Source organism: Rhipicephalus microplus, chromosome 9 (genome assembly GCF_043290135.1).
Source record: "Rhipicephalus microplus isolate Deutch F79 chromosome 9, USDA_Rmic, whole genome shotgun sequence".
NCBI classification, from domain to species: Eukaryota; Metazoa; Arthropoda; class Arachnida; order Ixodida; family Ixodidae; genus Rhipicephalus; species Rhipicephalus microplus.
The window spans coordinates 97,943,875-98,088,053 of record NC_134708.1 but is presented as its reverse complement, the minus strand read 5'-3'; the positions used below and the strand labels follow the sequence as shown (position 1 = coordinate 98,088,053).

Here is a 144,179-nt window from a genome sequence, read left to right as displayed (position 1 = left end):
CTTGTTTTTCTTTGTTAGGCACAATAATAACTACATCTAACAGGCAATTATGCCAAGGAAAGTATAGGAGATGTTATATGTAGTAGTATTCATGCAAATTTGAAGAAAGAAAAGTGAATGAAATGATAACTTGCCTTGCGCAGGGAACAAACCTGCGACGTTCGAATAACGCGTCCGATGGGGACTGACAGTCATCATCGATCAGGGCCATCGCCACACAAAGGCAATTCGAGCCTTAAAACGTTAGATGAGCATTCGTTGAAGGCATTGTGACTGGGCAGGAAATGAATGCCAAAAATGCTATCATGTGGACAAGCGGAAAGAAGGGCAAAGAGTGCTGAAGTTCGGCAGCCGACACCAGTTACACGGGCAGTGCACATACCAAAGACTGCTGTTCTGTTTTCGTTAGCCACACGCACTGTACCAAACACAGTAGTTAAAAGGGCTTTCTTGAGACGGGATCACATCTTGGAACTGATCACAGATAAATAGACACAAGTGTCGATCAGTGCTGTAACAGCCAGGCCATCGATTAAAACATCAAGTAAATTTCGTTTGGAATTAGCAGCTGGTAGAGGGTTTTGGTTCCGAGTCGTCAGTGCAGCGCAACCTCTAGAAGCTGCCCTCGTTAAGTTTTCCGGGAAGGGCCTAGATTAAGACGGCGACTGAGAGTGATGGCGCGGAGGAGACCGTGATAGGCGAATCTGAGAGGACGGCGAACAGCTGAATAAGTTCCTGTGGGCGACGACGTCCACGTAGGAGGGGTCAGATCGAGTAAATGAGCGGCGTGGTCGAAGGTCTTGAAGGCGGTGATTGGGTGAGTGTAGTCGAGAACACTGTCCGCGATCCTGATGGCGGTAACTGGAAAACCTTTGTTGGGACGGTTGTTTGTTGCAGCAATGGCGGGGAATGTGGCTAACGCGAGAACAAGCAAAACAAACCGTTGGATCGACTCTTGTGCGTCACTCGAATGAATTGCGATATCGTAGGGTAAATCGTAGGACCGAACAGCCTGCAGCAACAAGTGGGGCGGCGCTGTGGTCCGTATGAGCTGGTTCGCCAGGCGAGCGGATGGGGGTGGTAGCATACCCATGTTGGCAAATTTCTGCCGGGCGATGACTTGAATGAGTGCGATAGTTTCCAAGTGGTCTTTCGCTGGGAACGTACAGGTGTACAGTGGGGGCAATGGCTTCTAGCTTTTGGAAAACAAACCTGACGAACAAGTCCATACACACGGGTCCTGTATACACGTTTCACAATACAAAATGAAATATTGCATTAATAATGCGTGGTACAAGCGGCAATGGCTATCAGATGTCAGAACATGTGGTTATTGTAATGATTTCGTGGCTCAAAGTCAGTTTCCCCCTACAAAAGGCACACAAACAACTGCACCTAATTCTTAAAGGCCGTGTAGTAGTTGCATAGCAAGTTCGAAAAATTGGCAGGTCCCACTTAAAGTGGGAATCGATGATATGTGAAGCACGAATGATAAATGTTGATACCTCCCTTTCAAATCAGCACAACGTTACGAGGTGGAGGAAAATGATGCCGTACATGTTTTCTGTGTCATGATTATCATGTTTGGATGTGCAATTTACCTTCATCTATTGACGTCACGTGATGCCAAAATTAGTATAAGTGGAGCCCAAAAACGGCCGCGAGCACGTTATGAGCGTGGTATGTTGTCATGTTCTTACATCACACGCGTGTCAGCAATATCATTCTTGCACCAGTCATATATTTCGTCATCAATTGACGTCACGTAACACCAAATTTGGTATATTTGGAGCTAGCAAAAAGGCCTCGAGCAAATCATGAAGGACTAAATATACTCCAGTATAGCGTTAGCCCGCGCGCATGCTGGGCACAGCGATGCAACGATAGCAAAACGCGAGCACTCTATAGTGTGACGCCAGGTGCGACCAGTGTCCGTCGACGCTGCCCGACGGCAACCGGCGCGAAATGCGACGTGCTGCATTTAGCGCCGATTCGTTACCCAGACAGCATTGCGTCTCCCTCTTTTCGTGACGGAATGACGCACTGGACGCGCTGAAACGCGCATGCGTCAAAGCAACGCAGCGCGGCGCGCGCCTGCGAGTACATGGCAAGACCGGCGCCTGGCGTGGTAACACCGACTTGACGCGACGAAATGAACGCCGGTGAGCACGCGCACCACGTCACGTCGAAATGTATTGGCGCCTCGACTGTGGTATGTAGTCATGTTCTCAGATGACGCACATATCATGAATATAATGTTCGCGCCAGTGGCATACCTCATCTATTCACGTAACGTAATACCAAATATGGCATATGTGAAGCTAGCGAAACAGCCGCGAACCGTCTTGAATGTGGCATGTAATCATGTTGTTACAAGACATGCATGTCGTGATTTTCATGTTTGAATGTGTCATTTACCTATGTCTTCCGTTCGCGTCGCGTAATACCCAGTTTGGTACATGTGAAGCTAGTGAAACGGCTGGGAGCGCATCATGAGGGTAGCATGTAGTCATGTTGTTACAACCCGCATCTCATGTTCATGTTTGTTCATCATCTCATGTTCATCATGGCCTTCGTCATGTATTCACGTACCGTAATACCAAGTTTGGTATATGCGACACTAACGAAACGGCCGTGAGCGCATCATGAGCTTGGTTGCAGTTATGTTGTTACATGACACGCATGTCATGATTCGCATGTTAGGGTAAGTCGCTTGTGTTCGCCATGCAATCGTGCCATACTATACCTGTTTTGCAACATGCCATGTGAACGTAACCACCGCAAGAGCTGCAGGACCATGAAATGTAAATCATGACATTCATGACATACATGTCATGATTTTCATGTTATGACTAGTCAAATATGTTTTTCATGCAGTCTTGTTATGCCATACCAAGCTTGGTATCAATACCAATATTGAAACGGCCAGGAGAGCTAAAAGTCGTAGGCGGCTGGTTAGATAGTTAGACAGACAGACAGACAGACAGACAGACATACAGACAGACAGACAGACAGACAGACATACAGACAGACAGACAGACAGACAGACAGACAGACAGATAGACAGATAGACAGATAGATAGATAGATAGATAGATAGATAGACAGACAGACAGAGAGACAGACAGACAGACAGACAGACAGACAGACAGACAGACAGACAGACAGACAGACAGATAGACAGACAGACAGACAGATAGATAGACAGATAGATAGATAGATAGATAGATAGATAGATAGGTAGACAGACAGACAGACAGCCAGACAGACAGACAGACAGATAGAAAGATAGATAGATAGACAGATAGATAGATAGATAGATAGATACGCTCAAAGTCTACGAAGTTCGCTAAGAAATGCTTCGCATTTAGAAGGCTTCATGCACCAAGTGTTTGAAGTACGCACTAGGGACGGGATATTGCTATCGCGTTGAATTTTAAGGTGAGCCTTAAGGGTGCACCTGTTTTTCATATCAGGGCTAGCTTTTTAATGTTATGGTGGGTGGTGCTTCTCTTCCAGAACCTCACTGGCTACAGCAGCTCGCGAGGCCTGGTCAAGGGTTACAAGGTGGCTTCCCATTTCAAGTTCCGCGAGCCGCAACCTCCACAACCAATTCATGGGAGTGCTCAACACAGGTGAGATGGCAGCCTCTGGACGCGGTGTGGTCAGTTATTCATAACGTGCTCTAATGTCGGTGTTGCTCCGCACCACGAACATGTGTCGCTGTGTCTGTGAGGCTACATGCAGTGTAGCCTCTGTAATTGTGTAGAATGTTTTGTTTGCAAGCGGCACCAGTCGTTTCATGACGTCCAGTTATGTGGCGTCATGGTGACGTAACGAAACTTGGTGCCAGGTGGCGTCACGACGATGGGATATGGAGACGTCATCACGTGGAGAATCTTTTTTTTTTCGCGTTTCTTGGCTTCACGTCTATGGTGGTCACTCCTCACGTTTGACGAGCCTTGAAACGCTTTCACCTCAAAGGCTCATTTTTTCTGTCATTTATCGACGATGTTACGCAAAACATAAAGGCACCGCCATTTTAAGCTGTTAAGCGAATGCTAAGCGAAGGCTGTTAAGCGAAATATGAAAAGAACCAATCCGATCATTTTCGTGAGTATTTTTACACCATAGCACTATACTTTCGGCTGTCAAACACACAACATGTAAAGGTTGGCCACCTAATATGACGACACCGATACTAATGCGCAATACAGTCTATGGACTGCGCATGCGCTGTTTGTTGCTTCACGCCACGGTGACTGCGCATGTGGCGGCTCGCAAAAAGGTATCCAACGAAGTAAATAACTACATGTCGCAACTGTGCATCACGGAAAAGGCTCTAGTTTAACGTGCTTGAGAAACTCATCTACTAAAACAAGAAAAGGGTAATCATTTTCTGATTCTTCTGTTGGCGCTAAAAATGATTGAATAGAAAATGTCCACTGCCAACAATGTTTGCTACAATTGTTCCCTATTCTTCCAAATATCGCTGGGGGCTTCCAAAGTTTCAAGCCATAACTTATGGCGACATCCAGGGAAGCATTGGAGGACCTGAATTGTAGCTAACGTGCAGCACGAGTGACATTACGTTGACGTTTCGTGACTATGACTATTAGTTCTCTGTGCCAGTAGGCAGCGCAAGAGGCCTACGGGACGGCTCTATGCTCTCCCATAGTAGAGTACCTGGTACTCTAAACCGTTAACCACCTTTTCTAAACACACAGTTGTTAGCATTCGGGCTGAATTGAATGAGAGGCCCACGAGACGACTTTCAGTTCTTTCATAGTAGAGTACCCGAGTACTCTAAATCATTAACCATTTTCTTCTAAGCGTACTCATCAAGTGCGATGCCCACGGGACAGGTTTATTCTTTCCCATATTAGAGTACGAAGTACTCAAAATCGTTTTCTACTTTTTTGAAACGGCTCTCGTGCTTCTTGTTACCATAAGGAGCCATTTATTGTTTTTTGCTTTGAAAAACGCTCCGTACTTTTCAAGGTTTTGTCGAGAACTCCCAAGAAGGTTTAAAAAAAATTGTAAACCTTCTTGCAGGACCTCATGAGTGTGAGGCCCACTGGATGGCTTTATGCTCCCCCATAGTGGAGTACCAAATACTCTAAATCGTTAACAAGTTTTTATAAACACATTGTCCATGCTAACGTTATTCGACACAAACACTGCCTTTCTACGGCAGACCAGTGCTGGATAGGTGGCGCGCAGAAAAAGAGCACCTGGCGGAGAGTCGCGACATAACTCAGCGGCTTATGTCCAGACGACCGGCAGCATTGTACCCCGGTGAGAGCACGCGCGTGCGCCGCTGCTGTGCTTCATTTCGGAAAGATCAGCTCAGAAAGCCATTATTGCGTCAGTAATACTGCCCTGTGGTTTAGACAAATAACTTTGTCTGGAGGCTACTCTCACATGAAGCGTTAAAAAACGGAGAGGAGCCCTTCAAAGCGGACTGCGTCTATGCACATGCCATCGAAGGGACTGTGCTGTGCCGTGATGGAGACTCTCTCGTCCTCATTTTCTGGTGGCGCGCTGGGCTTTGAGCTAAGCTAGTGCAGGCTGACATCCCCTTATTGATATGTTCGCATTGTGACGATTATCACGCTGCCCACATCTGCAGTAACACAACACAGACAGAGGAAGTGGTAGCTGCGTCATTTTTTTTCTGGCATCGTACGAACGCCTTGTCGGCGGTATACGTATGCACGGGGACGTTGACCAAGCAAAAAACCATGGCACGTGTGGCACAGTGGTTTGCTTGATCGCGTGATGTGCCCCACTGCTATGCTTGAGGGCGCGAGATAAAGTCCCAACCACGCAAGCCACACTTTGATGTGGGGGAGGAAGAGAATACTAAGAACATCCGTGAACAAAGATAAATGTGCGCATTGGAGAACCCCAAGCAGACACAATTCATCCTGATGCCCCCATAATACAGCGTGCCCCAAAATGATATCTTGTTTGACAAACAAAAACTTAGCAATTATTGATGTTGAATAATATTTTAGGCCGACACCGGCAAGCGCAAAAATTTAAACTGTGCATTAGGCGATCGAAACGACGAGTAACAATTGATGATATTTTATGATTTTCTAGCAAAGCATACATTCCTATGTTACTATACCCACGGTAGCCACTGAAAAAGAAGCTTACCGCATCGGTTGACAATTGAAGGCTAAACTTCGAGTAGTCCACTGCTTCGTTCGTAGCAAGAACCCTGTATTTAGCACAAATTAAGTTAGATAGAGGCATCTCAGCATCGAGTCAACGCGAGAGTATCTTTTACAACAGTTCAGAGGGGTAAGTGAACGTGCTTCGCACAAATCTTGTGAACAAGGCAGCTTTTCCTTTATGCGTGACTGTTTATAAATAAATTGACTACCTACCTACCTACCGTATCATTAACTTCACGCGGTGGCATCAGATAGAGTTCGGTGGTGGTGCTCAGATGGATGGATGCAAGAGAAACTTTGTTAGTCCTGAGGTGCAAGACTTTACACTCAGCGGGCCAGATAAAAAAATTCATATGTAGTATGCTGCATAATACGCTCGTTTTATGTCGAGCAAAACGTCGTTTATATTCGACTGTGTGGCTCTAGTTTCCACTGGTGGTCGTCTTCACTATTGTATAAATATAGCAGACACGCGCCATTTCATCTACAAACCACCCGGACACCACTAGACATGTGAGCAGAACATATTTTGACCGCTTGCATGCAACGCCGCTTCCTCTCTTGTGGATATGATTAAGGAGGAAAAACGCAGACAGTCACGTCCTCTACCATTACTACATATTGTTTCACTTGAATACGCGGCCGTACCGCCAGCGCCCTTTGGTTTTGTAACGGCGATGCGGGCCCGCACCACCTCTACCAGCCGCCACTATCGTCGGCGGGAGCAGTTGAGAAGTGTGCGCTTTGACCGCCAGGGCGGCCGTGGAAACTCCAGCATTGGTTCGCTATAATAGAGCACGACGGCACTTTTAATAGTTGATTGATATGTGGGGTTTAACGTCCCAAAACCACTATATGATTATGAGAGACGCCTTTTAATAGTTAACGACGGCATTTTAATAGTTAGAAACGGCAAAGATGGTTTTCTTGCTCAGCATTGCACTGAGTGCAATTGTGTGCCCCTTTTCAAGGACACAGCGACGCTGTACAAGCACAAAGATGAGCGCACCCGAGTCATTGTCGAGGCCGCGCAGATGGCACGCGAACAGGTGCCTTGCATTAGCAAGCCCTCCATGTCTCTGTCCGTGAAAGAACTAAGGTTCCTCGAAGGTTTCGGTGCGCGCAAGTAGTTATATTATCTTTACTTTTCTGTTTCGTTTCCTTATAGATTTTTTTGCCTTTTTTCTGTGCTTTAGTTTTTCTCTTACTCATGTTCTGCTCTTTGTGCCATATGATTTTTTGTCACATGGTTACTGTCTCCTCTATATATTTTCGCGCTCTGCGCAATACACTCTGTTGGAAGTTAGCGCTCGTGTCCTTCTTATCTCTGTGTCGTCGTTTTCCTCTCGCGCTATAACTATCGTCATGCCATACCTACTAGCCCAAGCTGCCACACTTCTAAATTAACGTTCGGGTTCTAACAACAGTGAAACTGTTAACTGGGGCAGCGTATTGTGCTCCCTCAGCAGAATCAATATTGGGCATGAGGAAGACCCCTGGAAGGCACTTCCTATCTGGAGGTGGGTTGTGAAAGCGTCTGGTCCCTACGATTCATCGCGAAAGATATGGCGTACATAAGCATGTGCACTGAATGACGTCTGTGTCAGACAGCTAAATATGTGCGCTATTTTCCGGTAAAGGTTGTCGAAGGTTCAGTTCTCATTGCCGGCTGTTGTGTTCTGTCCATAGAAGGTTCTCCGCGCCGCAGTGCAACAGAAATTGTACCAACAAGCGCGTCTCGCCACTTTCATTAGCGGCACCTTTTGCGACACAGCATCTTTATTTAAAGGCACCAATTAATACTTTCATTCATGTGCTCTTTTGTGAAGGGGAAAAAAGAACCACAAAGGAGCGTGGTGAAGTTCAGTTTTTCTTTTTCGTTTTCCTTTTTTTTCTTGTATGAACGGGCATGTCGTTTACCAGGCACAGTTGTGGGAAAAACTCTAGACACCTAAAAGACAAGAAGAACGAACAAGTGCCGAGAAAGACCACGAAGAAATTATGATGTACCAACTAGCCCAGCCGCAAGTACTTCCGAGTGCACTTGCTCCGTTTGGGTGAGACCCGCATTGGGAAGGGGATCTGGGCATTTATTCTTACTTTTTTGTGCTTTTGCTCATTTTGTTGCGACGTCAAAAGATACCCTCCTGTTGGCAGATAAAAGATATTGTTTAGAAAGCCCAAATTTAAATCCACATGCTTCGGCTACTAACAGAAACGAGACCGGAACCACAGCTTTGTAAGTTGTAAGCATTGTCCTCATTCCGTGTCGCCGCTACCACAAAATGTTACAAGCAGTTACAATGTCTACCCCATAACTCACGTCTATCTTCTAGAAACGGTGATTATGAGCAACTCTCTACAAGATGCAGAAAAATCGTGGCACTCGTAAGAGAACGCGATGGGCCGTGTTTATCGGCATCGAAACTCTCAGAAGTGCCACCTTCAACACCATGCTAACTTTCAAAAGGCAAGAATGGCCAATGTAAGCTATGTCATTGCCGTTTCGCTTATCACCGAGGCACAAAATGTGGTATTGTAGATTGGAATCAACTGTCATCGAGATTTGGCTTTTAGAGCCACAGAAAATATGAAAAATCTGGAAAACAAGAAAACAAGAAAATAGGAGAACAAGAGATACGTGTGACGATTATACGCCACGATGCTATTAGTTTAAATTGTTTAGCACATCTTCGTTTTGAATAAAACATGAAATACACTTGTTTTTCCTCTTTACATCACAGTATGCCATAATCAATTTTTTTGTTCTATTTGACCCATTATCAAAACAACTTAAAAAAGCTGCAAGCTGCTTTTTAACCACAATAAACCAAACATCAACATCAAGCTACAGATTAAGAATGGTGTATATATGCGGAGCGGTTTTATTTAAATATAATGGCCAGAACTACTTATCTTGCTAAATATAATTTAAGAAAATGGTAAGATCTAAAATGCAGTTGTAATAATAGTTCAGTTGCAAGAAGAGACGCCGAGAAATAGCACGAAATAACTGCAAAATCTTTACATATAGTAGTTTTTGAGAGAATGGGTCCTAAAGAAGCCTTATATTAGATGGAAGGTATATGGCGTATGCTTTTAGGTCAAATCCCCCTCGTGGTACCAACCCCAAAACGAGTTTTTATTTCTCACTTGCTTCCTCTATCCATGTTCTTACATGCTTTGTGCGGTCTTGTTTTCTAATCATTGTAGTGAACTGCCCACATTTTATATCATCATCAAGATGTTCGGAGAACACGAGAACAAATACTTTTGCTTAGCGCGAGCACATTGCCGGAATCGCTGGCTCGCCCGTGCTCAACCTGCTGGGGGGTTCTTGGTTGAGGATTGAGTGGTTTTAACTTTCTGTCTTAGAGTCCGATTCTATAGTTTATCTGTTTCTGAGTCTAACCATATCCATAGTGCTCATGTCAGCTACTTCTCCTGGCCAGGCGCGATCCGCCTGGTCAGCGTCCCTGCCTTCTAATGAATTACCGTTAGACTCCTTTTTCCGCAGTGGTATCGACAGCATTCCCGTGGCACTGGTACCTACAAATGGAGGCTTCATCAGACTTACAAACCCTCAGGCGGTTCAAAAGGAACTTGAGACAACTTCAAACCATTTCCAGACCATCACAGATGTGTGCCCATTTGGGCGAGGAGGTATCGTGTGTAGGTCGCCAGATCAGACCTGCGTGCAGGATATTCTCTAATGCACCTCATTTGCTGCTACCCCGGTGAGTGCTTTTATTCCGCCTCACCTTGCATGTACCAAAGGCCTTGTACGGGGAGTCGACTCTAAGCTGAGTCCAGCTGAGACCCTAGACAGGCTCTCTGGAACAGGCGTAATTTCAATTTACCGGTGTAATCGCCTAGTCGACAATGAGAAGGTACCAACTGAATCTGTCATCGCGACATTTGTGGGCACAAAATGCCCGTCAGAAATAAAATTATGGCCCCTGATCTTCCGAGTAGAACCCCTCGCTTCTCGTCCGATTCAATGCAAGAACTGCTGAAAATTTGGCCACAGTGCGGAAGCATGTAAATCTAACGTTCGTTGTAGCACCTGCGGAGAGAGCCATCCTTCAAGCAAGTGTACTGCAACAGCGGAAGTGTTGTCTCTGTGGGGGTGGTCACTGCGCCGACAACTCTGACTGTTCCGCTCGTTCCCGGGACGTTCAAATCCTAGAAGTTATTGACCGCCGCCGCTGTTCTCGAAGGGAAGCCATTGACATAGTTAGAGACAGGGCTTTTGGATACTCTGGTATTACAGCGTGCTGCACTTCCAGTATGGACTCAAACCTATCGCAGGCTATTGAAACTGCTGTGGAAACGGCAGTGAGTAAAGCAATGGATAAACTCATATCTAACCTTTCCGACTGTTCGGTGCAAATTCTTTCAAGTCAGATTGAACAAACAGTACAGACTAGTACAGAACCTGCAGTATTAGACATTACCAGCGATGCCACACAGCTACGCAGTGTAGTGTTGGACGAACTTTCTACATCTGCAGGAAAGGCTAAGCAGTCACGAACACAGGTGCACTTGGACCGACATTCGCCTCAGCCGAGCACAAGTACTGCTACAGTTATGGAACCCGATATACGAACTAATAAACGTACCAGATCCCCTATCTTCACCGATCTCCAGTCCAAATCTAAACGGAATGAATCAGCTATTTCGCGTGAAGATGCTAACAAGGGCGCGACATGCGCCTCTGTGGTGCGCTCAACACCGTAGGTCAGTTGAGGGTACTACAGTGGAACTGCCGTCATATATTCTCAGCCTCAACCGACTTACATTACTTTTGCAATAATTTTAATCTTGATATTATAATTCTCCAAGAAACTTGGCTCACACCAGATAAAAATTTCCATCTTGGTTTTCGTTCTTTTCGATTAGATCGCCCATCACGTGGTGGTGGTTTAATGATCCTTGTATCAGGTAAATTATGCCATAGGGCGAAAATTTCTTTCAGAATGTTAAACTTAGATTGTGAAATATTAGCATTAGACTTGCGTCTCCCCGGATACCACCCTTTTTCAATTGTAAATTGTTACTTACCCTCCGGTGTGCAGAGTACGCGTTATCTTGACAGTGTTTTGGTAGCATGTAGAAAGGAAATTGAAAGGAAGGAGACTTCAATTCACATCATTTGTCTTGGGGTATAAGGACCGATTCTTGTGGTAGGCGACTATGGGAATGGACTATTGATCACAACCTCTCCTGTCTGAATAAAGGCGATGTAACATTTGTCCGAGGTCAAACTAGCTCAGTATTGAATTTAACGTTTTGCTCCAATGCGATCAAGGTTTTGTCATGGGCTGTTCTGGATTCGGCAACTAACAGTGACCATCTTCCTGTAGTTTTTGATATTACTTGTCCAACAATAGCTTTAGATCAGCCAAAACGCACATACATCAACCATAGCAAATTTCAAGTCTGCCTTTGTTCTGCCATTTCCAAGCTTCGAAATGCCAGTACTAAGGAGATTGCATCTACGATTCGTTCAATGCTGGAGGGATCTAGAAAAAATTCCGAATGTTCTATTCCATCCAATAAACGATCCTCCTCTCGTTGGTGGAACGATGAGTGTACGCGCGATTATAGAAGACAAAAAGCCGCTTGGAAAAAACTTCTTCTTAATCAGAGCCCAACAAACTGGAAGGACTATCAATTCCTTGCTGGCGTATTTAAGCGTACGGTGAACCGCGCGAAAGAAGGATACGACAGTAGATATTTTGATTAACTTTCTAAATCGAAAAATAAGCGTGTTTTGTTCGCTTATCTTCGGACAAGAAAAGTACTGCCAGCACCTTTAACGTTGCAGTCTTGTGTCTTGACGCCGGTAGAAATGAACACCTCTCTAGAAGACATAGCGCAAGGTTTAGAACGCCGCTTCACTAATTTTGTGGCTATTCAGTCTGTTCTGGTAAACTTGCATGAATTTCCAGAAGTTTCTTTAGCTGAATTGAATCAGACAGTATTATGCTTACCGAGGACAGCTCCCGGACTAGATGGGATTACGAACTTTATGTTGAAAAGTTTACTCCAGGAATCGCCTAATCTTTTGCTAGAACTAGTGAATTATTCTTTAGGGAACGCATGGATACCTCCAGAATGAAAACTTGCCAAAATTGTATTGTTGCTAAAAAATGAAAATGATGCATACACGTTGGATAACATAAGGCCGATCGCACTGACATCAAACTTAGTGAAATTGGTTGAGAGAATTATCAATATACGAAATAATGAACTTATTACCATGAGGTGAATTCTAAGTCCCTGTCGAATTGGGTTCAGGGCTGGTTGTTTAATTTGGTATGCCCACGTTGACTTAGAAAGTAGGCTTCAATTAGCTCGGCTGCATAAAAAAATATGCTGCTTTAGTTATCTTAGACATCGCTAAAGCATATGATACCGTGGAGCACTGTATTTTGATAGATCGATTAGAACACCTTGATTTTCCATCATGCATAGTAGCGTGGGTTCACAATTTTCTCGCAGACAGGAAATTTTATTGTTTTAAAGATGGGTTTTCATCATCTACTCATACCCAAACGAGGGGAGTACCGCAAGGCTCGGTGCTTTCCCCGGTGCTATTTAATTTACTAATGAGCACCATTCCACGTAAACAGGATATAACAACTTATGTTTATGCAGACAATATAGCATTTTTTGCAATGGGAGATAACATTCAGACCTTATATGAACGGCTGCAGACTTACCCTAATATATTGGAGAGCTGGCTCGATGGCAACAGCTTTTTACTTAATCCGAGTAAATGTGCCCTCCTTGTTTTCCCGCTGCAATACCCTGTGAACACCTCTCTGTCTTACCATCATGAGGATATATCACAGGTGGAATATGTTAAATACCTTGGAGTAATTTATCACACATCGCTTAACTGGCGACCTCATATCGAATATATCGCCGGAAAAGGTGTGTGGGCTATTGAAATATTACGTAGGCTAAGCAACTGCCGCATAGGTATGAGAAGAGACACATTATTAATGATATATCGCATGTATGTTCGTCCCATTTTGGAATTTGGTTGTGCACTTTTCTCTGGAGTTCCAGCTTACAAGTTGCGGCCTCTAAATCTTCTGGGAAGAGAAGCTTTGCGCTTATGCCTTGGCCTTCCCAAAACAGTTGCCAACAATGTGTTGTATCTCGAATCGAGGGTCCCTCCGCTTTCTTGTAGACTTCGCCTTCTGACTGTTCAGACATTCTTAAGAATTTATGAATCACAATTACGACATTCAGAAACAGCCTTTATTTCCACCCCGGAATCATTTTTCGCTGCTAGATAGCCACGATTTCACAAGCCACAAATAATATTTGTGCAAAATTTACTGGAGCCTCTAACCGTACGTATATGCGACATCATGCCGAGTCGTGATAATTCAGCCTCGGTGGAAATTCAATTCGACGACATTTTTCCTAATAATGCCAAATTACTTCCCCATAATATTTTGGATGGTTTACTACAAGATGACCTGCGCCGTAATACAACGAACGTTATTATTGCTACAGACGCATCGCAATACGACGAAAAGTCAGGGGTTGGTATTTTCAGCCCGATTTTAAATTGGATTTATTCCATTCGGCTACCCGATTTCATACCAGTTTTTGTGGCTGAGGTTCTGGCAGTAGTGCTCACCTTACGCAAGTTAGATACAGCAATTACATCAGCTGTCATAATAACAGATTCCCTATCTCTCTGTGCACCACTTTATGTTGGTGCTGATAATCACGCAACAAGGGCGTTCTGTGCACTAGTACCTGTGCATTTGAGAAAAGTACGATTAGTTTGGGTGCCTGGACATAAAGGTTTGTTTCTAAATGAAATCGTCGATTCCTTAGCTAAGTCGTCAATCAGTGAACCAATTCTACCGCTCTGTCTATCATCCGCTTATGTGACTGCTGCTCGATTCCGCAGACGTACACTTATGCAAGTCTTTAAAGGTTCAGCACTAACAAACTCTACAGGATATCGCCATTTATTATATCCCTGACAAAGAGACTTTTGCCGCACTCGAAAACAAGAAGTAGCTATCACAAGGCTGCGTTGCCGGGTACCAAATCTAAATTTCTATAAACACAGGTCTGCTCAGGCACCTTCGCCACTGTGCGCATTCTGTGATGAACTGGAAACAATAGACCACTTCTTTTTGACCTGCAGGCAGTTTAACACATTACGAAAAACCCTATTAGAAATACCTTTGCGTGGTATTGGTATGGACTTATCTCTGCCTGTCATTTTGTCTTTTGGAGCTTCCATTTTTGGTTTCTCTAATGGGACAGTATGCGTGGCCGTTCTTGACTATATTGATGAAACTAATAGGTTAACTAATTAACTAGTTTTATTATCCTAACAAGTCCACATTATATACGTGTAAAATCAGAGAATTGCTCTATTCTAAGAATAAATTCGTTTATGGAAATATTTGTATGCATTACATTAAGCACCACACTTTCCTAGGCTATCGGTAATCTTTCTGTTATACCTCCATCATTCCAAATCGGAACAGTAAATTTTTAAACCACTCGATTCTTGGCCAATCCCCCACAATGGGTATGCGCCACTAACAATAGGAGAACAACAACAACAACAACTTCGTCTGGCATGGCTTAGTGTGGAAGACCTCGTGTGAAAGACCTCGTGTGAAAGACTTCGTGTGGAAGACTTCGTGTGGAAGACTTCGTGTGGAAGACTTCGTGTGGAAGACTTCGTCTGGTACTCCGAGGTGTCCTGCTGCACAATTACGCATCCAAGGTGCTGCGGATAGTTGCAATATTCTTTTCTGACATGAAGATCAGTGTTCGCTTGCTATTACCAGCACGTCGTTAAAAGGTAACCTGTATTACCTTGGCCTTTGCCTTCAACTCGTTGTCCGATTACATGCCACACGCAACTGTCATGTTACATTGATGTTGGGTCAAGGGTGAGGAGCTTTGTGCAAATGCTCGTTGTCTTGCTTGCGTAATCATGCAAACTGCAATTAAAATAGGATATAGCTTATCTCAGAGCACAGAGAATTTAGAAGAATGCCAAGTGAAACTGTGTAGAAACACTACTGCCTACAACGTTTCTATGCAAAGAAGTCCGTTTGCTGCAGTCACTAAAAAGCTAATTGAAACACCTAATGTGTACCTGGCAGATAATTATTGTCTGATTTGCCCTCTTGGATGCATATCTTATCGGCGCAAGTAGCTTCCATTTACCTCCCAATGCTGAATTTGATGATGCCGAAGCTTAACTGAACACAGTTTTAAAGGCCGCTCCGCTCCTTTTACAGCTGTTTCAAGCATTTCAGCACTCAGAAAATTTCTACGCTATAGCCAAACTTAACATTAAATGGCACATAAGCAGTGACTTATACAGTGACATAAGCAATGACTTATACCCATTGTTGTTCACTGTCCGGCCCCTGGCACAGTGCCCGCTATAGCGTATTTTCCTTACGCGGAAGGATAAACAAGCTTTACGAGAGTTGGAAGGCTGATGGCGTTAGCACGATGCGCAAAGCGCGACTATACAAACCAAGAACCCTCCTTCCTCCTTGATACGAACACATTCGAAACTGAGTAAGAAAGGGATTTGGATTAGTCCGATTCACAGAGAAAGTTGAAAAGAGAAAAAATTGCAGCACATGTTCTGCTTGCCCTTCATTGCACTGGGAGTGCACAAACAAATTCATGACAGCCGGTCAAATGGCTGCAGGCTTTCACTGAATTCACTTTGAAATTTATAAAGTGTTCTTAAATATCTTGAACCGCATCCTTTTAAATGGCGATTTTGGATGTGAACATTCAAGTAGTTAAAGGAGCTTTTTAAATCCCGCGATCCAATAACAATTCTTTATCGTTGCGTGTGTAATCAATCACAAAATTTTACGGACAAATAAAGTGTGTGCTACAGCCTCTGGTAATTGATGTACGCCTCTGGTAATTGATGGTCAGTCGAAATGAACACAGACCACACATATTTCCCATTTCCCTCTTTTGAACGTGACGCGTCACTTCGCAGCCATGGCTGCATGTTTATGCCTCGAGGGCGTCAAGTATGTCAGCCTAAAGTGTGACAGGATGAAACCGTTCCCACCAACTGAAATATGCAAAACGGCCCACTGGCCGAAGCATGATGGGACTCCTGTGAGTATGTTCTTAGGTAAAATTGAGCGGTGACTTTTCTGCTTTTTCTGCAGATGGGGACTTTTCATAGGAACAATGAAGTAACAACAGACTGCGTGGCAGAAGCAAACTGATATGCGAAGAAATAACACGACCCATTTCCAGCCAAGCGGTGCAGTCGGCATTAGGCGGCACACCCCTAGGTGGCATGGACAAGCTGCTTAGCATTCACAGTAAAGTATATGAGCGTTACACGTAGACAGGGAAAGAAAGACAAACAAGCGCTTAACACCAAGCATTTTTAGTCCCTATCTACGTGTCGCGCTCATATTTGCATCAATCATGAACCAACTTGCTCTATTGACAATTTTGACCAGCTTAGCATCCGTTTGTGGGGTTCACAAAACCTTACCTATTAACTAACACCTCAAGAATATAACCTAAACAATTTTAGAGCCAAGCGATGCCCATACTACCACTCCTACTCTCTCTGCTCTGTCTCCTAACGGCGTTTCGCATTTCAACACTAATACTTACATCGAAGCAAACACTATAGAATGAGCCACAGAGTTTCACAACAGTATGCTAGAGGAAAATCGAGTGCTAGCTTCTATGGGAACAACGACACATGACACTTCAACGAGCATGGAATTGATGTGGCATACATAAATTTAGTTAAGCATTGTTGTTTCGTCTCTGTGTAGCCCGTGGACGTTGTACGGTGAGAGGCAGTACTGCAGCCCCACTTCACCGCCTTGGGCATTTTAGGTGAACAACTTAAATAGGCTCAAGTAGTGCGCAGTGGGTCATTATGTTGTTCGGAACAGAAAAAAGAAAAACAATAGTCAGAGGTGTGTTGGAAGCCGAGTGAATAAAAAATGGTGAAGTTCTCGTACTATAGCCATTCCAGCCGTAGTCTAAGTACGAGCAGCTGCGCATATCATTCTGTACACTACAGACATCGATGTCAGGTTTCAAGCCGCGAGCACTGCAATTGGGGAATCACTATCATCCTATCTTGTCCGTGAAGTTTTATCGCGAATATGTTTCGTTCCGTCAGGATGGTGCGGCTTCGATAGGCCTGTAAAACATAAAACACCTGAGCTGTTCCTGAATGCTGCACTGGACAAATGTAATCTAAATGATGTAGTTCTTGAACGCTCCTTGTTGTTGGCTTTTGCGTAACCCATGATATACCATTCAGTTACCTAATCAAACTTAAGCAAATGGACTGTGGGAGTTACACTTACGTGTGCACGCATAATCATGTGAGACTACGTGGTGTCCACAGTTCTAGCTGTTTTGTGCATTCGTGCGTCGCATGAAGACGCAAACTTGTCCCCACATGAGGCACGAGTACACTACCAGGCTAATGTTTGGCCTAGTGTTCTTGCCATCGCAGGAACTTGGCCTCAAGCATTTTGCTAGGTGCGACAGAAACAAGTTTGCTATTTTATTCTACCTGCGGCACACAGAAGGCGTATTTTTTCCATTCAGGACTATTTTAGATAAAAATATATTAGCTTTAAATATAGCTACCTATACTTTGGGTTATTTAGATTTGGTTTAGCACAAAAATGATTTCAAACAGCGTTCAAGCGCTGTTAACCTAAAGTGCAATAGTTTCGCTTGGAGCCTGATGATGCATACACACATAATTTTCGTAAAGTAGGGACTACGACGTTCACCAAAAAATGGCTGGCGTACGACGCGTGCTTACTAAAGACAGACCAAGGTGATGGCGTACTCGAAGTGCGGGGTGCCTTTTTATAAAGCTGCCCGATGCGTATTACCGCAAAATCAAAAGGAAGGAAATTCGAGTGACCGGATGACCATTAAGGCTTACCGCTGCTCCTCAGGTTCGGCATGGTGATAGGACGTGGCTTCTGCAGACGTATTGCTGAATCCCTGTCAGCACAAAGAGAGAGCAGAAAGTTGATTTCGCCAATCCTACGGGTAGACCGCGGCGGGGCACTGCAGATTGAGTGCTGTAGTGATCGATTTTGGCTTAACCACCTATCACACTCTATGTGACTCCATCACGGTTATGATCAGTACTCTCAAGATCAGCCACAGCAGGGCGTTCTTGCATAGTAACCCCTCGACATGCGCAGATCACGCTCGCCCACTGAGATAAATTTTCATGGTAATGCAACGTTGAACTGAACGCAATAATACCGCAACGAATAGAGTCATTATAAAGAGATACGAAAGGGTGCGTCATGATGGCGTCAATGCGGCGTGCGCAGTTTCATGCACTCACACCAGCCAAAACCAGAAGAACGAGTTCGATAGCAAAGAAACTGCTAAGCAGTGGCAGTATAGGAGCACACTTTGGTGCTCGAAATTTTTTATGACACAAACTGGCTTTCGCTATCTTGAAAAATCTAAAGCTGCTATTCGCTTTGATGTCAAAGTCATAAGGGCTGACCACTATAGCGGGATGTTCCAATTGCCGGAAATGTGCTGGCCATCACAGGCGTGCGCTTAGGGGATGGGAGCACGGAGCAGGGCGCCCCTTCTTATAGTCACCGAAGAGGGGGAGGCCGCACAGCCGCATGAATTGATATAACAGGGAAAGGGGCACTGTTACTCGAGAGGGGGGACGAAATCAGTCCCGTGCGTTGACGCAATAGGCGGAAGGGGGCAATGTGACGAACCTTCGAAGCACCCCCCCCCCCTTTTTTTTTTCTGGATAGGAACCCTGCGCACGCATACGCTTGCTATAACTTATGAAAAACCCATTCATGAACGCAAAACTCGTGCGAATTTTGCAGAACTACCATTGTTAAGTTCTTAAAGCCTGTGACTACAGGGGCTCCTGATAATGATTTTTGCAAATTACTCAGCGCATTCGATTAAAACATGTACAGTCTGTTTTACACTTAAGGGGAAATATAGGAACACTTGAGCCGAGCGGCTGTCAACGCTGCAGTTAAGCGCCGGCAGCAGCTCGCACATGCACTGTCGCTTGAAGGGCTGTATAGTGTTGATTCATGTCATCTGCTATAGAAGCACCGAGTACAGCACTGGCGGCACCACTTGTTATGCGATACGAGATTCCCCCCCCCCCCTCCCCAGTGTGAAACTAACTGTGCAAGCCCATATCCGCAATCTTTCAAGCAATGTAGTGCAAAGTCATTAAATGCTCAGCACGCTGAGTTAGTCATAAGTCGTTTAAGCAGTGGAGATACCTCTGTTATTACGGCTTTTCGAAGGACTAACGTCGCAATGTTCTCATCAACCTGTCCTGATATGCGGACTGCACAGCCCATCGCATACCTCATTGAGGCAGCGCTTTGACCTATGAAGCCATGCTGCAGCACAAGCGAGAAGGTAACAATTAGCGATAGGGGGCAACCAGTGTTGCGGAATGGGTGCCTCCATTCCATTTTAATTTGATTCTGCGGAATCAGAACTCGTCGCAATTTCATTTCTTTCCGATCCCCAAAATGAAAAAGCTTAGCCCACTCTCATTCCGAGTATAGCCGGGCAGTTTGATACCATTCCTGTGATTCACCATCGTAGAGGAAAGGCATCTTGATAGTTTTATCGAGTTAATGATGAACGCCCCATAAAACAGATGTCATCAGCTTTACGCTGCCACCGTAATTACGCATGACAGATAGCAATGGCATAGAACCATGGTTACGCGAATAATAGAGGCGAATTTCACAGCAAGACAGTCTGCACGAGGGCTAAGTCTAGTAGGCGCGTTGATTGTAAATGCACCGTGCTTGTGCTCAGCCATTTTCAACATGCTGCGTTATTGTGAAATCAAAAACTCTGACTTACTAATGTTTAAAGTTTGCAAACAGCATGTCGAGTAAAACAAGCTGCATTTCCGAAAAAAAAGACGTCATTCCATTCCGTACAAAAGGCGCTTAATTCTATTCTCATTCCAATCCTCTAAGCATTGTCCCCATTCCATTCCATTCCGGGTCGCGAAAACGTAGCATGATTCCGCAGTGGCAACTCCGCAACACTAGTGGCATCCGTATGACGCTAATGCACCGCATCAGGTGAAGGGAGTTTTACGAAGCATAACTCTGATGGAGAGTTTGGTGTTTTCTGCAGCAACTGCGTTCGCTGCACATGGTGGAAAATGTTCCGTGGTCATGCTTTCAGAAGAAGTTACATCAGGGAACGTCAGCAGAGTATTGCTCATGTATAATTGAAATTCATGTATTCCAACTCAGTAAATTACGTGACTGCAGGAGGTTTCCTAGGTACCTCCGAGATAAAACAGTGTTTCATAGCCGTGGCAAAATTATCATTAGTATGCATCACAAATTGCTTAAAACATTGGCTGTGGCACAATCTTTACTGTACAAACTACAAAACGGTTGAGTGAAATTTGCATTCTGAAGCTACATTGTGAAAAAATAAATAAATTCAAGACATTTGTGGCCTTTCGCAATGAAGTTTGCTTGACTTTTATGTAAGTGCACCCCCCCCCCCTACCCCCAGAATCAATAAAATGTAATTTAATAACAGTTACCGTGCTTCGCACAGAATCATGTTGTATTCAGGCTTGTACTTTATTACGACAACACGTCAATTACAACGGCTAATTGCGACTGTATTCTAGCAGCAATATTACGGCAACAGCACGGGAGGCAGCATTAAAACTCCGATAGAACAGACTGTCTTCGCATACACTGAATTTCATTAACAATATCTTAACGCCCCTAAACCACCATATGGTTATGAAAAACACGGTAGTGGAGAGCTCCGGAAATCCTGAACACCACACTTAAATCTAATTACACCAGCCTCATACATCGTAACCTCCATCGAAAATGAGGCCGCCTCGGCCGACATTTGATCCCGTGACGCGGAGCACCATAACTACTACACTACCTTGGCGCGTCGTACGACTATTCATCATTGACACACAAACGAAGGCGAAAAACTTTGCAGTAGTCCAATAGAAAGAAACCCGTTGAAAGTGCCTGTAACGGCTTCCTATATTGAAAAGCATCACATCTATTATTTTCAACTTGTGAAGGCAAGATAGAGTTATCGTAGGCACTACATGACTTGCTTCATTCCAGGTGGGTGTTATCTGGCCGTGGTGTACGAAGTGAGCATCGCGTCGTGTATCACAAATGACTAGATAGTTGACTGTGTTGAGTAGTTGAAGAAACCGCGGAAGCCCAAAATAAATATGCAAGAGTTTCTTCGAATTGTTCATCTTAACGGATTCGAAGAAGCACATGGAGACGAAGAAGATGTACAGAAGAACGAGCGGTATTTAAGGACTATTTTATTTTTTGAGACATTCACTCAGAAAGCCGCCGACCAGCGCAGTCTTGAAAAAAGGAAAAGACAAAAAAAAAAACCCATCACGAAACTTGTAGATGGTACAGTTTGTGAACATAGGCCTTAATGTACAGATGACAAGAGCGAAAGTTTTTTCCGAAGCAAAGCAACAGAAGGATGGCTAGCACATTTTAGTTGTTTCTAGTCGATGTGAAATACCTCAATGGCACTGTCTCCTTGAAAGTTTGAGCGCGATACCTTTATTAAATAGTGGTATACTACTAAAGCAAGGCATGCATGCGCACTCCTTGCAATGCAGCGCTGAATGTGTGCTAGGCTGACCAAACACGCTTCCTTATCTTCGTATTTATACACATGCCAGTCTGATTCATGTTCACATGACAACACGTCATGGAAATTTTGTACACAGCATTGTTCCTAGATTTAGCGAACTCGAATGCATGGGTTTATAACTACAATATTCCTGTAGTATTAACACGACGATAACAGAACATGTTCCGCGTTTGAAAGGTCATCCTAGCACACGTTCAGCGCTGCCTTGCAATGAGTGCGCATGTAAGTCTTGTTTTCGCAGCAAAACCATTGAATACAGGTACCGCAATCGAAATTCGATGAAGATAGGGGATGCAATTCACATGGACAAGCAAAAACAAAAAGTCTGGTAGCTGGTCCTCTGTTGCCTTGCTTCAGAAACATATTTTGCTCTTGTCTTCTGTACATTGAAGGGCTTTTCACCGTGCTCTCAAAATATAAAAAAAATGAATGCAATATGCTCTCCTTATGTGTACATGTATATTTGGTTTGCGAATATGAATTTTCGCCTGACAACTTGAGTACACAGGAACTTATTTTACTCATATAAATTTTCATGTGGCGCTGCATCGTACTGCGCATGTACATATAATGTTTCAGTGCATGGCACTTTGTGCCCTATTGTTAACTTTCTTCATACTTTCTCTGTCAAGTGAGAAGGAATAGACGATGCCATTGTAAAGGCTTCACCTTGAACTTGCTTAGCAATGCAACACGAAAAACGCAATCACGACGAACCAGGCACCGAACAACACGGAACCGTGTTGCTCACTTCCTCTTTTCTTAAACACCACAAATCAATCAATCTTTTCTTGTGTTCATGTTTCTAGTTTGGCGCTGTTAACCAAGTTCAAGATGAATCGAAACCAACTGACTCAACTCTCTGTCTTACCTCATTATAATGACATCAACCACTCATTTTCATCGAAATGCCATAGGCTGGAAGCGAAAAAATAAAGAGACAAAAAGTAAGAGTGTTCATGGTCACCCCGCACGTTCCTTTCTCTCCTGTTGCTGAGCTTCGAGTGCACTATCTGGTACGAGAAAATAGTTCACAAATCCCGGTATATCGAGTCACTTGTACTCGGCAGTTTTTAAAAGTGTTTGCAGAGGTTGATGCACGAGGCAACAATCGTGTAATGGAATCGTTCGATAAGTACTTGGAACAACGTTTAAGGGTCCGAAGATTCGGACAACGTGGGCGCTGTGTGAATCGCAATATTGCAGTCATGACCTCCTTCCTACCTTCTCTCTCTGTGGCTCGGGAAATAAGCTGGTCGCAGTTTTTACCGGCTGTTCTCGCGGCACACCGTCAGCTGGGTGCTCGCGACAAGTTGCGCTACTGAAGTCGAGGGATTTCTGCTCGGCGACATAATTTTAGCTCACGATGAACAGCAACAACCACATGAACTAAATAAGGCAGTCACCGATATGATATTCATGTCGTTCCACGTCCAAAACAAAGATCAGATATTACCTTTTGTGACGTTCGCTGACAACACCACTGTTCAGAAAACAATGCGATTCACACCATTTCGTTTATTCTACGGCCCCAAAGTTCAAAGGATGTTGGACGCTATTCTTCCATGTCATGACGCTGACCAGCTAACAGCTGACGCCGAAGAATTCACCGAACGTGCCCAGGAAGCTCGCCAGCTGGTGCGGCTGCACATCGGTCTGCAACAGCAGGCAGATGCACGACGGTACAATACCCCCCATCAAGACGTGCCCTGCAGTCCAGGAGGCCAAGTTTGGGTGTGGAACACTTTTCGTCGTCCTGGCCTCTAGGAAAAGTTCCTAAGCCAGTACTTTCGACCCGATAGGATTCTGCACCACGTGAGTGACGTGAACTACGAGGTAGTTCCAGGCTGTGGGTCGTCAACTAAAAGAAAACGAATACAACCGAGTTCAGACATAGCTCATGTCGTGCGCATGAAACCTGAATTTGCGCGTTCATAATTTCTCGTGTCATTCACTTCCATTTTTCTTTACGACAAAATCTTCATTGACTGCTTGAACTTCACTGCTCATCATCCTTATCTTTTCGCGCCGCGTTATCTATTTGATTTTTTTTCTTACACCCACCTTACAGCATAGAAGCGATGCTGTTTTTCGCAGAGGAGGAAATGTAGCCACGTGTAGTTATGGGTGGCATGCTTCTGCAGAGGTGCAGGCCACGAAAGAAGTGCAAGCGCTATCCGTTCCTTAAGTGCACGCCCAATCGACGCGTCTGGCAAGAGTACTGCTGCCCTATCTTTACGTCCAATAAACCTCACGTGGACCTGAATGAATAAGAATGAAGACGCCAAGGACTTGAAAAAAAATGCAGTCCGACGAGCTCGCTGTCCGTTGTTTACGAAAATAATAGCTGATAGAATTAAGGTGACATTAGAGTTCAATCAATCAAAGTATTAAGCAGAATTTTGTACAGGCAACTCCGCAATAGATCATATTCATACTATCAATTAGGTAATAGAGAAATGCGGGAATAAAACGCATATGCAGCTTTCAGAGACATTTAAGGCCCCTACTTCATGAAGTAGCGACGTTCGTGGTTAAAGGCGCGCCCTTCCTCTCTTATCCCTTCCCCGACCCCCGCAACTGGCGCCGCAGCGGCATTGGCTGGATGCCATCACATGAGACCACTCACAACGTTTGTTTGTTTACAGTCACGCTCAACTACCATCTTTGCTCTCGAAGCGCGGGCGCGCTGGTGAACAGCGCACCTGTTTTTCGAATACGCGCTTGTCCTTCCGTGTGTGTTCTGCTGGGAAATATTAGAGAGTTTTAGTGCTGGGTACCCAAGATCTTGGGGCGCTACGGGCTTGGGGGCGCGCGGCGTTGCGTACCCAACCCATACCCAACTGGAATGCCTTATAGAGGCGTGCACGCAAACACAAGCCGCACGAAGGTCACACGCGCTCGCAGCGCCATAGCGACTTGTCGCGTAAGTATTATTTAATTATTTTTTCGATTTAGAATTATAAACATACATAGTGACATGAAGTACACTAATTTCAATTAATCATTTTTATATACTATGACAGTTATCAACACGAAACAAAAAAAAGCTTTTCTGTATGCGCCAACGTTTTTAGACTAGGTAAGTTGCAAAACTGAGCGATGTTGCGCAGCGCCGCCACTGCCAGTGACGAATTTGGCGCTGCTGTCGCATCCGGATTCACTCACTGCATGCTCGCTCGTGTCATTCCCGTAACTTCCATCGCCTGTGCTTGTTGCAGTGCGTCGATATCTGTGGAGGCTTCTTTCTGCGTGAACAGTTTTGTGCTTCAGCGCGCCCTGTTCTGCTTTGTATGTGTTGCGTGTTTTCATCATGCCTTGATGTTGCGTTCTCGGCTGTAGAGTAGCTACAGGAAATGAGACACACCACGACATTTCTTTTATGCCCACGTGTACCTGAGCAGCGAGAGGTATGGCACCACGCTATTCCTCGTGCGGATAAGAAACTGCCCAGCACCTCACGTGTGTGTGATATGCACTTTCATGAGAAGGACATCCTGAAGACTTTCACTCACGTCATATGGTAAGAAGGTACATATCGCAAGTGGAAAGTGGGACATCGTCGAAGGATGCGTTCCTCGAATATTCCCGAATTTGCCCGCTTACATTTGTCGCGGGGCCCACGACAAAGAAGCGAAAGCTGCCTGATAGGAGTGGGGTATTTTCCAGAGTATAATCAGCGAAAAAAATAGACTATCTCCGAGCACTGAGCTCGAAGACAGTGAAATATGTCCCGACATGCCGTTCCCCCTTACCCCTTCCCCCGACATGCCGTCAACTAGTGGCGTCATTTCGCTTCAAGACATAGAAAACGCTTGTTTGCATGCTGGCGGAAAGTTGTTGAGAATTGCGAGAAACACCACAAGACGTCTTGTTTTGTTGTGTTTCTAGGGCTCAAAGAAAAAAAAGAAGAGTGTTATTTGTGGATAAATGCGTTATCGTCACAGAAGACATGACAGTCACCATTAGCAGCCGTCACCATCTCTTAGCCAAGTCGCCTGGCAACGCAGATACCATCACCCTATGGGCCGAACTTCTGGAGGACATAGAAAAGCTGCAACTGTGTTCATGTTGTCCCAATGCGTCAGCAAGCAGACTCGTGAGTAATGACTACGAAGTGTTCACCGATACCCCAATGTGCGGTCTCTGTTCGAAGCTTTGGCTGCAGCTGTGTTAACAAGTTTTATTAGAGGAACTCCAGAAGAAGCAGAGGGAAGACATGCTCAAGAAAATGGCCGCACGCGTAGCTTTTCGACGGTCTAAGTTGCTAAATAATCTGACGAACATGAAAAAAAAAGCTGAATACATAACCAGGCAAAAGCCACGAGATTGTGCCACATAGTTGTAATTTATTTTCAAGCCCGAAAAATACAGCCACAAAAGAGGATGCCAGAAATTGTAATTGCGTTTTTCGCGTCTAAAAATCTATTGCGAACGTACACCAAGTAGCAACTAACCGACAGACTCTTATGTTATGCTATATATATCAAGCATTGTTTATTGTGGGTAGTTCAGAAAACCATGATTACTCGGTATTTGCCCTACACCGCTAAATATTACGCAGTATTAAGTTTCTGCGGCAGCACAACAAATCTCGATAATATACTGTTGGCAAAGCTCTTTCAGAACGGCCGCCACGGCGTCTTGCCATGACGACTACGCGTTTTCGTCTGCTAGCAGAAGCTTGTTGCGCCACCAGCGCCACCAAACCGGAAGCTGTTCCGGCGCTGTAGGGCGAGTAGTCTGACACGGGTAGTTTTGCAACTTACATAGTCTAGAAGCCTTGGTATGCGCTACACTTGCGACTGAAGCCGGCAGTCACAGTCGATGCTAAGCAATCCAGACGGCTGGTCATAGTCCGACAAGCGCCACAACTATAGTGTACTAGAACACCCATATTCTAGTACACTATACCACAACAGAGCAACGGTGTAACATGTGACTATGTGTAACTTTTAGCTTGTACGTATAGTTCTTTACGTTAACGTGTTACCGGATACCAGTTTGCGTTTACCGTCTTACCGGAACGCGCCTCATCCAACGTTTTGAGCTCCTCATACGTAAACATGTATGCCTTTACGTTTTCGCCAACCATAAATGGTGATGCTACCTGCATTTTAACTACATTTAACTCACGTAGGAATGAATCACTGTTGCGGCAAAATTACGAGACCTTTTTTATCGTGTACAGTATCCTGGTATACGCAGAAAAGTGAAAAATGCAAGGTTACTGTAATGATAGCGTCAACATCTTTTGGCTCTTCGTGCAACCACAATCGTGAGCATGTCGGCTTACGGGTAATATTTTTTAAAATGAAAATGGATAAAAATGTTACTCATTTGTAATATTGTCGCTGCGCGGTTTTTGCACCAGACGTACAATGCACAATGTTTCTGCAATGACAATGTTGTGATTGCCTGGTTCACTATGGCCGCGCTAGGTAGCGCCACCTATTCAGCTGGTCGGGGGCAGGCTTATTTGGCTTATTTTAACTCGATGGCTAGAGTATCCGCAGTGCAGATACCGTGAGTTCTTGCGACGGTGGACCTTACGAGGCGGCCGAGCCATTCTATCCGAGATTTCGCTCTTTTGTGTCATGCTATTTGTATAGCGGCTAGCCACTCTAATATCTGAGCTTAAAACCTAAAAGTCAAAGTGGTGGCTCTGGCCAGCCTCGGCTTAGCTCGCCATGAAGGTAACATGATGCGCCAGCATGGGCGCCAGGGTAGCTTATCTTCGCTAGGAGGCCAGTGGTAGCAGCGTTGTTTATGGCCGCGCAGACGCATGGCCCCTTCGCCCCAGCGATCTTACGACGCATCTGCTTGGGGTTTCGCGCATGCATTTGCTTGGGGTTTCGCGCCCCAACGTCCTGGGTACGCAAGCCGCTTGGGTACCCAGTGCTAAAACTCCCTATTGCTTGTCCTTGTAGCACCATCCCGCCGTGGTTTGTCTAGTGGCTAAGGTACTTGGCTGCTCACCCGCAGGTCGCGGGAACAAATCCCGACTGTGGTGGCTGCATTTTCAATAGGGGCGAAAATGCTGCAGGCCCGTTTGCTCAGATTTGCGTGAATGTTAAAGAACCCCAAGCAATCGAAATTTCTGGAGCCGTTCACTACGGCGTCTCTCATAATCATATGGTGGCTTTGGGACGTTGAACCCCACGAATCAAATCAATCACTCAATCAAAATATTTCTAGTGCCCTTCTGTGACGGAGACAGTATAGTTCCCATGACGTCTAGAGTACATGTTCTCGACTGGTCTACATGCGCGTAGTATCAAATGTTATTTCTCTCCAGTACTGCTTTGTCACGCAGCCACCCAACCTTCATCCTTGTATCGCAAGTGTATCGTGCACGACCAACCAATCGCACCTAATTTTGTGCGTTTGCATCTGCGCAAGTGGCGATAACAGCGTGTAGCCGAGAAGCGCGAAATTCATATAGGCTGTAGTGCTTAGTGCCGAAATTGTTTACGTATTTTTTAAGAAATAAGAGGTGAGAAGCATGCATTGCGATATCGAATACTTGCGAAGGAGAGGAGAAAAATACCCTCTCGTCTCTTAACGAGGGATGGTGAGTGACCCTTTAAAGCAGGTTGTCACTGGACGTTCCATGCGCGCTTTTCACGACAGGTAGACAATAGAGGTTTGGAAACGAACGAACCTTATTAGGGTCCTGAGGAGCCAGTTAGTATAGTGCTAATGAGGACCTCTGGCTTGCTGTTGCCTAATACTAATTTTTGGAGCTGCGAGGCGATGCGTCTGCGTTTTCTCACGGGCCCTCCGGACTGCCTTGAACTGCTGCTCCAGTTTTGAGCTAATGGTTGCCCTCTCGCAGTCTTCGCTGCTGTTGAAGTGTCGTAACATATCATGTAGACTAAAGTAGACACGCTTTCCCCGCAATATGGGCAATTGAGGATCTTTCTCTGTATGCAGCCTGCTCACGACGCCTCTCGATGGGTACGGACACGTCTGAAGCATTCTGAGCGTATACAAGATTGTGCTTTACTACGTTTGAATGAGGAGATGGCAAACTTCAACGCTCCTTTTTGTCATGAGCCCGCGTTTTTAAGTGCGAAGCATTTCTAAGTGAACTTTAGTGACCTTGAGCGTATCTATCTATCTATCTATCTATCTATCTATCTATCTATCTATCTATCTATCTATCTATCTATCTATCTATCTATCTATCTATCTATCTATCTATCTATCTATCTATCTATCTATCTATCTATCTATCTATCTATCTATCTATCTATCTATCTATCTATCTATCTATCTATCTATCTATCTATCTATCTATCTATCTATCTATCTATCTATCTATCTATCTATCTATCTATCTATCTATCTATCTATCTATCTATCTATCTATCTATCTATCTATCTAGCCACTTACGAGTTTTAGCTCTCCTGGTCGTTTCGACAATGGTCGCAATATGTCAAACTTCTTATGACATAACATGACTGTATAGAGAATATGTTTGACTAGTCATGACATGAAAATCATGTAATAAATGTTATGAATGTCATGGTTTACATTTCATGGTCCTAGAGCTTTTGCAGTGGTTTCGTTCACATTGCACGTTGCATAACTGGTATGGTAGGACATGATTTTATGGCGAACACAAGCGACAGACCCTAACATGACAATCATGACATACGTGTCATGTAACAACATGAGTACATGACAAACTCGTGATGGGCTTGCGGGTGTTTCACTAGAGTCACATATACCAAATTTGGTATTACGGTACGTGAATGGATGACGAAGGTATGTGACTGGTGCAAACATAATAATCATGCGATGCGTGTCATGTAACAACATGACTACATGCCACGCCCACGATGTGCTGGTGGCCGTTTCGCAAGCTTCGCTTATACCAACTTTTGTATTACGGGACGTGAATTTGGTATTACGGGGTTAGAGCGCCAATGCATTTCGACGTGACGCGGTGTGCGTGCTCGTCGGCGTTCATTTCGACGCGTCACGCAGGCGTTTACTCGCAGGCGCGTGCCGCGCTGCGTTGTTCTGACACATGCGCGTTTCAGCGCGTCCGGCATCTCTCCGTTACGAAAAGAGAGAGACGCAGTGTTGTCTGGTTCACGCATCGGCGCAAACTGCAGCATGTCCCATTTCACCCCTGTTGCCGTCAGGCTGCGCCGACGGACGCTGGTGGCGCCTGTCGTCAGTCTGTAGAGTGCTCGCGTTTTGCTAACGTAGCGCCGCTGTGCGAAGTTTGCGCGCGTGTCCACGCTACATTGGAGCATATTGGGCCCTTCATAATGCGTTCGCGGCCGTTTTGCTAGCTCAACATATAGCAAATTTGGTGCTAAGTTACGTCAATGAATGACGAAAGTATATGAGTGGTGCAAACATGCTAATCCTGACACGCGTGTCATGTAAGAACATGACAACATACAATGCTCATAGCGTGCTTGTGGTCGTTTCGCCAGCTCCAAATATACTAAATTTGGTATCACATTTCGTGAATAGAAGACGAATGCAAACAATACATGTAAACATAATAATCATGACACGGAAGTCATGTACGGCATCATATACCTCAACCTCGAAACGTTGTGCTGATTTTAAAATGACATATCAACCTTTCTCATTCATGCTTCGCATGTCATCGATTCCCACTGTACGTGGAATCTGCCATTTTTTCCCGTGAGCCATAACAGGATAGAATACTCGGTCACACGACGTCATGAATACTTTGATGACGATGTCGTTTATCTCACTTGGTGCGTGTGATCACCTTGTTTTATGTTGCTCTGACTGAAGGTCTCCTGATGTAATGGCCGCGGGGGTGATGCGTTAATATATATAAATAAGCATTGGATCCACCTTCGTAATGTCCCCTTTCTGGTCAGGATTGAGGAATGGACCTAGGTTTGCTATAATAATGATGATATATTCACCTAACATAACTATTAGGCCCCGCCACTGTGGTCTAGTGGCTAGGGTACTCGGATGCTGACCCGCAGGTCGCGGGATCAAATCCCGGTTGTGGCGGCTGCATTTCCGATGGAGGCGGAAATGTTGTAGGCCCGTGTAGACAGATTTGGGTGCACGTTAAGGAACCCAGGTGGTCGAAATTTCCGGAGCCCTCGACTACAGCGTCTCTCATAATCATATGGTTGTGTTGGGACGTTAAACACCACAAATCAATCAATCAATACAGATAAATATTAAAATAAATAAATAAATGAATCATTTATTCAACGTGCCCTGGAACAACCATGAGGTCTCAGTGCAGGCGCACCAAAAATGAAACAATAGAAATAAATGATACAGTATAGACAATCTTCAGAAAAATCAAATAAAAAGGGTGAGAAGACACAGACAAAAAGAAATCAGCGCAAAACGGGAAAATTAAAAAAAGTCAGGACGAGAACCAATATTAATAATTCAGTCTCGACCCTTTAATATACAAAGTACAGTAGACACAAGTAAGGGGCAGGGTTGGCAAAAAGGCAAATTAATGCCTGACAAGGTGCCGTAACCCGTCCCAGACTATAATGCGCAAAAAAGCAGTAATGTACACATAATTTAAAGGTTTTAACCAAGAAGCTGATGCAGCATTAAAGAGAATTAGGCTCTTTCGTAGACTGCATTTAGTCGTTGCCGAAAAAAAAACACTGTCGGGAATGTCATTAAAAACAGTAGGGACATAGACCTTTCTAGTATAATAATAATAATAATAATAATAATAATAATATTAATAATAATAATAATAATAATAATAATAATAATAATAATAATAATAATAATAATAATAATAATAATAATAATAATAATAATAATAATAATAATAATAATAATAATAATAATAATAATAATATTAATAATAATAATAATAATAATAATAATAATAATAATAATAATAATAACAATAATGTTAGTTTCGCACTAGTGAAGGCGAGTCCGAAGGAAGAGCGGATGGGAGCAGCCTTTCGTGGTTCTTATTCGTTATCTTCCCTTTTATATTTTCCCGCCTTTTGTGTCTTTGCTCTTTACCTTTATTGATACTCTTCGCGTATTTCCAATTTTACCATTCTGTTTTGCAAATGAGAGCCATTAATATACTAGCCCTCCTGAAAGAGACGCCGACCCGAGGACAGGGTCACCCCTGAGGGAGGGATGGACATTGCTGACCGCTAGCGAGGAAACGCGTTAGGTATGCTGATCCCAGCGAGTGGCTCTAACGCAGAAACTCCACGTAGATTAGAGCAACGTACTGCGGCCACGTTTTACCTCATTATTAAAGTATCAAACAGGAAGGCAGGAATGAAGAATGGTAATCTTCTCCACCCCTTTCATGCCTTTTCCTGTGTGATGTCCGTTAAGTTTGTCGTTGAAAAAGTGGCTCGGTGCAGGAAAGAAGCTCAATTTACTGGTCCGTAATACCATTAAAATTGCACTCTGCTTTGCAATTTGAACGAACACGCGGGCTTTTTAGCAATAAACATTTACAGTACACCGGATGAAATTATGTAGGCTCAACTCATTTCGCCTCTTGGTCACCCTAGCGGGTCCGATAATTTTGGTGCGCGCCAGAATTTCTACCACATTGCAGAAAGAGTGGATGATTTCGCTTTACTTCGCCTTTGGACAAGTACTCGTGATTACCCCCATTCTTAGGCACCTTCAATGAAACATTTCAAGGGCAAAAAAAAGCTTTTGTAGCATGCAGGTACACTCAAAGTTGGGAGCATCCATCTTCAGGGCGCCGCGGCGTGCGAGTAGCAATCGTTGTGTGGTCTCTGAGCGCGGTACATTGTTGTACGCATGCTCTGTCGAGGCTGGAGCAATAACTGAACACGTATCCATCGCACTAGGGCTCCTATACTCCCCTCGTTCTCAATATCTATGCAGACTCACATTCGGCGGTTAGAGCTTCTGCCTCTGGTAGGGCCTCCCCGCTTGTAGCTAGGATCCTCAGAGGTCCTCAGAAGACCCCTGATATGTCCTCAAAGGACCATTGCTCCACACAAGATCAGACCCATATGGGCTCCAAAATCAGCGGCATCACCAAATCCAATGAGTTGGCCCACATTTGGTTGCGAGGACTAGTCTTAAGCGTGGGGCTTCGCGGCGCTGGCTTGTCGGACCTCTCCGCTCCGCCCGGGGCCGATCCTCTGGATGGGGGCGCGGTTGATTGAAGGTCGCGGGGCGTCCTCGCTACATACATTGAAGTCACTTCGCACCACCATTTGGTCTTGGGTTTTTCCTCCACCCCATTTGAATCTTACCACAGGACGACAAATCACGCTCAGACTTCTTCAGACAGACATTCACCATTCAAAGCTAACGTGTAAATGTACGAGTCATCAGCATCATCATCATCATCATCAGCCTGACTACGTCCACACAGGACAAAGGCCTCTCCCATGTTCCGCCAGTTAACCCGGTCCTGTGCTTGCTGCTGGCAATTTATACACGCAAAGTTCTTAATCTCATCTGCCCACCTAACCTTCTGTCTCCCCCTAACCCGCTTCCCTTCTCTGGGAATCCAGTTAGTTACCCTTAATGACCAGCGGTTATCCTGCCTACGCGCTACATGCCCGGCCCACGTCCATTTCTTCTTCTTTATTTCAACTATGATATCCTTAACCCCCTTTTGTCCCCTAATCCACTCTGCTCTCTTCTTGTCTCTTAAGGTTACACCTACCATTTTTCTTTCCATTGCTCGCTGCGTCGTCCTCAATTTAAGCTGAACCCTCTTTGTAAGTCTCCAGGTTTCTGCTCCGTAGCTAAGTACTGGCAAGATACAGCTGTTATATACTTTCCTGTTGAGGGATAGTGGCAATCTACCTGTCATAATTTGAGAGTGCTTGCCGAATGTGCTCCACCCCATTCTTATTCTTCTAGTTACTTCAATCTCGTGGTTCGGCACTGCGGTTATTACCTGCCCTAAGTAGACATAGTCTTTTACAACTTCAAGTGCACTATTACCTATCTCGAAGCGCTGCTCCTTTCCGAGGTTGTTGTACATTACTTTCGTTTTCTGCAGATTAATTTTAAGGCCCACATTTCTGCTCTCCCTGTTCAACTCCGTAATCATGAGTTGCAATTCGTCCCCTGAGTTACTTAGCAATGCAATGTTATCGGCGAAGCGCAGGTTACTAAGGTATTCTCCACTAACTCTTATCCCTAACTGCTCCCATTCTAGGCTTCTGAAAACCTCCTGTAAGCACGCGGTAAATAGCACTGGGGAGATAGTGTCCCCCTGCCTTACACCCTTCTTGATTGGTATTCTCGTGCTTTCATTATGAAGCACGATGGTAGCAGTTGATCCCCTGTAGAGTTCTTCCAGAATGTTTATATATACTTCATCTACGCCCCGATTCCGCAGTGTCTGCATGACGGCTGATATTTCTACTGAATCAAACGCCTTCTCGTAATCTATGAAGGCTATGTATAGTGGTTGGTTATACTCTGAGGATTTCTCTATTACCTGGTTGATAGTATGAATGTGGTCAATTGTTGAGTAGCCTGTTCGAAACCCTGCTTGTTCCTTTGGTTGATTGAATTATAATGTTTTCTTTACTCTCTTAGCAATTACCTTTGTAAATAGCTTGTATACTACAGAGAGCAAGCTGATCGGCCTGTAGTTCTTCAAGTCCTTGTCATCTCCTTTCTTATGTATTAAGGTGATGTTAGCGTTCTTCCAAGACTCTGGTACTCTTCCCGTCAGGAGACACCTCGTAAACAGGGTGGCTAGTTTTTCTAACACAATCTGTCCTCCATCTTTCAGGAGATCTGATGTTACCTGGTCTTCACCAGCAGCTTTGCCTCTTTGCATGCTCTCCAAAGCTTTTCTGACTTCTTCTATCATTACTGGTGGGGTGTCATCTGGGTTACTGCTAGTTCTTATAGTATTAAGGTCGTGGTTGTCTCCGCTACTGTACAGATCTCTGTAAAACTCTTCCGCTATTTTAACTATCCTATCCATATTGGTAGTTATTTTGCTTTCTTTGTCCCTTAGTGCATACATCTGACTTTTGCCTATCCCAAGTTTCCTCTTCACTGCTTTGACGCTTCCTCCGTTTTTCAGAGCGTGTTCAATTCTCTCCATGTTATACCTTCTTACATCGCATACCTTACGTCTATAATCAACTTCGAAAGCTCTGCCAGTTCTATTTTGTCTGTTGTACTTGACACTTTCATGATTTGACGCTTCTTAATTAGGTTCTTCGTTTCCTGGGAAAGCTTGCCAGTGTCCTGTCTAACTACCCTGCCTCCAACTTCCACTGCACACTCCGTAATATTACTCGTCAGATTATCATTCATTGTATCTACGCTAAGGTTGGTTTCCTCACTAAGAGCCGAGTACCTGTTCTGCAGCGACACTCTGAATTCCTGTACTTTCCCTCTCAGTGCTAGCTCATTGATTGGCTTCTTGCGTATCAGTTTCTGTCGTTCTTTCTTCAAGTCTAGGCGAATTCGAGACCGTGACATTCTATGGTCACTGCATCGTACTTTGCCAAACACTTCTACATCCTGCACGATTCCTGGGTGTACACTCATTATAAAGTCTATTTCGTTCTTATTTTCGCCATTAGGGCTCCTCCATGTCCACTTGCGGTTTTCTCGTTTTCGGTAGAAGGTATTCAAAATCCGTAAATTATTACGTTCTGCAAATTCTACTAGTAGCTTTCCTCTGGCATTTCTAGTACCGATGCCATAATCTCCTACTGCCTGGTCTCCAACCTGCTTCTTCTCTACTTTTGCATTAAAGTCGCCCATCACTATAGTATACTGTGTTTTTACCTTATTCATTGCCGATTCCACGTCTTTATAGAAGCTTTCAACTGAAGCGTCATCATGGCTGGATGTAGGCGCGTAAAGCTGTAGTACCTTCATCTTGTATCTTTTATTCAGTTTAATTACGATACCTACCACCCTTTCATTAATGCTATAGTATTTCTCTATGTTGCCAGCTATGTTTCTGTGAATTAGGAACCCCACTCCCAGTTCTCTTCTGTCTGCCAAGCCCCGATAGCAAAGGACGTGCCCATTATGTAGCACCGTATAGGCCTCATCTGTCCTCCTAACCTCACTGAGCCCTATTATATCCCATTTAACAGCCTCTAGCTCCTCGAATAGTACAGCTAGACTTCCCTCACTAGATAAGGTTCTAGCGTTAAACGATGCCCAATTCAGGTTCCAAAGGCGGCCTGTCTGGATACAGAGATTCTTAGCACCCTCTGCTGCGTTGCAGATCTGACCGCCGCCGTGGTCAGTTGCTTCGCAGCTGCTGGGGACTGAGGGCCGTGAGTTATTTAACGTAAGCATGTGGGAGGTAGTGGCCAGATACTGCACCAGGGTGGACAATCCTTCTCTGGGGAGGGAGTGCGTTCCCGGCGGTGGTTACCGGTGAGGCCGCACCCCAGGCCTCTTAATGCAGTTCCATCAACACGCAGATTTTTTTTAACCGGTTGGGAACTGCGCGGCACCGGGATTTGAACCACGGACCTCTTGCATGTGCGGCGATGGCGTAGTGGTTAGAGCATCCGCCTCGCATGCAAGAGGTCCGTGGTTCAAATCCCGGTGCCATGAAGTTCCCAACTGGCAAAAAAATCCACGTGTTGATGGAACTGCATTAAGAGGCCTGGGGTGCAGCCTCACTGGTAACCACAGCCGGGAACGCACTCCCTCACCAGATAAGGATTGGCCACCCTGGTGGAGTATCTGGCCACTACCTCCCACGTGCATACGTCAAATATACGAGTATACGGATCTATCTCCTAATTGCCTAGAATGTAGATGGGTGTGTCTGCGCACTTGACCACATCATGTGGCAACGTTTATAGATAATTTTTCAGTTTCGCAACTCTCCGCTTCCCCTACGGGGAGCAGGTGGTCTGCTGCAGTGTCCCCCACCATGGCGCTGCCGTGGAATTTTGCACTAAGCAAACAGGGGTCATCTGCTACAGCTAGGCGTGGTGTAGCCGGAGAGCAGCGCGTACACAACAATTTGATATTAAGAGTGCCACACCGCAACTTCTTGATTCGGCACAAGAAGTATAACGTCAGACCTAGATGCGTATGCGGCGGCTTTCCAGGTCCTTGGTAAAAACAATTGCTTGCGTAAGCGGACTATTATTTTGACGAAGTGCCCAGAAAGGCGAGAATTTGTCGACTAGGCGAGCATGTGCGAAGTAAAGAGCCGTTTTGTCACAATTTATTTTTCTTGTTCTTTCAAGTAGTAGGAACAAAATTTGGAGCTCAGTTGTATAAGCCGCGTCTCAGAGAAGCATCGGTAAGCGCTGTGACTGATCTGGTTTCAGCTTAGTTGTTTAGAAGCTATTTTCGCGAGTCTTAGCATAGGGATTTTTTGACGCTGTGCACATTAACTTTGCCGAGCGATCAGCACCTCGGTAGGCCATGCTCTCAAAGAAGTAGCAATCGATCCATTACTGTATAAGCTATATATCAACCACGATTAAGATCCCACTGAAATGATGCCATTTCTCTGTTCGGCTGGTATAAATCAGTGCACTTTCTTTTTCTGAGGTATTCAGATTGATATGGATGTTTAAAAATGCATATTTCATGAAAATAGAAAAAAATATCAGCGCGTTGACCATAGAACACTTGCCATGATCACACACTAGTCCCGAGCATTCAAATTTCAATCAAGCGCTTAGCTGAGTTCCTGTAACAATTAGGGCTTGTGAGCAGCAAACAAAGCATGAGCCAATTTGTTGTGCACATACATACCCAATTCTTCATTCTGCTCTGTGTTGCATGATGGATGTACAATGAATGGACACTTTGTGCACTTCAGGTGAATCTTCAACTAGATCATTCAGAGTCGCTGGAGTGGCAGTCTTCAGTTTTTTTAGGGGCGAAGCTCTTTATAGCGGCACCCGTTTGTCCCTCGTAGCCATTGTAGTAGTGTGTAACAAGTATAACATTTTGACCTCCAAGGTGGTGCCGGTGAGAGATTTTTTCTGTGCGTTGTTGAACAATAAAAGATAGTGCTCAATGTACATGCCAATGGCTGCTAAGGGGGAATGAGAGACAGGAGAATTCGGCTTCTAGTTAACGCGCACGCTGCGAACTTTTATTGTTCAACAACGGACAGAAGACAAGAAAGAGTTGCTACGTTATACTCGCTGGGCGTAACCTCCTAGGTTTTAGAAAAGTTTAGTGAGCGTTGGGCCGCAGTGCCATGAATACAGTGAACTAGTATATACCATGAACTCGAGGTGGTTAAAGGTGGGAAGTAGACAGGATGCGCAAGCCATAAGAAAGTGTACGTGTGCCTCCTCTCGTTCAGTCCTTAGAAATTCCGCTGGATGGTGGTGCTTCTATATGGGGAATATAGGATGAAAAGATGCGAGATGGTGGTACTTGGAGTGTTGAATAGGTGGACGAACGGACACGCAGTCAGATGCATGGACGGACGCACGTATGGCTGCACGGACGGACGCAGGAGCAGATGCACGGACGAAAGCAGGGACGAACGCACAGATGAACGTGCGGATGCACGAACAGACGCACGCACGTATGGGCGGATGGACGCACGGGCGGCCACACAAACGCACGCATGCATGGACGGAAGCAAGAACGAATGGATGGATGGATGCTTCACCCCACTATCCTTCATTCACTCCGTGGATATGCTGCCATTTTTTTCAGTGTTGTCGCTAAAATGACACAAGATTCATACATCTATGTTAGCAGCAGTCATGCTCGCAGAGTCCTTGTAATGAATATTTTTTAGCGAAGCACCCTCTCCTTTCGCTGTGCCAGTAGATGCATTCTTCAAATTTTTCATTATAGAAGATTGATACCGGAGAATTCACCACACACTCAGAGACCACTGAACCCCAGTTGCAAGGAAGTAAGCACTTTTTTCCCCTATCACACAGAAAAACAGGAGTTCTCCGAAGGAGCCTCGCACCTGTTGTCGAGATTCTTTTAGCAAATTGCACGACAGTTGTAGTTAGTATATGTACAGGTAACCTTTATTTTGCGGCTTCATGACAAAGTACACCGGGAGGTTCTGGAACAAAGAAGGAACTGCATCATTCCTGAATGCCCATGCACCACGGTCAGTTTCGACTTTTCCATTTAGAATATGCTTGTATGTCTTCCGTATGTCACTTTCTTGAAAGTGAACATCGTCCCAGCTTGCGCGTCTTTCCCAAACTTTCCCATGTATTATCCCCACTTATTCAGAATAGTGCACGGGTCAAATGGTGGAGAGAAGTGGCCTTTGATGTACCAGCTGGTGCTCCCGGACACAAAACACATCGTTATGATGTCTGGCAGGTCAGGGCCACCCGCAAGGAATAGCAGCAACAGTAGAATTAACGTCGGGAGACGTACACACGTGCTTGGTGCGTACACACGTGGCCAATGTGCCCAACATATCAATAATAAGAGTTTCCTACGTCGTAGATGTCTGAGTGTCTTTGTGACTGTAGGCACCGAATTGTCTTCAGAAGACCGTGAAAGTATGCCACGTGTACAAAAAGCGAGAAGACATACACGAAAAAAAAGCGCCACCGAACACCAGCCCCGACGCACAGAACTGCAAAGACAGTGGATCCAGTGGAGAGCAGCCGGTTATTTGGCGCAAAGTTTGACTGCAGCGCGCCCCCACTCCCTTGGAGCGAATCGTGCTCGCCTCAAAAGAAGGAGCTCGGAAACTGAAAAAAAAAGTATCTATAAACGTTGTGATGCGGGACTGCCAAAAAATTCAAGGTGATAATCCTCCCAAGACTGGACTTTTATTTCGCCATCATTCCACACGCATTTTCACCATCAGCTTCGAACAATGCAATGGTCCATGATGCAGCGGGCTGGTACTCGCTGCCTTTCCCAACGTGGGAGAGGCCTGTAGGAGATTCGGGTTAAAACCCGGCTCTCCTACTGAGGGGCCCAATAAAGTCTTATATTTATTCATGGTTTTATTTAAAGGCGTTTGCACTTTATATCATGAAGGCGCGCGCAGAACAAGAGGAATAATAAATCACTTTATGGCGAGTGCGTGCTCGTAATGCATTCATGGGCTATGTGTGGCTTTATTGTCTGCGTTTAAATCAACAACAAGGTACTCGAAGAACAAGACTTCTCTTTAGAGCAAGTGCGCTCTGACGGCTTCCCTGAATCTCGTTCTACCTGCGGTATACGCCAAACGATGCCAACAACATACGACAGTCTGTCCTCCTCAAGTGCACCGCACTTTTTAAAGCGGCCAAGCTTGAACTAAGCCGCGCAAGGTTTGAGACAGCGAGACGGGACAATTCTGAAGGCTCATCTGCTTTCATATGTGTTATTTAGAGCTTGTTGCTAGGCTTTAGCGAGGTGATGTTAGGTTGCTTCTAGGTGGATTTTCAGCTTGGAGAGATTCGAGTTAAGCCGCAAGCAGCCACAGACATGGCACTGCAGTGCAAACGTCAGAGACAGAACGTCGAAATAAAATCAAGCCTTCACACCTCTCGTAGATCTACGGACTCGTCCACGTTTGCGTAAGCCTCCCAACACTTGGTCTCGCAACAAGATAGTGAGTTGGGCTATATGGTTTAGTTGGTAGACGTTCTTCTTAAAAACTAGTTTGCAGCTCACGGAAGGCGCAAATACCCGAAGTGGGAGGCAATATAACTGGTAAGTATAGCGTGACCCGCTTCCCTTGTCCGCGTCTTTGATGGGCTTCAAACTAACTTTAAAAGATGGACATAAAAATCTCATCCTAGTGGAAGTTGAAGAAATATAGTGTTCGGTTTAAAGTGCCGAAACCCCCATATAGCTGAGAGACATGCCGTAGTGGAGGGCTCCGGAAACTGACATTCCGGAGAACTCAATGTGCACCGAAGCCGTACATTGCACAGACCTTAAGCATTTAACCTGCATCCAGGTTCGACCACTGTGTTCGGGATCGAACTCGCAACCTCCGGTTCAGCATCCCAGCATCGTAACCGATATACCACTGCGGTAGACAGCAAATTGAAGTGAAGCGAGCCATACTTACGCAATGATTCTTATAAAATAAATTTACTGCTATATTCATTCACAGAAGCATCACCGACTAGAAAATGCAAGTTCTTATTCAGAAATTCAGAAAGGATTCAGAAAGTATATGCAAAAAATGAAACATTTCAACTTCACTAGCCACTGCGGCAGATTTTCACACAATACAGTGTTTGAACAGTAGCCCGAGACAAACACATCAAAAACCATTTCTGCAAACTATGTCAACCGCACTAAAACGCACTACAGATTTATAAGTTTGTTCTGCGACACGCACAAATCGGTCACGGTGTTACCGGCGCCTAAACGCAGGTGTGTGCATCATAGCATAAATGAAACAGTTTAGAAACACTATTGACGTATCAAGGTATTAAAAACATTTCTATTACTCTGACTAAATCCGTGAACTCATTTTAAGAGGCAACTTATGCCTCCAAGAAGAACCATTCTTAAATGTACGTGTGATTCTATTTCGCTAAGCGTTGCTGTACTCAGGTTGTGGTAGCGTAGGTTTCTCTTCTTACGCGTAAAGATTGAGACACAAATTGTTGCTAACACAATTATAAGAACAAAGTTCAACTTAGTTTCACGTAGAATGCACGCAATGTGAAGTTTGACGTGCCAGTGCGGAGTGCGGTAATGATTAATTGTGGAATGCTCAATCAGGTAAAAAATGTGATTGCCGTTAGCAAACAATACCTTTCTGAGTGTCAAAGTTGAGATACATCCTTCAATTTAACTGCTGAAATTGAAAAAGTATATATATTACAAAATGCTACCATTTCTGATATGGCAGTTTGATTGTGTGTTTTTCACGAGCATCTGCAGTGCACGTAGGCACATGTGGAAGGCCGCCGTTTTCAGCGCGCGAAGAACTGCGGCCCGAAAAACGAAAAAAAAGAAAACGGTTGATCTTTAGAAGTCTACGACATCGGTCAAGCTGAGGTAGGAGCAGATGCACACGTGCATGTCTCGGCCGATCATGTCGAGCGTGGTCTTTCTCTTCTTTCCCTTCATAATTCGGTGGCACACCATTTCGGCTTTGACGACACCCGCGAGGACGAAGTAGTTGAAGGCGAGCCTGTGGTGCGCCTCGGCGACCTTCTCACGTGCAGATTCGCGGCTGATATCGAGATCCATGAGCACCCTCAGTGGAACCGATTCACAGTGCTGCAGAGTGTCGAAGGCAAGAGCGTCCACTTTTTCCGTGGAACCGTTGACGAAGCGGACCGCTCAGTTGAGGAGCACCTACGTTTTAAAGGAAGGCGCATGTTTACTGATACGAAAGCCTTATATAGGTGTCACACGAGCATTTGAAAGACATTGAACCGATGGTCTATTGAATAAACTGTCAAGCACGAGCTGCCACACGGGCGTTTTGGAAGGCAATTGAGTCAATAGTGTATCGTGTCAACGGAGCACACCACAACTCCACTGAAACATCAAACGTCATTGAGCGATGGAAGTGGAAACGGCGAGATTATGTTCTCTCATTCGTGGTGTACTTGGCGTACTCGTGCACACGATTACAAACATGATTACAGAAAAGAAATCTAACTCATACGCTTTAAAAGCAGTATGTGTGAAGGTTGCAAATTACTTAAAGGAGTATTGTGTTTAGAGAAATTTATTCTTACAGACTGTGAACATCAATTACAATCCAACAGAACATTCCGACAGAACACAACATCCACAGACACACGAAAAGTTGTTACAAAAAGGTATGTGTACATATGTAAACGGAACACAACATACACAACTTACCCAACTACACAGGAATTGTTACAAAAACAATGTCTACATATGCACAATATATGGTAAACGAAGAACACACAAATGAAATGTAGAGATCTATATGTCAGATATTTACATAGTATTTACAAGGTATTTGTATAAGTACTAAACAAAGAATAACCTACCAATACCAGGCAGGCCTGAAAACAAGCCTTACACGTCTCTCACAGACGAACACAAAACGGCAGGACCAGTGTCGAAGGAATTCCTCCTCACCCAGAAAGAAGAGTTCCTCCGACAACGCAGATAGTATTTCTTTGTACAGTCGCTCCTAAATCGGGAAGAGAGCCCGGCGGCGACGACCTGCTGCAACAGCTTCACAACGGTTACGCCAAAGACAGTAGGCACCAGCAACAATAAGAAGGCAAGCAAAGCGGCCTTGAGAACAACGTCCAGAAGAAACAAAGCGGTTTACTCCGAGGCCACGAAATCCTGCATGCACAGCCCTCCAGAATACACGAGCAACGACACTTTGCCTTAACACATGCTGATTTGTTTCCCGTATAGGGAGCAGTTCGGACATGTTGATGACTGGACCATTCTCCCCCTTTCTAGGCGGTCAAGGGTAGGAAGAACGCCCCACCCAAGCCGCCACATGAAGTCCCGGAGGTGGCGAGGTAGAAATGATGCCGTCAGCGTGCTCCAAGACACACGACTCGAGCGGGTGCGGCGTGCTGGAGAAACTAACGGGAGCAACAACGCGGCTGTTGTGTCAACGATAGAATTGTCTAACACATCTAAATCAGGGCAAGTTGACTGGATATGACGAAAAAACGCGACAGCTGTTGCATAAAACGAAGGAAGTACTAATCATTGTGGGCCCTGATCAAGGCGCACATTAGGTAATAAATACCGAAGGTGAGTGCCTAGAAAATAATATGCCAGAGTTCGCGCGGGAGATTTCTCTCCTTGTACGAGGCGCAACAGCAAGCGCTGGGCCAATAGCCGGCAGCGTATTGATACCGAAGGGAAAGCAAAACCTCCCTGGGAACGCCGCTGTCCTAACGCCGCACGAGTAACCAACTCAGTGCCGCTAGACCAAACGAAGGAACACAAGGCAGACTGCAATGACCTCGCGGTGCGTAAAGGCGGCTGTTCCACGTGAGAAAGGTACCAAATGCGACCGAAGAACACAGTCTGCGCAAGGTACCTCTGCTCAAGAAGCAGGAAGTCGAATTCCCGGGCGTTCTCAATTTCTTGTTTTACTTCATCGAGGGCGTTTGACCAAACGGAGTTACTAATGCCGTAGTGGTTGTATAGAATTCCTAAAATGTGAAGAGACGCAGCCGGCTGAAGAAGAGATGTGGACCTAAGTGTGGAGTTGGGATAACCGATTAACCAATACCGGGATTTAGAGAGGTTTAGCACGGCACCTGAAATGTCCCCATACTGGAAAAATAAACGCAGGCTATGAGAAAGACTATCTTCATCGGTAAGGTACAGGGCTATGTCGTCAGCAGAAGCTGTTACTTTGACAGCACTGCTACCTGGAAGCACAAAACCCCGGACAAGCGAATCCGCTTCTAGAGCGCAAAAGAAATGGCTCAAGGCTGAGGACAAATAGAACAGGAGACAAGGGGCATCCTTGACGGACCCCACGTGTAATAGAAAAGGCAGCACTCTCCTAACCATTTAGAACTAGTGTGCTTTTTATACCAGAGTAGGTATGTCTAATTAATTCAACAAAATTACCAGGAAAACCAAGGGCTGTGAGCACTTTAAAGATATACATGTGCTCTAGTCGGTCAAATGCTTTCTCTTGTGCCCTTAAAAGTGCGAACTGCACATACTCTCGACTACAGCAACGCATTCACCTTCAGCATGCTGTCTCGGTACAGCATCTTTCGTCTCAGTTTCGCTTCTCAGTAACTTCAAGCTGAATAAGCATTGACAACAGCAAATGAACTATTTATTAAAATATTTAAAAATATCAAGTGATCTATTCGAATGTTTAAGTGAGGTTACGGAAGCTGAATTCAGGTAAAATGAATACGAAAATGAGAATCCAACACGCCACACAGTTTTTGTGACAAACGCCTGAATCAATCGACGGCCGTTCAAAACAGCTGTGTAGCAGCGCGACAACTTCGTCGAGTCACTAGAGGTGTGGCGTCAGAAATACGTGTGCCAAGTCAATACGGTGCACGGTGAATCGGTTACATGAATTTTAGACTTTGGCCAAGCTATGTTTGGGGTAGGGAACAGTGAAGTTTTGGGGAGGGCAGATCAAAGTTAGAATGAGAAATCTGATTAATATGCATCATTTTCACTGGTATAGCGCACCATGACAAGGACACACACAAAGGAGAGATGCACACACCCACAGCGCTATTTTGCAACTAATATTTTATTTGCGATCATACACGCTGTTTATACAAAAGTAGACCGATAAAACCTGGATAATGTCACGTCAAGAATACAGCACAGCCCATGCACGTGTCATCACTGATAGCGACAATCTACACTAGCCCGTCAAAGTGAAGATTCTAGATAGTTCTTTTCTTTAGATGATAATGCTATGGAAGCCACACTCACACATTTTTCTTTCATTTTGTCTATTTCAAAGCTTCAATAATTTCACGTGTGGTTCTGTCACGGGCCTTAAAGAGTATACGGGTGTTTTGGAACATAGGGACGCAACCGACCTCTGACAGTGAAGGACCAAATGACGACATACAGCTCTTTCTACGTTGTACTTGTGTTCCCTTAGTCTTTCATTCACACACCTTCCAGATTGGCCTATGTATTTGCAACCGCAAGTCGAAGGAGTGCTATAGACAACACCACAATAACACTTCACAAATTTCTCCCGGTGCTTAATCTTACAATCCTGTTTCCCGCTACTTTCTGCATTGACCTTTTTGCACATTCCTTGCAACTTTTCGGGAGCAGAAAACACTGCATCCGCACCCGCCTTCCTTGCTATCCTTCGCAAGGTATGCGAAATGGCATGCATGTAAGGCACTACAGCAACCTTGCCTGCCTTAGTGGCGGTTGCCTGGTCTTTGACGTTTGCCCTTCTTTTCCTGCTTATACATTCGGCGACAGCGGTCAACAAGTGCAAGGGGTAGCCATAGTTCAATAAACGATTAATATGGTTAGTAGCCTGAGGGCTTCGAAGCAGGATGTCCCAAGATTATCGGGTAGACGAGTGTGCCCCGAGCTCGCTTCACGGCGGCCATTCCATGAATACAGCAAGGTCAATCTGAACAGGTCGCGACAGTCAGAACAAAAAGTTGTCTGAAACCTATTGCGACGGACATCAACAACCGCGTTAAAATTGAAGCGCGAGTAGGTGAGGGAGGGGGGGGCAAACAGCGAAAACAAAAAAAATAAACGTTCATTTTGAATCGTTTCTATTTTATATGTTAGAAAAAAATTAGTAAATTACTTTAATAAAGCTTTGGTATTTGGTATGTCATTAAGCGCCTATTTTTTTTCGTTCGGTACAGAAACAGCGGGTACATGCATGCAATCTGGTGAGATAAGCTAACAAATTTGGGGCCGTATCCAGGCAATATTCTAACAGAGCATGTGTTCAGTTTGGCCTGTTCTTTGGTTCGGCGCATTACCAGGTTGACGAGACATCTCACATTTCCGTGGTGGTTTTGCGCGTACGTTCAGAAGTTTACTTAATGTTTATGTGCATCTCAAAGCTTCACTAGCTCACAGAATGCGTAGATTGCCACTCCTATGACTTCCGACTGCATTAGCTGGTCTGCATGCCCTCGCCTTTGGTCACGGCGAACGCAACATGCTAAGCAACGAGACGCTGTACTATACAGCTGCCAAAGCTATATTTCCAAACCTGCAGTCTCGCTTGAGTGGTTTTTAGGGGCGAAGCTCCTTATTGCGGCACCCGGTCGTCCCGCGTAGTGTATAACCAGTCTTACGCTTTGACCTGCAAACATTTTGACCTCGAAGGTGGTGCCGGTGAGAGATTCCTTCTGTGCGTTGTTGGACAACAAAAAATAGTGCTCAATGTACATGCCAATAGCTGATAATGGGGTATGAGAGACAGGAGAATTCGGCTTTTAGTTAACGTGCACGCTGCGATCCCCATTAGCAGCCATTGCATGTACACTGAGCACTATCTGAAGGGAAAGGGTGGCTACGTTATACCCGCTGGGTGTAACCACCTTAGTTTTAGAAAGGTTTAGCGAGCGTTGAGCCGCAGCGCCATGAATACAATGAACTAGTATATACCATGAATGAACTCGAGGTAGTTAAAGGTGGGAAGTAGGTACGAAGTGCAAGCCGTAAGAAAGTAAATCCGAATTCTCCTGTCTCATTTCCCATGCAGCCATTGGCATGTTCATTGAGCTCTATCTGACAGGAAAAGGTTGGTACGTTATACTCGCTGGGCGTAACCTCCTTGGTTTTAGAAAGGTTTAGCGAGTGTTGGGCCGCAGTGCCATGAATGCAGTGAACTAGTATATACCATGAACTCGAGGTGGTTAAAGGTGGGAAGTAGACCCGAATCGCAAGCTGTTAGAAAGTGTGCGTGTGCCACCTTTCGTTTAGTCCTTGGAATGTCCGCTGGATGGCGGTGTTTCTATATGGGGAATATATGATGAAAAGATGCGAGATGGTGGTACTTGAGTGTTGAATAGATGGACGAACGGACACACAGACAGATGCATGAATGGACGCATGAACGGACGCAGGGGCGGATGCATGGACGAATGCAGGAACGGACGCACGCACGGATGGGCGGATGGACGCATGGACGGTCGCACAGATGGAAGGAAGCAAGAACGAATGGACGGATGAATGCTTCGCCCCACTCTCCATCATTCACTTCGTGGATATGCTGCCAATTTTTAACGATTGGCCAACATGACTTTTTGGACTTTATGCTATTGTGCTCGTAAAAATTGTCGCAAAATTGCCTCTGCGAAGTTTCTTGTGAATATCGCAGGTACATAATTTGCCTAATAAGACAACTTTGCTTCCTCTATCTTTGTTATTTCGTTTCTTCTCTCTCTCTCGCATGCAATTAGCGAGACACATTTAAGGCACAATAAAATCACGTAATAATAAAGGCACGTAGCAGGTCAGTAATTACGCCCCGTCACGGTGGTCTAGTGGCTAACGTACTCGGTTGCTGACCAGCAGGTCGCGCGATCCAATCCCGGCTGCGGTGGTTGCATTTCCGATGGAGGCGGGAAGGTTGTAGGCCCGCGTGCTCAGATTTAGGTGCGCGTTAAGGAACCCCAGGTGGTCGAAATTTGGCGTCTCTCATAATCAGATGGTGCTTTTCGGACGTTAAACTGCACATATCTATCGATCAGGTCAGCAATTTAAAAAAAATCAATTTCGCGCCACGTAGGGCAACGTCGTTACCGCTTCAGGCTGTGATATATATATCACAGCCTGAAGCCATATATATATATATATATATATATATATATATATTTGATGTTGTCCCCTCCTCACGTAGATGACGACAGTGGCAACGAGCCGCCGACTACTGGATTCATGGGCTTCTATGAAAGTTGCGCTACCAGTTTACATATACCTTGAAGACAGTGTGAAGCGCGTGATTGCAGCGCTGACAAACGTAGCTACAAGAACGAGCGTTGCGTCAGGAACGCATGTGGGGCATTTGTGGCGGTAAATAAAGAAACTGCACGTGCAAACACGCTGGCACTGTCACTCAGTCAGCATTTCAACAGTGCAGTGACGTCAGCGTGATTGTCGTGCTATGTTCTTGTTTACTCAACAGGCGCCTCCCACAGGCGAGTTCGACGAGGTTCTTTCATTCGGCCTGCAGTATTGAAATTTCTCGTCTCGGAAACAGCAAGGGTGCACCCGCAGCATTGCCGTTTAGCTCGCTCCCTTCTATTAAACATTGCAGATAAGTAAACGAACGCGGTTGTGAACGGATACGTCGTGAGCGCTATGAAATCAAATGTGAGACATTGTAGCCACGTGATGATATCTCCGATTTCTGCGTGTGGGTATGCTTAGCCCGCGCGAGAAAGCTGATCGGTGAATTGTACGGCGCGAGCACTGCTCCTGGGAAAGAGCAAACGTGATGGTCGGACCCGATCTTCGCCGTGGGCGTCTGTCAAACCGATTGACGCGTGAACTCGAATACAAAATCGTTCATTCTTAGACGTTTTCTTCAGTTAAACTGATAATTGCCATGGTGCCGGTGTGATTGTCAACCTTTAGCGTGGTGGACACTAAACTGCACATCCTTTGCCTACAAAATAATTTGTTCAGCTTGAATTACTTGTGCAGGTCTGGTGGCATAGAGAAGCTTGAGGTAACCTAGCTTCTTTCAGCCTTTTAAGTCGGCCGTCTACTCATCTCTTTGATCTGCTTCGAAGTGAAGACCGCGTCAGCTTTGTTTTACTTTTGAATAAACTAATATTTAGAGCTTGAGGAACGTAACACGGGACAGTTTTGTCTAAATAAGGTTTTCATTTAAACGACAATAATTATGTTGGGTGCGAATAGCAAGGTCATAATTAGTATAAGATATATAAGCTAATACTAATTGTCACTATCCTGATTATCATCAGAGTAGTAACGTTTAAATATGACAATTTCACTTGGTGTTCTCAAGAGTAATGCTACTTTAACTTGTATAAATTCGTGAATGCTTGAACTAGCATGCCTTGTTTAGCTTGGTCCTCACCTTAGATGACTTAACTAACATGGTCTTATTGAGATGGACCGTAATAACTTTGGTCTTATCATGATGGGTTAATTAGGTTCACCATAACTTCTCTTGGCCTAACTCGCCAAATATACCGTACAGTCAAATAGCTAATTAGCCAGCTGCGTGTGCTCGGGTGTTAGCAAACGATAAAGACGCTGAAGAGGGCACTTGCTGGCTGAGCAGTGCACTAGAATATACAGGCATAGCGTGATAATTAACGCGTGGCCTCGGCTTAAGCTGCGGTCACGATGTTGCAAGGCATTCAGCCGGAAATAATCTCAGATGCCACCATACTGATTATTATAAAGCAGACTTAGTGCATGCATTAAAAGCTTCAAAATGAATTTAAACAGTCCATAGATAAAGAAAATGTCCTCAGGAAAAGTTTTTAAAAATTTTGTACCATGGGCGCACTTCTGTGCTTAGTGGAACAATTAACAAATGAAAGAAGATGCCTATGGTTCGAAAACACCGCCCAACTTTGTCGACCGCCGTCGACACGATGCCGGCTTCCATCATAAGTAATGCAACGCAGTTGCTGGCAGGTGGATATTACTTTTCTGTAGCGTTGACTCATTCAAAATATGGTGTCACCAGAGTTACGAAAGATCCCGAATTTCGCCAAGTTCGGGTTATCTTGCATAGTGCCCTTGGTTGCTCGAATTAGGCACGATGAATTTAGGTATCTCTGACGGACCACGTTGCAGAGATGTGCGTTGTCAAATTTAGCACCCACTAACTTAATCAGTTGTTATGTTTGGAGGCAGTCTGTTTAGGGTTAGGTCGAGATGATACCGAAAGAGGGAGGGGACTTGTCATCTCAGGATATGACGAGGAGCAAATGATGCAATACACCATGCCCATGACATGAATAAGGAAAAAATATAGTTGATACCTCCGTTATAGAAACCGGCATAATACGAAACTAAAGCTTGTCTTTAGAGAAGTATTCACTGTATACTGTACATTTATACAAGGGATCATGTACAATGTCTCCTGATGTTTGACAGCTAAAGCAACGGTTAACGTGAATGCATTTACATTGACACATAATGATGGATCTTCATCGTCATGACTTACGCACATAATTAATAACTAATTAATAATTGATTGATAGGTAAACAAGGCTTAGTGGTCACGAATGCCTGTGGTAGCTGTAGTAGGGAAGAGCGGAACCAAAGAAAGCGGTGTGACATTCAGAAGTGTACATGACTGATTGTACGCAAACACGTGGGCTTTGTTCGCCTACTCGCGTCATGTTAGTTGTTGTTTGTCACTGTATGATTAGGGGTAAACGCAAAGCACGTTGTGCCTTTCTTGTTGGTTGACTACAACTTTCATAGAGATGAGCGGACGTGGAGGTTACATTCTGGCGAAGTAGGTGCGTTGCAGAAATATGCTTGGTGTGAATGGATGCTATGAGTCACGCCGATGCTTTGTGTAAGGTCGCCCCCTAGTGGTGCGTCAAGTCGCTGAAAAAATTGCACTTCCATTGGAAACACGCGTAGAAACGGTGTGTTGAAGGAAGTAATGGTTGATGGTGTCGTCATAGTGCATTGCTGCACTTTACCATGCGCAGCCTCGGAGGATAGGGACAGATATAAAAGACGTGTTTTGAAAAGCTGCAATGTGTCTGTGAACGCGGCGCAGTGGACGGCATGCCCGGCATCAGTTGCGCCGACTGAGAGGTCGGCGCAACCGATGCCGGGCATGCCGTTCTTTTTAGGGGCGAAACTCCTTAAAGCGCCACCCGATCCTCTCTCGTAGTAGTAGTAGTACTCGTAGTGTGTAACCATTCTTAGATTTTGACCTCAAAGGTGGTGCCGGTGGGAGATTTCTTGTGTGCGTGGTTGAACACTAAAAAAAAAATCGCAGCGTGCGCGTTATCTAAAAGCCGAATTCTCCTGTCTCTCATTACCCCTTAGCAGCCATTGGCATACACATTGAGCACTATCTGACCAGAATGGGTTGCTACGTTATACTCGCTGGGTGTAACCTCCTAGGTTTTAGAAAGGTTTAGCGAGCGTTGGGCCGCAGTGCCATGAATACAGTAAACTATTATATACCATGAACTCGAGGTGGTTAAAGGTGGGAAGTAGACACGAAGTGCAAGCCGTTAAAAAGTGTGCGTGTGCCTCCTCTCGTTCAGTCCTCGGAATGTCCGCTGGATGACGGTGCTTCTATATGAGTACTATATGATGAAAAGATGCGAGGTGGTAGTACTTGAAGTGTTGAATAGGTGGACGAACGGACACACAGACAAATGCATAGGCATGGATGGTTGCACGGACAGATGGACGCATGGACGGACGCACAGATGGACGTGCGAACGCACGAACAGACGCACGCACGGACAAGCGGATGGACGCACGGGCGGCCACACAGACGCACGCATGGACGGATGGACGCACGCATGGACGGACGGTCGCAAGATTAAGTGGACGGACGGACGCAAGATTAAATGGACGGACGGATGCTTTGCCCCACTCTCCATAATTCACTCCGTGGATATGCTGCCATTTTTATTTCACGTCACTTTTACGTCACCGAAGTCTTGGTGGAAGCCGTCTTGAAGCTATTTCATGCAGGTACACTCTAAAAAAATATCGAGTAAAAAGGGTGTCTTTTTGTCCCACAACAATAATCGTCATCAGGCTTGAGTGCGCTTCCTTTCTTGAAAACTCGGCACTTGCCCCTTTCCCATGGAGAATGCAATGTAACCCTGATAATGGGCATGTCGATCGTGACTGGGATGTACCGGGCGCGGGGCGATAGCGCAAAGATGGAACGCAATATAGATGATTCTTGTTGTGGGACAAAAAGAGACCTTTTTTACTCGCTCTTTTTTTAGAGTGTAGAAGGTAAGCGCGTTCGGGCATGCGGATACATTTACGACGTCACCCACTGTAACATTCCGTTGGTCTATTTGTTTTGCTATGCATATGTCTCAGACGCAGCTATACCATACTAATTTGTATTGCAATGCTCACCGTGTTACTCCTCAGAGCATTCCTGATGATGGGGTCATTTGAGCGCTCATGATTCGCAATCATTACAGCTACGTTCATGAAGAAGCGGTTCTCCAGAATGGCTTCTTTGAGTTCGCGGCAGATGCTGCGGAGTTGTGTGGCGCTGTCAGTCTCGGGGTCATGTTCCGGGACGACGATGGTGATGAAGATTAGCATCCGGTTTAGCTTGACCATCTGTCCCAGTGCTTTGGCGGCCTTTTTCTTGAAGGTGATGGAGCGCAATTCGATTACAGAGATGGTGCGGTTGGTCTCGAGGGCTCGAAACAGTGTGACCACGTCGGGATCGGGTAACTTGGCGCTCATCGTCAAATGCCTGCGCGAGAAAAAAATGTGTGTCCAGATTCCCGAAGAGAAACTTGGTGCACGAAAGTTTCCACAGAGTGAGACAGAAGCTGTAGTTCAGAAAAAGTGGTTAACGATATTGAGTATATAGGTACCACCACGCACAACTAGAAGAGGTCCCTAAAGGTTACTTTGGTTACTCTGTTCTATATAATACGAATTGCTGAAATCGCATTAATCACCGACAATTAACGTTTTTGAGACGCACCAACCACTGCCAGATAAACAAAAAACATGTATTTATTATTATTACTACGGTCTCTTCTGCTTATATATATTTCGGCTTATATATCTTCTGCTGATATGTTTTTGTTCCCCATCACCTCTGTAATGCCCTTAGCTTTGGGCGGTAAATAAAGAGAAATATAAATAAGAGTGGTTAGCTAGCGTTACGTTACAGTGATTGTAGTACGAGAGTGAAAATGATACGCTCCAAATGAACTCACGAACCTATAATTTGGTGCATACCTGCCATTCATTGCATACGTTTGCGTCACCTCTTACACCTTACACAAGACCTGGCAACCTTTTGATGTGGAGGGCCGAGTTGCATGAGGCTGAGACACTAGGGAGAGGGGACGGTACATCTGGAAGCAGGGCGTTGCAGGGAAGAGTGAAGTTCTGCAAATTGACAAAAAATTTAGAAACTAAACTGCAAAACGTTTATTTTTAGCCGCAATATTTTAATTTAATCAAGGTTACTAATGAATGTGACATATTAGGTCTGAACTGCTTTTTTGGTCTCCTGATAGGAATGATGACGAGAAGGGGGGGGGGAGGGATGTCTTGTCGAGGACGCCAAATACTCCGCATACAGGGGGTCCCGACCACTGGCATAAATTATGTCATCATGGACGATTACAACAAAACCGTGGAACGCTTGCTCTTCACCCGTTTAAGGGTGTCCTGTGGGCTGGTTTTTCGTCAAAGTGCAGGTCCTTGCTAACGGTGATAACATGTACAATAAAAGTATATATATATATATATATATATATATATATATATATATATATATATATATATATATATATATATATATATATATATTTCTAGTAGATCTTGGCCAAAACCCTCTAGTATAAAGGTTCCTCTCAAACACCGCCGAAAATAATAGCGAGCTTTTTATTCTCTTCCAGCGTTTCGCGTCTTCGAAACAAATTACAAATGAGATCTTCATGCGTTTATTTACAAGAGATATCTGTTTGAGTTGTCACCTGTACATGTTTGACCGTACCTCGTCTGCCTTGTCTGGCATGATTATTGTGCACGATGAACTGGTTTGACTTCGTTTTGCGATTGTCTAATGGAGATAGCAGCGCGCAGCCGAAAGCAATAAATCCTTCATGACTATGCATAGCGCTGACATTGCACTTGTCTGAAGATATGTCATGAGAAGGAGATAGCGTTGGCTGGAAAGGTATAGAAGGTAAAAATTATATCGTGCTGCGTTTGAGCTCTGTGTGCTTGAGGGGGTCCTTTAAAGTATAGCGTCACTTAGGAGTAAGTGCGGCAAATCCCCAACCGAGGCTCCATAAGGTAAGGTAGATAACAGGAGTTATCTATGACATAGACACTGAAATCGCCAGTGAAGATCTTCCTGTACTGATAAAACCAGTGAGTGAAAACAACGTCATTGTGCATGCTGGTAGCCTAGGCAACTCTCGTTGTGTGCGAATAACATTCAAGGGTGACTGTCTTCCCTCTTACGTGAAGGTGGGCCATTTCCGTCACCAGGTTCGCCCATTTATTCCGAAGCCTGTGCAGTGTTTTAAGTGCCAGAAGATTGGCCACGTGAAGGGCGTTTGCAGAAATTCTGCAGTGTGCCCCCGATGCGCTGAACACCACTCAGAAGACGACTGTAATGCAACTAAGTTGAAATGCCCCAACTGCCAAGGAGCTCACAGTGCTTCCTCCAAGGACTGTCCTCAGATTAAGAAAGAGATCTATATTTTGAGGCAAATGGTGCGAAACAACTCGACTCGCAGAGAAGCTGCGCAAAACGTAAGGCGAAGGCGCCGTCATCGTCGAAGGTCCGCACGAAGGACAGTGCAAAATCTGACGAGAAAGTCAGCAACTCAAGTGAAATCGACAGGCGCGGCTCCTAGCACGGCAAACATCTGCGCTGAAAGAGAAGATGCTGCAAGATCTCTCTCTCCAAAGGAATGGCCACCCCTTCAGCCTAGACGATCTGTTGAGCCTCAACAGAAGCCGCCTACAGGACCTGTTAAGCCTCAACAGAAGCCACCTCAAAAACAAGCACAAAATGCTGCAACGGCCGGGAAGCCAGATCATCGCGTGATAGTGATGCTAAGATCATTAGTGGACACCAATCACATGTTGTTAAGCGACATGAATACACCATCAGCCAAAAGTGCCCTTCAAGTACTGGACGCGCTTAGCCCAGTGCTAGCAGCCCTAGAGTAGACCATGGCTAACCCACCACCGTTTTTCAGGGATGAGGTTCGTAAAGCAGTAATACTGCAGTGGAATGCCAGGGGACTGAGATCGCGCATTGGTGACTTTCGTCGATTTGTGTACGTCAATATGTTTCCCGTAATCATCATCTGTGAGCCGAACTTATCGAGTGCAATACGACTCTCGGGATACGAACCTTTTATGTCGTCTACTGTTACTGAAAGCAGCAAGGTTCTGGTGTACATTCGCCGGGACCTCACTTACATCCTTCAACCTGTACCACCTCATGACGGAAACCAATACGTATGCTTAAGAGTGAAAAAGAGGAGGCTCAACATCACTGTGGTTGGGGCATACCTATCACCATCAAGCCGTTTTGATCAAAAAAAGACTACGAGACATCCTAGCGTTAACTCCTGACCCGTGTGTTATCATTGGGCATTTTAACGCTCATCATACATTATGGGGAAGTCAGAATACCAACATAAAGGGCAGAAGCTTGGTGTCTTTTGCCTCCGACAACTAACTTTGGTTACTGAACGATGACAGTCATACATTTTTACGTGGCTCCACATACAGTAGCTGTCTAGACTTGGCTTTTGTTTCGTGAAGCCTAGTGAAGCATACTGAATGGTTCACGGATATAGAAACGCACAGGAGTGATCACATTCCAACATACGTCTAGATCAGAGGATTGTCGCCTCCTAAAGTGCGCGACATGGTTAAAAGAGTGGACTGGAAAAAAATTCAGTCTAGTATGGAAAACCAATGCCAAGAACACATATACGATTTACAAGAGGCCATCAAGAGCACGGTAAAAGAGACTGTGTGTACGATCCCATGCCCTGTAAGAATCATGGACATCGACATAGAGCGGGAGCGGCTTCGAGCCTTGCGACGACGAGCTGAAAGAAGGTACCGGCGCATGAAGAACATAGAAGATTTACGGACTGCTAGACGTATGCAGAAGAAGATCAAACGGTGGTTGGACAAGCTAGAATTCCAACGCTGGATTACTTTCTGCGAGTAACTCGACCCTCGTAAGCCTTTATCGCAGATATGGAGGACGGTTAGAGGTTTGCGGTCATCGCCCGTTCAGAAGTCACCATTCAAGGCCTTAGCCCTTCACCAAAATCGACCAGATGTGGACGTTGCTGAAGAGTTCTGTGCTGCATTATCAGGGCGGGAAAACTACAGCCATCAGCAGCTCACCACTTTCGAGCAGTTGTCCGCCACCACGTGATTCTTGTAAGGACTTCCCGTTCACTATTCAGGAGCTTAAAGCAGCGCTCGCTTCATGCAAACGTACCTCCACACCAGGACTTGACGGAATCTCCTACAGAGCCCTGTGTCATCTGGGTGAGCGCGCTAGAATAGCTCCACTTCAGCTATATAATGATTGTTGGCTAGAGGGCACTGTCCCCTTAAGTTGGAAAACTAGTCGTCTAGTACCATTACTAAAACCTGGCAAATTACCATTGGAACTCTCCTCCTATCGCCCGATCGCATCGGCTAGTTGCGTGGGTAAAGTGATGGAGAGAATGATTCTCGGCCGACTAGAGTGGTACTTGGAGTATCATGAGATCTACCCGAATGCCATGGCTGGCTTTCGACGTGGTCGATCATCGATCGATAGCGTCATCGACCTAATCACGTACGTTGAACACGAGGAAGGTCATAAGCGTCTCTGCGCCTCTCTGTTCGATATGCCATCTTTTCAAGTTTCTCGCTGGAAAGACTTGGGGAATGCGGCCTAATGCTATGTTACGACTGTACAGGGTGCTTTTCCTTGGCTTTTTACGATACAGTCTATAGTGACGTGCCCGGGTAGCGCGGACGCCGCTAGCCGAGCCAAAAGTGGGCGTGAAGCCCGCGAAGAATGACCCGACAATGCGTAGTTCACAAACAGCAAAGAGCCCCGTTTAACGCCCACCGATGCCTTTTATACATAGTGGGGGCGCCACCTCCCAGTTACTAGAAGCAAAAGGTGGCGTCCTCTACATCCCTCCTTCCGGAGCTCCCAAACACAAGTGTTCCAAAAGAGCACCACCATGAAACAGTCCTTGCAGCAGTCTCACAAATTCAGTCTTCGAGGTGGCACCACGCGCCGGCCGTATCGTGTGTAACGGTGACCTGGCGATCCTGCAGCAGGTGCAGGAGCTGGAGTGTCCGATGCGTTACCGGTTGCTGCCCGCTGTGGTTCGGGAGACGGCGTGGATGTCGGGGCCGCAGGGTTGGGGATTCCCGTCTCATCTGAGGGGCCGACTGAGGATTGCTGCAGTGGACAAGGTGTCTGCGGTTTCTCACTACTATGCCACTGGGCGTCTGGACGATGTACGAGCGGGGTCTCTGAGCCGGGCTTAGGACCGTCGCCCTTGCCCGCGTGTCACGCACCCAGACTTCCTCCCCATCGTCGAGAGCACGATGGTCATGCGCTGCGTGTCGGGTATTGTAGTCTCTCTGTTGTCTTCGTCTCTGGGCGGCATCTCTGTTATTGAATTCCGTCACCTTGGGCCAATCTGGAACAAGGCGTTGAGCCGTGGCTAGCACACGAGTTCGCGGAGAGCGTCCCATGAGCAGTTGGGCCGGGCTGTAGCCAGACACACCGGGAGTGTTACGGTATGCTAGCAGAGCCAGAAACGGGTCTGTGGCCTTCAGAAACAACTCCTTGATCGTGCGAACCATGCGCTCTGCTTCGCCGTTCGACTGCGGGTAGCGTGGACTGCTCGTGACATGCGTGAAACCGTATTTCTTCCCAAAGTTCTCAAAAGTTTTGCAGGAAAACTGTGGCCGATTGTCGCTGACAACCGTCACCGGGATGCCGTGTCGGGCAAATGTGCTCTTGATCGCAGAAATAACGACTCCCGCAGAAGTGGACCGGAGTGTAAGGACCTCAGGGTACCGAGAACGGTAGTAGACAACCACCAGGAACTCTTGATTAGCAAAATGAAACAAGTCAATGGCCACCCTTTCCCACGGAGCTGGTGGTGTCTTGGTCGCAATCATGGGCTCACAGCGTTGAACGCGTATAGAAGCACATGCTGGGCAGTTCTCTACGGCTGCTTTAACCTGGATGTTGAGACCGGGCCACCACACAGAGCCTCGGGCCACCGCCAAGCACCGATTGACGCCTTGGTGACCATCGTGCAGCAGGTTCACGATGTCTCTGCGTAGTGCTGCGGCACAACTAGGCGTCCGCCCATGAACAGCATGTTCTCGCATACAGTGAAATCTCCCCGGTGGTCCCAGTAACGCGTCATGTTAAGCGGCAGACGGTCTCGTCGAGGCCACCCTTTCATGCAGTATGCTTTCAGCATTGAGCACTCACCGTCTGAAGTTTGGTGAGACCTGAAGTCTTCAAGACGTACGGCCAGGGTTGAAGGAAGGGCTGTCACGACCAGAGACACAAACATTTCTGTGCTGTCCACTTCGGACGTGGAAGAGCCTTCGGGATCCCTAGAGAGAGTGTCTGCCGTGTCCAGGTACTTTCCTGGAACATACTTGACTGTGAACTGATATCGCATTAGCCTTATGCGAAATCTTTGAATGCGAGGGGGCATGAGGTCCAGATCGGCGGAACCAAGCAACCTGACGAGCGGCTGATGGTCGGTTTCAACGACAAAGCTGAGTCTACGCAGGAATTCTTCAAACCTCTCGATAGCCCAAGAGACACCAAGCGCTTCTTTCTCAATCTGACTGTACCGCTGCTCAGCGGTAGTCAGTGCTCTTGACGCGAACGCGACAGCCCGTCGCTCTCCCGTCTGTTGCTCCTGCAAGAGAACCGCGCCTAGCCCAAACGAACTGGCATCTGCCGACACAAGGGTGGGTAGCTCTGGATTGTAGCTGGCCATACAAGCATTAGATGCCACCATTCCCTTCAATGTCTCGAAAGAGGTTGCTTGCGCATGGTCCCAGGTCCAGACTGCGTTCTTGTTCAACAGGAGCCGTATCGGTGTAATGACGGCAGACAGGTTCGGTAAAAATCTTCCAATGTGGTTCAGCATGCCCAGGAAACGACGGACGCCATGCGTATCTGTCGGTGGCTTCTTGTTCACAATAGCAGATACCTTGTCAGGGTCAGCCGAGATGCCACTGGCGCTCACCACTACACCAAGGAACTTGACGGAAGATACCCCGAAGGAGCATTTCGAGGCATTCAACGTAATGCCCGCTTGTTCTAACTTGCGAAGGACTGATTGGAGTCGGCTGTCGTGCTCAGAATGGCTCCTGCCGAATACTAGAATGTCATCTACCATGTTCACACACCCTTCCAGGCGCTCTAGTATCTGAGACATTTGGCGCTGAAATACTTAGGGAGCGGACGTGATGCCGAAGGGCAGGTGGCGGTAGCAGTAGCGTTCAAAAGGTGTTATGAAGATAGTCAGCTCCTGACAGCTTTCCGATAGCCTTACTTGATGAAACCCCGATTTTGCATCAAGTTTCGAGAAGACCGCGGCATTGCCAAGGCGGCCAAGTACCTGGTCCACTGTGGGCATAAGGTGTCTCTCCGGAAGAACTACTTGGTTCAACTTCGTGAGGTCAACAGAAATTCTGTATTCGCCATTGGCTTTGGGTACCAGCACAATACCAGCACACCACGGGGTTGGCACTTTGACTTGCCGGATGACCCCGTCCCTTTCCATGTCATCTAAGTCCTTCTTGACTACGCCTTCGAGGGGAATAGGGATGCGCCTAGGAACGGTGAGAGAAAATGGAATCGCTCCCGGCTTGATACGAATCTGGTATTCTTCAGGCATCTCGCCAAGGCCTGGGAAAAGCGAAGCTGCGGCCTTGTCTGACGTTGGGGGCCTATTCGGAGCTTCCGCATCTTCCACGGTGTCAACAAACTGGACGACTCCCAGGTCCACTACCGCCGAGTACCCCAGCAGAGGAGAGTCAATGTCTGCTACAACGTACAACGTTTTGCATACTGACCGGCCTCGCCACGACAGGGTAGCAGGAAACGTCCCAAGCAACCTTAGGCGGCAGCGGCCCGGCTCATCAACCGTTCATTATCGGGTTTGTCAAGGTCTACTGGGCACCCGGCGAAGCTCGGAGGTACGACTGAAACGTCCGCCCCAGTATCCACTTTGAATTGAAGGGGGCGTCCGTTGACATGAACAACAACGTGCCGGCGTTCTGTTTGCGAGGCATCCACGGCGCAGAGCTGGATTTGGCTTAAACACCTAGTATTATTCGAGCGGCAAACCGCCGCGAACTGTTCCTTCTTGCGACATTGGTTGCATGTGGCCCACCGTGCTGGGCACTCAGATCGCGGATGAGAGCGTGGCCGCAAAAATCGCATGCCGACTTCAGGCCGGCACGGTACTCGGTAGGCCGACAGACGTTACTTTTACTTCGGGCAGCTTCGCATGGTGGGGCGTCGGCCATTCGGTACTGGTTGCTCGCAACGGCGTCGACGTTCAGTGCGTCTGGTGTAAGGCCTGTCCCCTGACGCCGCAATTTCTCATTTTCAGCGTCTTCGTACTGACGCGCTTGGATGAGCGCCTCGTTCAGTGTAAGCTTTGGATTGCGGCAGAGCTGGTCGGTCAAGCGAGATTCAAGCAAACCTACGATAAATCTGTCCCGAACCAGCCGGTCGTCGATTTCCCGAGAGGCGTAGTTGCACTTCTTCACGAGATTTCGGAGCACTGTGAAAAACGCGTCGACGGACTCGCCTACCGCTTGCGTGCGCTTGTGGAACCTGCTCGACTCGTATACCTCGTTGACGGGGTGTACAAGATATCCCGAAAGACTTGTTGTCACGCCGGAGTGCGAGCGATAGGCCTCGGCGTCTGACATGAGAGAAGAATGCACCTCGCGACCTTGGGGACCCATACAGTAGAGGAGCGTGCGTACCTTGATTTCTTCGGGGGCGGAGGACAGTCCTGAGGCGAAGAAGTAATCCTCGAATTGTTGAAGCCACGCCGTTCATTGGGCTGGGTTGTCAAAAGGGAACTGCGGCGGAGTTCGCAATGTGAAGCTGGCGGTCACGGCGGAGGCGGCGGCTGGGTTATCCTGCATGTTGCACGGTTGTCGCAGGATGCCACTTCTGACACCATGTAGTGACGTGCCCGAGTAGCGCGGACGCCGCTAGCCGAGCCGAAAGTGGGCGTGAAGCCCACGAAGAATGACCCGACAACGAGTAGTTCACAAACAGCAAAGAGCCCCGTTTAATGCCCACCGATGCCTTTTATACAGAGTGGGGGTGCCACCTCAAGCACTTGGCTGCGCAATTTGCAGGGATCTACCACCTGTTTTATCATTTTGCCAGAGGATAACCGGTAATGGCGGTAGACTATCCCCCTTTCTATGGTAAACGAATAATGGGTTGATCCCCTTCCATAATATACTTGTCCGACTTTGTTTCTGCAGGTATCCAAGGTCTTGTCTTCTGCTTGCGCAGTTTCGAGATCCTTTCTGGTCATTTTCAAACTGTCAACCTTGAGTGTGGCTGAATCTGGCTTAGACCTTGTGCTCTTGATGCCGCTCAGCAAGTGGTTCAAGTGATGACTTTCCTCCTTGTATCGTTTACGTGCTACGCTGTCCGTCTCTAATTTCGGTACAGGAAGCTTCTCTTTCCATGTTGTATCAGGGTCGTGAGCCTGACGTGATCCGGGCACATTTCCCACGATAATGTCGTATAACGGGGAAATCATGCATTTTACGATGCATACGCCTGAAAAGTATGGTGAAAAATTTTCCACCTTTGCCTCTAGAACCTTAATTATACTTCCATCCGCCAAGAACACTGTTGCCATGGTTCCTGTAAGTGCTCCGTCTGGCACGAGGGAACGCCGCACAACCATCGTAATACATCCTGTGTCCCGTAATACTGAGGCAGTCTTGCGGAATATCACGCCCTGCAACTCGGGCATCTGATGCTTCGTCACCCTTGGTTCAGTATTCACTGCACTAGCCATACTCTCTTCGCTTTTTTCGTCCTCCACGTGCTCGACTTTGTTAAGGTTCTCCCTTTGTGACTATATACATGAGGCTTTCCGGGTAGTGCTGGGTATCTTGGTACACGCTTGGGTGTCGTGCCCAGTTTTACGACAATACCCACAGTATGGTTGCCTTGTCCAAGCGCGGCATTCTGCAGCTCTGTGACCGCTCTTGTCACACACAAAATATCGAGTGGAAGCCTTTGAAGTTGAATTACCACCTTTTCCTGCAGGAGTGTTCTCCCCTTTGTCACGGAAAACAAGCAAGTTTGACTGTCGCTGAGCTTCTAAGAAATTGTCGGCCGCTTCCGCCATCTCTTCAACCTTACGGCAGTTTTTCTCTCGCAAAAATAGCGCCACCTTATCATGACAGTTGTTTATAAATTGCTCCGCTACTATGAGATTCCGTACTGATGAGTATTCCTTTTCCGATTTCGACATCTCAACCCATCTGTCGAAGAAGCTTGTCAGCCTCGTTGCGTACTGCACGCCCGTTTCCCCATCTTGTGGCTTGCTGTGTTGGAATTTTTTACGGTAGCCCTCCGCCATGAAACGAAATCGTTGCAGTAGCGCCAACTTGGTTTTGTCATAATCGAGAGCCTTTTCTGGCGACAGACGACCAAAGACCTTGAGAGCCTCCCCGCTCAAACACAAACTTAGGGCCGTGGCCCAGTTGTCTTTTGGCCATTCTTGACCGGTAGCAACATTCTCAAATCTTTTTAGGTATGCGTCTAAGTCGTCCCGGTTCTCGTTAAACCCTGGCATGAAATTGTGAGGATTAATGGTAGGAGGTGCTCGAACTGGTCGGCCTTGGTCAGCCACCACTGACTCTCTAACGCCTTCAGCCTGAGCGAGTTGAAGACGCAACTGTATAGTCTTCTGGTATTCTTCCTGATGTCGCCGTTCTAACTCCATCTGCTCCATCTTCTCTTTCCTTGCTTCACGTTCTGCAGCCCTCTCTTCTCGAGCTCGAGACTTCCGTTCTTCTACCCAAGCCCTTAACTCAGCTTTCTCTAGCCCCATGCGCAACGCCAGTGCCGTTAAATCCGAACTCATCTTTGATCTGTCTTTTTTTCTAGCAAAATGTAACCAGGGAACAGTAACTATTAATGCAATAAATGGCTTCGTCCTGTCGCCTTGAACGCCAATGTAACGAGCTGTATAGAGAGACAAAGCTCTAGATGAGACGCTCGTGTTTCTGTACGAAAACCTGCGATGACTCAATCGTCTTCGGACAGTAACGAGGCCGTTTATGCAATCACACAAAAAAATGTATTTACAAAAGACATGAAAGGTCTAATAATAAATGAAGTAATGGAAAAAATATAGCCTGTTTGGAATGCTGGTGTGAGAGTCACAAGGGCATAAAAACAGAAAGAGTTCACCGGAGAGGAAGGCGGTGGTCAAGTCGCGGCGGCAAACTCAACGCTGGGAAGGGACGGCGGCCGACGCTTGGGTAGCCTGGTAAGTCCAATGACAGCCGCGGCCAAGAACGCGGCTCACTGCGGAGGTCGTTGACCTGGAGCACGCATGGCATTTGCCATGCCTATCTCGACCGCTGGCTGGCGCTCGCTGCCGTAGGTGCCGGACTCGCCTGGCGGAAACGTCCTGGCGACGTTTCGCCCACGCCAGGCCCGAACTGCAAGGACGGCTGGAATGGCCCTAGGTGGAAGCCCGCTGAGACCTGGAGTCCGCAACCCGACGGGTCACTGCTCCCACGCTCTGGTTCTTCAACCTTGCTTCCTCCTTCCAGCCACGTCTGCCTCACTCCTTCTTCGCACCACCCCCTGCCCTGATTTTCCTGCGTCGTCTTCTTCGACTGTCTCTGTGGCGCGCACTTCAAACACAATTCTATCTTCACGATTACGCACGGCCACTTCACTCATCACAACTCCATAGTCTGACGCCAGGCACGACCAGCGTCCATCGGCGCGGCCCGACAGCAACCGGCGCGAAACGCGACATGCTGCATTTCGCGCCTATGCCATAGGGTAACATTACTATGTGCCAATGCGTTACTGAGACAACACTAAGTGTCTCTCTTTTCGTGACGGAGGGACGCCAGACGCGCTTAAACGCGCATGCGTCAAAGCGACGCAGCGCGGCGCGCGGCTGCAAGTAGAGGGCAGGACCAGCGCCTGGCGTGGCAACGCTGGCGTGACGCGACGAAATGAACACCCGCGAGCACGCGCACCACGTCATGTCGAAATGTGTTGGCGCCTTGACGATGGCATGTAGTCATGTTCTCACATGACACGCATCTCATGATTATATAGTTTGCAACTGTCACATACCTTCGTCATTCATTGGTGTGACGTGATACCAAATTGAGCATATGTGAAGCTAGCGAAACGGCCGTGAGTGCACCTTGAGTGTGACATGTAGTAATGTTGTTACATGACACGCATGTGATTATCATGTTTGGATGTGTCATTTGGTATGTCATCCGTTTAGGTCACGTAATACCGAGTTTGGTACATGTGAAGCTGGTGATACCACTGTGAGCGCATCCTGAGCGTGGATTGTAGTCATGTTACATGACACGCATGTCATAATTTTCATGTTAGGGCCTGTCGCTCGTGTTCGCGATGCGATCATGCCTTACCATACCAGTTTTGCAACATGCCATGCGAACGAAACCACCGCAAGAGCTGCAGGACCATGAAATGTAAATCATGCCTAATGACATACATATCATGATTTTCATGTCATGACTAATGGAATATGTTCTTCATAGAGTCATGTTATGCCATACCAAGTTTGGTATCGATATCATTATCTAAACGGCCAGGTGAGCTAAAAGTCATAGGTGGCTACATAGATAGATGGATAGATAGATAGATAGATATACGGATAGATAGATAGATAGATAGATAGATAGATAGATATCTTAGATAGATAGATATATGCGCTCAAAGTCGCCGAAGTTCACTAAGAAATGCTTCGCAATTAAAATGACTGCTCGCGCTGCCCAACTGCGATGATCCGCGTCAGCTCATGGTCCCATTCGACGAGATGTCTTCATTTTCTCTCTCTTTAGCAAGATTTAATTTTTGCATCCACCGCAGCCATTCAGACCGGGCCTGTCATTGAAAATAGCTAGCAGTATTTGTCCGTATGGCTGCTACGGACGCGCAACTAAATCTTGTCTTCTTTCAGCCCCTAATTTCACTGGTCACGTCGTAAGCATCAAACAAAAGCTATAGTATTGTTAATCTCCATATATCTTGTATTTATCTTCTCCCTTTCTCTTTCTGTCTAATGAACTGGGCTTTGATGGGTGTGTGAATTGGGAGATAATAGCACGCGTCATGAATATTAATAAGGCGTATTTTTGTGGACTTTTGTATTGTTTTGTGCATTAATACAACCGAAAGAAGGAAACCTAGATTACAACTGCATTATACATAATTTGTTTTAGATTGGTTTCAACAGATTTACCTCGCTCTTAGCCTCTAAGTTCACCAAAAAATACAAATGAATGGCATAAATGTTCCTCTTTAGATAAAGTGGAGGAACGTGGTGTACCGTATGAGCCGCTACAGGCTACAGATTTATGACCAGATTTCGCGCGTGAAAAGTGGGACACAGAGAAGAAGACACGAAATGGGCAGTGTTTTGGCTGTTTTGTTGCGACACTACTGACCACCGTAGGAAGCGGCTCTCATTTCTAATATACGTCACTGCGTTGTAACACAGCGCCTGCCATATGTCTGGATACTCAACGCCTGTACCGTGTCTTTTTCTTTGTGTCCTGTTGCCTACGTGCGAATTCTGGTCATGCGTCTTTTTAGACAAGTGAACTTTCTTTATGAGTTGCTTACCCAACCGGCAGTCCACTATTTGTTTTTGAAACTTACATTAGGAACATGCATACCCTAATCGACTCCGAATTTATGCACTAAGCGATACTTTCCTCAGCGACTTCGTCGTAGCGAAAGCGTGCGCCAGGTTCTGGGCCGTGGTTCCTTCTGAAAGCTCAGTGAAGAAGGATGCAGACCATGTCGAGGTTTCGGTTGGCAAGCATTCTGCGGCGTCTCCGCGCTCGTCCAGGTTCAAGGAAACCGAGGGCGTTTGGGTCGTGAGGATGCTCCGTGACAAGTCCGACGCTCGAGGGTTGACCCAGTGAAACTTGACGCGGGAGAAGGCGTCGACCATGGTGATTTTCGAAAACAGCGAGGCGACCTCTTCCTCGAAGTGTTCGGCTGCCATGTTAACAACGAGTGTTTGTAACGTCTTGTTGATCTGCAAATACGTAGACCCGAGAAAACTTGTATGTGCCGTGCAACGCCGTACACAAAAGCCCTGTACATGATTAAGACAGTAAGTTTGGTAGGTGCTGATGCATTTGGCGTGATGGACGATGGTTCACAAGATCAAATGAGGTGAGTTCTAAGATAAATATTACCAGTGAAGTGCATGTGTTTATGCAAAAAACAAACAAATGACATGCCATAGATGCGCAGGAGCGCACATGGCCCACATACCCATACAAAGACAGGTATGTTAGCACTGTGCGTGAAAAGTAAAGTAAAAACAAGACAGTCTACAACGTACAGCAGAAATTTAGAGGATGACAAATTGGTTTGACTGGATATCGATAACAACGCAGGATGAAGAATCACATTATGGCAGAATAGCGAGAATTGTGGCACAGAAAAGCACGCAGCACACTGCACTACCAAAGTAAAAAGGTGAAAATGAGCTCGAAGAGGATGAAACGGAATGATCACGGGCTCCTAAGTAGGCTCATGCAGATTTATTAAATTTTGAAGATTATGCGTCCGGACACCAACCTGACATTAACAATCAAGCGGAGCATCCCGACATGAACCGATATTGTGCGCTATGTGACGTTACAGTTACGTCATGATGTTTTCATACATCTCAGCAGTCAGTGAGGTCACGAGGACGCCATAAGGCGATGTCCTTCTGCGATCATTTCACCCCTAGTGTTGACATTGACGGCGATGCTCATTTCCCGCGTTTGATTACGAATGTAAAGCGTTCGCTTTTGCAAACGTAAACATGCGACTTACCTTAAGAGAAGTTATTATATCAGACAAAGCTTCAGAGTTGAAAATGTTGTCCTCCAGGTTAAGATATAGTAGCCGCTTGTCAAGGAGAAGTCTATATGCAGCGCACGCCGCAAAAATTTCATCCAGGCCACAATTGAACAGCTTGAGACGAACTAGAACACCTGTGCTGACGAGATACAAATGGTGATAAGAAATAAATACCAGAAGGAAAATGACTTCATTTAGTCTTGCAGGGGTATGTGACAATAGCTTTTGCATATTCTATTTCTTATCACGAGATGGGTGGGCGATAGTAAACAGAATCTCCACAAGCTATCGTTCATGTTAATTCTAATGTATGCTTCAAAATTGCAATAGTGTATACACATATATATACCCTTTAAACTTTAGCAATGTACGCTTTGAACTTTATTCTACGATTTAAATTCTCAATTTAAACGCTAAAAATTTTCGTTTAGCCCTAGAACTTCAACGCAGCCGGAGACATCCAGTGGCGTTGATCGCCTGCTCAAATATAAGATGAAGGAGCTACTTGAGCGCGGGCCTTTCGGTAGTATAGTCTTGGTATCATAATCATCTTCATTCGTCAACTTGACCATGCCCGCCGCAGCAAAAGGGCCTCGCACATGTTTCCCCAATTAATCCAGTCCTGGGCTCACCTCTGCCACGTTTTCTCATTAATCTTCTCCAACTCGTCTGCACATCCCTGACCTTCTCCACATTCTCCTGACCTTGTACGCCTGAAATTATTCCTGAACCTTTGCTGCCATCTATTTCCCTCTCCTGCAGTACAGTGTTCTATCTAGATGTCCAGCCGTTACATCCCCTTCGCTCTACGAGCCCGACCCATACCTATTTATTCTTCTCGAATCAGGCTAACATGTCATAAACAGGGTCTGTCACCTGACCCATTGTGATATGTTTATGTCGCATGAGATTACACCTTTCATATTTCTTTCTATGGCTCACTGAGTCATCCTCTGTTTAAACTTAACCTTCTTTCTCATAATTTCGATGAATCGTCAGAAACATCGCAGAGGTCGCTCGCCCCCTCACTGATCTTCTCAAGAAAGATGTGCCGTTCGAGTGGGGTCCTAATCAAGCCAAGGCTTTATCCCGGCTCATAACACTTCTGACTCCGCCACCGATTCTCGCCCTCTTCAACCCGTTCGCTCCAACCGAGGTACGCACTGATGCAAGTGACTACTGTATTGGCGCGGTGTTATCCCTGTGTCAATGCGGTCATGATCGAGTTCTTGCGAATCTCTGCAGTCTCCCTTCTCCTGCCGAACACAATTACTCTATCATTGAGCGCGAGTGCCTGGCGCTTATATTGGCAGTCAGTGAATTCTGCTCCTATTTATATGACCGGCCTTTCACCGTTACCACTGACGATCACGTTACATGCTGGCTTTCAGCCTTCAAAGATCTAATAGGGCGCCTTGCTTGTTGGGGTCTGCACCTCCAGGAATCCACATACACACTGGTTTACAAGTCTGGCCGTTTACATCAAGACGCCGACTGCCTCTCTCGCTACCACATTGACGCTCCAGATCTCGTGACGGACGACGCATCCATCTGTATTTCCTCACTCTCTGCTTTCGGCAACATGAGATGTGAGCAACGGCGTGATGCGTCCCTACGAGAGCTTATCGACCACTTGAATACTGGCACTACTACAGGCACTTAAAATTCACTTAAAATGTTCATCGTCACAGACGGCATCTTATACCACCGCAACATGCACCCCATGGGACACAAACTACTACTCTTAGTACCCACTCATCTGTGCTTGACCCTAATTCAGCAACTACATGATGCATCAACAGCTGGCCACCTTGGTGTTGGTCCACCGACGCGTTTTCTGGCCCAGCCTCTACCGTTACGTACAACGTTATGTTGCTTCTTACGAGTCGTGCCAAAGCCGCAAAAGGCCAGCTGTACACGCCACCGGGCTCCTTCAATCGATCGACATACCCGCCGAGCCTTTCTTTTGTGTCTACCTCGACCTGCTGGGCCATTTCCCTCTTTATAACAACGGTAACGAGTGGGTCACCTACAGATTATTCAACCCGTCTTGCCAATATAAGATTTCTCCCTCCCAAGCAGCTGCGCTACATACATCGCCGATTTTTCGATTCAAGACGTCACCCTAAATCACGGCGCTTCTCATCAGCTGGTCACCGACCACTGTCGCTATTTAATGTAATCGACAACTTACTTCGTACTTGTGCAACCAAGCACAAGGTTACGATGACCCCAATGAATGACCTCACAGAACGTTTGAATCGTATACGCTCACTGACATACTCGCCAGGTACGTCTCGACCGACCATTGCGACTAGGACATTGCGCTACCTTTTGTCACTTTTGCTAACAATAGCTCACGCCACGACACTGTTGTGTATTCTCTCTTTTGGTTTTGTTGCTTTTGTATGGAAGAAAACTGACATTGTCGTTTGACAAACGCTTCCACCCAACCCTGCACACCTGTCCACAGCATACGCCCTCCGGAGTATTAGCAGAAGGCCCGCAAAATTGCCACTCGGTGCCTTTCGGGCTCGCAGCTCCAACCAAACCTATGTTGGGAAGGTCACCTCCAGAGTGTCCGCTTTAATCCGGGTGACCTCGTTCTTATGTGGAGTCTGTCGCGGCATGTTCGCCTGGCCAAAACTCTTTTACCCAAAGTTCTTCGGGCCTTACTGTGTGCTGCGGGAGGTAACTGATGTGACCTACGACAGATAGGTCCTCTAAACCCCCTGGTGCCCTCTACATTTTGAGACATCGTCCACATCGCTCACCTGAAGCCGTACTTTTCATCCAACACCTTCTAATGGGTGCCATCTTTTGCCGCCAGAGGTCGATGTTGTGGGGTTGTGGATATATTTATGCGGGGTTGTGGGAAAAAAAGGACCACTACGTGTTGGTGTTCGAAAAACGCAACAGCCGCTATCTTGACTGCTGGACAATCTTTCTACTGTAAAGTAGTAAATACATCCACAACACTATAGTCGGTGGAAACCTCGGCATAAACCTAAGCTCCACTCACGAGGCCACATTGCCTTTAATTTCCATGCCTCCGCACTTCAAAGAAGTAGTTCCCAAGCAATGGCACTAAATTTCACGCATAAAACCATTATCTTGCAATAATTCTTTGATGTTGAAATAAAAAAAACCAAGCTCGATAATTAAGTTCACAAAGCACGGAGTTCAGCGCTAGCTTAGCAATATATGTTCTTTGACTCAGCTCATAACGCATATCGCATATCGCAAATGGTTACTAAGATTCTCCCGTTGCGACACCAAAGGAAGACACTCGCACAGGCACGTGTGGCAACGCTGGTTTTATGGCTTTTGCGGGCGGTAAATCCCAGGCGCGCACATTAAGACTTCGCCTCCACCTTATTGTGCACGAATGACTGCATGCGACGACAAACATCGAGAGCAGTTACCTTCACGAGATATGCTTAGTGAAACCGAGCTACGCAGAAACAGACGTAATGTTACTGCTTCACGCTGCCGAAACGACGGAACGCGATGAAGCTCTGCCTCATCAGTGCTGTTCAAACGCTGCAAAACCAGAAACGTCAACATCGAACAATGGCCGGCGAGAATGATGGTGTGTACGAGTGGATGAAATGGCTTCTTCACGAAGAAAACACAGAACAAAACTGTATTTACGCCTGTCGGTCTTGGTCCAGCGGCACATCACCTCTCGCCAGAGAATACTTTCGTCGTGAACGGTGCCATGCTGAATTTCTCTTTGATTAATCGTGACTGTTACATCATAATGAAGAACAGCTGCAGTTGGACGCGCATAATAGAAGTATACAGCGCTACACTTTACTTTTTTATTCTTAGCTTGTCACCGACTATAGATCGCGTTAGTGGTCTTCGTATAGTTGACGAATAAAGAGGATAGATGGAGCTGTGATAATAAGAAATTCACAGCATATCCACGAAGTTAATGATGACGAGTGTTGCGAAGAGTCCATTCGTCCATCCGTTCGGTGCGCTGTCTAGTGTGATAGAACTGGATGGACTGACCGACAGACAGACGGACGGATGAATGGAGGCCCACTCATTATCAATAATTTGTGAATATGCTGCGAAATTTCTTACAGTTATCTTGTCATCGTGGTTATATTCGTGAAAATAACCTTAGAAAAGTCTGGCTTTGTTAGCGGACATGTACTTGCCTCCAATAAGATTCGCATACGCCTCTTGCAAATCCATGTAGCACTTCCCACCATTCAAAAACGAGAGTTCTCGGAGCCGGCTTGTTGGTGGCGTAGGTGGTAGCATTTCGTCAGTGAAACAGAGAGGCGCCCCTGCCAGTGCGTAGGCCTTATCACGGATGTCTTCGGCGTCCACGCGACAGTGCTGTACAGCAAGTGACCGCAGTGACGTACTCTGCACAGCCGCTACGAGCAAGGCAGATGGACGAAAGTCTATGGGCCCCTTCACCTGCAACGAGGCATGAAGCAGAGCGCTAAAAATCTTCTTCAGATGCCATATGTAAAGAGTGTTTCTTAGCTGCAACATGCTATGAATCTTCAAGGTTGGCAACAAAAGCGACAAAAAAAGCTTCCAACAGTTTAGTCAGGCAAATGCACCAGGTATTGTGCTAATAAGTAGATATAGGTCCAACAATATTAAACTAATGATGACTTCATCGATCATTAGATACGTGTACACAAGGAGTGACTAGTGAGTCGTTGCTTCCATTAAAAGTAAGTTGACTGCATCTGAAAATGCTAAATTATATACATGAATAAGCTTGAACTATACAAGCAAAAATAATAAACCATTCCATGGGACCGTGATGTGTAATCTCAAAAAGGCTTAAGAAGTCCCGCGTTCATTAAAGAAAAACCAAGCGCCACTCCAATTCGTTGGGACTGGAGATGTTGCTACTGCAATCCTCGTAAAGTAAACAATATTAAGAGTGTTTGAGAGTGAAACAAATTTATTACATGTCGATTTCAGACCGTAGATTTGCATTAGCCCTACGTTGGATGGCCAGCTGGTTGGCGAAGGTTACCGATGCAAACCACACCCGCTACTGGGGGGTAAGAATTCAGAGTATTGGCTTACGATATGACAGAACAACACCACTCAAAAGACAAACAAATGTGAGCAACCAACTTCACATTAAAAGAGGAGACAGGGAGAATAACTCACAGTGGACTTGAAATGGTCATTCACGACACATGGTGTTCAGAAGGTTATGCAATATGATTACAAGAAAAGAGCACGTCTTCCACCTCGCTCCAGGCTATTACTTATCAGATTTTAATACACTAAAACACTGGCGGTCAAATTACACAGTGAAGTTTTTCAACGCACCGCAAGTTATAAGAGAAATGGGGACTATCTTCTGCCTGCTACTGCACTACCTGTGCTTTGTCCTCGGCCCATTCGTCTGTACGGGCCCAGTGACTGCATATCCAATATCTTTACCTTAACTCCGCGGGTGTGTAGACCTAGTTTGCGTGCTCAATCAATCGCCTCCAATTGAAGTTTAATGCAGTCAGCTCGGGAACCTAGCTGTTGTTTTCCTACTAGCAATAATAATTTGCAACTAGCGATGGCCAGGTAATTAAGGAAGCTATCATTATGGTGGAACGCATGGCAGCTGTGAAAAAGAAAGCATCTCTTGGAGATGTTGAAGCGGCTCCAAAAAGAAGCGTTCGAACTTGAACCAATAGTATCGATGACTGCACAGTCTAACACGTACCATATTGTACGATATATCACCCGTGTAGCTCGGCTCTACTGCATTTGACAGAAACTGTAGTTCACCGCTGTTAACGGAAGAATGTCGCAGCTGGGGTTAGTGTGCCGGTGTAATTCCTGCGCAGAGTTGTGTACTAGAAGTTGGACGGAAGGGGGGGGGGGCGAAGCTCCATAGTAGTGGTGGAACTCCTACCCGAATCCCGATTGAAAGCAAGTGCGTTCACTTGGGCGATGCCTTTTCCGCAACGCTGATTGTTTCCTTAAGGATTCTTGTAGGGAAAGCAAGGTCATTGTTGCGCTTGTCATGTTTTCGAAGGAGTCAAATACTTTCGTCATAGTTATGTGCCATGCACTGAAGTTACCTTTTGTAGCACTATCCGGGGCAACCAACCTAGCGAGACCCAGCACTTCATATCAGCTCATCGCGTATGGTGCTGCTAATACTCATGTTCCTGTTGGTATCGTTGTGCAAGAGCAAACAGATATAAGCATCTGCAACTGTTCAACATGTGTTGGTGCACTCAACAATTGTAAATATATTTCACGTCACTCCATAACCTCTCCATAACAACACGGTCGTCTTCCCTACGCACGCTTCGCATAACCTCGATTCCCAAGGCACGTGAGATCAGCAAAATTTTTTTTACTAAAAAATTATGCCAACAACTCCCGTTACCAAGGAAAAAGCAGTATTTTCAGGGGGGTGAGGGCATCGGCTTGACTTTAAGTGCGGGCATAGCAAGCACATGAGGTCAAGTGTCAGTTCGGGCTGTGTATGCCATCGAAAAAAAAAAAAAACAATTCGGGAAGGTGTGGGGGGTAGGGGGGTCTAGGGCCCGTGCGCCACTCTCCAATCCCAATGTTACTGTAAGGTTAGAACACAATCAAGCGATGCAACTTACTAGAAGTTCTTCCAGGGTCGCGTGGTTAAGGACGACGTCGGCCAGAGCCTGACCCTGTCGAGCAATCACGAAGAATTCCTCTATGCTTAGGGACTTCAAACTCCGGTTGCGAGCCAAGTGGTCGAGGAAAACACCAGCGTTGATGTCGTTAGTCTGCATGATCGCACAATTTCCGTAGAACTTCAGTCCAAAGACAGGGAGACATTGGAAAGGCTGACAGAATATATATATATATATATATATATATATATATATATATATATATATATATATATATATAGCTGAGCACTTGAGCACGGGCGAAACGAAACGACAACTTTTGGTTTTGCTGTGAGGACCGGTCTGCATAAGGGGAACTACGATATAGAAAAGGCATTTTTGTATCGTGTTTTCTCTGTTGATGGCCGACCTTGGCTGAAACAAAGGAAATATAAAATTTTTTTTTCGCCCGTCCTCTACTTAGTATTGTTACACACACACACACACACACACGCACACACACGCACACACGCACACACGCACACACACACACGCGCACACACACACACACGCACACACGCACAGTAAAATTATTACACAATTTAGAATTATCAACAGCGTAATACCCATGCCACACGGGCAGAGATAATTGCGTTTACATTATAATGCCTTCAGATTGAATGCCATTCGCGCGGTGCCACACGGAAGAACGAAATGACACTCGCCCAAATGCCATTCGTCATACGTCACCTGATGCCATCGCCAGAACTTATTCAACTGAGAAATGCGTACTCTCGACGGCACAGCTGATGCAGTAATTGTATATAACGACATTTGATTCGACTGAACAAAACTTTTCGCTTAATTTATTTAAACTAATCACTTAAACAAGTACTTAAAACTTATCTTCAGCTGGTAGACGCTGTAAAATAAATAAGACAGGCGCCATTTTCTAGTTGCGCTGAAGATTTGACTAGCTTTGGCTTAGGTTGCTACATGGTCAGTTGCAAAGTCGTGAAACAAAGTAACGAACGAAATCGAACGGCAGCGTAATATGCTTACTTATACATTAATTTATTACCTGACATGTATGAGGCTTGTAAACGCTGGTTCATTTTCCTTTACTCCTACTCACCCAATGCTCACGAGGAAAGTGCTGCGATCGACATCATCAAGTCAAACGTCATTCGCTTAAGACGTGTAGCAGCCCTGCCAAAAAAAAAAAAATGTTATTCGGGAACTGAATGCCTTCGCTACCGAATGTAATTTTTCTATGCCCTCGTGGCACGGGTATAAGAGGTTAGGAGTTCTACAAACCACGAGCGTGGGTGGATGAACTGTCAAACCATGGTTTAGAGCCAACGACCAGCACTTTGCAGCGTTGTTTTAAGCCCTGTCGGGCTTCTACTCCTTAATTAAAACACTGATCATACACAAGACACCACCCACTTTGGCATCAGCCAATAACACACGGCTGCCGAATAGTCATCGCATCTTCTGACGCAATGCTCCTCCGGTCAGCTTCACTGAGGAGAGGGGAAATGGGTGCCTTCCCGGAACAAGTTGGCGGTTGGGTTGCTGCTGCTGTTTTTCCTTTGAAAGGCAGCCAATGAGTAGAGACTTTAATCACTTAGACACAACCTGCGTGGTCGGTCTGCTTCGCAGTCTTGCCGAACAAGCCATCAGGAGGAAATGCCCGTTAGGTATCTTGGCTCACGAACAGTCGGAAGTAGCCCCGTTCTAATCCCTTTGTTGCTTCCCGCTGCTTGGGGCTCCTTCCGAGAGAAGAACATTGCGGCTACCGGACGTGGGAACGCAACTCATCTCTGCTTCTCATGGCCAGCATGGTGCCCTCGGATGAGGGTCACAACAAGGCATGGTGTAAGCGAGGTAATACAAGAAACATTTTGCGCGTGTATAGTGTAGAAAAAAGTGAAACATATGAGAACAGCAATAAAAATGTTATTGTAACACAGGTGGGTATGCGTTATATAATGTTATTGGGTTGTGCTCTACACAAATGCAGGCAGAAGTATAAATTTTCAGTCATGACAGTTCATTTACACAATAATTACTGAGCGGTTGCGACATCAGGTGTAAAATAAAGTTGCACCACAATCGAATATGGTATCTGAAAAAAAAGAACATATTTGTGGAATAAAACATTATAGCAAATGTGTGTTTAGTAGATGTATAAAGTTTTATGCTTACTTTCGGAAGACATGGTGTCAGGAAGGTTGTTTTAAAGGCAGCGGATTAGTTAAATGAATTAGTGTTCGCGTAAATGTTCATGAAATTAAACTGATTTTATAACGCTGCGACCCATATGGGGGAGTGTGAAGCTTTAAAAATGGCGACCATTCGTTATAGATGTATTTATGAAACAATGGAGATAACACGGCGATTATTCAAAGATTGAAAAGTTTAGTCAAGTTTAATTGGCGTGAGGCTTTTGGTATAGTCGTGCAACAACGTGAGATGAATTGTGCCGCCCTACTTTGTACAGATTGAACTTTTTCGATTAGGTGTTTTTGATGAGGAGACCAAATGGATGCCGCGTACTCAAGCTGAGGGTGCACAAATGTATGGTACGCTAGTTTACAAATATCATTAGTAGAAATATGTAACTTGCGACGTATGTAGCCTAACAATCTGGAAGCATTGGCAAAAAATGTATTTATTATGAGTTTACCAGGAAATAGTTGAAGTCAGATGAACACCAATATATATATATATATATATATATATATATATATATATATATTGTGTGTCATGTAAGATGGTCGTGTTATTTATTATTTATATGGTAGGAGGTATAAGCTACGAGGGGCATGCAAAATATGCCGTACATGACTTTCCTGTCATAATTATTATGTTTGGACGTGGCATTTACATTCATTGTCTCTTCATCACGTCACACCAAATCTGGTATATGTGGAGCTAGCGAAAGGGGCAGAAGCACGCAATGAGCGTAGCAAGTAGTCATGTTTTACATGACACACATGCTATGATTATCACGTTTGGACGAGTCATTCACCTTCCTCGTGCATTCACACCACGTAACAAGATATTTGGTATGTGTAAAGATAACGAAACGGCGGCGGGTGTATCATGAGCGTGGGATGTCTTGATGTTATTACATGACATGGATGGCATGACTATTGTGTTTGCACTAGTGAAATACCTTCGTCATCAATTCACAATTCATAATACCATATTTGGTATATGTGAAGCTAGCGAAACCACCGAGAGTGCACCATGAGCGTATGGAGTGTAGACTTTCGTGACATGCATGTCATGATTTGACACAGGAGGAAGACGAGGAAGAAGAAATGCGTTCGGGCATAATTCTGCCTTGAACAACTATTGTTTTCTCTTAAACTCTCAGAATTCCTGACTTTCTCTGAACAAGCGGAACGGAAGACGTCACCCCCCGGGATGGGGGACCATCCATCCAACGAGACAGCGGGCCCTAGCCGTTTGCATCAGGATGGACCGAATGTGGGTGACCGCGTTGGCGCATCTGCTCCTTGTGATGATTCCACCGAGAGCTCATCAGTGGAAGAGATGGAATCGGAAGCCGACTTCCGGACATTCCATACCCGCCGGTTGAAAAGGAAGCTTCGCAGGACGTCATCAACGGCGGAGCCACAACCGGCGCTAGACGAAGGCAAGCGATGTTTCACCATCTCGTATGTACCCATGTCTACATCAGACAACCTGAACTCACTAAACAGGCAGTCATTGACTAATGATTTCAAGCGAGTAGCACCTGCTCAAGTGAATGAAATTCGCATAAATAGCAGGAAAAACATATTGTCTGTTGATGTGACAAACAAAACCATTCTTGACAGACTGAAGGCCATCCCGCAGCTCGGAAGTATTTCAGTTCGCGCGTTTCTCACTCACGGGAAAGGAACAGCGACTGGCGTGATAAATGACGTCGACGCTGACATCACAGACGCTGACCTGCAGAATCTTGTGACGTCGACAGTCAGAATCGTGACCATACGCCGCTTCGGGCAGTCTCGCTGCATCAAACTAGTATTTCATTCTGAGACTCTGCCCCCTAGCGTGAAGGTTGGATACGTGAGACATCCCGTGCGCCCTTACGTGCCACGGCCTTTGCAGTGTCACAAGTGCTGCAAGTTGGACACGTCAGCGCAGTGTGCAAAAGTGAGACAACTTGCCAGCGGTGCGGCGGGTCTCATAAGGTGGAAAACTGCGATGCTGCTGCTCCATTGAAATGCCCAAACTGCTCTGGTGCACATGAAGCAACGTCGAAAGAGTGCCCGAAGATCAAAGAAGAAATTCGCGTCCTGCGGAAGATGGTCAGGGACAACTCGACACACAGAGAGGCAGTAACGTCCATCCGCCAACACAGACGTCGTCCAAAACGTAGACACCAGCGAAAGCACAGTGGACATAGGAGTGATGCATCACCATCAGCAACAGATGAACATACACGTGCGCATTATCAGGCCGCTACACCCATGTTGTACGCACCACGTCCCAGGGATGCAGAAAGTGGACCAACGCCCGCGTTGCACGCCGATGCTTCAGATACTGAGTGGCCTTCACTACCGACCGGAGAAATAAAAAAGACCACATCATGGGCGGCAACTTCAAAGAGGGCGGAAAATGATAGGCAAGACACTGAGAAGAGCCAAACCATGTCGAAGCATCTATTAAAATCTGTTCGTGCGATTCTCAACGAGCTACACACACCAGGAGCGAAAACAGCAGTGCAGATCCTCAACGTGCTGGAACCGCTACTGCTGACCCTTCCATAAACAATATCGCGAATTTCTTCGATGAACGTTGCGCACCTCTGCTATAATGCAGTGGAACGCACGAGGTTTGCGAAGCCGATTGTCTGACTTTCGACAACGGATGTTTAAATACAAATTTCCGTTGGTTGTAATGCGTGAGCCGAATATGATGTCGTCGTTTCGTATTTCCGGATAGGTCACTTTGTGGTCACGTGATGATCGAAAAGCGAGCAAAGTAATTATATGCGTACGTCAAGATTTAACGTACGTGAAACATGCCGTGGCTCCTCATGCTTCTAACGACTATATTTGCCTATATATAAAGCGCAAGCGCATGATGATGCTTCAGTTGAAAGCTTCTATGAAGACGTGGAATCGGCAATGAGTAAGGTAAAATCACAGTATACAATACTGATGGGAGACTTGAATGCAAAGGTAGGGAAGAAGCAGGCTGGAGACCAGGCAGTAGGAGATTATGGCATCGGTACTAGAAACGCCAGAGGAGAGCTACTAGTAGAATTTGCAGAACGCAATAATTTACGGATTTTAAATACCTTCTACCGAAAACGAGGAAACCGCAAGTGGACATGGAGGAGCCCTAATGGCGAAAATAAAAACGAAATAGACTTTATAATGAGTGCACACCCAGGCATCGTGCAGGATGTGGAAGTGGTTGGCAAGGTACGATGCAGTGACCATAGAATGGTACGGTCTCGAATTCGCCTAGATTTGAGGAAGGAACGACAGAGACTGATACGCAAGAAGCCAATCAATGAGCTAGCACTGAGATGGAAAGTAGAGGAATTCAGAGTCTCGCTTCAGAACAGGTACTCGGCTCTTAGTGAGGAAACCAACCTTAGCATAGATACAATGAATGATAATCTGACGAGTATCATTACGGAGTGTGCAGTGGAAGTTGGAGGCAGGGTAGTTAGACAGGACACTGGCAAGCTTTCCCAGGAAACGAAGAATCTCATTAAGAAGCGTCAAATCATGAAAGCCTCAAGTACAACAGACAAAATAGAACTGGCAGAGCTTTCGAAGTTGATTAACAGGCGTAAGGTATCCGATGTAAGAAGGTATAACATGGAGAGAATTGAGCACGCTCTGAAAAACGGAGGAAGTGTCAAAGCAGTGAAGAGGAAACTTGGGATAGGCAAAAATCGGATGTATGCACTAAGCGACAAAGAAGGCAAAATAACTACCAATATGGATAGGATAGTTAAAATAGCGGAGGAGTTTTACAGAGATCTGTACAGTAGCCGAGACAACCACGACCTTAATACTATAAGAACTAGCAGTAACCAGGTGACATCCCACCAGTAATGATAGAAGTCAGAAAAGCTTTGGAGAGCATGCAAAGAGGCAAAGCTGCTGGTGAGGATCAGGTAACATCAGATCTGCTGAAAGATGGAGGACAGATTGTGTTAGAAAAACTAGCCTCTCTGTTTACGAAGTGTCTCCTGACGGGAAGAGTACCAGAATCTTGGAAGAACGCTAAAATCATCTTAATACATAAGAAAGGAGATGACAAGGACTTGAAGAATTACAGGCCCATTAGCTTGCTCTCTGTAGTATACAAGCTATTTACAAAGGTAATTGCTAACAGAGTAAAGAAAACATTAGAATTCAATCAACCAAAGGAACAAGCGGGATTTCGAACAGGCTACTGAACAATCGATTACATTCATACTATCAATCAGGTAATAGAGAAATGCTCAGAGTATAACCAACCACGATACATAGCCTTCATAGATTACGAGAAGGCGTTTGATTCAGTTGAAATATCAGCCGTCATGCAGACACTGCGGAATCAGGGCGTCGATAAAGCATATATAAACATCCTGGAAGAAATCTACAGGGGATCAATTGCTACCATAGTGCTTCATAAAGAAAGCAACAGAATACCAATCAAGAAGGGTGTAAGGCAGGGGGACACAATCTCCCCAATGCTATTTACCGCGTGCTTACAGGAGGTTTTCAGAAGCCTAGAATGGGAACAGTTAGGGATAAGAGTTAATGGAGAGTACCTTAGTAACCTGCGCTTCGCCGATGACATTGCATTGCTGAGTAACTCAGGGGATGAATTGCAACTCATGATTACGGAGTTAGACAAGGAGAGCAAAAAGGTGGGTCTTAAAATGAATCTGCAAAAAACGAAAGTAATGTACAACAACCTCGGAAAAGAGCAGCGCTTCGAGATAGGTAATAGTGCACTTCAAGTTGTAAAAGACTATGTCTACTTAGGGCAGGTAATAACTGCGGAGCCGAACCACGATATTGAAGTGACTAGAAGAATAAGAATGGGGTGGAGCACATTTGGCAAGCACACTCAAATAATGACAGGTAGATTGCCACTATTCCTCAAGAGGAAGGTATAGAACAGCTGTATCTTGCTGGTACTTAGCTACGGAGCAGAAACGTGGAGACTTACAAAGAAGGTTCAGCATAAATTGAGGACGACGCAGCGAGCAATGGAAAGAAAAATGGTAGGTGTAACCTTAAGAGACAAGAAGAGAGCAGAGTGATTAGGGAACAAACGGGGGTTAAGGATATCATAGCTGAAATCAAGAAGAATAAATGGACATAGGCCGGGCATGTAGCGCGTAGACAGGATAACCGCTGGTCGTTAAGGGTAACTGACTAGATTCCCAGAGAAGGCAAGCGGGCTAGGGGGAGACAGAAGGTTAGGTGGGCAGATGAGATCAAGAAGTTTGCGGGTATAAATTGGCAGCAGCAGGCACAAGACCGGGTTAACTGGCGGAACATAGGAAAGGCCTTTGTCCTGCAGTGGACGTAGTCAGGCTGATGATGATGATGATGAAAGCGCAAGCGACGTTCAATATCAATCATTGGTGGATACATTCCTCCTAGAAGCCACGTGGACTGTCCTCATCTCTTGTTTGTGCTCCAAGCTTGCCCTGGACCACATGTGTTAGTTGGGGATTTTAATGCACACCATCCCATGTGGGGTTCTGCCTCAATGAACACCCGCGGTAGTGACATTGCCGATTTTGTGCTCAATCAGGGCCTTATGTCCATTAACGATGGCTCACCTACTTACCTCCGTGGCGCATCGTACAGCAGCTGTCTAGACGTATGTTGTGTGAGCAGAAGTGTCTTGCCTACCACCTATTGGTTCGTAGACATTGAAAAACATGAAAGTGACCATCTCCCTACATATATACAGCTAAAAGGATTCCGTCGTTCGACTCCCCGGCCTGTGAAAAGCATAAACTGGCCAGCATTCCAAGCTTCTGTAAATGCTCAGTGCTGGAACATTCAATCTATATCCGAAATAGAAAGCCTAATTGCATCAGCCTTAACAACGCATGCGAAACTTGTGAATGTGTCGCTACCAAGATCACAGCTTGACGCACAATATGAATACCTTCGTGCAATCCGTCGCCGGGCAGAGAGAAAATACAGGAGGACGAAATCACCATCTGACCTATCTACAGCACGCCAAGCACAACGACATGTATTGCGACACCTCGATAAGCTCGATAGGCAACGGTGGAGGGTATTTTGTAGCTCTCTTGATCCCAGAAAACCCCTGTCTTGAATATGGCAAACTGTCCGAAGCCTTCAGACGCCCATTCAACAGTTGTTCCCTTTCCGATCTTTGGCTCTAAAGCAAGGTCGACCTGAAGTAGAGGTTGCAGAAGATTACTGCCACTTACTCGTAGGTATGTCCTCCTCATCGATATCACCTTCGTATTTAGCCTCACCGCCATCCAGCGACGATCGCCTCGACTTACCATTTACAATGCACGAACTCGACGCTGCGATTTCCACGTCCCGACGGTCGTCCGCACCGGGGCCTGACGGAATTATTTATTCGGCACTATATCAACTCAGCCAGGAAGCAAGGCAGGCTCTCTTGTCGTTCTACAACTCTACGTGGGAAACAGCGACAGTCCCAGAGAGTTGGAAGTGCAGCCGCATAGTGGCCTTACTGAAACCAGGCAAGTGTTCACACGAGTTGTCTTCTTATAGACCCATTGCCCTAGCAAGTTGCATCGGTAAGGTGATGGGAACGCATGGTGCTGGCAAGATTGGAATGGCTGCTGGAGAATAATGTCGGCTTACCAGATTTTATAAATGGCTTCCGTAGAGGTCGATCATCTATAGACGGTGTTGTAGATCTAGTTTCTTCTGTTGAAAAGGAAAGACAACGTCGGAGATTGGTAGGGGCCATTTTCTTAGATATAAAGGGCGCGTACGATAGCGTCTACCATGAGGCCATTCTTGACGCACTTGAAGACATCGGCGTAGGTGGCCGACTACACGCATGGATAGGGAGCTATCTCAGAGGACGTACCATTTTTATGTCGACATCCGACGGTGACACGGCGAGACACCTCGTAAGCCGTGGAGTTCCGCAAGGCGCCGTCCTGAGCCCCATGCTTTTTAACATAGCACTCATTGGTCTTGAAGCTTAGCTTCCCGACGTTGTCAGAATGAGTGCGTATGCGGACGACATATGCATATGGGCATCTGGAGCAACGCGACCACAACTGCGAGCAAGGCTACAACAAGGCACATCAATAACATCTAAGTACTTACGTCGTCAGGGCCTGGAACTTTCAAGAGCAAAATGTGCTGCATTGGCATTTACAAAGAAATCAATGTGGCGGTACCCAATTTTCGCTCACGGAGCAGTGATTCCCGTTTTTAAGCACCACCGATATTTAGGGGTCGTCATTGATCGCAACCTGTCCTAGTCAAAGCATGTGACTGTGCTGCGAAACAAACTAATCAGTTTTGTGTATGTTCTTCGTGTTATAGCAAAAGTGAGATGGGGCCCTTCGGAGAAAAGTCTTCTGCAGTTATACAAGGCATTCTTTGTGGGCTATATAAGGTATAGCTCACCTGTGCTTTCCAGCATGCGGGCAACTTGCCTTCGTACTTTAGAGAGCCTTCAGGAACGAGCACTGAGAATATGCCTTGGCCTGCCACGGTGCACGTCCACCTCTGGCACTATAGAGGAGTCACGCACCTACCTTATACAGGTTTACACGTCCTGCGAGCCTCTTCGAGTGTACCTTCGTCTGCTGACCCGACATGCACAGCACCCGTTGTCTTCGCTACAAGTGGACCGACCAGGCTGTACCTATTCGCGATGCCTCGATACGCATAGCCACATGATCCCTTCAGGCTTTGCACCTGCCGTAATCCCTGCAGTGCATCAATGGACATTGACTAAACTGCTGGTGTGCCTTCACATACGTGGATTTTCGTATAAGTCGCGTGCTTCTTATATTGCCCTCAAGCAACTCACCTTGGCACATTTAGATGACCGATACAGCGACTCTGTGCACATTTACACCGATGGATCCGTAACTTCATCCGCCTAAGCTGCAGCCTTCGTGATCCCTCAACTCAGTATTTCCCGACAGTACAAATTAGATCATAGGTCATCTTCGACAGCTGCAGAACTTGTTGCTATACAAGAAGCCATAAAATTTGTGAACGACCAAGCACCGCGTAAATAGACGATTCTGTCTGATTCAAAATCAGCGCTTCAAGCTATTCATTGTTGCTCAAGAAGAGGCCAATTTTACGAGTTAACGTTAGGAATCGTCCAAGCATTTGACCTAACACACAGGAGCGGTCACTTGATTACACTCCAATGAATTCCTGGACACTGCGGCCTAGTTGGCAACGAAACAGCCGATAGCGAAGCAAGAGCGGCAATATACAACGCTCCTATGTACGTCAAAGTACCGTACTCGCGAGGTGACGTCAACACATTGTTGAGATCACTCATGCGCGAATGCTCTGCCACTTACTTGTCACTATCAGATCACCGGAACAAGCGCCTGCGGGAAACAGACCCCGGTATGACTTTTCGTTTTCCAGATAAAATGAGCCGAAGACATGCTAATATACTGCACCGAATTCGCCTGGGCGTCGCCTTCACTCGCCACTACACCCACCTAATCGGCCATGCGGACAGCCCGAATCGTGAAGGCTGCCAAGTGCGCGAAACGATAGCTCACACATTTTGTGACTGTGCATTATACATGGCGCAAAAGAAAAATGCTAACTGCAACGTTGGCAAGCATTGGACGAACACCATTAAGTGAAAGCCACATATTGTCAGCAATGAACGACCAAACAGTGTGAAAAACTGCTACAAAGGCTGTTCTAGACTTTATAAAAAAGCACTGGACTAGAAACTAGACTGTAGGGTACTATGCTAAGTGGCTACTGTACATACGCACCACCTCTTCTTGTACCCATCAACACCCTTCATCCCTCTTTCCTTACCCTTTCCCTTATCCCCTGTGTAGAGTAGCAGGCTAGAGCGAACTAGCTCAGGCCGACCTCTCTGCCTTCTAATAAATTCTCACTCATGTCATGATTTGCATGTTACCGTCTATCACTTGTGTTTGCCATGGAGTCATGCAATACAATACCAGTTTTGCAACATGTGGTGTCAACGAAACCACCGCAAAAGGAGCAAGAGCATCAAATGTAAATCATGACATTCATGACACATGTCATGATTTTCATGTTATAACTAGTGACTTATGCTCTTCATACAGTCATGTTATGCCATACAAGTTTCGGTATCGATACCGTTATTGAAACAGCTAGGAGAGCTCAATGTCGTAGGTGGCTCGACAGACAGACAGACAGACAGACAGACAGACAGACAGACAGACAGACAGACAGACAGACAGACAGACAGACAGACAGACAGACAGACAGACAGACAGACAGGTTTAGGACAGACCAATTTAGGTTCCATAAGAGAAGTTGAAACCCTGCTATTCTTCCTTCCGAACCCTGCATATTTTCTAAGTGAAAGATTGTTGGAACACGTATACTTTGGCCAATGTACTTCATCAGCTACTTAATAGATCAATAGCTTAGGCCTGTGGGCCCACCCTTGAAAGCAATGACCCTGATGACCAAATACTTTATTTTGACAAGGTGCATTTGTCCCATAACTACTGTATTTATACATGCTATAACTATCCTTGAGAAGTAATTTTATTCTGAACATATGCCACCATGTAATTGGGATACTTCTCCTTAACGTTCTTGTAGCATTGGCTGGTAAGCGCCTTTTTTTAGGTTACGCCATGCTTACCACAACCATAATTAGCTGCAGGGTGGTTAGCACAGTCGTTCGCTCAAGGTAGGCACCGATAGTGCGTGCCATTTGGCCGGTAATGTAGAGGTCCGAAAGACAGAACAGTGTCAGGTTTGTCATTGTGGCGATAGCCTCGCAGCAAACGGTCCTCTCACGCGCCATTTTCTGAGGTGAAAAAACAAAAACAAACAAGGAAGTCACAGCTTTGCCGCAAAGGTGAAGCAATGAACGTGATAGAAACAAATTGGAAGGTCACGCGCAGAATGGAAAGTAGATGGAAACGTGCCCCGCGTTTCTCACGTACAAATGACGCACAAAACGTACTCACAGGTACAGATCAATGTGAATAAGCGTATCAGTTGTTACTTCGCTGTGCCTTAAAAGCGCGTTCTTTTCGCGAACGGTGACAGCGCAAAAATTGCAGTGTCCTTTGTGCGCTCGGTAACTACACAGAATCATTGCAATCAAAGCCGAAAGCCTGCCAAGAAGTATGATCCTTCCCACCACGAGATAAGTGCGCGCGAGTGAGTGTAGCCCACATCCTTTCCGCGGCGCAAAGTACACTTGGGATCAACACTGACTATATTTCAAAGCCGAAGGGCTGCCGCAGTGACGCCAGAGGGTGGGGGCCCAGTTATTTTACTGAGCATGCTCAGTAAGACTTTTTTCTCCACATCTTTTATTCGGTCCAATCTAGCTGCAGCAGCTGCGACAGCTAGAGCGTTGGTTCTCCTAAAACGTGAACGAAACACTGGCTTTCCGCCGTTTCCTCGGCGTAACTGGGCCCCCAACTTCTGACGTCACTGCGGCAGCCATTCGGCCTTGAAATTTAGTAGGTGTTGTTGGGAGTTGAGAGCACGTGCCATCGCCTTCGTGACGATGGGGCGACGCACGCTCATTGCGCCATCTTGCTGGTATTGCTGACAACACGATAGTTTCCCCGAGATTCCCGTCAGCAGCGGTAAGTGGTAGATATAGATAGCTTGCCGTTTAAACGTTGAAGGACGTGTTCCTCCGTGGCGCAGTAGTTAACGCCTTACACTCACGATTCAGAGACCTGAAGATTGGTCCCGCATGCCGGAGTGTTTTTCTGGATTATTTTCTGCGGCGGTGAAATCCAGCCGAGAGTGTCCATTTCATCGCTAACGCATTAAAACAAAAAGTCTGCTGAAACAATATTACAAGAATGCGAGTGAGTCACTATATAGTCACTAAAATGGCCCCTGGGAAGTCGAGCGTCTCCAAACCTATTCGGAATTTTTTGAGCTATTGCGTCTTTTAGAGTGTATTTGTATACTTGTAATTACTGGGGCTAGGAATACATCGCTGCAATGATGAGATGCGTAAGCAGAAAACACCAAATAACTTTCGTTGCTCTGGGTTTGCACAACATTAACCTAAATGTAACAACGAGTGTGTTTTTTGCATCACGCCTTTCAAATTGCTGCCATTGTGACTGCTGATTGATTGATTTGTGGGGTTTAACGTCCCAAAACCACCATATGATTATGAGAGACGCCGTAGTGGAGGGCTCCGGAAATTTCGACCACCTGGGGTTCTTTAACGTGCGCCCAAATCTGAGCACACGGGTTTACAACATTTCCGCCTCCATCGGAAATGCAGCCGCCGCAGCCGGGAATCGAACCCGCGACCTGCGGGTCAGCAGCCGAGTACCTTAGCCACTAGACCACCGCGGCGGGGCCATTGTGACTGCTATATTTCTCTTTATAGTGTGGATAATCTTCTACAATTCCCAGAATTTTATAAGGTACAACTTGTCATAAGGAACAAGGTTGTTTTTAAACAGGAACTTGAGGCAAGACGTACGTCGAATTCTAATTGATGGAGTAGAACGTGATTCAGTTTCTGCCCTAGCTGACGTTTTTTGCGACTTCTTCCCTGAAAATTCCAATTCTCCTACAGAAGCCATCAACAATTCTCGCCTACTTCGCTCATTCTTTTAGAGGCGAAGCTCCTTAGGGCGTGGGCTGTGCGTCCCCTGTAGCCTGTATGTAGCCACCTCTAGTTTAGTTCTTGCAGTGTTCACTAGATGGTGGTACCGTCCCCTGTATGTAGCCACCTCTAGTTTAGTTCTTGCAGTGTTCACTAGATGGCGGTACCGTCTCCTGTATGTAGCCACCTCTCGTTCAGTTCTTGTAGTGTTTACTAGATGGTGGTACTTGTACCTGATGATGAAAAGATGCAAGATGTTATAAACTAGAAAGCGGTACTTGTAGTTGATGAAAGACGCGAGATCTTATAAAATAGGAATGATGTCACATATGGCGCGTGTCATTGGTTGAAGGCAATCGTTCGACTTAGTGCGGCGACGTACGCTAGGGGGAGCGATGTAATAAAATCGAGTCGACAAAATGTACAGAGGATTCATGGTTTACCAGGTTTACCTCCGGAGCTTCGCCCACTCATCATCATTCACTTCCTGGATATGGCGGAATTTTTTTTATTTCCTACGACCCCGGATGAAATAACTGCTGTTATTCGTAATCTAAAAATGAATAGTGCTGGCATAGATAACATCTATTTTGCTAACATAAATTGTATTATGCATATAATATCGGACGTACTTTCATTTAATAATCATTTAATGTTCAAGATTGGTGTATTTTCTTGTGAATTAAAGCGTGTCAAAGTGATAACCGTATGTAAAAAGAGGGACAAATCATTATTAAAAAAAATTGGCAGATCCCACATACCGGGGAATCGACGTTATGCGAAGCATGCGGAGAAAAGGTGGCCGTGTTAAAATTTTTTTATTGAGCGACACGCCTCGAAATGACACAAATCATATGTACAAATGTTGCCCGCACAGATATATGTGGAAGAGTTGCAGATGTTTATATAACCAGTTAGCACTTGCGCACCAATGCCAACTCGGACGTGCGTATTAGCAACTTCAGAAGCTGATATGAAGCGCTGATGCTTGCGAGGATGCTGGCCCTGGGCGATGATACATAAATCAACCTCAGCGCATGGCAACTACCCACAATAGACGTTAACCCGACGTGACGGCTGCATCAAAGGAGCACATATGTAACGATTTTAAAATTGGGTAGGCAGCACTGCAGCCACTGTCGATGTTTCACGAACATTAGCGTCTGTTCGAAAAGTAATTTTGAGAACTGGCGTAGCTTTGCGGTAAGATACCTCATTGCCACACAGAATACTTGGGTTCGATTCCAGGTGGGACCTTGAAATTTATACTTTACATTTGTCGGGTCGACGCTACCGATGTCGGGTGCTTCTTTACGCTAGCGCGCTAAAATTGCCGATGCATGTTCTCGTCGTTCCTGGGTAGGTACTAAGTGTCAATCACCTGTGGCACATACCCGCATAGCAGCAGCGGTTACCCGCCCGTGGGTATGTGCCACTGTCTGGCGGGAAGTGTTTGATGATGTGCACGACGAGATTGTGACATTATTCATGGGTTGACCAGTGCGTCATATTCGTCAAACCATCTTACCCTCCCACGATAATTTTGGTTCACGCCAAGTTAGGGGGGTGACCATGAGAACACCGAAACGTAAGCGGATAGATAGATAGATACGCTCAAAGTCGCCGAAGTTCGCTGACAAATGCTTCGCACTTAATAACTACTCACCCATTTGTATTTTACCATTCTTTGGAAAAGCTATCGAGCAACTCATTGAAACATCGCCAACAAAATACCTTTCCAAGTTTAATATCTTTCCAAGTTTGGTTTCGCCATGGTTACTCAACAGAGATGGCGCTTGTTCATCTTACTGATCCACTAAAAATAATTGACGGAGGATGTCTTGTTCCCTCAATATTCATTGGTCTAACAAAAGCATTTGACAACATAAATCTTAATATTCTGTTCACTAAACTGGAGTTCATAGTCATTTGCGGCCCTGCTCTATCACTGCTAAGAACCACTTATATAACAGAGTTCAAGTTGTTTCCATTTCCAACGTTCATTCCCGACAGCAATATACTAACATTGGTGTGCCCCAAGGCTTCATTTTGGGGCCACTACTGTTTTTGATTTAATTATTTACTAAATTGTCTGTCTTCATCACAATGCATTTTGTACGCCGGTGATACCACCATATTCACTTCTCATAAGGACATCTAATGTCCTGTAAACATTTTGAATGCTGATTTAGAAAAATTTTAAAGTTGTGTAGTACAAACATGTTATCTATTAATGCATGTAAAAGCAAGTTTTTCGTTTTCACTTTACACCAGCGAAATCTAAAATCAGCACCAAATGTCACTTTTGGCCTCCACTCTCCTAGTTGATGCTCTTCCTTCCTCTGACCCCTTCTAGATAGTAAATTAAAATATCAGGGGCATATTGCTGACATAAAGAAATAAAGTAGCATATGGTACACGAGTCTTGGTCAAAACGCACCCTTACTTTTCACGCACAACATTACTGCCTCTATCACTCTTTCGTTCATTCTCATTTTACCTATTGTATATTATATTGGTGAAATACCTATTATAGTCATAATTCGTCTCTTCAGGATGTCCACGTTCATGCCATTAGAATAATTACACCCAGCTCACATCTTTCCATTGCTAAATGTCTACTACACGTGAATAACATCCTTAATCTTACTGAACTCACTGAATAGAACCTAGGAATTTTTTTAATTAGACTCCTTGGTAAAAAACTTCCCCCTACCATTTTCTGTCTTCTGAAAAAAAAGTTGTTGTTTATTGAAATTTGGGTATTACTATACAACAACTTTTTTTACTCAGCATATGTAGTAGTTATGGTAAACAAACTAATATTATAGGAACACACGAACCATGAGAATTGTTTGGTTTAATTGATGTGTGCTTTTTTATTTTTTGTTTTTTGATAAAGACTGGTAAACTGTTACATCGCTTTTTCTTTCTGTTATTTTCTTGTACTTTTCACTTTGATACGATATGTTATCTTTTACTATTTCATGCATTCAGTTCGGATATTTTTTACTACATTTTCTGTTTTTATTGATATCTTACGCTAGTGTTGTTCTAAAGTGTTTATTACCTCATTTCTTTCGTACAGGAGGTTCCCATACAGTCTCTTGACTATGGGAACTATTACTGTATACTAAATACCTGTCACTTGTACCAAAACTTTAATAATAAATTCTGATTCTAATTCTAAACTAGCCATGTTAATCTGTATAAAAATGAAGAGTAACTATCAGGTTTTTTTATTAATGCCTAAGTAGAGATATTAGATATAATCTGCGAACTGTTGCGTTAGTGGGGCCGATGTGTCGGACTAACTATGCCATAGAGTCAGTTGATTACCAATTTTTCTACTTGGCAAAAAAACTCCTGAAGTAATTGAATACGCTAGGGAGACTTAAACATTACAACATTCAGGAAGCGAATTACACAAGTAATATTCTAAACCAACTTTTAGGGTGAACGTGCTGAAGATGGGTAATGTAATTTATTGTAATCATTGTTTTTTCAAAATAAGTCACTCAATTTGTATGCATTTCAATGTATAATATTAGTGTTCATAGTAAGCTCCGTATTTATAGCTAAGGGACAGCTTTGTTTGAATGCATAGCAGTCATTTTCTTGCATTTTGTAGTGTTCCTCGTTTATTTATTATTTGTGTTTTGTTGAATATTTATATTGTGAAGAAGAAGATGTGCCTGCAGCGAGCAGCATCGCCAACGCCCGGCTCTCTCGGCTCGTGCTTCGGTTCGTTGCTGTGCCGATCGCTGGACGGTTGCTGTCTCGTCGCTGTCTTAAACGACTCATAAACCTCCTCACATTTGGTGGAAGGTGCTGTTAATCCCCGTCGCTACACCCTGGAGCTGCGAAGCCGCACGCTACCACCTGTCATGACTGCCAACGCCACTACATCGACGCCTCCGCTCCAGTTGAACTGCCCTGGCCATCCTACGCTACGGGAGCCGAAGGTCTTCAGCGGTGCAGATGGGACCGACGTCGAAGACTGGCTCGAGCACTACGAACTGGTGAGCGCCAACAATAAATGGGATGAAGCCGACAAGCTGGGCCACGTGATATTTTATCTCACTGGCGTCGCCGAATTGTGGTTTAATAACCACAAACACAACATCCCCACATGGAGCGTCTTCAAGACGTCATGTGCTGAAGTGTTCGGTCGGCCGGCTGTCCGCAAGCAGAGGGCTGAACAGCGCCTGCGCGTCCGTTCTCAGCAGACTGGCGAGACCTTTACCAGCTATATTGAGGACGTCGTCGACCTTTGTCGACGTGTGAATGACACCATGCCCAAATCTGACAAGGTGAAAAACATCATGAAGGGCATCGACGACGGCGCATTTCAAATGCTCTTGGCAAGGAATCCAAGCACAGTTTCTGAAGTCGTCAGCTTGTGTCAGAGCTACGACGAGTTGAAAAAGCAACGCACTCTGACTAGGCAGCCTAAGCCTGGTGGTGAGTCGCTGTCCAGTTTCGACTCCATGCCGGACAATTCACCATTGCTCCAGCAAGTCCGAGCCTTCGTCCGTGAGGAAGTCGCCCGCCAACTTTCCCTAGTGCCCTTTACTCACGAGACCACCACCCGTCTACCTGCCCCGCTTCGCACTGCTATATCGGAAGAGGTTGCACAAGCTGTTCCTCTTGCGCACTACGAGCCACCTCTACCTAGCCGTGGTCCCTGCCCTGGTGGCGCACAGCCGGTAGGCGCTCCTGTCGCCTATCCACCAGCCGTTCAGCCTGTGGCCGCGCCCCTAACGTATGCAGCACAGCCTGTGGCTCCTCCTGTCGCCTTTTCGCAAGAGATGCAGCCCGTAGCCGCGCCACTCACATATGCAGACGCTGTACGTAGGCTCCCGCAACCACCCTACACCACGCGCTCACAGCCCGCACACCCGGCTGCTTATACTGCACCTTGGGCGGCAGCACCAGTCGCCAATCCCTGGAGGACGCCCGATAACCGACCGATTTGCTACGCTTGCTTCACTCCCGGACACGTTGCTCGCTACTGCCGCCGTCGACCTCAGACGTTCGGCAACTATGCCCGGTCGTCGCATCCCGGCAGCCAACCCTTTGTCCAATACGGGCCCGTCTCGCCACCTCGCTATGCGCCTACTGACCACCTTGACTTCCAGCCGCAACGCGCACCCTCTCCTCGTCGGCGATCGCCCTCCCCCATGCGTCGCCGGCCCGGACCCTCCGACCAGGAAAACTAAGCAACGCAGTTCAAGAGGCAAGAACTGCGCCGTTTTCGAACTGTCTAAGCCCTCGCTCCTCTCCTGCTAACGTGGTCGCAGTAACTGTTGAAGGTTATTGTACTTTCGCCCTTGTGGACACTGGCGCCGCTGTTTCTGTTATTGCCGCTAATCTCTGCCGTTTATTACGCAAAGTAACGACGCCGCTTTCCGGACTGTCTCTTCACACCGCAAGCGCACAGCAGGTAACGCCTCTCGCAGCCTGTACTGCAAGAATCTCCATCGAAGGTATTCTTTACATCGTGGAGTTTATTATTCTTCCGGTCTGTTCGCATGACGTCATCCTCGGGTGGGACTTCCTATCCCGCCACAATGCCGTCATAGACTGCGCACGCGCCGAAGTTGAGTTTTCACCCTTGTGTGATGTCCCATTACTGGACGCTCCTCATCAGCCGCCGAAGTTGCTCGTTCATGAAGATACCGATATTCCGCCTGAAAATTGCGCCCTTGTTCCCGTTTCATGCAACGCCTACACTGACGCTACAGTTCTTTTTATGCCTTCCGATATCTTCAAATGTCGTCGAGCTTTGCCGCTGCCTTTCGCAACAATTGACCTTGCCGCCGGAAGAAGCAACATGTTCGTAAGCAATCCGCTTTCCACACCTGTCACATTGCTTGCGGGGGAATGTCTCGGCCGCGTGCAGGATCTCGACCCTTCGTTTTTGTTTGATGTCCCGGACGACTACTGCGACCACCCAAAAGCACTGTCGGCACTCGGGGAGTCATCCAATGATACGTTTTCCAGCGCCATCGCCGACACTCTCACTCCCACCGAACACGCCGACCTGCTGGATCTTCTGCATGAGTTCAGGAGTTCGTTCGATGTGTCGCAACCTCAACTGGGCCGCACATCACAAGTCAAACATCATGTTGACACCGGCCTACACCAGCCACTGCGTCAAAGACCATACCGTGTCTCCGCTGAAGAGCGCCGCGTCATCAACGATCAAGTCGAAGATATGCTTCGTAGAGACGTCATTCGACCATCTCACCGTCCCTGGGCGTCTCCCGTCGTCCTGGTGCGTAAGAAAGACGGATCTATTCGATTTTGCGTGGACTATCGTCGTTTGAATAAGATAACCCGCAAGGACGTCTATCCTTTGCCGCGCATTGATGACGCCAATGACACCCTTCACGGAGCGGAATTTTTCTCGTCGCTAGATTTGCGGTCTGGCTACTGGCAGGTCCCAATGGCAGAAGCCGATCGCCAAAAAACGGCATTTATTACACCAGACGGACTATATGAATTTAACGTCATGCCCTTTGGGCTTTGTAACGCGCCTGCCACGTTTGAACGTCTTATGGATAATACGCTATGTGGCCTCAAATGGAATATGTGCCTCTGTTACCTCGACGATGTCGTGGTTTTCTCCCATGACTTTCCTACGCACCTCCTTCGCCTCAGGCACGTTTTGAGTTGCCTGACCAACGCTGGTCTCCAGCTTAACCTGAAAAAATGCCGCTTCGCTGCACGCGAGCTCGTCATCCTAGGCCACATCGTGTCCAAGCACGGCGTATTACCAGACCCAGCAAAACTTCGAGCAGTCGCAGAATTTCCCAAGCCGACGACCATGAAAGAACTTCGCAGTTTTGTAGGCCTATGCTCTTATTTCCGGCGCTTTGTTCGCAATTTTGCATCTATCATGTCACCGTTAACCCAGCTTCTTCGCGGTGACGTGAACCTCACCTCCTGGTCCCCTGCATGTGACGTTGCCTTCACTACTCTGCGCCGTCTGCTCACTTCCCCACCTATTCTTCGCCACTTCGACCCGACGGCTCCTACCGAAGTGCACACCGACGCCAGCGGCGTCGGGCTAGGCGCGGTCCTCGCTCAACGAAAGCCCGGCTATTCAGAATACGTTGTAGCCTACGCTAGCCGCACTCTGACGAAAGCCGAAACTAATTACAGCGTGACAGAAAAAGAGTGTTTGGCTCTGGTGTGGGCGCTTGGAAAGTTCCGGCCGTACTTATACGGCCGCCCGTTCGATCTAGTAACTGATCACCTCGCGCTTTGCTGGCTCTCCACGTTGAAAGACCCTTCTGGCCGCCTTGCGCGATGAGCACTCCGCATCCAGGAGTACGACATTCGCGTCGTATACCGCTGCGGACGCAAACACTCTGACGCTGATGCTCTGTCCCGCTCACCTTTACCACCAGACCAGACGTGCGGAAACACTTGCCTCCAGACCTTGTCATCGCTAAATCTCGACTCGATTGCCACCGAACAACGTCGTGACCCGTGGATCGCCTCTCTTATCGAATATTTATCTGGCACGCCCAACCTTCCAGTATCTCGATCCCTCCGACGTCAAGCTTTCCATTTCGCCATCCGCGATCAACTTCTTCATCGACGCAACTACGCTCCCGATGGCCGCCGGTGATTGCTGGTCATTCCACGCACTTTACGATCGCAAGTATGTGCCTCCCTTCACGACGATCCGCAATGTGGCCACGCCGGAGTGTTCAAAACATATGAACGCCTTCACCATCGCTACTACTGGCGCGGCATGTACAATTTTGTACGTAAATTCGTGCAGTGCTGTCCTGACTGCCAGCGACGTAAATCAACACTGCCACGTGCGACTGGCGCATTGCAGCCACTTCCATGCCCTGCCAAGCCATTTGATCGCGTCGGCGTTGACCTCTACGGTCCCCTTCCATTGACACCAGATGGTAATCGGTGAATTATAGTGGCGGTTGACCACCTGACACGCTACGCCGAAACAGCCGCTTTGCCGAGCGCTACAGCTCAGGATGTCGCCTCTTTCATTTTGCAACGCTTTATCCTTCGACATGGTGCACCTCGAGAGCTCCTTAGTGACAGAGGCCGCGCTTTCCTTTCCGAGGTCGTCGAAACTCTGCTTTCGGAATGCCACGTCATTCATCGGAAAACAACAGCATACCACCCGCAGACTAACGGACTAACAGAACGGTTCAACCGCACGCTAGGTGATATGCTCTCAATGTACGTGGCATCTGATCATAGCAACTGGGACCGTGTTCTCGCATACGTCACGTTCGCGTATAACACCGCAATACAAACCACCACGGGATTCTCACCTTTCTTTCTTCTTTACGGACGCGAGCCTTCCCATACAATTGATACCCTACTTCCTTACCGTCCTGATGCTTCCGAGTGTCCACCTATCTCCGATGCTGCTAGACAAGCCGAAGAGTGCCGCCAGCTCGCCCGTGCGTTCACCTCAGAAGAGCAACAACGCCAGAAAGAAACCCGTAGCACCTCTCTTCCGGATCTCATCTATGCCCCAGGGTCTCTTGTGTGGCTTGCCATCCCACACCAAACACCGGGACTCTCCTCGAAACTTGTCCCCCGATACGAGGGGCCTTACACCGTTTTGGAGAAAACATCTCCAGTTAATTTTCTAATTGAACCAGTTTCCCGATCGGACGACATGCGCCGGCGTTCACGTGACATCGTCCATGTTTCCCGACTGAAACCGTACCATGAGCCTCTGCCTGAAACTTCTTAAGTCGCCAGGATGGCTCCTTTTTCAGCGGGGGCGATTGTGAAGAAGAAGATGTGCCTGCAGCGAGCAGCATCGCCAACGCCCGGCTCTCTCTGCTCGTGCTTCGGTTCGTTGCTGTGCCGATCGCTGGACAGTTGTTCACGCTGTCTCGTCGCTGTCTTAAACGACTCATAAACCTCCTCACAATATGTACTGTTTCGCTGTCCATGCCCGAGGTGCCCCACGAACAGAGGGCCAAATCAGGAGACACTCTCTGCTTACGCCCCCTTCGTGGGCATTGTGGGGAGATGTCCAAAATAATAAATAAATAAATAAATAAATAAATAAATAAATAAATAAATAAATAAATAAATAAATAATACTGACAAATTCCACGTACAGTGCAAATCGATGATGTTCGAACCGTAGATGAGCATGGTTGATATGTCACTGTACGGTCAGCCCAACTTTACGACTGTCATGACTTCCATGTCATGAGATCACTTCCATGTCATGATTATAACGTTTAAACGTTTCATTTACTTTCGTCGTCTATTCACGTCACCCGATGCTAAATTCGGTATAAGTGAAGCTTGTGAGACGGCCGTGAGCATGTTATGAGCGTTGCATGTAGTCATGATGTTCATGACACGCATATCATGATTATCATGCTTGGACGTGTTATTTACCTTTGTCGTCTACTCACGTCATGCAATACGAAATTTAGTAATGTGGAGCTAGCGAAACGGCCGCGAGTGCATCATGAGTGCGGCATGTGGTCATGTGGACATGACACGCACCTCATAATTGTTATGTTTGCACCAGTCACATATCTGCGTCATCCATTCATATTCCATAAGACAAAACTTTGTATGTGTGAAGCTAGCTAAACGGCGGCAAGCGCACGTAACGTTGACGCGCGCGCACGCTGGGTGCAGCGACACTACGCTAGCAAAACGCGGGCGCGACCAGCGTCTGTCGACAAGGCCAGTCGGCAACCGGCGCAAAATGCAACATGCTGCATTTCGCACCGATGACGGTACCCGGACAGCACCGCGTCTGCCTAGCTTCGTGACGGAGGGACACCGGACGTGCACAAACGCGCATGCGCCAAAGCAACGCAGCGCGGCGCGATCGGCGCCTGGCATAGCATCGCCGGCGTGACGCCACGAAAAGAACGCCGGCACGCACGCGAGCCTGGTCAAGTCGAAGTGCATTGGCACCTAGACTGTGGCATGTAGTCATGTTCTTACATCACACGCATCTGATAATTAGCATGTCTGCACCAGTCACATACCTTTGTCATCCATTCACGTGACGTAATACCAAGTTTGGTATATGTGAAGCAAGCGGTACAGCCACAGCGCATTATGAGTGTGGCATATAGTCATGTTTTTACAAGAAATACATGTCTTGATTATCACTTGTACGTGTCATTTACATGTGTCATCCATTCACGTCCCGTAATAACAAATTTGCTACATGTGATGCCAGCGAAACGGCCGCGAGCGCATCATGACCATAGCATGTAGTCATGTTGTTCCATGACATGCATCTCATGACTATCGTGTTTGCACCAGTCGTATACCTTCGTCATGCATTCATCCCGTAACACCTAATTTTGTGTATGTTAAGCTAGCGAAACGACTGCGAGCGTACCATGAGCGTGGTGTGTAATAACGACCCATTACTTCCATGACATGCATGTCATGACTTCCACGTTAGGGTCTGTCACTTGTCTTTGCCATGCAGTAATGTCATACTATGCCAATTTCGCAACATGTCATGTGAACGAAACCACCGCAAGAGCAGCAAGACCATGAAATGTAAATCATGACATTCATGACATACATTCATGATAGTCATGTTATGATAGGTCAATTATGCTCGTCATACAGTGATGTTATGCCATAGCAAATTTGGTATTGATACCATTAACTAAACGGCCAGGATAGTTGAAAGTCATAGGTGGCTAGACAGACAGACAGACAGACAGACAGACAGACAGACAGACAGACAGACAGACAGACAGACAGACAGACAGACAGACAGACAGATAGATAGATAGATAGATAGATAGATAGATAGATAGATAGATAGATAGATAGATAGATAGATAGATAGATAGATAGATAGATAGATAGATAGATAGACAGACGGACGGATAGACGGATAGATAGATAGATAGATAGATAGATAGATAGATAGATAGATAGATAGATATCCCCGAAGTTTGCTAAGTCACCGAAGTTTGCTAAGAAATGCTTCGTATTAAAAAAAAGCCCGCTTGTTGAGGTAAAAACATCAAATTACGCCAGTTTTCATAAAAAAAACTCCCAATCATTTCCCCGAGGGTGAACATGGTTAAGTGCGAATGCACGGGGTGATGCTATGAGGGGGAGTAAAGTTAAAATCCGTTGGCGACGCTGATATCGGTGTCAGCAACGCGCCTTATATCCAGAGGGTAGCGTTGCCTCCGGGACATCCATCGCACGACCCGCTCTCGACGGGAGACAGAGAGAAGGCGGGCGCGCGAGAGAGAGGGGTGCGCGCGTAGCTGCAGCGAGCGAGGAGAGCGGAGGAGCGAGCAAAGGGGGAGGGGGACTATCAGCGTCGCGTCCGTGGCTTATTCGGTGGAGCGTCGCGCTGCGTCCCGCCAAGTCCTCTTTCTTTTAAAGATAGAGAGAAGACTGCGGACGCCGCCGACGGCGGTGGATGGTTTGGGGTCGCTTATAAAGTGTATTCACACTTAAAAAGAAAAAAAAACAGAACGACTTTCAGTAATTTAAAAAGTTTGTTCGGCCAAAGCCAGTGCCCATAAAGATGGGATTGGTCAGAATGGAACGTGTTGCGCGCGTCTCCCTTCTTGCATGAATAGGCGGATTGTGGCCGGGCTACAGGGGACGACGCATGCCAAAGGGAGCCATCCTGGTAACTAGACCACTGCAACGACACGTCTGATGAAGAAGCTTTGCCAGGCGTGCCGCTATACCATCATGCAGTTGCTGAAAGGGTGTAAGGGGGACAGGCCTTCATACTCACACCACTGAAGCATTTCGTACAAATGATTAAGCAGCGAAGTGTAACAATGCGGCCCCTATGCTTATAACGCGCTGTGATCTATCAAAGAGCCTTCTATTGGAGCTTGGATTTTGTTATCAATATCTTTAAGGAATGTGCGCTTGAAACGTTAGCCTAAAGGATGCTAAGCACACCTAAAAGCTTTTAAGGGTGGTGCTTCATGTTGAAAAAACCTAAGCAGAAGCTACTGCACGTGCGGGGACCCTCTGAGGTTGCGTGTTATAGCATCCTGGGCACGGATGGATGCAGCCAGTTCCTGAAATCAAAAGGAATTGAAGGTTTTTGCCTTAAAATAGTGTGTTATAAGCAACAGATATCGGTGACCTCGTGCCAAGTGAGAAACTCGCTGCTGGTGGACTTACAAAAATGCAGCCATCGAAGGCCCACTAGTGACAGCTACTTGCATTCATAGTTGTTAATAATTCATGCTCCATTATTTTTTCAGGGACAGTACAATATAGTTCGCAGGGACAGTTACAGTCCCGATGCATGCAGATATTGTCAAACAAATACACAAACCGACAATATATGTTTTGAGGAGTTAAAGCTCCTCCCCCCCCCCCAAACGGGGAAGGGGGGCTTTGTAACCATTGCTCATACCTACGTAGAGGACAGAACGCCATGATGCTCCAATTTTTCACGTTTCACGGGCCCTGAGGTCTTGTAAAAATTGCTTTTAAAGATGAAAGTCTTTTTTGGAGACCTTCGACGCGAAAATTTCGGTCTGTGTGTCCGTCTGTCTGTCTGCACATATGCCTGTTTGCCCGCCCTTAACGGTACCCTAAACGGCCCCAAAGTGGCCAAATGATACTCCGAATTTCCGACCCCATCCGCAGCGCCCACCAATATCGCTCACGATTCAGCGTTCATACTTGTGTGATTATCAATTATAAAGTACTTATTGTGCCTATTCGAGGCACCATAACAACACGTCAATATTATGTATATGTGTCTCTTACGAGGAAAAGGATACTTAAGTAATTTTCAGGACCATAGCGTTTATGACGTTGCGCTGACCAGGCAACGCTTTCTCGAAAAGGCAAGTGTTTCCAACGCTTTGCTAAGACGACACGGTGGTGGCACCTACCCGTCGCCTTGCGTTTTACACCTTATCACCCCTGAGATGAGCGCGCAGGGCACGCGCGCTTCGTTTTCTAAGATAACTGCCAGATAGCGCTCATGTCTCACGTGTGACGTGACTTTATGCGCTCGTTCGCCTCCGCTGCACAAGCGAGGCACTCTAACGCAGCGCCTCCAGAATACCATTCACCGATTTGTTTTTTCGCAGAACATCAAATAAACATCTTGTGTACTCTCTCCAGACTCAAGACTATAGTCTTTCGACGACATTTGCAGTGTAACATGCAAATACGGGGCCAACTGTTCTTTATTAAACATATATGTAAGAGCTCCCTGCAATGAACGTCCATTACCTTTTAGACCCATTACTATAAAACCATGTTTTGAAAGGCAGCTACGATTCACAGTGTGTTCCCTGTTTGCTATAAGGTTTTCAATTTCAGCTACCCCCAAACGTTGTATATACTGACTCGGTTCTCTGTATAAAAACCAGCAAAACAATGAAACAAACCAATAAAGCATGGTATCGCGGTGCCTGTACTTTGCTTGACGATAATTTACGCCACCCACCAGCAAACTCAATGAGCCAGCTCCTCGAAATAACGATGCAAAATAACGATGGCCTTGCGGCATTCCTCAGTGCTTACCAGGCTGCCGATATCGGTGAAGCTGGGCCGGCAGTCAAATCGCGCGACACCCCCTGCACCAGTCTTGATTGCGTGCCACAGGATGTACCTCTCGATGGTCGTTACCGACATATCCAAGAAAATGTGTGTCACGCACCTGTAGAACATCAAGGGCTTAGTCAGGACTCAAAAGGTGTATGATATGAATGATAATATCGGTACTGATGAAGTGCCTTACATAGCTCTGAACTACGGGAAAGTGACGTCCAGCTATTGCAAAAAATAAACTGCATATCCATGGACTGAATGATGATGTGTGGGGCGAAGAGTCTGTACGTCCATTCGTACATCCGTCCCTCCGTCCAACCATGAATCCATCTGTCTGTCCATATACTGTCCATATACTGTCTGTCCCTATCCATCATATACTGATTGTGTACAAGTATCCCCATCTAGTGGACATTCCGAGAACTAAACAAGAGGTGGCTACCTACTACATACATGGAGGACGCATGACCCATGGCTTAAAGAGCTTCGCCCCTAAATGTCTATTGTCGGTGGCACATACCCGCTCTCTCGGGTATGGCCTACCGAAGGTTACAAAGGGGTATGTGCCACCGGTGGTTGCAAACCATAACGGGAGACGAACTGGTGACGCCATAAGGAACTTCGCCCCTAAAACTAGTTTTAAACCTGGGGTTTTTATGCAAACTGTTGAAGCAGGGTTTATCAACCTACCTGCCCTGGTATTGGAAAAACCGACACAATGTTGCCTTACCCTAGACTGCTCAAAGCCAATAAACACGGAAATGAAACCAACGCACACGTTAGATCAGTGTGAGGTGTCGCTGTTCAGCTCGGGCCTTGTCGACTTGGAAACGTTGACTGACCATGTTGATTGTGCGGCTAAGGTCAGTGAGGTTCTCGACTCAGGATGACTGGACAATAAATAATAATGTATTATTTATTGAAGGTGTTCGGCTCTGCTTCATAAGTCATACCCTAAAAAGATTGGATCAGCTGCTTCCTTTTTGAATAGGTTCTCGAGTACAAGCAATCTCTGGATAAACGAGGAGTAGATTCTCTCATTGGTCTAGTTGGTCTGCAGTGTTGCTAGAGCAATCAAGACGGCCTGCTCTGACGGGTCGTTGCTATCTGTATAAAGAACGAGTGGCCGTTACAGCAGACAGCCTCTTTAACCCAACCAAGAGGGTATTTGGGTAATTTATTAAGGGTGCGGTAGCGTTTCGTAGCTTGGCTGTGTGTAGGTATCTACGCAAGATACCACATGTGCGGTGGTAAGGGGAGGCCAGAACCAATGTCGCCGAAAGTCATCTGGCTTTTCTGAACCGCGACGTGGTTGGTTGCACATAAGGATGCATTGACACTTTCGTAAAGTTGGGACCTTAATAAAACCTGTCAAATAAGCAGGAGAGAAAAAGAGGCATCGCACTTGGCAAAGTGACTCCTGCCAAAGGAAACTAACTTACTGGTACAGGCCGCTCTACATCTGGTGGCTTATTCTAACTTTTTCTAGGCACGTGACAACGAAATACGGCAAAATGCAGCGACAGCTACAGTAAAATGAATATCGGTTTCTGATATCTCTTGCTGAAATACATATAGTATAAATAGGTTCACAATACCTGTGTTGTCGAAGCAAAATATGGATGAGCAATGAAGCACGAAGCATGTCCCGCAATGCTGGTTTCTGTTCGGGCCACTGGTAGCCCTTGAGCGAGAACTCGCCCCACTTATGCTCTCGCAATTCGATGCAGTTGCGGGCAAGGATGCGGTTCCACAGGTCCAAGTCTGACGTGATCCAGCAGCGTTTAACCTCGGGCTCCCACGTGCAAAAACGTTCGAACCCCTCATGGCTGTCACCACTTCTACAACCGTCGAAATCAGCACCATCGCTCTCTGCGCTCGTGGAGGCAGCTGGAAGCGTTGACGATGGAGAGATTTGAACACATCACATGGATGGATTCTGAGAAGTAGCTAGTATGGAATATATGGAAAAGTAAGGAGAGGGAGCGAAGGTGAGTTGGTTATTCATGACAAGCAAAACTAAATCACGTCAAATCCACGAAGTTGATGATGAGGAGTGGGAAAAGCATTGGGAGCGTTCGGTGTTACCGTTAATCACCCATGACACTGACCACAACGCACGTAAATGAGTGACAGAGTGGTGTAGAGTTGCGTACAATGTTTATTGGCCATGAATGGTACAATATGTTGAGTTGTGAATTTTATTTTTCGTTCTTTATCACCGTATTGTCTTCTTGGGTTTAGCGTTAAGCCGCAAACATGAGGTCTGTGCACATTTCTTTGAGGTTTTTCGTTGTTCCCAGCCGTACTAAAGGCATCGTAGATGTTATCAAGATGACATATATTGCGTAATATTCATTGTCATCAGCGTAATCGTCATGGCGTATAGTGAGTGCATTGCATGTGCTGTGCATGATAGATGAATGGATGCGAAACTTTATTTTAAGTTCTGAGGAGCATGACTCAACCTGCAGCGGGCCGCTCCCACGTTGGGACAGTCAAGCCGTGATGGTAGAAAGACTGTGTGGTCTGGAACGCGCTTGTTTTTCGTTATCGCCATCATCGTCAACGGTGGCTACGGCGTGACAGAGGACAGGCCTCGCTGATCAACTGCTTCGCAATAAACCAGAGTCGTTCCATGCTTTTCTCGTCACGGAACTCGTGCCGAAGTGTTATAGCAGGACAGAAGCTGCTGCTACAGGGTCACCGCAATCAACGTGGGCTCATCCGTACGTGCGCGCTGCGCTCGGCTGAATGCTGTGCATGTTCGAGGCAGTGGTTTATCTTGCACCAAACCACAATATTTCAATTACCTCCTATACTTGAACTGACATACTATGCACTGCAATTCAATATACGCGTCTGAAAATTTACTTTCACGTAACAAAAAAAAACATACTGAGGCGGGTATTAGCAGAGAAAGTAGAAGAGGAGGAAGATATCAATTGTCACAGCATACCGACGCCATCATTACCTGATAATGGATTGTCATGTTAATAAGCCTTTTTCAACCTCAACTGGTTAAAAAATCCTCCAATCTACTTGATCAGGAAGGAGATCCCCACCACGGTGGTCTAGTGGCCAAGGTACTCAGCTGCTTACCTGCAGATCGCACGAACGAATGTCGGCTGGGGCTGCAGCATTTTCGATGGAGGCGGAAATGCTGTAGGCTCGTGTGCTATAATTCGGGTGCACGTCAAAGAACCCCAGGTGGTCGAAATTTTGAAAACCTTCACCTATGGCGCCTCTCATAATCTTACGGTGGTTCTGGAACGTTAGACCACGCATATCAATCAATGAGGAAGGAGAGTATCGATTCCTTAGTGGATGTTATCAAGCATAGCCGCGTATTTGAGACCTTAAAGCTAGGTGGGATTACGTGAAAGGTCATCAGGTTAGTTAATGTAGTGACGGTTGCAAGAGATGAGGACAGCAACAGTGTCCATTTAGACCTTGCGGCTGCTGAAAGGCAAATTGTTAGCGTGGAGCTCGTGGGATGCAACAAAGCCGTGAACGCCGAACAGTTTGGTTGCGCTTTTAGTCATGGAATCTCACGAACCCACATCAGCCAATTCGTCGCTGTCGACCATAGACCATAGGTAGAGAGTCATGTCGATCACCTGCGATAGCACCACCATGTCTTTGCGACGACGTGATGCATTAATAACGGGCCTATATGGGTGCAATCACTAATCGGCACTTAGAAAATCGAGTATACTATTCGCAGCGTCCCAAAGCTTATCGCGAAGTCTACAACGTCGGTCGCCCACCACCTTTCTGCTAGAGCTGTGGTGTCATAAGACAGATCTCTTTTTTTTGTCATCTTCGCTGCCAGACTAGCTATGGCTCGCCACCAACTTGGCCGAACTATGACGAAGCCATTAACTAGAATCATTGGCCGGCAGAACATCGTGCGCCAAACACCACAGGCTCGTCACTCAGGAATTCCTTCCGCCATTTCAAGAGGAGAGACCCGCCAGCATCAGACCGTGGGCTTACGTCACCAACCAGTCACCCACACAGTTCGCCGTCACCACGGCGCTGTTCAACACCTCTACCACGGTCGAGAAACTAGGCGGTGCAGCCGGAGGAGGTAAGGTCGCCGACCAGTCCCCGGCTCTGTGAACTATCCCGCTTCCTATCATGATTGTCAAAAACATAGTGTGTGTGTTATAGGTAGTATGCCTGCAACTTCCTTAGTAGATACTGGTGCTATGATTCCGTCATGAATGTCACATTCAACGAAAGGCTGGGTTGGAAAGTTATGTTCCCCTGAAATAGTGGTGGGACACTTTGTCGTGTCAGAGAAGAGGGCCTTGTTTCCCGTAGTGTTTGTGTGGCAAGTGTTGTTTTCGGTGAATGAGATCTTATCTTGGGATTCCTGGCATTTAGGACTCTTCGAGAAACACGGTTATCGAATCTGTCAGATAGCTACAGCCTTGCGCGCACATGCAGAATAAAGCACCATAATAGCATGACCGAATTGTGTCAATCACTTACACACGCAGCATTATGTCGATGTAAGTATACTTGTATTATCAGCTTCAAAAAACTTGGCTGAATCTTGCTATCAGTGATGAAATTTTTACCTCGGCTAGCATGTACCCCATCTATTGGTTTGACCGCGCTTGGAATAGAGGAGGCGGTGCTTCGGTCAGCTTAAGAAAAATAATAACATTATTTTTCATGAACACTAATTCATGACCTCGAAATAGTTTGCGTAGCTTGTACTGTCCCTTCCTCCGAAATTCTGGTAATGTGTTGCTATCGAGTGGCAGACATCGACTCTTCCTTCAATAATATGCTAGATGACAGTATCAAAAAGGCATCTGAAAATTGCAAACTAGACATAATTTACTCGTTAGGCGACTTTAACTTTTCGCTCATTATTTGAGACACGCTGAGATCATTCTGTCACCCGTCAATTAATTTTCTCACCTAAACTCTAGATTTCAACCTTTTCCAAACTTTTCCGAAACCTGCACGTGGTCTGAACACTCTGGATCTTGTCCTCACTTCTACTCCGGACGCAATACGTAGAACGGATTACTTGTACGGATTCAGTGGCCCTAAATTACTCCAAGTAGATATAAACATACCCCTTCCTGTAGCTGGTTTACATATAAAATACATTGGGGACTTTAATAAAGGCAATTATTAGGGAATTAGTTGTCAACTAGTGCTCTTTCTTGATAATTTTCGCCTACCCTGTTTTCACAATAGATCTGTCGAAGAGAACTGGCTACTTTTCATAAATAGTTTTTGCACATTAGTTGACAAATACGTCCCACTGCTTACAATTAGCAACGATAGATCAAATGCGTGGTTCACTAAAATTCTGCAGAAAATGCGGAATGAAAGAAATGGCTAAATATAAATGCAAAGTTATCGGGCAGTTATTCTTGGCTTAAATAAAAAAAACCTGCATGAGAGCTAACTGCACAGCTTTAAGTAAGGCAAAGGAGAAGTATTATTTTATTGACTTACCCACACTACTAAAAAAATGTGAAATTTCGCAAAGTCATAAATGCCACACGAAAAACCATGGCATCTCATTACACGATTGTAACAACGTTCTTATTCCAGCTAGCCAATGCCCTACAGCATTTAATTTTCTTTTCATTTCTGTATTCACGAAAGAGAACAGTACCTACATACCCAACATAGCGGAGCTTCATCACCAATTCATGAAACCAATAGACACTCACTTAGACGGTATAATAGGCAATATGCGAAATTAACAGCGCCATCTAGTGAACCTAGCAGGTACCATATCCGCCATTTTTATGCTGGCGAGGCTTGACCACTACGCGCGGGCGACCATAAACTTCTGATGGCTTTTTCACACGCAACGCGCCTTTGTCTGTCTGGCAGGGCGGATGCGGGAGAGAAATTTTACTGTCTACGGTCTCCTCTTAGCTCACCACAACACCTTTGGGTGACTGGGCTTTTCGGACAGCACTCCGCCTGCGACGGAAAATGCGAGCCGGACTCCGGCTTCGTGCACGTGGGAAAATGCGACGGATGGGCAGTTAGCGAAGGAGTTACGTCGTCTGCCATCCGTTCGCGCCAGAGGCGTTGGCAACGCTTTGAATACGGCGGCGGGGACGCGCCCACGATCCAGACAGTGACGCGTGCTCTGACACGGGTCTTTATAAAACGGTGCTTTATTATGAAAGTGTCGTTTAGAAACGCAGCGGAGGATGCAATGAGCGGTCGGTGTAACTTCGAGTGGGGTATACTTAGAGTTGAGAAGACGCGCTCCAGCCAGTCGAGTAGTGTCACTTCGCCTGGTGAACTCGCTTCGTGGTCAGTGTAGGCGGACCGTGGGTGTTTAATGCAAGTGAATAAGTGTGACATTGACATGTCCATGCCACCCTCACGTGGACTCCGCCAGTCCATGTTCTGCATGGTCATGGGCCTGATGCGTTGTCGTCGGGGGTGCCTCCATTGCTGTGGCAACTCTGTGCATGAAAGCTCTGGTGGTGCCTCTTTGAAGCCGTTCTGCTTCAGCAGAAGAAGGACGCGCCGAGCCGCAAGAATGTGGCTGCACGCACCACCACTCCCAGCGGGGCGCTCACAAGTAGAATCAGCCACTGCTCCACTGTCAGTTTTCAAAGCCAAGCAGACTTTGTACGGCCGGCCACTCTTCTTCTGGCTTCGGTAGCACGTGGCACGTGCATAGACAATTCCGAGACTGTAAGAACAACAACAAAAAAAGAACTTTGTAAGCTGCACACAGTCAAGCTTGCCATCTTTTTACCGAGTGCCATATCACAAGTACGAATAAAGCTGTCGTGGCACTGGCCAAGACAGCTTTATGCAAAGCAACAAGATTATGCAACTTACTCTCCACAAAGCACTGACTATGTCATTCGGGAATATCCCTGCGCAGCTTACGTTACAGTGCAAAAGTACAAAACCTGCATGAAGTGCTTCGATGTGAACAACCTCTTGTGCAACATCAGAAACACTGGTTTTTATTCACGAGTTGGAAAACCACATGCCAATAAAAATCTCCGAACTAACGTGCACCCAATGAATCAGGTTTCTAAGAAGTCTCGCTGTTAACTTACGTTGGCGCTTGTGGTGGATCAGTTACGTTCTTTCTAGCTGTCCTTGTAGACCCGTTTAGTCTAAATGTTTAGTGAACAAACTAGCGTACGTCGTTTTTCATACAAAGCAGCATGCGCACTCGTAAAGGCAGCACATTAATATTAGACCAGTATTGCATATGTGCGGACGTGAAATTTGTTTGCGCAAAAAACTGTTTTCATAGTACGAGCCATGTCTTTCGAGGCATGCACGCTGAACCACCGGAACAGCTGCGAAGTTCCTATGCGACCACGTCGGCTGATTGGACATGCTAAATATAAACGCTAAAACATAGCCTCCTCTTGCAAAACCATAATGACAAGTTATCCATGCACGCGAGCACGTGCAGTGAAAGAAACACGCAGTGACATGACCGACCTCGCCGAGAACGCCCGCACGACATTAACATCGGCGGCACTATTTGTACGTTGCTCCAAAAGGACAAGCACTGCATGCTTTCAGAAACGTCGCTTACGTACCTTGTGTCACAGGCGTTGGTCACAACCGACAACGGCAAGGTGTACGCTTCCACGGCGAAGGCACAAGATTTGGTTTGCTGCTTGGATGACGTCGGAGCCTGGTTTATTAAGTCCGCTACAGTGTCATTCAATATATGTGGCGAAATTCCTAAACAGGTTTCCACATCACATGTTCGGGCACTGGGAAACGTCTTGCTGAGGCTACCGCAGTAGCTCAGCGCAGTGAAGTAAATGTTCAGGCGTCGTACGGCCGTACTAGCGAACGCGTTGCCGTCGACCGCTCGCCCACATTAAAATGGCGGCGGGGTCAAAATGCACAGTGTTGCCAGAGCACAAAGCAATTTTGCATATGGTCCATTACAGGCATAAAGACTCAAGTTATCTTCCTAATGCGGTATATATGGAATCTGTTCGAAGGCGTTAAAAACACAGTAATTCACATATTCCGGCTGTATATCTAAATTGGCATGATACCATCTGACTGGAAGTTGGCGAAGATAATACAAATATTCAAAAGTGGAAAATAAACCTTACGTAAAATTTACTATCATATTTTGTTTACTTCTATTGGTTTTAAAATGCTAGAACAATTCATAGCTTCGAATATTTACAGACATCAAGGATCCAATCACTCCTTTTTAAAAAAAATCAGCATGGCTACTGAAAGGGCTTTTCGTGTGAGACTGAGTTGTTTGAATAAACCACAGAACTTGCTGCAAATACCGGCAATAATTATCAAACCGACTGCATGTTGCTGGACAATTTGAAGGCTTTTGATTGGGTCGCACACTGTCGCCCGATATTGAAACTTCCCGCTTTGAACTTAGGCTCCCGTACGCAATCATGACTTCGCAATTGGCTGCTAATCGTCGGCAGTACACAACTGTAAACAATTTCTCTTCTTCCCTAAGTTACGATTTTTCAGGTGTACCGCAAGGCAGCGTACTCGCATCATTACTTTTCCTCATATTCATCAGTGATCTTCCGCAACATGTCTCTTCATGTATCAGGGTATTTGCTGATGACAGCAGTATTTACCGTCAAATCGAGAACCTCAAAGATCACCTGTCACTCGAAAATGACCCAAATGATTGGTGTAGTTTATGGCTCGTGGCTCTAAATGTCTTAAAATGTAAAGTAATGTCGTTTACAGGGAAGTACAGCAGATCCGAATTTTCATACACCATTAATCAGTACATTCTATCGAATGCAACGCAGTATCTGTACTTAAGGGTTATAGCGACAGCTAATGTATTGTTGTTCGATCACATCAGAGGAATCTCTGCCAAGGCTTCCAGACCACTAGGATTCTTGAGAAGTACCCTGAAAGCTATACACTGTCAAGCGTTCGCAAACTATGTTACTTGACTATGGTTCGCCCTCAACTATAATATGCCTGTTCTATTTGGTATCCCCATAAACAATGCTTATTTCATAAATTGGAAAGAATTTAAAATAGAGAAAGCTGCTTCATTGCCAATAACTAGTGTCCTTACTCCAGAATATCGCATAGAAAAGAGGAACTCTCACTTCCACCCTTGAGCATTCATCGCGACATTGCCTTGATGACATTCTTTTATGAAATTACCCACTCCTCCCGAATCACCATTACTGGTTGGCAGAAACACTATCTAACCTCATGTAGACCACGCAATCATCTTGGCTACTCCCGTAATACGGCTCAACAACTCATTCAATAAGTCCGAACTCCCACGTGTCATTATTCTCAGGAATAGTTTGCCTGACCAAGTTGTTGCTGCGACAAACCATGATAGATTCCGTCGTTTGTTGTCAAGCCAGTTCACAAATTTCAGCGAGTAGATACCTCATCGTAGCGCAAAGATGAATTTCTAGATCTTTTCGCCCGACAATGTCATCGTTGTAAATTTCTGATATGTTACATCAGACAAGCTGGTTCTGACTGATAGGCATGTCGCTTTACGTCTGCTTTCTCTTTATTGACGCAGGAACTGCACCCCGCTGTATATCGCCACAATGAATTGTATTGTTTTCTTATTTTTCATGGTTTTACACCTCATTTTGTCCATCTCTTGAACCGCGAACTCGCTGCTAAGATTGCCGCAGCTATGTACGCGAAGACTGTGCCTTGTAACTGCTCCGTTGCTCATGCCCAAAAAACGCACATTTTCGTTAACTGTTGGCATGCGTGCGTCTTTCTACACTAATAATTTCCATTCAACGTAATGTTTTGCAATTTCTTTTTTTCTTTCGTACATTTTCAATCTGATGCAAATATGTACATTTAACTTGTGTATTGCCCCTCGTACTAAACATTCATGTGGGGCCTGTAGGGTACTTTGAAGTAAAAATAATTTACTGCGGTGCACTCACGATGCGATTCTAAGGATTTTATGCACAGGCGAAAAAACTCTGAACAGCGCGCTTCTGTCTACTATTGCCGAGACATGTTTACCAGAAAAAAAAACTTTTTTGGTCTTTAACGACTCCCTCATAGCGCCGTGGTCTCTATGACGTGTTTTCGCTAATGTATCTACTGCAGGGCTTTCATTGTTTGACACGCAAATTCAGCCACTCGCGACGGCCTGCGTGAAGAAAAATGTGATTGTGCCACCTTCTCTCGTGACAGTTGTTAATGGCACCTCAATCTTACGGATTTTCGATTGTTCCTCGGTGCCTGCTGTTCACGGTGATTGAGTTCGACGAAGCCATAAGTGACTTCGTCGAACTCGATCACTGTTTTAAGCGAGGAGCAGCAGTATCAAACAGATGACTGAATGAAGCAGTGATGACGAAAAGGTCTTAATAATAATCAAGAAGTCGTGGCCCCCCATGAACGCCACGCCATTTGACGAGTGCTTCTGACACATCTTTCGGTGTTCGATTTCACAGAAGGTGACACGGAGACTTCACCACCGCATGACACGCAGACTTCACCATCGTCGTGCTCATCACAGAGTTGACGCCGAATGTGCAGACCCCATTCGACAATATGCTTAACACGTGCCTTCGACAAAAATCATGGAGTTTCCTAAAATACACTAGAGGGAACTCCGGCGGTAGTTTCTAAGGGATCTGCAACGCACGGCGCTTCAGCGAGCATGGGAATGATGGGTAGTACACGTATTTGTCTAATCTTTGTACTTCTGGCCTGCTTCTGGCTACGTTGTGTTCGTGAGGTTTGGAGCAGTTTTCTCACGAAACACGAATCAGCAAAGGTTCAGTTGTTGCGTTTCACAACGTTATTCTTTCAAGCTTACCATTTCGAATCGTGTCATGAAGTTCAAAAAGTTTGTTCTTTCCTTCAAAACAAAACTTCAACCAGCAATAGACTAAGCCGCAAGTACGATTTGCCGCCCACAAATACGAAGACTAGGCAAAGTAGGGGACTACCCATCATCCCAACGGCCGCTGAACGATCGCAGCGCCAGTGTCCTCTCAAGTTATTTCAGGAAACTCAATGACAAAAATGACCATAATAGCCAAACAGCTGATTGAAATGTTACGGAAAGGCGTTGTCCAAAAGTATGTCTAGTCCGGGGGCAGCGCGTATGAACATGAAAAGGAAAAAGGAAGGGTCATGGTGATTTTGTGTTGACTACAGAAAACTAAACGCCATCATCAAAATGGATGTGTATCCGCTTCCTAGGAGTAGTGACATCAGTTATTGCCAGCATTTTGATGCCTACTTTTTGTCAAGGAACTTGATCGATATGTATCAATTAACGCCACAAAACTAATATATGATTATGAGAGATCCCATAATGAAAGGATTTCAAAATTTCAACCACTTGGGTTTTTTAACATGCCCCAAAATCTGAGCACACGGGTCTTTAGCATTTTCGCCTTAATTGAAAATGCAGCCACCGCAGCCGGGATATGAACCCGTGACCTAGGGGTCAGCAACCGAATACATTAGTCGTGATACCACCACAGTGGGGCTTTGTCACTTGAATTGCAATCAAGGTATTAGCGGATACTCATGCGACCTAACGACAAAGAAAAAAAAAACGGTCTTCGTGACACCTGACTGCTTTTAAAATTAAATGGCGCATGACTATTAGGTCAATACAATGCGCCAGCAACGTTCGAATGATTTAGACACAGACCACTTCAAGAATTGAAATGAGAAATTTGTGCTACTTAGAGGATGTGGAGATTTTTGGCAGCACTCCAAAAGAGCATAACAGACGTCTCAGTCCTGCTTTGGATTGTGTAGCAAAGGTCGGCTTGATCCAAAACTTTAAGAAAAGTCGCTTCGATTAACCGGAGACATTAGCGCATGGACATCTCGTTCATAAAAAACAGCGTGATGCGAGACCCAATAATGCCTTCACCTCCCCCGAAGGCAATCGTGAAGATATGCGATTGGATTTCTTGTGCCGAAAGAGGGTGCCATTGCCGTTAGAAATTCCCCTTCACCGACTACTGCCATCGCCTTGAGAGGGGCCCAGCTAGCAAACTGTTGAGAGTGAGGAGCAAGTGGATGGGAGAGTGGGGTGCCAGCGTTCTCAGCTTGGCGTTGGCAGTGTGGTAGCTTGGGCTAGTTGGTATGACAGGACGATAGTTAAAGCGCAAGAACAGAACGACGACAAATAGGACAAAAAGGAGACGAGCGCTGAAGCGTTGGATTTTCACAGCGGCGTCTCGAGCACATGTTCTTGAGAGGCGCCCAACCAGGGTACCGTCGAGAGTGAGGCGCGAGCGAATGGGAGTTTGGGGCACAGACAGGAGAGAAAATGAATGGCGACAGAAGGAGAAGCAAAGTACTGCACCTACCCTCTCCCAAACTCTCTCGCACCCCTTACTCCGGTTGCTAGAGGCGAGGATCAGCTTGCGCACGGCTATGGGAGGGGGAGTGAGAGTGGAGAGATGACACCTGTCGGTGCGCGGACACCGTCGGATGCCTGACACAGCCACTCTAAGAAATGCATTCCCAATAAAAATGCGCCCATATTCCCAAAGGGAATCGCGAGGAAATGAGTATATATTTCTTTCGCCTAGAGAGGGTATCCTTTGCTGTCAGACATTCACCTTCACTGACTACAGCCATCGCCTTGAGAGGCTCCCAGCCAGTGAACGGTCGAGAATGAGGAGTGAGCCGACGGGAGACTGGGGCGACAGCGTTCTCGGCTTGGCGTGGACGTTTCACAGCGGCGTCTCTTGCACACATTCCGGATGGTCTTGAGAGGCGCCCGGCCAGCGAATGGTCGAGAGTGAGGCGTGAGTGGACGGTAGAGTGGGGCGCCGGGAGGAGAAAGAGCGAACAGCGAGCGAAGGAGTGGCGAAGCACTGCACCTACCCTGTCCTGCATTCTCTCGCACCAGATGCTCCGGTTTCTTGGGGTGGGGATAAGCGCGCGCACCCGCAGCTCTTGCCACGAGAGAGGGTGTGGAAGGGGAGAAGTAATCTCTGCCGGCGCGCGAACACCAACGTGGACAACGCCGGATGCCTGACATAGCCCGTATAAAAATGTTCTCATATTTAAAACTGAGGACATGAAGACTTTCGAATCAACTAAATTGGTGCGGGAACCGAGGAACTTTTCAGGAATATGCTCATATATTCGTCGTTTCGGTCAGAGGTTCGCCCACTTGGTACCCAGAAAATATGTCTTCTCCGAAAGGACATCCCTTTCAAATAGACTTTGCTTGGCTTGCGACGATGCTTTCCACCAGCTAAGGTTTTTACGAACATCGGGGCCCACACTGCGTCACTTTGATTCGTTCTTGCCGACGGAAGTGCTTCCTGATGCTAGCGGCATCAGCATCGATGACGTACTAGTGCAGCGCCATCAATGCGCAGAGCACGTAGTAGCTTATGTCAGTGGCTCTTAACAAGGCTGAGCGAAACTATAACGTGACGTAACAAGAATGCTTGGCCACGGCTTTGGTGGTACGCAATCTTAGACGTTATGTCTATGAACGTACGTTCACTATCGTCACCAACGACCATGCATTATGCTGGCGGGGGAATCTCAGTCAGCCGTTTTGATGCCGCCAAGTTTCGATGCCGCCACGCAGATGCAGATGCCCTCGCGCCTTCCTCTGAAGGCAGCTGAGAGTTATGATGACAATTTCGACGGCTGTTTTGCCCCCATGTCTTCCACAGTCGCCGTCGTAAATACTTTCAAGAAAAAAAAAACATACTGATGTTAGTTGGGAGCCATTATTTGTAGTGGCATCACGTTCTGGAGCCACCGGCCGCTTTTGTGTCTGTGACAGCCTTTATTCTGGTACTGTTCGGATACCAATGATTCGGATAAAGGCGCACGATTATTTCGGTCGTAACACCGTCTACATTCGAGAGATACGAAAAGCCATGCCTGACGATGTGACAGCTGGTCATCTCGGGTTCATCAGAACACTGAATAGGACACGAGAGGGCTTTTACTGGCCCAGAAGGCGAAACGACAAAGTACTAAGTCGCAAGTTCTTAACAATGTCAACAATACAAGTGCCCTTCGATTCCTTCACTGGGTCTTCTCGAATCCCTACCACCACCTCATTTACCATTTGGATAAGTTCGTATCGATATGGTGGGTGATTTGTACGCTCAAGCACAACTAACAACAATTGATAGGTGATAACATGCTTCGACCACCTGACTCTATACACAGAAACTGTGGCAATACAACCCTCAACAGCTGCGTGCAGGAGCATGTTTTTGGTTAGATTCATCATTCTTTCACATTGTCTTCCCAGAGTGATCATTAGTGGTCGTGGTGATGAAATCGTAACGGATGTCGTCGGAGAAGCGGTTCATCTGTGCAATTCGCAGTTCCGACATTCGTCGCCTTATCACTCTCAGCACGAATAGGCTGGTATAACGTACGAACAGGACTCTTGACTAACATGTTGACCATGAACGTATCACCCGACCACAAGAACTGAGATGATGATCTCTTCGTAATTTATGCGTATAACACTGTGAAACGTAAGACAACCGGTTGACACTATCCTACGGGTACACTTCCGTAGTGACTACTCCTTCACAAATACGCTCTGTCTAGCTGAATCTCGGCTATTGTTCGTCCTCGTACTGTGCATCGCAACACCGATCGGAGGAACGCCATGACAGCCGCCGCAGTCTGTCACATACTGAAAAGGAGACTCTGCAGTTGGACTCAGCAACGTAAACTGGGTGGACCCTATAGACCATGTCTTTCAGAGTGTTCGCAGTACATGGGCAGTAACTAATTTTCTTGCTGAAGTTTCCAGTTATTATACATGAAATAAACTATACTGCAGATTACTGCATGTCAGGAGCTTTCTTCAAGGCTAAGATGGCGGTAATAAGTGCAAATATTCAGCTATAATATGAGGCCTGAACGGACAATTCTAGGAATATATTTTATATAATGGTCAGTATTATTTAAATTACAGCTGAATCCAGCGCGTATAGTACAGGCGAAACGCAGCAACATTGTTGTAGTATAGTAAGTTGTGATTGCTTCACATTCAGTCGCGAATGTTTATGTTTGCTATGACGTACGTGTTCAAGCAAAAATGCAGTCAAACACGAACTGCAACCGCTGGTGTTGAAAACTGCCTGTGGCAATGAGCAAGTCGGTGTTGCTACCAGTGAGGTCACATTAGATATGATCGGCTTGTAAAACATATGGTTGTAATGAAAATTGCATCACCATACAATTACATTAACTGAACTTTGCACCAGACAACGTTTTTCGTAGCAGCAAGTGGTTGCTGCTTTGACGGAGGCTGTATGTAGCCAGAAGAATTAAAGCTAAACCGTTGTTCAAATTGGTTTAATTGAGTTGAACTGAGGCCAAGTTCTGCGTTAAAGCTGTTTATTGCACACCTAAAAAAAGCACGCAACCTCCTTCAAACCAGCATTCACACCATTAAACAACACGAATAAATGGAATCCTGGATCGGTGAAAAGTGGACCCCTTTCGGAGGGAATCAACACCAAAAAAGACATTGAACCCTTCAGCGGTACATTTTTTTCTGTGTCTCTATGGTATTTGAGTATGTTATTTGAGTAACACACATTTTAAGTATTACCATCGAAAATTGAACCTTCGAAAAACACCGCTGAGGCCAGTGACGGCAGGGCAGCGTTTCGGATTCACTGGTCCCTCAGATTCTTTAGTTTAGTACTCAAGGAGATAAGGACAGAGATTCTTACCAGATTTGACACCCCGTTTTTTCGGAGCTCCGGAGGAAATTTATTTGCAGCTTAAGGCGCGAAAACGACACGGACGAAGAGAGACAGTACACACACACGGAGCGTCTCTCTTCGTCCGTGTCGTTTTCGCGCCTTAAGCTGCAAATATGTTAAACCAACAAGCCCAGTCTGCTATTCTTACATCCGGAGGAAAGGGACAGTGATGTGGAAGGCTTGGAGGAAGACTTCGGCTTCCTGACATCCAATGAACGCCGAAATTCTCTGAAGATCGCAGTGACATCGTTAACACTTGGCCGGTTGATTGCGCACAGGCTCTGTAAGAGGGCTGCATAGTCCAGAGTCAAGATGCTGATTTCTGCGCTCTGCTTTTGTGCGGACGCCATGTCTCTGAAAGAAAATGAATAAATCAGTAGGTGGACAACATGTTTCAAGGCGGCTGCAGTACTTGGCTCTGAGTGATGCTTTGCGTTTTTTGTCATCAAACCAAAGCCGAGTAATGTTTCATATTGCGCTTTCCCATTTCAATTCAGGAGTGGAGGAGGAGGAAAGTTTAGGCGGAAAGACAGGGAGGTTATCCAGTTCCTAGACCGGCTGGCTACCCTGTGCTGGGTAAGGGGGTGATGGGAATAAAAGATGACAGAACAAAATGTTGCAAAGAGAGAGAGAAAACAGTGACAGAGGAAAGGCAACATCAGAGAAAATAAAACACTAAGGTATGACTCTGAGGCCAGTTGTTCGCAAAAAGCATAGCAATGCTTTCAAAGCCTTTTGGGCTGACTATGGGCTCTGCCAATGACCCAGAATTATCATCTAGGATTGAATTATGATAGAACACGTTACTATTAACTCAGGTAATGTAACTGCTGCCTGCTCCTAACAAAAGTGCTTTTAAAGAAATAAGTCTTTTTATCTGGCGTTTTATGCCCCGAAACACACTCTGAATATGTGGAAAGCCATGTTATCGAGCTCTGAGCATTTAGATGTAATGTTTTTTGCTTGCTCGTATGTCACACTTTACACAGTGTTGTGGCATTTCACCTGCATGAACAAGGAGACACCGCAGCCTGGATCAAACCTGTGACTTTTCGATCAGCAGCCAAGGCCCTGAACTACTGCACACCCATAGTGGAGAGGCATATTCTAACTGTAAGCACTGCTTCGGTTCAGAAACAGATGTTAGGTTCTTCCGTAATCTTTATTCGATATAAGCATCAAAAGTCAACCAGGAAAAGTTGCTTGGTCACGCAAAGTGACGCCATCTCGCTAAAGATGAAGCATAAACCACAAGTCGCGATACACGCTGAAAGATGGTGTTGAAAACTACACAGAGCAGCTACGTCTTAACGCATGCGTGTATCCTAACATGTCTGTATCTGGATTTGTAACGCCAGTGATCACTATAAAAAAGCAACGTTCAGTAATGGGTGCGCATATGAGCTACTTCTAATCGTAATCACCATTTGGACAGACATTTGTGGTAGCACGGCAACCTCGTCCCTATACAGCACTTGCTGAAGGAAGGACTGCTGGTTTCGTCCGATGAAAAAAAAAACTAGTTGTGCTTTCTGTCAGCTGTTTACACCGGACTGCAGTTCACTGTATGAGCCAAACAGATTTTATCTGGCAAAGCGTTTCATCTGAGCAAAAACACGGAATGAGAAAGCGCTTGGTCCTAGCTGCATGTTTGCTGACTGAGCACTTTCCAATAATAACATTGCTGCGGATTTCATGCGGCCGCCCATTTCGAGAACGTGTTCAATGGGTAATCAGACTAGTTGTACTGTTTCGATTACATTTCTGTTTCCTCCGTTTCAAAACACACCTGCGTCTTGTCTTTTGTGACGAGACGCAAGGTAAAGAAGTATTCTACTTAATCATGGTGTCGCTGAAGAAACGTTACGATGGCGCGTACTCGCTGCATTGTCTGATGGGCGGTCAGCATCTGCTGGCTGAAGTACTTGGGTGACTTGATAGTATGAAAAACTAATCGAGAAATTTCCAGAAACGAATAACCCAGCACAGTAAGTGCGACCCGACAGTTTTGTATGTTTGGTAGATTTAGTCTCTGAATAGAATAGTCGGGTACCACACCCTCCTACCTCGCTTTCTGGCATCGTGAACGTCTGTGCTTGCTGCTTCAATTTCGCCAAGCAGGTGCCCTACCTCACTGTCACAAAGAAAAGTTGTGCCACGCACATTTCTCCTTCGTCGATGAATTTCAGCTGCCTGAGCCCCCGAGCAAGCAGAAACGAAAATACAACACGCAATTCGCACTTGGCCGTGGATAATTGTACATATGATATATATTGCGCAATTAACTTGCGCTTTCTGATATCAGGTTTTCACCGTGGGTTTTAAACAGTGACAATTCGCGTCATCAACGAAGAAAAAAAAAGAAAGAAGAAACCAGTAATTGTGTTTTCGTGACACGTTTCGCATATCGTCACAATCAAGATGCGACCGACAGATAAAAACAAAAGGGGGGATAATCGGGGTGAACAATAGAAGAGCTTTAGACAGGCTGATAGACGTTTCAATAGGGGGATCTTTTTCACAGGCGTTAGGCCATCCTGTCGAAACGTCGACAGGCCAGTCTGAGGCCCTTCAACTGTTCACCTTGATTATGCCATTTCACATATCATGTATTTTTTGGGCTCTTCCAAGTTAGACAAAAAAAATCATGACAGCGCGTTTCAGCAACCTTAAATATTCACAGCACATCTAACAATGTCGCTCCTTCGGAATATATACTTTGTGAATACTTTGGTGCCCGTACTTTCGCCACATAGTTTTCATGTCTACACACAACTTTTCACGCTATTGATGAGTGTATGGTAATCACAAAGTGAGAATAATTTAGACGATGTTCATATGCTTCTTCGTTCTTGCTTTGGTGTTTTCAGCGTTTAAAGCTTTCACTTATGATGCAGTGCCAGTACAGAAAAACGTACTAAGGCACATGTTAATCACGTAATGAAAAGCCCGAGTATAACTCAATGCACGCGATGATGCTTACGATTATGTTGATTGCTCAACCCTGCTTTAATATAGAGGACACAGCAAATAATTGACAATAACGCAAGGAAACTTTCGTGGTGACAGCCAGGCAAAAAAGCGAAAGGCCGATGCTGAGCTTGTTACGATGTATGCATGTAGAAAAAGTTATACAAAAGGAGAACACTTTTTCAGGGCGTGCACTGAATTTATCCAGGATTTTTTATTGAATTATTTTTTATCCCATAGTGTGGTATTTCTACCGTGGTAAGGTAAGTCTCGGGTTTCTTTCGCCAATCAATCATTCCATCCTTCTCAGCAAATTAGAAAATTATGGTGTGCGTGGGACAGTGCATGCTCTTTTAAAATCCTACCTTTCAGACAGGACACAATTTGTAGATGCCAACAATGAAATATCTGCAAGGAAGCCGGTCGTTGTAGGTGTGCCACAAGGAAGTATTTTAGGGCCACTTTTATTTTTGATTTATATTAATGACATTGTACACTGCACAAACAACACAACATTTGTCTCTTACGCCGATGACACAACAGTTTTTTTACAGGGAGCATGGAAACAGAGATAGAAGAAATGGCTAATGTAACACTGTCTGCTATAGATACCTGGGCTTCAGTGAATTTACTAAAACTAAACCCTTCAAAAGCATAAGTCATTTTATATACGCCTAAAGGAAAAACCTTGATAAATATTATGAGCTTATTTTTGGGCTCTCAGCAGTTAGACATGGTTGATTCTGTTAGTATTCTTGGTGTATATTTTTCACGACACCTCACGTGGAATGTACATGTTGATATTCTATACTCTAAGATGTCATCGGCCATTGGTGTCCTTGCACGTATGCGATCTCTTCTTCCCACTAAGGTCAAAATTATGATATACAATGCACTGGTATCATCTTTGTTACAGTACTGTAGCTTAGTGTGGTGCACAACCGGTGTGACGAATTTGCGCAAGTTGCACTTACTACAGAAAAGGGCCGTACGACATATTGCGGCTGAACACTATCTGTCCTCTACAAAACTTCTTTTTCTAAAATATGATATTCTTCCAGTTTTCTTTTTGTACAACTACAGGCTGATGTTATGCTCTAAAGAGTTTGTCAAACATTGTACCAATACCACAATACATCTTGCTAAACTTAGCGTAAATACAAGTGTTCGACTCACCAGGCACAAAGAAGTTTGGACTGTACCCACCCCAAGAACTTTTTATGACAAGCAATTATTGTCCTACAGACTACCTTCTTTGTTAAATTTTTTAAACCGCGAAGATTTCGATCCTTCCTCTAAACAAAACTGTCAGATTAAACACTTCGCCCAACTGATACATTATCCTCAATGATACTTCTCTCAGAATTTATGCCCATTCTTTCCTTTTTATTATTACTTTTCCTGTTCATGCCACTTCATGACCATACATTTGAACTACTCTCTTTTTATCTTAGCACTGTTTTCATAAACTTTTTGTATTAATTTTTTGTGATGTTATACCTGTGTGTTTATTTCATATTTGTTGTACATGATTGACTACTATTCCTGCTGCTTTGTCAACTTGTGAACGGGGTCAGGACCTCGTCAAGCTCTTGAGCTTCTATTCCTGTACTCCACCTTATGTAAAGGAAATAAAATGATTGATTGATTGATTGATTGATATGCACGATTTAATTCGGAGGCACGCTTTAGCGAGAAACGATGGAATAAATGGGGAGCTCTCCAACTTCATGTAATGAATGTCATGCCTAGAGTGTCGCGTCATTGCCAGCTCTCCCAAGAAGTACATTCATTTGGTTCGTGCCACGTTTTGGCACTACGTATAGATACCAAGCCATGGCCTAGACAACCTTGCCACAACACTTAACGCGCGCGAAAGTAAAATTACTTGCAAACAAAAACAACTTCAGTCACATTACTGCTCTCTGGCTTCATAGGAACATGCGCAACACGCTATTCTCACACTTTATGTAATATTTTTCATAGTTTAGTTTAGTGTCAAAAAGTGTATTATGTGAAATCTTGTTTTTTTTTGTTGTATTAGCGATATGAAGGTATGCGTGTTAACGTAACTGTATATATGCCTGGTTTTGAATTTAACAGTGTCAAAAAAATTTTAAAGTGTCAAAAGTGTCAAATACTGTGGCGTACACTCCGTGTATATTGCTTTTCGAAAACCCTCTTTTACGAATACATTACAGTTGTTATTAAATAATCACTTGTGAACTCACTTTTGACTTAGTATGTATTGTTCATGTTATATATTGTACTTGCATGTTGTTTACCTGTAATCATTTTCACCCTACTGCCTTGTGTGTGTTTAACTCATAAGGGCCTTCGTAAAATCGTTCTCACGGCTTTTGGCCATGGTTACTTTGAAAATTCATGTAGTGATGAAAAAAATTGAATTTACAAATTGAATTTAAACACCATTACGCGAGATTTACTACCCGATAATTAACTACAGGCCCCTAATTATCAATAAGTTTCAGTTTTGGGTTGAGAGAGGTTCAAAAACTGGGTGCAACTGTCGCCACCTACCATGGCAGATCTTGATCACGTCATCACAGAACTGTGACACTTCCGCATGGTCCGCATCTTGAATTACTTTCGAATATGAAATGGGACTGCAGTGTTACCAAACACAAATCTTTATAATCTTTATAAGCGTGCGCCACGGCCACGCACTCGCAACCAGCCGCCAAAAAGTATAGGCTGCGAGAGCAAACTCGGAAAAAAAATTGGACCCGTATCTGCATGTAATCTGCAAATGTTGTCGAAAGACGATAGTCTTGCGTGTGGAGTGAACAAAAGATTTATTTGATGTTCTGCGCAAGAAAATCGGTGAATGGTATTCCGGAGGCGCTGCGTTAGAGTGCCTCGAGCGTGCAGCGGAGGCTCACGAGCGCATCACGTTATGTCACTCGTGAGCCTTGAGCGCCATCTGGCAGTTTATTTTGGATAACAAAGCGCTTGGGCGTGCGCGCCCGTCTCAGAGGTGATAAGGTGTAGAACGCGAGGTGACGGGTAGGTGCCACCACCATCTCGTCTTAGCAAAGTGTTGCAAACACTTCCTGTTCTGTGCAAGCGTTGCATGGTAAGCGCAGCGTGATAAGCGCTACGCTCCTTAAAATTACTTATGTATACGTCTTTTAGTAAGAGATATATTTAGAATATGTGCGTGTTGGTATGGTGCCCCAGACGTGTGCAATAATTGCTTTCTAATTGACAATTGCACAAGCATGAGTGCTCAAACTTGAGCAACATTGGTGGTCGCTGCGGATGGGGTCGGCCGTTTCAAATACCCGATGCCGGTAAGAGTGGACAAACAGACAAATGTACAGACAGACCGACCGACAGACAGACAGACAGACAGACAGACAGACAGACAGACACAGACAGACACAGACAGACACAGACAGGCAGATAGGCAGACAGACAGACAGACAGTAAGACACAGACAGACCAAAATTTTTGCATTGAAGGCCCCAAGAAAGACTTTAAAGAGGCAGCTGTGGCGTCATCATAACTTGTTTTGTCGACTGCAGCATGGTGACGTGAGGGAAGTAGGGGTTCATCTCAAGGTCCGCTTCGAGGTTGTCAATGGCGCGATGGAGTCAAGGGCTCACGGAAACTTCAAAATACCTTTGAAATACTTTCCCAGCTATAATCGCTGTTCATAATTTGCAGATGATATACGAATGTTCTTAGGAGTCTACCTCAGAGGCTATCTCGGTGACAATATTTTGTGTCAGTGCACGTTTAAATAGCTTTTTAAAAAACCTTCTTGATATTAGCCGGCGTTTTCAAGTATTTGCGGGCAAGTGATTGAATGTGCAGCACTCACAGACTGAAATAAGGAAGTGATCCGAGCGCGTGGTGACCAGTGCATTTAGCGTCAGTTGTGGGTTCTCACGGAACCAAGGTGTTGCATTGTGACTTTAGTAGAGTGTGAGGTTGGGTGAGTTGTTGCATAGCTTAAAATGATGGTGGCACACTAAATACTAGCAAGAAAGACAGGATGGAGCGCCAGACTTTCAACTCGTTTATTTTACTCGCTTCACCCAAATATACATACACAAGGAGAAGGCGCAGCACAAGCGACTATCACTTTGCGCACACGAAATCTTAAACAGAAGAAAGCCATCACGCAGCGCTATATGGTAACAGGTATTCTTTTTTGTACAAAGTGATTGACGGAACACCGACGCATTCGTTTCTCTTCATTTGTATGTGGTATGCCTCCAGTAGTTCACGAGCTAACGCTTCCCTGCTTCGCCCGAACGCACGTGTCTTTCTGAATGGCAGGTAGCTTTCTGCGAACAAGCGCAGAAAGTGAACCTTTCGTGCGAAAAGAAGCATGCCCGGCCAGTTCTGTGTTACATAGAGGGCTTTATCGATTTAATTTCGTTGAACTGTGGCAAGGTGTACATAGGCCAAACAGGACGCTGTGGTAAGGATCGCCTCATGGAGCATATCTTATCAATTAGGAATGGCTTGGGTTCGCACTTGCCGTTACATTGTGCTTCCTGTGGCTGCACACCACTATTTCGAGAGGCACATGTGTTAAGACGAAGCAGATATACGTTACCACGTGAAGTACTGGAGGCATACCAAATACAAAGGAAGGGAAACGAATGAGTCAGCGTTCGGTCAGTTACTTTGTAGAAGAAAGAATACCTGTTTCTAGATTGCGCTGTGCGATGGCTTTCTTGTGTTTAAGTTTTCGTGTGTGCAAAGTGATAGTCGCTTTTGCTGCGCCTTCTCCTTGTGCGCATACTGGAAGCATGTATATTTGGGTGATGCGAGGAAAACAAACGAGTTGAAAGTCTGACCTTCTATCCTCTCTCCTTTTTTACTTGTTTGTGATTGATTTGTGGGGTTTTAACGTCCCAAAACCACCATTTGATTATGAGAGACGCCGTAGTGGAGGGCTCCGGAAATTTTGACCACCTGGGGTTCTTTAACGTGCACCCAAATCTGAGTACACGGGCCTACAACATTTCCTTTTTTTTATTTGTTAATATCTGTTGTGCCACCACAATTTTATTAGGCTTTGCATTGTGACATTTGCTGAGGAGAAAAACATTTACAGCGCAGGAACGCTGCTTCCGGCCGCTAACGAGTCAGCCTGTAGGATACCAAGAGCACACTGTCAGCATGGTGCTGCAAGGCTGGTGCGCATTCACACGCCAATCAAATTGGATCCCCGATGTGCACCTTGAATCACTCTCACTCCGCTAGCTCAGACGACTCATTCGGTGCGGTTTGACGATGCCGCGTGTATGCTGTGCATTGAATAGAAGATTCAGCTGAGCGATTGCATCCTGTGTGCGATCGTAGACATGATAAGTATCTGCACAAGAGCAGAGATCAATCATTTCATGTTTTTTGTTATGACAAAAACAAAAAGTAGCAGCCACAGGCCTGTCTCCGTACAACATTAAAATAACGCCCGGAAAATTTTCTTGGTTCGCTCCTAGCAACCAATACTACGGCCTTTCGGCGATGGAAGAACGCGGCAGCTTTTTCTAATCTTGCCACCCAAAGTTTATGTAGAGTACGCGTCGGTCTGCCACTTTGACCGGCATGCGAAAGCACGCGAGCCTTGCCGCGCCACACTGATGGTGTGCACATGGTTAATTACAGGCTAAATCGGTAATTACCAAAAACAGCAATCCTGCTTCGCAGATGTTCTTACTCTCAATTTATACCACAGGGGAACATCTTGATTTCACGAGGACCCGCAAGTGGCGCTACGAGTACACCGGTGGCCGTGCAGTTCGAGTGTAGTATTTCAATCCGGGTACTGTACAAGTGACAAGCGAGCCCCAAATTTAAGAATAAATTTCAGAATATTGACAACAAACACACAGGATTCAAACTTATTACCACTGAGTCAGCATGAGCGCCCACTAATAACTGCGCTACATTACGCCCCCGCTTACATGTAATATATTTAGCGTGTCGGCTGTGCTTATCGATTTGAACCTTACACCGTAACTGACGATGACGGTAAAGATGTAGCCGCTGTGTCCACAACGTTACTAGGAATCGGGGGTCCGACCGCTGCGAGACCCAAACACATGTTTGCCTTCTATTGTACTTGCAACAATACCCGTAGAAAATACACAGAAAAGAAGGCTTACAGTCGCAAACCGCTTTGGGGCACCAGCATGAAATAAGGTCTGCGAGACAGGGGTCCCTGAAATAGCGTCTTTCAAGAGGGCCTGCTTACCCAGTAGGAGACAGAATGAGCAAGTGGCGCATGTGTATGATCGGTAACCCAAGACCTCACTCAAAAACTAAAGGCACCCTATTTTATTGATGTTTAATAACGATACGAAATACGATCAAACTGGTACTGAACGGGGAAGCTCACCGTTGCTCTTCATGCTCGACGTGGCCGTTGTTGCTGCAGACGTGCGTCGCTACTATTGTCCCCACATAATGGAACAAAAAGCTGCTGCCACCGATCCGACGTGTCGACGATGGTTGAATGCTACAGACATGGGGCTGTAGGCATCTCTGACGACTTGGTCATGCAGTTCCTTTTTGGCACCTTTTCCACCTAGACGGTAAATATAAAACGTGACCCAGGACAGTTAGGTAATAGGTTTTGATAGTGTTCGTCTGTCACGAACAGTCGGCGTATCTTTACTCTGAAATTTTTTTACTTCGATTGCTCTGTCAACTCCAACATACGAAAATAAAAAACGCGTTCTAGTCGCATAAAATGAAAGGACAGGTTTGCAGTGTATGCGCTTGCGCGATTTCATAAGCCCATGCGAGGAATGTCGAGATGACGAGTTCGATAGTGTGGCGATAGAATTTTCTACTCGTATAAGTAAACTTATCGCAGTTACCTGAACTTGCATTGGAATAATAGTGACACGTGTGTTCTCGGACAGCGCATGAATATTGTCGGCCCTGCTGTATGACATGCATCTGTTTTGCTATTTTATGGCGTTGACTCTGGTAGAAGAAGTTGCCGGTGCTGCCATAGAGGCGCCAAGCTGTTCGTCACCACAAAATAGCCAGAACATGCACATTCATCAGAGATTAACCTGAGACATCTTTTTTTTTCTTTTTAGTCGAGTGTCACAGAACGAGCGCTAAACAAGAGCGCGCCGCCAAATCCTTGCGACAACGGGCGGCAGAAACGCCGCGAGGTAAAAAGAAAAAAAAAGAAAGCAAACATCCAGGGCTCCCGGGCGCGCGCTCTCCCCGCAGAAGCACGGCTTCGCAGACGATCCTCCTCACCCCACATCGGCGGCCCAGCAAGGCCGCGATTTTTCTAGAACGAAGGAGGCGGGGTCAGACCGAGTGAATCATCCTCCGGAGAGGGCAGTCGAACCGTCTCGTGCCTCTCCCCAGCCTTCGCTGCGCATCGCGCCGACGAAATGAGGAGAACGTTCTGGAAGGTGGCGCGGAAAGTATTTAATCGAGCGGCCGAGACGAGAAATCAGGAGAAGACGGAAAGTTAGCGCCGGAGAGCGTAGGAATTCCGCCGTATAGTCGGCGAAGGTTCTGCCCGTAGTGACAGAACAGGAGGAGACAGAAGTGAGCGCCAGAGTGCGTAGAGATTCCACCGTGTAGTCGGCGAAGTTTTGGTCCGTAGGGACGGCTCGAGCTACAGGCAAGAGCGTGGGTTTACCGCTATCGAGCGAAGACGCGGGCAACAGCTGCGTGTGTGAAGCCGACGGATTTCCGGCGAAGAAGTTTGAAGCTTGGAGAGTGGCCATTTGAGGACGCGAGGTTTCCTGGAAGAGAAACTTCGAGAGCTACGGAACGACAACAACGCTGGACTTTGAGTGAGTGATTCTCGGAAGAGTATCATTCAGACTTTTGTTCCAAGGACTTTGGACTGAATAGGTTTTCTATCTTTTTAGTCCTTAAGTGTCTTGGTTGTTCAATGCATGCGACTGCATTGTAGTGCGTATTGTTGTCTGTGTCCGTTGTTTTGAGTGTGGGTGATTGTATTGTGTAGTACGTTGATTCATTGGTTTGATTGGTGACATATTGTATGCAACTATTGTGGAGTGTGCATTTTGCGTATTGTTTTCGATCTGCCATTATTGAGAATATAATTTGTTTGTTTATCAACTCTCGGCTCTGACTTGTTCTTTGGGCCACAGCCGGCGTCCGCTGGCGCGCCAAAAAGGACCACTTCTAAATTGTCCACGCTTTCGTGGTGCGGTTCGGGGGGCCGATAGTTCGGCTCTTGGAATTAGCCCGGTGATCGCCTCCCTAATAAACGGGACATGTGTGACAATTAATCTGGCGTCCGCGATACAGGACCTTTTGGTGCACAGTGTGTCCAAAGTAGTGAGAAAGAGCCTCGAGTTGTTGATAGTGCTATCGGAACGATTTTGTGTGTTGTTCAGTGTTCTCGTTAACGAGTGCAGGGGAGTGCTCCGATAGACTGATCTAGGCAGATACTTTTTGCACGCGGCAAGGTTTTATTTGCGAGACACCATGGATCTCGAAAAGTTAGTTGCTCTTGGTGAAAAGATGGGTCTTTCTGGCGCCGAACTACGGAAGTGGGTCACCCAGAGGGAAAAAGAAGAAAAAGCAGCCGAGCTGGAAAAAGAGAGGTTGGCGGTCGAAAGAGCCAAAGCGGAAAAAGAAGCTGAGTTGGAGAGAGAGAGGTTGGCAGCTGAAAGGGCGAGAGAAGAAAGAGAAGCAAAAGAGCGACAGCTGAAAGAAGAAAGAGAGCTGCAATTGAAGTTGGAGCTGGAGAAAGAAAGACTGGCAGCTGAGAGGGCGAAAGAAGAAAGAGAGGAAAGGGAACGGCAGTGACAGCACGAGATAGAACTCGAGCGGCTCCGTTTGCAACAGCGAAGTGAAACTCCGGTCCAAGCTAGAGTTGAAAGCAGCGAACGAGAGGATCACGGCTTCCGCTTGAACCCAAGCAAGCTGCTCGTAGCGTTTGATGAAAGGAAGGACGACCTAGACGCGTACCTCCACCGATTTGAGACGATTGCGAAGAGCAAGAATTGGCCGGAACATCAATGGGCAACTGCTTTGAGTACTTGCTTGAGTGGTGAAGCGCTCAGTGTGTACGGTAGGCTGACGCCGACCGATGCAGCCAACTACGCAAAGGTGAAAGCGGCTTTGTTGAAGCGATTTAGATTCACTGTGGAAGGATTCCGGGACAGATTTCGGACAGGAAAGCCAGCTGACAGTGAGACGGCTACGCAATATGCCGCCCGACTTTGCCATTATTTCGACAGGTGGATTGAACTTTCAGGGACAGCGCAGGAGTACAATGAGCTTAGAGAGCTCCTAATTAGAGAACAATTTCTTACTAGTTGCCACCCGAGCCTGTCGCTGTACTTGAAAGAGAGGAAGGCTGAGTCGCTTGAAGGAATGCTTGAATTGGCTGATCAATTCTTGGAAGCGCAAGGTGGAACTAATTTGACCAAGGTAAAGAAGGAGTGTCCCGATGATTCGAAGAAATTGGCTCCCGAAGAAAAGAAGCGTGCACCCGAGAACATTCCGCGATGTTTTCTGTGCAACCGAGTGGGTCATCGCGCGAAAAACTGTCGAACGATCTTTACGAGCCCTACGGCAGTAAAATGTTTTAAGTGTGGTCAGACTGGGCACAAATCAGATGCTTGTCGGAACGGAGTGAGTCAAACTCACCAGGTATCCTGTGTGCAAGCGGCACCGAAATCTGATAATAATGCCGTCCCTGATGGATTCGTAGAATTGAAAAATGGGGAGAAAATTCCTATTGTTGGTGCTGTAATGTCAAAACAGCGAACCGGTGCTTCGAAGGGAATGCCAACGCTGCCTGGAAAAGTTGCCGACAAAAAGATTACGGTGTTAAGAGATACCGGCAGCTCCACTGTTATCGTGCGGAGAAATTTGGTACGGGAAAGTGAGTTGACAGGCAGAGCGAAGCCGGTTTGCTTAATTGACCGTACAGTTCGGATGCTTCCCGAAGCAGAAATTGAAGTTGAAACCCCATACTTCAGCGGGAAAGTTACCGCTCTATGTATGACGACCCCCCTTTACGACCTTGTCATCGGAAACATCGACGGGGCGCGAGGACCGAATGATCCGGAATGTTTGGGAGAAGACCCGAAGATAGAGCCCTCGCCAACACAGCGGCCGCGAGATACAGTGGAGGAGCATCCCGTGACGGATCTCACTAGGGCCCGAGCGCAAGAGACAGCGAAGGAGAAGACGATCGCGTCGAATAAGTTCACGGGCCGAGCAACCGGACTTACGTCGGCACGACCTCAACCGACTGACAGTGTAAAGGAGACGGAGTTGGCCAGCCGGGCAAAATGTAGAGGCATGATCAAGCGGGTAAATAAACAGACAGGACCCGTCGAATGTAATGACGCGTTAACGGTGTCGGAAGTGACAACGATGGCTGAGACGCCGCCTCAGATATCGTCGTTGGAAAGGGCTCGCCGAAAAAGAACGTGGAAGCACAAGAAGAGATCGAGCGAGCACCGCAAAAAGGGGCGCAATCGCCGCTCAAAGTACACAGGATAAGTGTTTAAGTCGAATCAGAATGTGTTTGGCAGTGCTGAGTGCCATATGTTGTGTTAGTGTTGTGTTATCCTGTGTCACAAGTGTCGAAGTGTCTGTGCTGTGATGTGATGTATAGTGTTGTTTAATTGTTGTAAAGACAGAACCTTGTACGTTTGTATTGTTTGGAATGGGTGATGAAGCGTTGTACTCATGTACCTGCGGTTATATTACATGTGTGTGAGATTGAATGTAATGTCCAGTCGTATTGAGTGATATATTGTGAATGTGAAGTGTCATGAGCGACGGATTGTGTTACAGTCTGTGAGAGTGTGCGGTGACTGTTCGCGCTCGTTTGTGTGGTTTTGAATATTATGAGATAATATTCTTAAAGTGGGGGGCAGTGTCACAGAACGAGCGCTAAACAAGAGCGCGCCGCCAAATCCTTGCGACAACGGGCGGCAGAAACGCCGCGAGGTAAAAAGAAAAAAAAAGAAAGCAAACATCCAGGGCTCCCGGGCGCGCGCTCTCCCCGCAGAAGCACGGCTTCGCAGACGATCCTCCTCACCCCACATCGGCGGCCCAGCAAGGCCGCGATTTTTCTAGAACGAAGGAGAGAGAGGGGGCTGGAGTGAGACGCTGTGCGGACGTGTTTCGCATGAGCTCCGGCCCGGTGACCGACTATCGGCGGACGCGCTTTTTTCTGGACTTGCTGTCAGTGGGCTCGTCTGCAGGAGGTTGCCCTGTACCTACGAACACCACTCGTTTAGGCAAGTTTGTCCCCGTTTTTGGAGTTTCCGAGATTTTCCTATCAACCCCGCGGTGGCAAGGCTAGGCCTATCTCCTAGGCCAAGCCTGGCCTGGGCCGCGTCGCCCGGCGTCTGACTTGCGCCCGGTGACCGTGGATCTTGTTGGGCTGAAGATGGAGTACTACGTCGAAGGGGAGACTATAACACCCGAAGATTTTGAAGCGGGAGAGTGGGCTCCAGTGCTGAAGGCACAGGACCGATTTAAGAAGACTCGGCATGGCGACAACGCCAAGAGTAAGCCTTGCGAGACGCAGGCCGGCAGCGACGGGCGCAAGACGCACGGAGCGCAGCAAGTCAAGCGGGGGAAAGCGCCGGTATGGAAGAAACGCGGACCGTTTTTCAAGTTGCCAGCCACGGATTTCAAGATTGTGTACAGGCCCCAGAACTGGGACTTGAGTGTTGTGACAGCGAGAGAACTCGGATGTGCACTGAGAGCAGCAGCGCGTCTAACGAGTGCGATTGCCGCGGAAGAAGACATTGTGCGGGTTAATGGCACAAACAACACGTTGACGGTGAGCACACCATGCATAAATCGCAGTGGGGCAAATGCGACTGTGAAGACGCTCAAGCTGGGTGATCGTGACCTGCCGGTTTCGGCGTTCGTGGCGCCGTTGGAGAACTCCGTGCGGGGAGTGATTTATAATGCTTATGATGGATGCCCAGTGGAAGAAGTTCGGGCGGGATTCCTGAAGAAGAATGAAGGCATAGACATTCTGGACGCGAGACCTCTGGGAAAGTCAAAGGCGATTCAGATTACGTTCGGGGGAAAACACATACCCCGGCAGATTACTTACTGGAACTGTCTGTACGCTGTGATCCCGTACAGAAATTTAGTCGACACCTGCTACAACTGCAGACGAGTTGGACATCGAGCGGACGTTTGCTATCGTCCGAAGAGCAACCTATGTCACCGTTGCGGGAAGGACCATCCTGCCCCGCCAGAAGGAGAGCCACCTACGTGCACGCCGGTCTGCATCGTGTGCCATGGTGCGCATCACACAGGGAGCCGTAACTGCAAGTTTCGCCTGGCTCGCAAGCCACCGACAGGCCGACAGCTGAGCATCGAAAGAGATAGCGAAGCTGGCAACGATAAGCGTTCCTCGAGGGCCACTGAGCGGTCACCGAGGGGTAAAGAAGGCAGAAGCAAAAGCAAAAGCAGGGACCGGTCTAGTTCCTTCCCGCCATTGCCAGGGCGCGGGGGCGGCCAAGATGGTGGACGAGCATCCAGTACCAACAGCTGCGCACGCGACACCAACAAAAAGGTGAGCTTGTCAGGCACGGCCTCCCAGAACGAAACCGCTCGAGAGAGGGAGTTAGCAGCGCTGGTTCAGTGACAGGGAGACTTGATTAAAAGAATGGAAAACAGAATTGCAGAGATGGAACGCGCACTTAGAAACGACCAACGGCAGGGGACACAGGCACCAGCAGTGCAAGGCCTACAGAAAGCGACGCAAGAGGCGTCTGCTCGCGTACAGGAGAGTGCAGCTATGGAAGTGGAGAATCGGGGGACAGTGAAGAGACCACTGCCGGGGGATGAGGTAGCTAACGCAAAACGATTAGCCGAAACATCTCCAGTAGACATGCCACAGCCTGTTTTTAAGGTCATTAGTCTTAAGTCGGATGTAACAACACTTGCGGATAAAGTAGGCAAACAAGGGAAAAGACAGGATAGGTTGGAGGCTCGAGTCGAAAAGATCGAAGCCAGATTAGACACAATAGAGGAGCGTCTCGGCATGCTCTCCACTGAATTTAAGGATTCCCAAACCCAGGTCATGGGTATGTTTCAGCAGCTTCATACTCTATTGGAGGCAAGACTGCCTCCCGTGGGTGGCCAAGTGCCATTAGTCAACCTGGTGCCTCATCATGGCGCCTCGCCAGCAAATTGAGGTTTGGCAGTGGAACTGCAGGGGCTTTCGTCAAAAGCGGGGTAACCTGCAGTTGCACGTACAAACTCTGGACAGTAAACCAGACATATTAGCCTTACAGGAGGCTAGTGGTTCAGTAAAATTACCTGGATTTAAGGCATATACAGCGCCAGGAACTGATTCAAGGGGCGTATCACGCGTCTTCACAGCCATGCTAGTCCATCGCAACATCACTGCCATTCAGCATTCCGTAGATAGCACCAGGAAGACTATGTCTTGCTTGAGATTTTGCCTAAACGAAAGTATGAGAAGAGTCTGTTTTTACTTAATGTGTATAGTTCTCCAAAAGATAAAGGATTGGGCTTGCCACAACTCCTGATTCAAACTCAACGGTTAGCAGCTCGTGCTCCGCTTATAGTGGTAGGAGATTTCAATGCGCCTCACCCGGAGTGGGATTATATTCGAGCCAGCCCAAAGGGCAATCGGCTTTGGCAAGTTGCCCGGGATCTGCGATGGACGCTGTTAAACAATCCACAAGATCATACGAGGATAGGCAACAGCATAAGCATGGATACCTCCCCAGACCTTACGTTTTTTAGAGGCATCAGTAATGCAAAGTGGATTAACACGGGACAAGCGCTAGGAAGTGATCACTATATCCTTTCCACGACGTTTAGCGCTGCGAAGCATAAAGACAAAGTGAGGGGGCATAGAATTACAGATTGGGACAGATTTAGGAAAAACAGAGCAGACACTGTAAACGGGAAAATTAATGACCTGGATGCATGGGTACAGGCGCTCAAGGAGGATGTAAGTAATACCACGGTAGAAGTGCCAGTCGAGCAGGAGGAGTTTACCGCTGACTCGAGACTATTACACATGTGGGAAGCGCACGCGAGTCTCTTGAGAAGGTGGAAGAAGCAAAAACATAATGGCGTCCTTCGCAGAAGGACTGCCAAGTTAGAACGTAAAATCGAAAATTATGCAATTGAGTTGCAAGCCAAGCAGTGGGGCCAGATTTGTGATCGCATGAATGAACAGTTTGGATGCAAAAAGACATGGCAGCTGTTAAGGCATCTTTTGGATCCGGCAGCAACAAAATCGGCGCAACGGGGGCAAATGACTCGGTTAATGCATCAAAATAAAGGCACAATTGGAGAGTTTATACAGGAACTCCGGAATCGGTACATAACTGATGGAGTAGACGGTTGCTTACCACACTACTCGGGGGTGGAAAACTCCGGCCTAGATGAAGAGTTCACAATTGCGGAGGTGGAGTTTGCCATGGGGCAGCTGCGTACTACGTCTGCCGCAGGTCCGGATGGAGTTACTAATAAAATGCTGAGAAACCTAGATTTCAAATCGGTCGGGGCGATCACTGACTTGATAAATGAGTATTGGGTGGCCGGGGAGATCCCAGCACAATGGAAGCATGCTAGGATTATATTTATTCCGAAGCCAAGCAAGAAACTCTGCTTGGAAAACCTGCGCCCATATCGCTGACATCATGCGTGGGCAAATTGATGGAGCACGTGGTTCTCAACAGGCTTCAGAATTATGCAGAGGACAAGGCCATCTTTCCCCCAACTATGATAGGTTTCAGGGCCAATTTGTCCACACAGGATGTCATGATACAGTTAAAACATGATGTAGTCAATCCCGGGCATGGCACGGGCACCAAAGCTGTATTGGGGCTTGACCTGAATAAAGCTTTCGACAATGTTTCGCATGAGGCAATATTGAATAACCTATCGGAAATTGGCCCAGGGGTCAGGACATTTCGCTACATCAGATCATTCTTGGAAGGCCGAACCGCAGAAATTTCAATAGGAGATATCAAATCGGACTCATTCGCGTTGGGAGGCAAAGGGACGCCGCAGGGTTCAGTTTTGTCACCGTTCCTGTTTAACATCGCCTTAATTAAAATACCGCCGAGGCTGGAGGAGATACCGGGACTCAAACACGCATTTTATGCAGATGATATTACTCTATGGGTAACCAGGGGTAGTGACGCGCATCTGGAAGAAACACTGCAACAGGCAGTTAATATTGTCGAAGAGTTGGCAGGGGAGGCGGGACTTTCATGTTCTCAGCCAAAGTCCGAGCTCTTTGTGGTTCGGGACAAACCCAGAGGGCTACATGCAAGACACTATGTTCCGCCACCGCCGTTAGAGGTAAAGGTAGGGGGTAGGCCGGTAGCTGAAGCTCAAACGATTAGAATTCTTGGCCTATATCTGCAAACTAACAGGAAGAATAGGGTGGCCCTTGAAAAACTTAAGACCACGGTCAATGCTACTGTCAGGCTAATCAGAAGAATCGCTAACCGTAAAAGCGGGGTTAAAAAAAGAACTCTGTAAGCTGGTACAGGCGTTTGTGCTCAGCAGGATTACTTACGCGACACCTTATATGAAGTTGGATGCCGCAGAAAAAGGTAAGGTCGAGGCTATGATCCGGCAAGCTTGCAAGGCAGCGCTTCGGTTGCCTAACAACGCGCCTACAGAAAGGCTGTTAAAACTAGGGGTACACAACACCCTGGATGAATTATGGGAGGCGCATCTGGTGATGCAGCACGCTAGGCTTTCGACAACCAAAGCGGGCAGGATTATATTGGAAAGGATTGGCATTGGAGCAGAGGCTCCCACTGGGGACACTAAAATTCAGGTGCGGCGAGAGTTACATAAGGCCCTGTACATAAAACCTTTGCCCAAAAATATGCATCCGATTCACCATACGCAGCGCAGGCAGGCAAGAGCCAGAGCTTTACACGTTGAGTACGGCAAGTACAAAGCGGCAGTCTATACAGATGTTGCGGAATATAAGGACAAAGACGCTTTTGTGATTGTGGTGGTGGACAGGCGGGGGCGCTTGATCGCTTCTGGATCGGTCAAAACCCGCTCCTCGGAAACTGCAGAGGAAGCGGCAATAGCGCTAGCTATAACTAATTCGCAGTCAGATTTGATTTTCAGTGATTCAAAGACAGCCATCCGAAATCTGGCGAGGGGCAGAATATCGGCGACCGCTGCACGATTTCTGCATAGGGCCACGGGACGAGAAATGAGAGAAATAGAAATTGTCTGGGTACCAGCACACTCTGGGAACCCTGGGAACGAGGCGGCTCACCTGAATGCTCGAGGTTTCGTCAGCCGGGTAGGTGAGCCGCCAGTTCCGGGGAGGTCCGCGAGAGATGGGCTGGTGTCTTTTCATGACATAACGAATCATTATAAACTAGAGCGGAGGTTTTATCCGCCCCCGCACAAGCGGTTGACTAAGGCGCAGGAATGCGTCTGGAGAAAACTGCAGACGCGATCTTTTCCCAACCCTTACGTGTTGAACAAAATGTACCCGGAGGAGATTAAGCCGCAATGCAAATGGTGTCAGGCTGTGGCAACATATGATCACATACTTTGGGAATGTAGCATAGTGCCGCCGCCGGTAGATATTATGCGTGATCCCTCTCTTGAGCACTGGGAGGCCGTGTTGACCAGCTCAGACCCAGTCGTCCAGTTAAGGGTCGTGGAGTGGGCCACACAGGTCGCCGCCAACCTTGCGTTGATGGCCATCTAACACGGAATCATCCTCAGTTGCTTTCTGACGAAATAAAGTTTTTCCATCCATCCATCTAGAACGAAGGAGGCGGGGTCAGACCGAGTGAATCATCCTCCGGAGAAGGCAGTCGAACCGTTTCGTGCCTCTCCCCAGCCTTCGCTGCGCATCGCGCCGACGAAATGAGGAGAACGTTCTGGAAGGTGGCGCGGAAAGTATTTAATCGAGCGGCCGAGACGAGAAATCAGGAGAAGACGGAAAGTTAGCGCCGGAGAGCGTAGGAATTCCGCCGTATAGTCGGCGAAGGTTCTGCCCGTAGTGACAGAACAGGAGGAGACGGAAGTGAGCGCCAGAGTGCGTAGAGATTCCGCCGTGTAGTCGGCGAAGTTTTGGTCCGTAGGGACGGCTCGAGCTACAGGCAAGAGCGTGGGTTTACCGCTATCGAGCGAAGACGCGGGCAACAGCTGCGTGTGTGAAGCCGACGGATTTCCGGCGAAGAAGTTTGAAGCTTGGAGAGTGGCCATTTGAGGACGCGAGGTTTCCTGGAAGAGAAACTTCGAGAGCTACGGAACGACAACAACGCTGGACTTTGAGTGATTCTCGGAAGAGTATCATTCAGACTTTTGTTCCAAGGACTTTGGACTGAATAGGTTTTCTATCTTTTTAGTCCTTAAGTGTCTTGGTTGTTCAATGCATGCGACTGCATTGTAGTGCGTATTGTTGTCTGTGTCCGTTGTTTTGAGTGTGGCTGATTGTATTGTATAGTACGTTGATTGATTGGTTTGATTGGTGACATATTGTATGCAACTATTGTGGAGTGTGCATTTTTGCGTATTGTTTTCGATCTGCCATTATTGAGAATATAATTTGTTTGTTTATCAACTCTCGGCTCTGACTTGTTCTTTGGGCCACAGCCGGCGTCCGCTGGCGCGCCAAAAAGGACCACTTCTAAATTGTCCATGCTTTCGTGGTGCGGTTCGGGGGGGCGATAGTTCGGCTCTTGGAATTAGCCCGGCGATCGCCTCCCTAATAAACGGGACATGTGTGACATCGAGGCGGAGTCACTTTCTGCAGAGGTAGAGTCACTGTATATGCTACATTAGGGTAAGGTAGAATATACAGTAGTTCCAGATGACTTCAGCTTCACCCGCCATATTTTGATAGCTTCTGACGTGGTTTAGAACGGCATACAGGATTGGAAATTGAGTTAGACGTTCTGTTGCCAGTAATCAAAGGGTGTCTCGTGCCATTAGAGGTGACGCATGAGATTCCACAGAACGGCGCCATAAGGTTCTGGTGCCTTCGGTTGTCGCTTTGTGGGATGAATCATGTTGGCATTATGAACCACGACCATGTGATACTATACTCCCCTACCACTCAGCGCATTCGAAACTAGTCAAAAGAGGGGTTCACAAGCTTTTCTTTAAGATTGCCCTAAAGAAGCCACGCCACCATATGGTCCAATTCAGTTTCAAACAGCAACAAAAAAGGCTGCTGGATGCAGGGTTTTTTCAGCTCTTGCTAGTTTTCGTGGCTGATTGTACCTTGAAGGACTGCAAAGACGAAGCCCGTCCTGTTGCGAAAACAATTCAGCAAGGAAATCGCACAAGGATAATACCTCACGTACACGCGGTTTTCCACAATTTGAAAAAGGAAAGGAAGTCACAGTTATGCTGCAAAGGTGAAGCAATGAACGCGATAGCAACAAATTGGAAGCTTACGCGCAAAATTGAAAGCAGATCAAAACGTGCCCCGCGTTTCTCACGCGCATATGACGCACTAATTGTACTTATAGGTACAGATGCGCAAATACGCGTCTCAGTTGTTACTTCGCTGTGTCCCAAAAAGGCACGAAATTTCGCAAACGAAGACTTCGGTGATTGCAGTGACCTTTGTGAGCCCGGTAACTACAACAGAATCGTTCAAAGTAAAGCCCGAGGCCAGCGAAGACGTACGATTCTCCCGCGAAGTAAGGGTGTCCGAGGGAGTTTTGCCTCCCTGCTCTAAGCAGGGCAAAGTATGCATGGAACATTAAAGGGCGCGCTGCCGAACGATGTGGTGACGTGAGCTCATTGCGCCATCTTGCTGGTAATGCTGAAAACATGATCATTCCTCCCCCGTCCCCCCGAGTCTTGTCAGTGGAGGTAAGTGGTAGATATCAATGGCTTGGCGTTTGAACGTTGAAGGACCTGCTCCTCGGTAGATCAGTGGTTAACGCCTCGCATTCACGACGCAGAGGCCCCACGTTCGATCACGCACCGGAGTCTGTATATGTCCGGATTTCTTTCTTGCATTTTCACCCCCCCCCCACACAGACACACACACATACACACACACTCACATGTATATATATATATATATATATATGGTGATTGTGTTCAAGCAGGGGTGAGGGCGATGTAAGTAACAAATGCCCACTATATATATATATATATATATATACGCTAAGCGACGGCTACGCCGACGGCAAAACCCAGCCGAGGGTGTCCATATAATTGCTATCGCAATAAAAGATTGCGCAGTGGGCCAAAGTGTGTATGTTTTATTTCAGTGACAAATAAGTTGTAACGCAGGGCAAAATCACGAAGAGAATTGATGATTGCGGTTTAACGTCCCAAAACCACCATATGATTTTGAGAGACGCCGTAGTGAAGGGCTCCGGAAATTTCAACCACCTGGGGTTCTTTAACGTGGACCCAAATCTGAGCACACGGGCCTACAACATTTCCGCCTCCATCGGAAATGCAGCCGCCGCAGCTGGGATTCGATCCCGCGACCTGCGGGTCAGCAGCCGAGTACCTTAGCCACTTGACCACTGTGGCGGGGCGATCACGAAGAGAAATGCAAACGAAAAGATGGGGGGTGGGGTGAGATGGGTGACAAGTGCATCGCCACGCCCTCTATCACGTTGACAAGAAACTAGTATGATTTTCTAGGTGTCTGTCTTCATTTCTAGTAATTATCAGATTGTACCATGCAACACCGCGCATATTTATTGTCTCATTGGCCATATAAGTAGCCTGGGTATCGCAAAATATGAAATTGGCAGATACCACGTACAGTGGGGATCAATGATGTGTGAAGCACGAATGAAATATGTCGCTTTAAAATCAGCACAACGTTATGAAGCGGAGGTAAATGATGCCGTACATGACTCCTGTATCATATTATCATGTCTGGGTGTGTCGTTTACCTTCGCCATCTGTTCGCGTCAGGTGAAACAAAATTTAGTATAAGTGGAGATGGCAAAACGGCCACGAGCACGCTATAAGCGTGGTATGTTGTCACGTTGTTACATGACACGCGTGTGAGGATTATCATGTTTTCACCAGTCATATACTTCGTCATCCTTTGACGTGACGTAACACCAAATTTGGTATATGTGGAGTCAGCAAGACGACCACGAGCGCATCACGAAGGGCCCAATGTACTCCAATGTAGCGTTGACGCTCGCGCACGCTGGGCACCGCGACGCTACGTTAGCAAAACGTGAGTACTCTATAGTCTGACGCTAGGTGCGACCAGCGTGCGTCGGTGCGGCCCGACGGCAACCGGCGCGAAATGCGACATGCTGCATATAGCGCTGATACGGTACCCAGCCAACACTGCGTCTCCCTCTTTTCGTGATGGAGGGACGCCGGACGCGCTGAAACACGCATGCATCGAAGCAACACAGCGCGGCGCGTGCCTGCGAGTATATGGCAGGACCGGCGCCTGGCAGGGCAACACTGGCGTGACGCGATGAAATGAACGCCAGCGAGCAGGCGCACCACGTCACGTCGAAATGTATTGGCGCCTTGACTTTGGAGTGTGTCATGCTCTCACATAACACGCTTCTCACGATTATTATGTTTCCACCAGTCACATACCTTCGTCATCTATTGACATGTGAAGCTAGGGAAACATCCGCGAGCACGTGATCAGTGTGGCATGTAGTCATGTTGTTACATGACATACATGTCGAGATTATCATATTTGGATGGGTCATTTACTTATGCTGTCCGTTCGCGTCGCGTAATACCAAGTTTGGTAAATGTGAAGCTAGCGTAACAGCCGCGAGCACATAATGTAGTCATCTTGTTACATGACGCGCATCTCATATTTATCATGTTTGCGCCAGTATCATGTCTTCGTCATCCATTCTCATCCCGTAACACCGAATTTGGTGCAAGTGAAGCTGGCGAAACGACCACCAGCGCATCATGAGAGCGGCATGCAGTCATGTTGCTGCGTGACACGCATCTCATGATTATCGTGTTTGCACCAGTCACATACCTTCGCCATCTATTACGTACTGTAATACCAAGTTTGGTATATGTGACACTGGCGAAACGGCCACGAGCGCATCACGAGCGTGGTAGGTAGTAACGTTGTTACATGACACGCATTTCAATATTTTCATGTTAGGATCTGTCGCTTGTGTTCGCCATGCAATCATGTAACACCGAACGAGTTTTGCAACATGTCATGTCAACGAAACCATCACAAGAGCTGCAGGACCATGAAATATAAATCATGACATTCATGACATACATGTGATGATTTTCATGTTATGTCTAGTCATGTATGTTCTTCATACGGTCATGTTAAAGCACACCAAATTTGTATCTATACCATTATCGAAACGCCCAGAAGAGCTAAATGTTGTAGGCGGCTAGATAGATAGATAGATAGATAGATAGATAGATAGATAGATAGATAGATAGATAGATAGATAGATAGATAGATAGATAGATAGATAGATAGATAGATAGATAGATAGATAGATAGATAGATAGATAGATACGCTCAAAGTCGCCGAAGTTGGCTAAGAAATGCTTCGCATTTAAAACTGTTGACAGGTGAGATATGTGTGTGCGTGTGTGCCTTCTTTATGTCTTCGTTTTTAGTGCGCTATTACCATTCCTAACCAAGCGATATAGCGGCCTGAAGCAGCCGGCATATCCGGATGTACAATTCGCATAGCGGCCAGAATATTCAACCTGTAACACTTTTTTTTTCAGCGTAATCAGACAGATCTGCCGATAAGTAGCATAGGGCCCCAAGAACACGCGAGCGAAGAATCACAGTGCCCATGTGAACTCAAGCTTAATAGTATTATTCAAAACGGCTAAAAATGCTTCCCTTATGTCGACAAATCATGCCATAAACCCAAGTGACCACGAAATAAACCTTATGCCCATGATAGTTGGCCGATCTGAGCCTCGCAATATGCACAGTTGCTGTTGCCACCGCGGGATACAGCCAGATGCCCACGCTATTGATCACTCTGGCGGTAAGCCGCTCCTACGAAAAAAAGGAAAGAAAATGAGGTGCCGAACACCATGACACGTGTGAACGAAACGACATCTTTGCATGCCCCGTTTACCCCACCCCCCCTCCATATGTGTTTCAGAGAGAGCACACTCGCTAGCCCGAAAGGAGTGATCAAGCGCTTGAAGCCTGTGACAATCTTTTGTAATTGCGCTCGCACTTGAAAAATTCTAAAAAAAAGAGTGTAAATTCATTGGGGAGATAGTAGGTTCTATTAGTGAAGCCATTAGATGACTACGTAGACATGTGTCACCGGCTACCTTCAAGTATCGTGTAGTTTATCTTGGGTACCGCATCACTAACGAAGTGTTCTCGGGCTGCAATTTCCGCAACCTCACTGAGAAATGAGCGAAGGAAATAGCCATGCATAACGGAACGCTCGCAGTGAGAACGGCAACTAAATCAGCTGGCTGACCATTTGTATATTAGATGCACTTTCTGTTCGACATTCGTGGGTGCATGCACTACGGCGCTTTATATACAAGTAGACACCCTTCATCAGAAGTTATTTCTACATACAGAGTCTCTCAAAAGTTAGTGTTAGCTAGTTCTAATGAACGTGCAGCGCGGGGCATGCCAAGAACTAGGGTACAGACGACACGAGCACCGACCCAGAAATTAGGAATTCATTGCTTGCGTAAATGAAATATGCATTCAGATCACGAAGAGCGCGCTGGATAAATAAGAGAAATCGAGGAAAAACTATTCAAAGGATTCGTATCTTGTCACATTTTGACCTAAGTATGTATAGGGGTCTTGACGTGGACGAAGGCAACATTTTGGTGTGTCTAAGATGAAACTGTTGATTTGGCCAATCTTGTAGCCAATAAATGGAATATCAAATGAAATCAATGCACACTGGTACTGATAGCAGCGAACAGAGCGTCAGCCGTCGATCAACTGATCTGCGGTGAGGCACGTCTGCTTTTAGACGTAAGCAGTGAATCACGGGTGGCCACGTGCTTGTTCGAGGATGAACTGCGCTGTTCGTGTTTGCATGCTCAAGCCGAACAGGTTAGGCTAAAATAATCATGAATGTTCTGAGAAATTCCGGGGTTTGCGTACGGCATTATCTAAATGTGCAGTAGAGAGAGGCGACGTAAAACGTATAAAGAAGTGGTCATGTGTGACATTATGTTGTTTGCAAACAGAATAGGGCCCAAAATTGTGTGTCAACGCATGGTTCATTTGTTACTTAGCCTGAACGTGGCACGCTTCATGTCTTTTTTTAATTTAAGCATGCCGACTCCCCAACTTGCCTAGCTTACTTTGCTAAATCACCCATTATAAATTACTCATACTTCTTTGCGAAAACAATCTGAAAACAATTAAACAAACACTCGAGGACCACTCGAGTGAACGTGACAGCATCCGAAGTTGTCACACAGTGACGTCGAATTAATCATCGACTATCGCCAAGGGTGAGTCGATCCCGGGAGCAGTACAACAGCACGTGAGTTAAAAAAACTTGAGGGACAGAGAGAAAAACACCAGAATTGAGAATAAGAATGTAACTTAATTCGCGTATTTCACACTTTGGGCTAATATGTTGTGCTGGAAGTTCGCTCCACTATACATAATACCTTAATAGAGTACCAAGTTTGTAGTAAACTCTCGCCTTCTCCGGTAATGGAGGGCTTTACATGCTGCGAATTTCCGAGTGACGCACCCATGCTGCCCTTGCAGCTCATAGCTGGCGCTGGCTGCTCACAAGTTCTTTATAATACTAATTGTTCATGATTAACGGCGGAAAACCACGATATTGTCATGGTGTTGTGGCCTATAGGCGAAAGCAGCAGTCGGCGTATTCGAGAAAAAACTCCTTATTTGTTCGAACTTGTGGCCGGTAAATGAAAGGAAAAACTACAGCAAGCAATGCACGCTGTACACTGGTGAATGCGAAACGGACGTCTGCCGTCGTTAAACTGATCTGTGGTAAGCTGCATCGACATTTTTACATGCGGCATCGACTGGTGCTTGCGAATGTTGTAGAATAAACCGCACTGTTCGCGCAATCTTTACGGAATAATCAGAGCAAGGTGGTGCGGCCTCAGCGGAACGTTGCTAGCAGCTTTTGTGCGTTCAACTCTGTTGTGAAGAAAAAGAGAGACAAGTGCTCCTGCAATTATGATTATGAGGAACTCCATAGTTCAAGGCCACGGAAATTTACGCTTCCTTGCTTTCTTTGCGGCGCACTTTAACCGCCTCTGTCGAAAATGCTGGCCGCCGCGGCTGGGAGTTCATCCCGTGACTCCAGTCAACAGT

General features: G+C 46.3%; 2 protein-coding genes across 2 annotated transcripts; both read right to left on the bottom strand.

Moving 5' to 3' along the window:
• Positions 1-41,745: 41,745 nt before the first annotated feature.
• On the bottom strand, positions 41,746-116,925 carry LOC142771427 (uncharacterized). Its single transcript, XM_075872907.1, has 3 exons — positions 116,894-116,925; positions 52,395-52,746; positions 41,746-42,185 (listed from the first exon to the last, which is right to left on the bottom strand). The coding sequence occupies exons 2-3, from the start codon at positions 52,734-52,736 to the stop codon at positions 42,171-42,173; spliced, it is 357 nt and encodes a 118-aa protein (XP_075729022.1). The 5' UTR covers positions 52,737-52,746; positions 116,894-116,925; the 3' UTR covers positions 41,746-42,170.
• Positions 85,652-104,827, bottom strand: LOC142772127 (uncharacterized). The gene is made up of 4 exons (XM_075874257.1): positions 104,749-104,827; positions 102,788-103,079; positions 101,163-101,298; positions 85,652-85,838 (listed from the first exon to the last, which is right to left on the bottom strand). Exons 1-4 carry the CDS (start codon positions 104,825-104,827, stop codon positions 85,656-85,658), a joined length of 690 nt encoding a protein of 229 aa, XP_075730372.1. The 3' UTR covers positions 85,652-85,655.
• Positions 116,926-144,179: the final 27,254 nt, after the last annotated feature.

Bases quoted from the DNA above. Each gene is read 5' to 3' on its own strand.
- LOC142771427 (XM_075872907.1), bottom strand. From the start codon at position 52,736: ATGAGCGCCAAGTTACCCGATCCCGACGTGGTCACACTGTTTCGAGCC.
- LOC142772127 (XM_075874257.1), bottom strand. From the start codon at position 104,827: ATGGTGGTGCTATCGCAGGTGATCGACATGACTCTCTACCTATGGTCT. The intron at 103,080-104,748 runs GTTCGTGAGATT...CAACGCTTCCAG, and splicing joins CGACGAATTGGCTGATGTGG to CTGCCTCCACGAGCGCAGAG. The intron at 101,299-102,787 runs GTATTGTGAACC...GATGTTCTACAG, and splicing joins ATTTTGCTTCGACAACACAG to GTGCGTGACACACATTTTCT.